Source organism: Pempheris klunzingeri, chromosome 2 (genome assembly GCF_042242105.1).
Source record: "Pempheris klunzingeri isolate RE-2024b chromosome 2, fPemKlu1.hap1, whole genome shotgun sequence".
Lineage (NCBI taxonomy): Eukaryota > Metazoa > Chordata > Actinopteri > Acropomatiformes > Pempheridae > Pempheris > Pempheris klunzingeri.
Window position 1 is genome coordinate 27,596,840 of NC_092013.1, and position 123,982 is coordinate 27,720,821.

The 123,982-nt window shown below is 42.3% G+C and overlaps 3 protein-coding genes across 9 annotated transcripts; all 3 read left to right on the forward strand.

Annotated features, from left to right (window-relative positions):
* Positions 1 to 9,724: 9,724 nt before the first annotated feature.
* On the forward strand, positions 9,725 to 81,888 carry plxnb1b (plexin b1b). Of its 2 annotated transcripts, none has more exons than XM_070838731.1 (38): positions 9,725 to 9,797; positions 45,677 to 45,761; positions 46,630 to 47,800; positions 50,870 to 51,052; positions 58,136 to 58,264; positions 58,576 to 58,676; positions 60,558 to 60,690; positions 62,689 to 62,845; positions 64,850 to 64,958; positions 66,502 to 66,610; positions 67,313 to 68,278; positions 68,735 to 68,869; positions 69,427 to 69,549; positions 69,740 to 69,833; positions 69,984 to 70,150; positions 70,366 to 70,517; positions 70,717 to 70,822; positions 71,369 to 71,505; positions 71,740 to 71,916; positions 72,027 to 72,258; positions 72,372 to 72,617; positions 73,273 to 73,452; positions 73,589 to 73,737; positions 75,364 to 75,464; positions 75,869 to 76,086; positions 76,190 to 76,368; positions 76,466 to 76,532; positions 77,017 to 77,163; positions 77,316 to 77,481; positions 78,609 to 78,712; positions 78,813 to 78,897; positions 79,154 to 79,320; positions 79,532 to 79,692; positions 79,854 to 80,001; positions 80,309 to 80,373; positions 80,536 to 80,611; positions 80,697 to 80,771; positions 81,493 to 81,888. In XM_070838731.1, the coding sequence occupies exons 3-38, from the start codon at positions 46,640 to 46,642 to the stop codon at positions 81,595 to 81,597; spliced, it is 6,810 nt and encodes a 2,269-aa protein (XP_070694832.1). In that variant the 5' UTR covers positions 9,725 to 9,797; positions 45,677 to 45,761; positions 46,630 to 46,639; the 3' UTR covers positions 81,598 to 81,888. The 2 variants fall into 2 exon arrangements, with proteins under 2 accessions (XP_070694832.1, XP_070694839.1); XM_070838738.1 differs by having other exon boundaries at positions 72,375 to 72,617.
* Positions 81,889 to 84,553: 2,665 nt separating this feature from the next.
* LOC139213924 (probable peptidyl-tRNA hydrolase 2) lies at positions 84,554 to 89,214 on the forward strand. Its single transcript, XM_070844633.1, has 7 exons — positions 84,554 to 84,767; positions 85,601 to 85,714; positions 86,731 to 86,802; positions 86,914 to 86,988; positions 87,579 to 87,676; positions 88,031 to 88,145; positions 88,328 to 89,214. The coding sequence occupies exons 2-7, from the start codon at positions 85,607 to 85,609 to the stop codon at positions 88,412 to 88,414; spliced, it is 555 nt and encodes a 184-aa protein (XP_070700734.1). The 5' UTR covers positions 84,554 to 84,767; positions 85,601 to 85,606; the 3' UTR covers positions 88,415 to 89,214.
* A 2,447-nt stretch (positions 89,215 to 91,661) lies between these two features.
* setd5 (SET domain containing 5) lies at positions 91,662 to 121,664 on the forward strand. 6 transcript variants are annotated; one of them, XM_070839875.1, is made up of 24 exons: positions 91,662 to 92,063; positions 104,266 to 104,530; positions 106,487 to 106,589; positions 106,985 to 107,247; positions 107,571 to 107,629; positions 107,751 to 107,938; positions 108,159 to 108,197; positions 108,331 to 108,624; positions 109,007 to 109,155; positions 109,270 to 109,387; positions 109,505 to 109,614; positions 109,913 to 110,162; positions 110,428 to 110,511; positions 110,655 to 110,816; positions 110,918 to 111,295; positions 111,414 to 111,674; positions 112,182 to 112,299; positions 112,444 to 112,673; positions 113,387 to 113,443; positions 113,566 to 114,051; positions 117,415 to 117,707; positions 117,866 to 117,987; positions 118,176 to 118,264; positions 119,083 to 121,664. In XM_070839875.1, the coding sequence occupies exons 2-24, from the start codon at positions 104,460 to 104,462 to the stop codon at positions 119,647 to 119,649; spliced, it is 4,491 nt and encodes a 1,496-aa protein (XP_070695976.1). In that variant the 5' UTR covers positions 91,662 to 92,063; positions 104,266 to 104,459; the 3' UTR covers positions 119,650 to 121,664. The 6 variants fall into 6 exon arrangements, with proteins under 6 accessions (XP_070695976.1, XP_070695993.1, XP_070696001.1 ...); XM_070839892.1 differs by having other exon boundaries at positions 117,415 to 117,704; XM_070839900.1 differs by having other exon boundaries at positions 113,578 to 114,051.
* The last annotated feature ends 2,318 nt before the right edge of the window (positions 121,665 to 123,982 follow it).

Genomic DNA, 123,982 nt, shown 5'->3' on the forward strand with positions numbered 1-123,982 from the left:
AAGTTAGACGTTTAGATTTTTATATCTTTAATTCTCAAAGTATCAATTTGCTACTGTTTGCTGCTGCTGTGGTCCAATATCCCTACAAGGTGTCTCTGCTGATGTCATTTTAGCATTGAGATGTAAATACTTGCAAGATTGATCATTGTGCATGTGTGCTTGGTTGTGAATATTTAGAGCTCAAATTTTAATAGTCCAACTCTGTTTCAGTTGTTGTGTAATCTACTGTTGTTTCAATGTGGACGGTGACCTTCTCCAAAAACAATCTGATAGCACTAGTTTAGACAGATTCTGGTTCATGTTCATTCATTTCAGTGTAAACAATGCATCAGTCCAACCATGCTAACCAGTCAACCACTTAAGCAATTTTTACATTGTAAAAAATCTATTAAGCAAATATATTTCAGCGTTTTGTTTTACAAATAATGATGTTAATACATTTGTCAGTGATGCTATAGAAATGCTGAAGAAAACATGATTCTGCTCTCAAAAACGTTGCACTGCCTATCACAAATGCATAACCTTTTCTTTGGAAATTACAGGCAGCACTGAACACCAAAAAAGTACTCTACATACGAGCCTTGAAAGAACACATTGCCATGTGTTATCTGATCTGAATCAGCTTTTTTTAGCCATGTACGTGAACAAATGCAAGGAATTTGCCTCTGGTTTTTCAGTTGCTCTCAGTATACTTGAATGAAAATAGACAAAAAACAAGGACAGCAAAGCTGACCAAAGGCAAACAAACATTTAACTACTATGTAATGATATAGCTGATATAGCTATTATTTTAAATGGAATCCACTGTATTAGCAACACTCTAGATGATGGAAATTTATCCTAAACCTTAAATCCTTAGTTTTTGTTTGTTTCAAAAGTTTTTCTCCTCCTGTGCTGCCCTGGTGATAGATAGTTAGTAGACTATCTTAGGCCGTCAGCCATTAACATTCCTTCCATTGAAACGTCAACACAACCCAAGTCCTGCGACCTGCAGGGGTCCTGTCGATAAAACTGGACCCCCCAGGGCTGGTACAGATGCGCAGAGAACTGTTGTGGTCACAGTATATTGATACAATAATACATTAATAATTGTGTTTTAATATGAGTCAGGAAAGACTTCTCTGGCTGAAGAAAAATGAATGAATGAATTAAATTAAAATAAATACATTTATTTATATATATATATATTTCCTTTAGTTGTTGTATGCATTTGGAAACAGTTTAGTGAGTGGAAACTAAATGTGGTGCTGCTGCAATAACCTAAAAAAATATGTAAGTAAGTAAACATAAAAATGGCTTGGTATCCCTAAAATCTATCCAACCTCCCTTCATTTAGTTTTTCTTTATGTAGACAATGAGCAGTGCAGTAAAGTGTTGGTGGTTTACCTTGTGCGTTACTCAGCAGGAGCGATGATCAGCGAATAGCCGTAAAAGTTTTATAGCATGAACTACCCCCCCACAGCAATGATACTGCTGTGTTTTACAGAAAAACATTATGCATTGTTTCCACTGGGGTAGGGTTAGGGTTGATGTAATACACCCTGGAAGTGAGCATGTGGTTTCACAAAACTTTGGTTTTGGCACAGCTCATTCCTCTACATCAGAGGACCCCTTAACATTTTATGGAGGGCCATCAATCAGATCAAAGTTTTTGTTTGGTTGATACCGAAGTACCTGCAAAATTAATAACATTTAATCCTCAGCTGTACCCTGTGTTTAGTTCTACTATGGCACACATCAGCATGAATGAAGATGCTTAACAAGTTAAACATTATACCTGTTTAACATTCAGTATGTTGACATGGTTATTGTGAACATGTTAGCATGCAGAGCACTGTTGTGTAAAATATATTGGGCTGTGAGTCTAAAACAAAATCACTAATTTGTCTTACTGAGAGAACATAGCAGATCTTGTGGGATTGTAATACAAGTGAAATGTTTTCAAATGTAATCATATTTCACATTACCTCTTCATTTGCGATGAAGTCAAACAATGGGAAACCAGTATGAGTGGTTAAAGTGAAACCACATAGAAAGATCTCCATCTTCATTAAGCTAATTTCTTGATTCATTTCTTTGCTTCAAAATTATGTGACAAATTAATAAGACATTTTAGCTATGTAGTCATAACAATTAGAATTAGAAATGTTAATTTAAAATGTAAAACTCAAAGAGCTCTTGCTGATTGACCTGTACTTTAGGCTGAGAAGTTAAAAGATAAGTCTGGTGTTTTTAAACCTTAAACCTTTAAACCTTTTTTTTTTTTAACATACTTAGGGATTTAAATGATTGGTATGACTTTAGGAATTGGTCCAGTAGATAGCCCCCGCCAACCACTGAATGGGCGAAAAACGAGCTGCAATTACCGTACTGTAATCCCTCTGACAACATTATTGAAAGGATCCATGCGGACATAAAGATCTTTTGTACTGCTATATCGCTCGGTACAAAGCCACCACACTGTAATTTTACCTCACAGAACATGGGAGTGGCTGGTCTACTTCCTTTACCCCAGAATCCATCTCTCCAAATCCCCAACCCTAGCATGTCGATGACATCATCAGACCATACTGACCCTGCTCTCCCCTGGCCATTATCGATTACAGTTCAGTCTGCTGCTTATTGATCACGGACAACAAACTGATTACTATAATGACCCCATGACCCAAAGTCCTATTTAACAGAAGACAATCAAAAGGCGATGGCCTCATTTAAACCTCATACTCATTAATGTTCCTGCAGGATACAGATGTGAACGCTTGGATTTCTGCATCATGTTCCATTAAAAGATTTGAAAAGCAGAGCTTCAAGAAGTGGAATTCTTTAAGTCAGTTTTATTCAGATGCACTACCTGAAACTGTAACACTTTCCATACCTAGAGTGACAGCATTGGCATGAAGCAAGCAGTTCTAGGGAGGATTTTATTGGAAAAGCAGATTACAGGTATGGACTGCTAAAGAAATAGGCAATCCACTCAGATAGTGGACCATCTTACCACAAACCTCTGCTCCTCCTGTCCCGTCCAAGTTGAAAATTGTCAATTGATTTCTGTTGATACTTTTGGCAAGAAATCAGTGTACAGAACGCACACATCTTTCATGTCCAAAAAATTGTAGATACTTTGTTTCAGATTAACTTCACTGTGTTTTTTTATTGTTTATTGAGAACTATTTTCAGCGGCGGATTAACATGCATTAGTGGGTATGCAAGTGAATAGTTACAGCAGCAGGATGGTATATATGGGATGGAGTTGAAATAAACTACAGTGTCCATTTGACAACAAAAACAATCTCACCTCAAGGTCAGTTTAATTGCTGTTCTGCAAATAGAAATGTATCTATAATATAGCTATGAAAGTGAGCCTCTAACTGCCATTTGCGGATGCCTTCACCACAGCCTTACCATTGCTTTATGTCACCCCAGCATGCAACCTTACTTCAGCTCAAACAATGTTGTATTTTTACCTCCATGGACATTGTGGAGCCTCACTTTCACACAAAATAGCAGCGGCTAAAATAGAAATTGCTCAACATGTGTGACTGACATTTCATCAAATGTGAAAAGTTGAAGTCCCTTGGGAGTGTCAGTGGTGGCCTTGCAGTAGCTGCCACTGCTGATTGAATGTAGTGGAAAGTACATGATGTGATTTTCTTTCCATAATTTGAAAGCAATGAAAATAAATAACCATGCCCTGTGATGAATTAGGCGTTGGCCTGGGTCTGTGTTTCCAAATCGGACAGATTAAAATGTAAGTCATCTGTGGGCAGATTTACAGAACAGAAACGGTTAAAACAATGTATGCAAAGATAAATGGCAAATTGGAAAAAGTTTTTTCCTTTGCAAATAAGCTGTGTTTTATATTATCACTGACACTGCTCTGTCAAACTGGTCTCTCCTGGTTTTGTGGAAGGGGTCTGGCCTGTTTCGCAACTGGACTAAATACTGTGGGCTTCATGAGTTTGGCACAGTGACAGAGGGGGATACCCCTATTGATTGCCCCTTGGCTGCTGCTGCTGCTGCTACACATCCGTTTCATTATCGAGCCTCATCTGAAAGCAAAAGAACAAGTTCACACTTGATTCCGTGCTCTACTTTGCACTGATTTCAAGAGGATTTTTTGCAAGACAGCCTTTGGTGCTGCAGGTGAAGGTTTGTCTGGCTGCTGTTGATGATTTAAGCATGACATCATCTTCAGCAAATTGATTGTTTGTGGCTGCGGGCCACTCAAACGCTCTGTCTGTCGCATCTAAATCAGATTGATTCAGAGCACTGTTACAGTCTTAAACGTGTGAATGTGCCTAAACAGCGTAGCAGGAACACAGTAGCAGGCTACTGAACTATGAGGCAGCGAGGATAGAAGCAAGGGTTACAGCCAAAGAAAGTGACTTTTCCCACTAATGCCCTTTTCAGACAGGAGAAGCATGTTCGGCCCACATTAAAGTTATTAAAATGAGACTGCTGTCCCAGGTAAATCTCTTCATCACAGTTGAGACTCTAGTCTGCAACTATAGTTGTGCTTAAACATAAAATAACAAAAAGTTGAATCACATAAGTAGCAAATGGTTTTAATTTCAACTTTGTCTTGATTTTTCTATCTATGTATTCTATCTATCTGTCTCTTTAAATGAGTGAGGAAGTAGGTCAAATATTTTAATCTCTAACAGAAATTCAATTCAAATGTCTAATAATAAAATGTGCACTAAAGCCAAAATATTATTCAATGGCAGCAAGGATGATGCAAAGCCAGGTCAGATGATGTGCACTGACCCATCCAGTTCAGCCATGAATGCAGGATTAACCCATGTCACTGTGTCAGTTTGGAAGGGCTGTGAGTGTTACTAGGTTACAAAACCCCTAGATTTTAAAGTTTTATGATATTAAGATAAATATGTCCAGAACAGGAACTTTCAGTTTTTTGGCTTTGGTCTCATTTTAGCCACATCAGCAGCATGGCTCTATGGATAGCAATGTCAGTCAGTCATCCCTTGGTCCAGACTGAAATATTTCATTCGCAGTTGGATGAAATGCGGCAAAATTTTATACAGACAATGCAGACCAAGAAGCAGATGGAGTCCCTCACTTTTCTTTTTTCTTTTTTCGTTTTGGCCATCCTCTCCATTGGTAATAGTAACATTCTACTCATAAAGTTAATTGCTGTTAATTGCCAGTTAATTTTGGACACAAAGCAACAAAGAATCAGACTAACCAAAACTATTTAGGAGAGAAAGGAAAGACAAACAATAATAGTATTGCCCTCATTGTCTGTTATAAACATCCATCACAGTTAACAGGCCATTATACTGTCACAACTTTGTCTGCTTACCAGAGTTGTATGCATACAGTTTTCTTGTGCAATGAGGAATTGCTGTCAACATTTTGGGCGTGCTAAGTTTTCATTTTGTTAAAGTACTTGTTGGGCTGCATTGTGGCAATGTCAGATCTGAGCAACGATTCCGGAATTCAAAATGAGGGATTCAAGAATCCCCACATGAGCAGAATCCGATATTAGGCAACAGTGGCAAGGACAAACTCCCCTTTGACGGGAAGAAACCTCAAACAGAGAGAGAGAATTCAGAATTAGTTTACATTAAGGGAAATGTGTGTATAGATGATAGGTAATCAAAACATTCACAAAGTGAAAAAGTCACTACTGGAGTGAAAGCATGAGGCAGTGAGGATGGATAAAAAAGCATGGGTAATTAAAGAAGGCAGCTGAGGCGTAGCCGATGACCCTTGTGTGTGTTTCCCCCCGCTGACATAAAAAAAATTAATCATGGCTAATACGAGTTGGAGGATCTAGCACACATGCCATGTGTTTTTGTCAGATTACGATGATGAGTTTATCCTTTTTTATGCACGCCATTAGAAAACATGGTACTACAAATGAATGAATTGGAGACAGTGTGCTGCTTGTCATGTACAGTGTGAGAACACAATTAGACTTAATGACCAAGTTGTGGCTGGAAAGCATTCATCCTCTATCTCATTAAGGCTTAGAGATAGATACCCAGTCTCTCATTAGTTCACTATGAAGTTAAAAGATTAATTCCTATGCTAGACTGCCTAAGACCACCTCCAAGGAAGATTTCTGCTGGATTCAATGACACATTTACCTCTGGTTCTCATTCAACCACAACACTGTTTCAGTTTGACACCAAGAATCCCTTTTCTACCCTACTTCGGGTGGGATTTTTTGGTTGAACCTTTGTTCATTCTGAAGTTGAATAACCAGATGTGTGTTGAGAGTTGAAGCAGGAAGGCATCAGCCCTGTGCCAAAGTGCCTGAGAGGGCAGGGCAGGAGTTGTATTTAGACCCTGTATATATTTTCCAAGGAACAGAGGGGAAAAAAGCTGAAATTTCTGGTATTTAATTACAGAGCGGCCATGGCCAAAGGCACACTGTCAATGGTAGTTTTAAGGCCGACAGCTTAACAACCTCAGGAATGGTGGCACTGTTGGTTTTGGTGACGCTGTGTCATTTCCTCCTGTGAAGAGCTGGGTTTTTTTGATGTGTTTGGGGTATGTACATGTTCCAGCTTCACTGAAAGGACAAAATCAAGAAGCCAGTAAAAAAATACATTATGGTGCTATCATGCTTACCGAAATTCACCTCCATGGCCAAGTCAAGGGTGAAAGCTTGGACTAAACTTAGGACTTTATGAGGCTGGAAAGTGGCCTCTTTTTGAAGTCTGTTTTCTCACAAAAGTGACTTTTGTGACCGTTTTAGTAGCTATGAAGGATATGTGTACAGAAGATTGCATCTGTTGTACTGAGGCAGTAATATTTTTCTTTCCCCTGCTAATCTGACCTGATCTGAATTGAGCTGAGTTGGTTGCCTCACGGTGCTGTCAAAAGGTCCATGTGCATTTGGAGCTGTAGACATGTTGGAGAGGACCCCTGAGTGTGATGTCCCTTCATTTAGAGATTGTGGGTTGGGGTGGGGGTGTGTGCGCCCACCTTTTTTGGCCGATGACCCATTGGTTTTGGCAAGGGTGAGCAAACATCTTACCAGTTGAGTCACTGTACATTTCCTAACAATGGGAAGCCTGGCTGAAATTGGCACAGTCCCTTTCATGGCCACAAAGGGAGCCATTAAGGCTTAAATGCATCCGGATTCAAGTCCCCCCCTCAACGTGAGAGAGTGCCTGGCCGATGTTGTGTGAGTGCTCTTGCGCAAGGTTTCCTCATTTGGTCTGGTGTCAAAGGAGCTACTGACTGAGAGACACAGCCTCACTGTTTCATGTCTCCAAGCTGAACGTATCCATGAATGTTCTCAAAGTAAAGGTGCCCCAGGCTCCCTGATAACTCGTCTGTATACTGTTTGCTTAACCTGACGAACCATTGTGTGATGCAAGTCAACTTTAATCCTTGAATAGGAAACTCACTGAGGGGAACAAACATTAGAGCAAAGACTGCAATCCTTCCTGTTCCTATCACTTCAATACTATCAGACATCCCTCAAACTGTTCAGTGCACTCTCAGCTTCAAACTTGTCTTCACACAGCTCAGCTTCAGGGCTCACCTTCACAGTCTGGGCCAAAGGTAAATGGAAACATTAGATATGTTAGTTAGTGTCTTCACCTGAGGGAATTGCCATAAAACAAGATCCAACACATCCTGGCCAGAGAGCAGAAGAAGGAGCTGCGGGGTCAGCTGGCAGAGAGCTATACAGTTAGTTTATTTTTTACAACCTTGAGGGTGGATTGGAAAAGCTCCAGGTTGGACCAAGCTTCATCCAAGTTAAGGCTGCATTCCTTGACAATGACATGTCATTTGGATCTCCTGTGGCAAGAGAGTGATACTGCCTTCACAGCTTAAGAACACCGGTGTTGAAGGACAAGTATAAAACAAGAATTTACAAGGGTTGCAAAAGCCAAGAGGGATCCGGGTTTAATTTAATTTCAGCTCTGTCAGAATTAGGTCCATGCATCTTGTTGTTTGAGCTCCATACTGTAGTTCACTAGAATTCAGTGTACATGTGTTCAGCATTTTGTGTATTATATGTAGTCCAGACTACAGCCGTCACTTCTTGTTTGTAATTTGAGCTACAGTTTGGACGTGTTAAAAGTCAAATACTTAATTTGTAATGGTCTTGATCTTAATTTTAAATTCACCATGTCATGGCACAATTGGTCGTGAACTATACCCTGATGCCTTATCAGTAAACTGCACAGCTATTGTCATTGTAAACACAAAATCGAGGAAACTAGCCAGCCATGAACAATCATGACAAACTGTCTGAGAGGTAATGTGTGATTTGAACGGGAAAGTTGTGGTTAAGTTAAAGTTGTTTGCAACTCCCCAAAAATGACCATGACAACAAATCTGAAGTCATCTGTTCGAAGCCTTTTAATCGGGTTGAGTCTGTATTTCCTATTTGGGCTTGTCAGTCGGGTGAAGCAGCAGAGGAGCTATAAGTGAACAGAAAGGGGTCAATTAAACATCACGGGTTCACTGGTTTTAACTTCATTTTTTAATGGCACAAGTGGCTTTGTTGAGTTGTCCTTACTTTTTTGACCATTAAGATAGAAGAGGTGTGCAAGTTTCCCTCTCAATACTAGAATCTAGAGACATCCAAGATTAAAGGCAAAAATGAAATACTGATTCCATACATTTTTGATAACCTAAATAGTATTCATCAAAATAATTTATATTTTAACTTGTTCATGACAGAAAGTGTATTGGTGGTTTCACATACTGTTTACTAGGTACTGTCCACCTCGGTTCCATTCCTCAGTCATCCATCTAAATTTGGTAGCCTATAATCAATGTATTAAATGAAAGTGCTTATGGCTTTATCTGCTAAAGCCACTCTTAGCCACAAATGCTACCATTGAGCCCATGTCGCCCTTTAAAATTAGTTGAGTATATCTTTTGATACATTTGTGTTTTTCAGACAGCAAATTCAATGTAAAGATTTCGGGCACAGTTAGACATAGCAGGGCCTGGTATTTGTTTCAGTGTGGGAATTTCTGTCAGTGGATATTTGGAAGTGATTAGTGGAGCGGGAGAGGGGTGGAATTTGAATGATTGTTTTCTTTTTTGACAATCCAACCAAGAGTTCGAATGTCTGGTATTTAACCATATCCCTGACTCCTGTATTGGTTTTCCTTTATACATTGGTTAATTCTTACACCCCTAGAAGACAGACATTACTTCTCAGAGCAATCTAAATCTAAATCTGAATCTAAATCTAAATCTAAATCTGAATCTAAATCTAAATCTGAATCTGAATCTAAATCAGAAACCATACTCCTTTCCACTGATTTTTATATTCTGATGATGTCCTAAACATGTCTGGCCATAGCTTTGAATTTGTGTTGTGAAAGTGCTACAAAGAGGTCATGTTTCATGTTATGTCAGGCTCTCTTCTCTGTGGCAGCCGTTTGTCTAGTTTTTAAAGGGTGACTTTTGTGGTTGCTTTTGCCTTGCCGTGTTCAGCAAGGTCTTTGTTGTTATACTGAACAATAGTTGCCTTGTATGAAGAACAGGGGCCCTCAACCTGCGTAGCATGAATTCAGAAGACATGGCAGGTGTTGCAAATGGTTTAGGCCCACTTTGTAGAGGAGAATTTTTCAGTCACTGGCTCCTGCTCGCATCATCTGTTTCCACATTATGGTTCCTCAAAGACTGTTGCTGTCATACTTTATGTCATTCTTTTGGCTTTAAGGGAAGAAAGCCGTAAAATGCGCTCTGTGAATTTTCTAACTGCTTGTCCTCCTCCAGGTTCTGACAAATCCTCATGGGAGCCATGGCAGGATTGGAAATGGCAGGAAAAGGACACTGAACTTCCACAGGTAAGAAACTAAATTTCTCCTTTTTTGTGCTTATGCTTGTTCAAAAATAAACTTAATCACAGGAAGTTTAGTCCTAAGTCGTTTATATTCTTACATAATCATTATAAACTGGTGGTTTTTGTTTTTGGTCATTGGTGATGTTCACCAAAATAGCCAGATGTGTCTAGGGGGAGATCACTTAAGCTTTCCTAACTATTTCCTTCAATTCATCTGTATTACACAATGGCTTGTGGGATTTCAGTTTCCTCCTCATGCAGTGTCAAGTCCATTTCCCCCCCAAACCGCATCCCACCACACTCAGCAGCTATTTAAAGTGTCAGCTGCTGCTCCCAATTACTCCTCTCCATGCCAAACCAGAAGCTCAGGCCACGCAAACGGAGGCCTCCCCAGTGCGACTTTTATCTGTTTGTTTTCATATTTCCCTTCCCTCGGTCAGCCCTCCTCCCTTTTGCTCTTACTGTTTTTGCCTCCACCAAGGATTATTGTGTTTTTCCTCCAGCTGACCTTGGTTACATAAACTAACGCCTGATCCCTCTGCCTTGATTCTCCTCCCTGTCCAAGTCCCCGTTTTCCCTGTCCCACCGCTCTGCCAGGCTCCTATCCTCTGGGCGCTCCCACAAAGCCCACTGTTTTGATTACATTGTGAAATTGGAGCCAGTGCTATTTATTCCCAGGCTGGGGTAGTGTGGAGGACCTAGTTGGAGGATGAACCAGAGAGGGAGAAGCCAGGAAGCTGTTGTGGTTAAATAAGGCGGATGGTGTTGGTGGGTGAACTGTTTATGTCTTCTCATAACCTCTCTTTGTGTGCTGTGCATCCAGCCAGCTGTTTCAAATAAGCAGAACTCCCAGGGTCACACGTCACTGTCAGCAGTTTCTGCACATAACCCAAACCCCAGCATTCAGCTTTGGCCGTCACAGGGTGGCAGATTGGCCTAGTGGTTTGAGACACCATCCAACTGTCCTTCAGCTGAAGGACTGAAGCTAAGGCCCCTCTTTTGAAACCCTGCTGAAGTATTAGTGAGACTTACACTAACCTGCTTTCAGAGCTTCATAGCAGGAATACTGTGCAGTGAGCAGACCTGATGACAACAGTGTCTGAATAATAATGTTGCTGTTCACCAAAATCTGTTTGGTTCAGTGAAGGCTTGTCGAACTTTCCCAAAGCACCCAAATCCATATAAGTCCCACTGGTTCTCTTCTATATCATATTTCTATATATCTTGACCTTTGACCTCTATAGAAGGATGCAAGATAATACAGGCAATTCCACTATAAGTTTGCATAGTGCTTCTTCTTGCCTCTTTTCATCCTAATGTTTCTTTGCTTAAAGTTTGCCAACAATGAATCATTAGTCTACATGTATTGCAGTTTCTCACAGTTAACAGAACAGCACAATATAATTAGCATGTGTAGATATATGAACGTCTGCACTGATGGCTTATGTGTGTCACCTCACCTTTTGATTATGATCCCAGTATCCCAATACCACACTGTGAGCTTTACAGAGTTTGAGCTGAAAAAGAACAGTAGGGACTTCGTATTGAGGACAAAACGTGTGACTGTGCACCTCTAACCAGAATCTGATGTAGTCTGTCCCCGTATACTAATGTCTCACGTTAAAAAAACATCTCTCTTTAGTCAGATTTCTTCCAGTAGCTCCTCTTTAACTCTCGCCTTGTCTAGCACTTCTGTAAAAGGACACAGACACATTAAGTCTCCTCTCTGAGGTTCACATTGAATCACCTCATTTCCAGATTAACGCTGCACTTAAATCATGGTGCAGCTGAGTGCTGAAAACAGCTGAAAACACTTCAAACACTGGTTTGCTCTACAAGACCCCAGGGCACACATTTCAAGTATCTGTTGCTTTGGAGCAGAGTTATAGCTGTGTTTCAGTTCGCCTGCAGACACACATGCACTCCTCATCTCTCAGTGGCTCAACAGTGTGTCAGCTCTCTGTCTTTAACCGGCTGATCAATACACACACACAGTAGTTTTCTAAACACATTTGCTTCAATAGGTCATGCACTTGACCTTGTGTTAAATGTAAAACATTCAAATATGCAAGCGCTCACATTTGCCTGCGCACACACAGGTTTGTGTACTTGAGATTTTGGTTAGTTTAGAATAGAATGAAAGTCATGTGTGTTGCTGTTGTCATTAGTGAAATACTGATTCACTATTGTTCTCAGAAAACGTGTGCACACACACACACACACACACACACACAGCTCACGCCAACCGGAGATGCGCAGCCAAGCATTAGATTACTGGGAAATGATCAGCCAGGGTAGACAGGAAACACTGCAGGAGAGTGAAGTGTGTGTTTGGACAAGTGTGTGTGTGTGTGTGTGTGTGTGCTTCCTTACCACGGATAGTCTCATACCAAAAACAAGCAGACCATGTAATGGTGTCATTTTAAAATACATGTTTGGATTTGATAGAACACAAAGTGTGTTATTAACAATTTAGCTGCTCCTACACACAAAGTGAAAGATAGATTACAGTGTTAAAAGAAGAGGTGAAGATAAGACTGTATTCAGAATCCCTGAAACCACACCGGGAACCAACTGTCTCTGATCGGATTTAGGAAAATGCTGCACAAAGCAGGGTGGGACTTGCAAGCGGACCTTCTGTTTGGCTTCATCCAGACATTATTTATTTTGGTTTTATTTTCAGATTGGTTACAGGCCAGGGTCCATTATTGTAAGTGGCTGTTTCTGTCGGACTGAGGCACAGGATGAGTTCTGAATAAGGAGTGGCACCAGCTTTTGGTACTTGACTGACAGGGACATTTGAAACAAGTTAATTTGAAGGAAATTAGGGCTAAAATGCCAAAGCAACCAAGGGAGCAGTTCTACATATAAACAATACAGCTGAACTTCATGTAGTTCAAATATACACGAAGTAAAAAAGGCTAAAACAGACCCATAGAAAACAGCAGATGACATATATCAAAGGTCCACAGCCATAATTAAACTGGGGACATTTCAGTTGCAGGGTATGCCTCTAAAGCTTAATTCATTGTTGTGGGGTTATGGTGTAGCTATGGTGCCTACAAACATAGCTGCCTCCTCAAAACATACTGTAGCTACATTTCAGGGCTACAGAGATACCATGTGAGGAATATAATTAAAACACAATACAGGTTGGTCATGCACAGTACATCTGTGTCATGTTGCAGAGTCGCCAACTAGTACAATCTGAAGTTGCCGTATAAATTAAAACTTAAGTCAGGACTACATGTAACTTCTTGGTCAAGCATTAATCTGGCTGAAATACAACTTTCCCACGCTTGTTCTTGATTGCAAAAAAGACATGATTTAACAGCTGTTGCCAAATTTGGTTAATGTGCAGTATGTTATGGCTGAAGAACAAAATGGTCCTCAGCCTACAGCGTGTGTTGTAACACAGAGTCACTGGTCTGGCCTGCCCTGCACAGACTTCAGCTGGGAGGGATAGATAGGGGGCTGCGGATTAGTGTGCTTTTAAGCGTATCAGACATCTTAACTAACATAAGGGGGTTTGATAAAGAATTTGGAGTGATACCAAATAAACCTGCTTAAATGAGCCCATACTGGGCCCACAGATTAAGTGAAGTCACGGGCTTTACCAGAAAACTGCATGAACGCTGAGCCACAGCCTCTGAAATATTGCTTGGCATGTGTGGCTTGGAAGCTAGGATTGTAACTTCCTGTTCGTTCTGTTTGGTACAGCATCCTATCCTAATTATCCAAAGTGGACACGTCTTCTCAGACTGATGTAAAGTAGTGCTGCCAGCAAATGTCAGTGTACTGTCAGTGCCTCAGTGCGTCTCAAAGCAAGGTGAGACTTGCTAGTGACGACAACGATGATGATAACCTGCCTCATACCTCGTTTCTCATGGTGATGAACAGCTCTCCCAAAAAGTCCGTTTTATCCTGTTTTAAAGAAGGTTTTTAAAGAGGTCTCTCCTGAATAAGCATGGAAGTGATAACGGCAACAACAGCAGTTTGTTTTGAAGATCAGAAGGTGCTGCAGAGGTTGACATTGTCTAAAACTGTGTCATTCATGGAGATTATGGAACTGTGATTTGTTCACATTATTCATTGTAAGATTGTGCATTAAGAATCTTGTTTTGAATAACTTGAAAAGATAATTTAATTCTCATTTTTTTCACTCTGTCCATTTCAACTGATTCTTTTAAAATGCTGGGTTGCTGGTTGTGAACGTCAGGCGTCCTCTCGTTACTTTGTGGATTAATAAATCCTGTCTGTCAGGCTCCCGGTGGAAATGTCTGCATTATCAGTGGTGGACATGACAGGATGTGGTGCGACTAATGCAAACTGCTCTGTAGCCACATGGAAAAGTGGTGCTGCTGACCCAGACCAATTCCCACATAAGTGTGGATGGTGGCTGTGTTAGATAATAGGAAATGGTTTCATTCAGATCAGAAAAAAAGTTGGCCCAAAGCTTTGTTTGAGTTTGAAGAGGACATCTTACAGTCTTGCTCCAAACAGACATCATGTAACTCTTTATGATGCACCTGTTGAAATAGATCATGGTACAAATGTAAAGCACGGGAGGATTAATACATTTACAGTCACTTTAGCCTCTTGAGGAGGTGAAAGTGAAAACAGCAAATAGCAGTATTTCCCTCCAGAGGTGACCATGTGGGATGTAATAACGTTTGTAATCTGTACTTTAGAGAGTTTACGTCTGTCAGTTGAGCATCCATTACCACTTAGTGTATGTTGTGTTGTGTGCGTTTGCCAGAAGGATGCGGTCATCTCAGAAAGTGGCTGCTAATCATAAATCCATCCCTCCAGAGGACTGTAAATGACTTGCAGGCCATTTGTTCCCTGAGACTAAATGTTCCTGATGACAAAGATGCTGCTTTTTGTAAAAGCCACACATTACTGAAGCAGGTATCTTGTTAAAGAAACTCAAGAGTGGGGTGTTTTGTTAGTCCTTGTCTGGAGCCCTCTCAGTGTTAGTGTTCTCTTTTTATTCTTTCAGAGACAAACCTCCTAACTATCACCGAATTTTTGAAAGTCTTTGTCTTGTTTCTCTTCTGTCTGTTTGATAGTGCATGAAAGCATTAAACAAACAAGTGATGTAATGCCAAGTGCAGCTGACCGTGCTTATCTCTGCACCCTCAGCAAGACAAGGTGACTTTCCTGCAGCGAGGCATCTAGGACACTCGCAGCAAGCAGAACAATATGATCAAATCATGTCATTCAGTCATCCTCTTGTCTTCTGTTTTTTGTAACTACATTTTCGTCTCAGGACCTGCATGAACCAAGCACTTCACATGACTTCAACAAACGAGGCGAAGGAATGGAGAGTAGGAGCCACTCACTCATTTCACTGATTGTGTCCTCTGTTTTTAAAATCTAAAGTCACCTACATTCATCTTGGGCTTCCCGGATGAGCGGAGCAGGGTGCAGAATCTCAATCAGTGCTTGACCATTTCCATGACATTCACTCACTGACTCGACTTCTCTGCAGCCTCAAGCTTTTTTCCATTTAGTTCCACATCTAATTCTAATGCCCTCCTCCTTGAAGATGCTCGATAGTAGATATCAGACTCAAGCAGCGTTGAGTGCTTTTACTGGCCAGTGTGTCATGTTTGATGTTAAATCCTGCACTGTGAAAAGTGGGGGAGGCTATGAAAAGGTGAAAAAAGTGGGTCATCCATGGGTTTCTCTTCCATATTGTGCATTGCTTTGAGAGGAAAATGCTGAAACAAGGAGCTTTGGAGTGGAAGAGCTTTATCCCCTAAGTACAAAGAACTTTTACTTTAATCTTACTGATCCACTACCCAGATTTGAGGATGCAAATTTGTCCAAACCCCCTGAGAAAAACAAGACGATGAAAACAACAAAAAACACATTCACTGTGTGAAATGTTTTTAGATTCAGCCCTAATTAGGTGTTCTCAGCTGGGCCGTGGCCTGCATCACATTCTGCGTTTTGCTATTCAAATGTATGAAAATGAGTGGATGTGCCATTTGCTGCTCTGCTGTGGTGGTGTTGTTTGGGTTTTGATTATTTGCTTGTTCGTTACTGAGGTTTTGGCCTAGCAGCTGTGTGAAACTGCTTTCCCAATTATTACAAGATTTAAAAAAATGTCCACATTATGTAAAACATCAAATGGTATATTTATTCAAAATGTGCGCTTTTCCTAGTGAAGATAGTTTAATTAGACATCCAAAGGATGTGATTTAGTCTTTCCAGACATGTCTTAACCATGGTAAGCGTCTCATTTTTCTTTACTTCTCAATAATTCCCATCCTCCACCTTGTCCTGTACCCTCACCTCTCTCTCATTTAACCAGCCGTCCTCTGCTCTCCCTTCCCCCTCCATCCATCCAAGACAGACTAAATTAATAGACAGATCTGAGAAAGAGCAAAGAAGCAGAGAAATGGAAAGCTAAATTACATGGTGAGAGGGGGAAGGACGCCGAGGAAATGGAAAGAGCAAAGGCTGCTGGGATAGAGTGATGAGATGAAGAGAGAATTGATTGAAAGAGACAATGGACAGATTAGGGGTGGAGGCCAGATGATACCCAGAGGTACAGTTAAACACATATGAGGCTGATCAATAAGGGATCCCCCCCACAGACACACACACACCTTAGGGGATGAAAGGACAATACACACCCCATTTTGCCCCCTCCCCCACCCAACTGCACACACATACACATTTACACATACACATCACTGGTCTCTGGTGGTTAGGCAACCTGACCTGTCCTCTCTGTTTCCTTTTGCTGTAAACTTCTGACCAGTTAAGCTTTGAACAGAAAAAAACCAAGCACGGATTGGTGACAGACTGATAGGACAGGACCTTCTGCTGCTGAAATGAACTGTGGAAGAAATAAATCAACAAAAATTGTAATTTGAGAAGACACGACTAGGGTTTTTCCATGGGTCGGTCCACCTCAGCATCACTCTGCCAAGCTGTGATGACATGTGTCTCTACTACAGCCTCACACCAAAAGGAAGCCACGCAGCCACATAGACCGAGCAGGGCTGCTTATGTTTGTTCTCCTGTGATCCCACCCCCAGTTCAGGAACCAGTGGTCTGAAATGTTCCAGCTGCTTGTCAAAAGATGACTTCAAGTTATAAAGTTCCTCACACAGAGAAAAAATAGTAATGCAAAGCTTCAGTGAACTTTAATTCAATAATTAATCAATAATTTGATTTTAATTCAACTTTGTTTCCACTGGTTTGGTAAAATGAAGCCATTCTATAAGCATATCACCACCTTTAGCTGTGTTGCTTCAGGTACTGGTGAGATGATGAAATATGACCCGGGCAGTTTATAATACAGGATTTTACTGTTCTTGAAATTTATCGCAGCAGGGTCATTTAATCTGTTATCTATAAACTGTTCAAATACAGTGTTAACAAAATAATGTATCAGGAATGTGCACTTCCTCGTATTTGTATGAGCCAGTTTCACTGTGAGTGGCCTGCCTATGGCCAGGTCCCTACCAGACATTACTTTGTTGGTGAAAGGGGCATTTTGACTCATTGAACACTCTGAAAGTTTCATTGGTAATATTGCACAAAGATGTTTCATAACAAATGGGACACCCCAGACAATGCTAGGAGCATGGTGGGACAATTTAATAAGGGTGTGTGGACCCTCTCACAGCAGGGGGCTGCTGAGTTTCTATAATGACCTCGCCAGCATGTAGACACTTGATACTCACAAGAGAGCGGAGCGACCAATTGGACTTTGTGTGCACATGGCCTGAAGGGAGCTGATCGGTAGTGCAGATGGCTGTGGAGTGGCTCTACTTTGAATGTGGTTATAGAGCTCGGAGAACAGGCTCGACCAGAGAAGACTCACAGTTTTGAGGAAGAGTTAATGAAGACATGTGGGAATTGGAGCAGCACTGTGGTGTGACTGTGTATTTGTGCTAACATGTTGATTGGATGTTTGTGTGTTTGTGTGTGTGTGTGTAATAACTGGTCTGTAGTTTACTGCCAGCTTGGGCATCTGTTACCTGACTGATTTCAAAGCCTACACATCCAAAGGAGTGGCTACCAGCCGCCTGTGAAACCAAAACCACTTTGTATCCTCATCTGCTGTTTACTAGTGGTGCAAACACATCCACAACACAGCATGAGGAGTCACATAAAATTCAAACTCACTGACACTGAAGCTGCAGCTCTACAACAGCCAACTGCTGCAATATAGCCCCAGTGAAAACAGTAAAGAATTGTAGAAATGGATTGGAGTTTAAACTCTCCATGAATTTACTGTGTAATGTGTAATTACACATGGAGTTTTTCACTGGTGTCAACATTTGAGCAGCATCGGTCACGGTGAAGCATGGAGCTTCTGCTGTAAGTCTGGTTCTATCTGCACCGGCCAGCAGGGAGGACAGAGTAATGACTAGTATTTAGGCTGCTGTCAGGCCACTGTGCTGATAACAGTGTGTAGGAGAGAGTGTGGAAATAGACTGTCAATCCTTCAATATGACTCCCATAACCACTGCAGCACCCAGAACACACACACACACGTAGACATGAGGGGGTAAGATAAAGCACAGGGGAGTTATTATGGAGCTTTAAACAGGCAATTCAAATATTTTCTGCCCCTTGAGGGTTTCAGACAAAGAAGAAATAAACTTGTTTTTCCTTTGTGGTGTGGGAATCACATCAGCACAATGAAGTGCTGCTGTGAGAAGCCATTAATTCCTTTTAATTAGGTCTTGCAGATTTGGGACTCTTAGATTCAAAAATCCTCTCACATATTTTTGTAGCTTTGGTCCTCATTCCTTTTGATTATGGTGACATTTTACTTACCAGCTTTATTGCGGAGTTACAGCAGAGATGTGATGCAGACGAGACTGCACTGGTCCGGGCCTTGACCTGGGACCAGAGTCGAGGTTGACATTAAAACGGAGCACATGGGCCATCATGAGAGAGGAATAAGACAGTTGTCCACAAGCTCAGTGTTCTCTTCTGTGATCCCAAGTTGATTAGGCTAAAAGTTTACAGCAAATGCACTGTACCGGTGGCTCTTGAGGCAGCTGGTGAATCCTTTCCAGGGTCATAGAGGTGCAGTAGTGTGTAAAAGAAAGCAGTGTAGAAATATAAAAAAAGTCTAAATCAAAAAGAAGTCAACAAGAATCAGATCAGTTATCACCACCAGTAATGGACTGTGTCATAAACTGTAACTTTAAGAGAGCAGCAGATGAGCCCTCGGTCACTGAAGACAAGAGCAAACAGAGATGTGTTTGTAGTCTATGACAGAGCCAGGGTGCGGTTGTATTCAGTGGTTGGAGGTCTATCATTGTCTGATTGTGTATTTCACACACGCACACACTCACACACTCTCACACACTCATAAATCTACCTGGTGATTATACTGCTGTGAATGAGTGGAGGTGTACACTGATCCTGCATGGGTAAAAGGAGGCTGGTTGTATAGTATTGGCTGACATAACAGTGTGTGTGTGGGTGTCAGTGTGCATTCCTCTCAAAAGATCTTTTAAGGAGCTCATTTGTGACACAGTAGGGGACTACAGCGCAGTCTTACACTACCAGTCATATTGATCATGTGTGTGTTACAATACATAGGTGTGTGTTTGTGTTGGAACACAAGTTATCTGATTCTGAAACAGAGGATTTCGTTTGCAAAATACAGATTTCGTTCACAGTCAGACATTCATTTAGCTTTTGTCTGACACATTACAAGAATGAATTACTTTTCACATAAGCCAAGGAATGTTGGATTCATTTTCAACAACAGTCATGAAGCCAGGGAAGTTTATCGACTGATCTAGATCAAACTCCAACATGGATGAAACCCACATCACTCTGTTGCACTGAAGGGGATAATAGAAACATCTTTATGGTCAAATCCAACCACCCTCATCTGAAGTTTTCCTCTTGACCAGGATTTATATTGAGTAAAGGTACAGACTACCTCTGAGAACGAGCAGCTTTTAAGAAAGAAAGCACAGGAAGCCCAAGTCCCTAAATTCTGAACCACGCCTCTCTCAAAACATTGATTATGCTCAGGCCAAATTTGTGACACACACACACACACACTAACTAGTAGTTGCAACCAGCACAAGACTGATGGGGGCTGGGAGGGTGTCTATTGTGTTGCTATCGTTTGTACTAGAGTAGAAGGGATGGGGGGTGCTGCTCACACAGTACCACACAACCCCCAACACACACATAGGCTTGTATACAGACACACAGTCATGCTTCCATCACTTTGGTGGATATTACATGGACTTGCATTCATACATCCTGGAGACTTAGTCTAACCATGACCATAAGCACTACTTGTCTTACCCTAAACTTAAACCAAGTCTTTTCCCATAGAATTTAAATGATTTAAGTCCTGGGAACTTTTTTTGTTCTCAAAAGGAAGGAGTTCCCACTTTTTAAACAGATTTATGTCATCACACACACACACACACACACACACTCCTCCCACTGTTATGACAGGCTGCCTCTTCCCAGCCCCATGAGGTAAAACCCACAGCCCTCTGTCCACTGAGAGAGAATCCATAGCATGCTTGTCTCTCAGAGCTAAACCTGGAGGGGCCACTGGTGCACCTCACCCCTCCATCTGCATGTAACGACCCAGTCAATTCCCAGTGCAACCAGTCCAAACCAAGCCAAAGTAAAACAAGAGGCAGTATCTCTGTAAAGGGAAGCTGGGAGTGTATATGTGGGGGATGATTAGGAGCTGGGACAGGTCATAGACTTGATTTATGGCCCATCCCAACTGTCGTGGTGCAATCAAAACGCACCAGTGGTCCCAATCTGTATCCACCTCCGCCTCCCTTGGTGGCAGAGCAAGGGGGGCTGGGAGTGTGTGGTTGTGGGTGTGTTTCTTTGTATCTGTGCATGTGTGTGTGTGTGTTGGAGGTTGTAACACACACACCAGCTTATCAGTGCTTGGGCAGCTGTGTACCTGACGCTGTGTAATCTCACTGATCCCATTACCAATAATGTTGAACCAGTCTTCAGAGCTGCTTACACTGGTGTCACAGGGGCAGCTGGATGTTGTGCCAAATGTTGGATTTAGCTTTAAAACTTAAAAGTTTTAAAAGAACACCACAACATTTTGGGAAACACGTTTATGCGCTCTTAAACCGTCAAAAGATTGATATCAGCTTTGTCTTTGTGAATGTAGTGAGAAACAATTTCAATCAAGCTTATGGAAGATGGATAAATCTGCTAGAATTATTAAATCAAAAGGGAAAAAAACTAACTCTTGAAACATACTAGCAGCCCTGTGAGGCTGTATCTGGGTACAGTGGGTCTTCAAGCTAAATACTAATGTCAGCATGCTAACAATGACAAAATGCTGATTTTAGCAGATATTATGCTCACCATGGTTACCATCTTAGCTCAGGTTGCAGAAGAATTCATTCTGTAGGGAACAGACCCAGTTTCCAGTTTATCAGGTCCACCTAGTTAAAACTAGTGTTCTCTGATACAACAGTCGTGCGATAAATCCTCAGTCATGGAGTTTCCAATGTCCAGTTTTTGATGGAAAAGTGTGATATTGGTTCAACTGTATAATCAGTGTGAAGGATGTAGTTTGTGCTGATGTTGAATCGTGCGCACTATACAAAGATGTCTTTCTGTTACGGAGCCTATCCTCACTGATACAAATGGGGTAAAAGTGGTAGATTTTGAATTGCATTGGCGCTGAAAAAATAAAAATGAATGGTAGAGGTAGAGCACAAACCAATCTTTTAGGGTTGTATGTACTATAAAGATGTTATGGTATTGTCTCTGCTGTTCATTGAGGTAGAATTCAATGTCTACCTATTATTTGGGTCTGTAGTAATGCTCCATATGATGATTTTTAGACGTGGTATATGGTACACACTTTTTTTGACAGTGTGCCAGTCTCTGCCTTCTCCCTCGTTTGAGTGCAAGATGCTGATTGTTTGCTATGCAAATATCTAATTATCTTTCAAGATACCAATTACCTGAATGCTCCTCACCTGCTGTTCAAGTGGCATCAGTACTTCATAGTTGTGACACTGATGAGGAAAACGTTTCGTCTTCTTTCCTGTTGTTGTGCATTGAATGCCACTCTCTCCTGTCATTGTTTCTCAAACCTGGGAATAGCTGTGGCCAGGGACCATTCTCCAGCCTATCGTTGGTGGACCACAGAGGATCTGGTCAGTCCAGCTCCAAATACAAAAATATGTGGGATGATGTCAGTAAAAAATGGCTGTTACAAAATTTCTGACTGCTCCTCTGGGCTGTGTGGTGTTGTTTATCTACATGTGTTCCTGCCTCCTGGCCAGATGAAAGCAAAGTGCTGGCTGGTGCCTGCCTTCCAAGGTCAGGTCACTCAGACCTTGTTTAGATGTGAATGATGCTTTGGGTGAATTTAGAGCGGAGGCGGTGGGTGCTGTTATCCCCTACCTTCCTGTATAATGAGGTGTGTGTGTGTGTGTGTGTTTGTGGAAGTTAAGGGTTGGTGACCCTTGTGCTGTTGTGCTGTCTGGGGCACAATGATGAATGAGATTGTTAGAGTGGAGGTGTGAGACTTGACTATAGATTTTCTTCACCATCAGACAAATGCACACACACACACACTCTCATATGCAATGTACTCTTGCATGAATGTGTACATGCCGATCTTGCTGTCTTTCTCCTCCTTGAAATGTCATTTGCACATTACTTTTCCTCTTGCATTTATTCCCCATTGTGCCTTGGAATGGGTATCATTTGGAAGTTTTTCGATGTAGATGTCAGTATGATGCATGAGTTTCAGAACTGATACTAAAACAATGCTTTTTCAATATCTTACGATCTTCAGTTCCTTAAGAATTGCTGAGTATTAGGATGTTTTCCTCTTTTTTGTACAGAATAAGCACAACATCTGGGAGGCATCACTTTTTACACATTTTAACATAAATACATGTGCATAGAATATAGTATAAAATTAAAAAACAATCAAGGAATGTCTGTACAAAGAATGAGAAGATGAGACAACTATTGCAGTGTTAACTTTAAGTGAACAGTTTTCACTGGGGCTGCAGGTACAGTACCCTCACTGTTTGTTAGGCCAGCATCTGTAGCACAGACAGTCAAAAACTGTCACGAAAGTTGGCTTTGAATATCTGAGAATATCACCCCATTTTTACCAAATGTGTTTGAGTAGAATATCAGCCAAAAAAATCTCATCCTGTAGTTTTCTCAAACTAGGTAATTACTCCTCCAGTACCTCAGTCAATATGTAGAAGTTTCCCAAGGTGTTAGGAGATGCCAGGTGATTGCATTCAAGCAGTCGGTGTCATTCTGTTCGATGAGTGACATTATAGCAAAGCTTGACGACAGTGAGCTTATTAAAAGATAGTTGATTGTGCTTTTAGACCTACATAACCTAGAAAATTTGATTGTCTAGATTATTTACCTATAGATGTGAAGCCTACACAAAAACTGGTGCTATTTCTTGCATGTCAATTGTCTGACACAACAAACCAAAAAGAAGGGGGTATAGCTGATAGGTGATGGATATCACCCATATACAGCAGTAAGCCTAACGATGTCACCAGCAGTCCTATGAATAGTGTTAAGGCACCTCTGACCCTTTCGAATGAAAGCCTCTCAGTTCCTCAAACATCTCATTTGATGAATGCACAGTAGACGCTCTTAAAGCATCCATCACACAGCTGAAAATACCCTCTAAAATATGACTTCACTTCAACTCAGAACAGTGCAAGAACCACCAAAATCCAAACAATATCACCATGCAACAAGCAGCGCACACAGTGACGTTATTATTCAACCACAGCTAAAACAGGCTGCTCCACTGTGTGCTTCCCAGAGGAGAAAAGTCGTGCTCTTTTCAAACGTAGATAAATTTTCAAGACCTTTTTAAATTTTTACATTCCCCATTGTCTAGTGTAACAGAAATAATTTAAACCCCATTCTGCCTGGTTCACCTTTAAAAGTGTGCTGTGCAGATTTTTACTATACCTTCCCAGTAGGAGGTGAGGCTGGAGCTAAGAGGGAAATGTTCCCTATGTGAGCATTTAACTCTGAATGCAGAGAGCTGCTTCAGAGATGCTGCACTATTTATGGTGAGGGAGTGAGGAAAGCACATGGGCGTCAGGAGTGAAGCATTCCTGCTTCTTTACTGCCAGGACTGCAGATTCGAATGCAGAGCAGAGCGAGAAATGGAGTTTAGAGGACTGAGTCTGAAGTGAACACACTGGTTCCAGTCCCATTAGTCACTTGGTTTTCCTTGGTATTGGCAGATAAATTATGTGATTCATAGAACTGCGTAAGTCATGGTGCCCTCCTTCAATATGTTTACTAGGGATGGGCCAGGGATGATTCATTAGATTATTAAAAAAACAAAATAGTTTATGCGACAATTGTATTTTAAAAAATGTAATAATCTTGGAACAGATGACTGTGATTAGAATAGTATAATAATTTTGCTTGAAATGCACATCCCTAATGTTTCCTGTGTTGAGGATAACATTAGAGTCCATATGAATGCCCCCCTCTTGTGGTATTCACAACTTTGGAGGTAGAAATTTCTAGTTCCAAGTTAACAAGTTAAGTTGTGATTTGGTATTGAAGTTGTCAGAAATGGTGGGAGACATGGAAATTACTCAGTGGATGATATGCTAATATGTTGTCATTTTAGTGTTTTATAATGTTTTGAGGAAAATATCTATATTCCCAACTGCCTCACATTTCCTGCATTAACACACCCGCTGTGTAGCCACATTTTTAGCCTCGGTGGCTTCTATTAGGCAATCACAGCGAGGAGTCTTTTGGCATTCATGTTGCCTAGCAGCGGTGTTCTTACGGTGTAACCACTTGCTACCATGTACTCACCTACCATGTTGTAACCATGAGCTCACAAGTTCCATTTGATGTGACCATTAAGTTGTGTCATTGTTTACAAGGAAGTGCAGTGGAAGCAGTAATTCATTGGCCAGGCTGTTGGTGTCTACATACAGTAGAACCAATTTTCAGGGAAGACGTTAAGTAGAGGTCTTTATTTAAGAATGAATTAAGAGAGAAATGCTATAAAATTGTGTCAAAAGTTGGTGTAAACCAGTGGCTCTCAAACCTTTCCTGTTATGTGTCCCTTTGGAAGCTGAAAATGTCATAGCATAGATTTTCATTGACGGGTAACAGTACCAAAAAAAAAGCTGGAAATGTATTATGTTACTTTTCTTTTGCTTGATGAGTATCATAGTTTCTCTTTTCCTCCTTGTCAAAACAACTGACCCATCTTGTATTTCACGTTATTTTGGCTTCTGAACCCTAAATCTGGGATCAGAGAACTAGTGTGTCTTTATTGTTCCCATATGGATCAGATTGGTAGTCACAGCAGGCGTAACAGGAAAAGTACAGGCAGAACTAATATCTGTAACGATGAATCCACCCTGATTTAAAGGCAGTGCAAGAAATTAATGATGTTATTGTTTGACAAATAAGTTTGCCAAAACTCTTGCTTCTTGTACCATTAATATGGGGGCGTACTTACTGTGTGGTCTCCAGGTTTTGCTCATTCCAGATTCCACTCAGAAGTGGGCCGAGACCCTCCTTTTTAAGCTGTGTGGGTCTAGGTGTTTGTCAGTTGAACGAACCGACAGCTGACACACTTGATTTTAAACTGCATGAAAGAGGCAAATGCCAAAATGAGAGGAAAATAACCAGAAGTGTATTTTAGAGACAGATTATAGAGAATGGTGGGAATATCAGTGACTAGAGCTCGAGAAAGCCAGCCAGATTTCTGACAGTATGAGGGAATGACTGAAGGGTGGGTGATGAAGAGGAGGCGTAACTCCTCTCTCCTCCTCCTTTTACCCCTTCAGCTCACCTTTCATCCCTCTGCTCCTCTGCAGCCTAATAATCTGACTGACATTCGTGTCCTTCAGCACCTTATTGTAAACCTCCTGGTTGTAAAACAGGCAGAGGTGAAAGAAAGTCACAGTGATGATATCTCTTCCTCTCTCTACCACACAAACACACACACACACACACCGCGTCAGTTGGGAAGTAAACAACATTTGTGCAATCTCTATTCAGACAGGAATGTGCAGAGCTCTTATCTGTTTTTCTTCTTTAATTTACATCTCCCTTCCATGACGTTCCTCTCTGTGTCAGTTCTGTCAGACCAGCATGCTTTGCTCCAGCCAGCAGCGGCTTCATACGGGCGCGCTCACCAAGGGTGGCCCAAACCACGATGGCAAGTCCACCTTCAGGGTGGTCCACTGTGGCAGAGCAGGTTTGTTGTTAGAGATTACTCATAGCTTCAGACAGTGTCATGCTTCTGAGACTGTATTACACTGAAAGGTAACTCGCTGCCGTTGTCAGGGTGTTACATTTGATCATGTGAAACATTGTGGCTTACACACACACACATACACAGGCACACACATATCTCATATCTCACACACATATCTCTACACAGGCCTCCATTTTAGGCATTTATTAACAATATGAATATGAACACAGATAATTAGAAATGCCTCCACTCTGTCTCTGTCTCTCTCAAGCACACATCCAAACACACAGTCTACCCTCCCCCATGACATATCTAGAAATCCAGTAATATAAGGTACATTTGCATTGTGAGCAGCACATAGAAATCCCCCTCCTGAGCTCCATAATTGGCCTTCAGGCTGTGGTTTCTTGTGCCAGCCTGGAGCACTAAAACCGGAGTAAAGCAGCAGCAGCACCGGGGCCAGCACAACGCAGCTCACCTCCAAGAGGAATCCACGGCATTTAACAGAGCCTGGTGAGGAGAGGTGGCCGGCTGTGGATGTCAACAGGACTGTGCTCAGAACAGAGGCTATCCTCAAGTGCCCTCGGTGGAGGGTTGGTGGACTATGACTTCTACTAAGTTTGTTTAAAAACTATAAAAAAAAAAGAGAGAAATTGAATGACTGTAGCTGCAGCTTCAGGAAGTATGTCATATTAGTTTAGAAACAAGGAAGCAAACAAATTTAATGTCTGTCAGGGGCTGCCAATAATAAAAACTTTTATCATGGCCAGATCTTATTGTCTCTGTTTGTTCAGCTTTCTAGGAAACAGACTTCCAGTTCAGTTTTGATGGTGTTGTTTTTAGAGAAAATCACAGCCACAACAGATTTGCTTACAGATAATTCTATTTCTTTGAACCCTCCAGCAACTCTGACTGTGTGAGCGCTTGATTCGGTGTTTATCTTGGTTATTCACCTTTGTATCATCCCATTATCCGATTCACAGTTGTGGGAATACCTAAGGCTCTTCGTAGTTTCATGACTTGTCAAAAGTGGAGTGGTTGACAAGCGGAGTGCAGTGGCTCTTCTGCTTTCCAACTTCGACAGAGGAATAATTTTTTTTTTTCGATGTTTTGGAGAAGCTGAGTTAGTTTTTACTTCAGTCCTGACTCTTCTGCAGTCAGGAGGGAAAAACAGCTCTAGCACTGGTCCTTAAACTGTTTTACAGCCTCCTTCTCACCTTTGTATGTTATACAACTAGCATGGCTCCATAAGCAAAACACACCCTAATGTTTTATTAAGGCAACACTATGGAAAAGCAGCATTAACCGCATGGGACTACAAAGGCGCTCTTTGTGTAGCGGTGTGTTTTACACACACACAGCATTCAGAGAGGACCAGACAACACAGCAGCCACACTAACATTTACCCTTCACTCTCTCTGCACTGCCCTTGTTATTGCCCAGGCAGGCACAGAAAGGAGCCTTTATATATATCCGTGTGTGTGTGTGTGTGTGTGTTTGTGTGCAGGTCTGCCCTGCTCCTCTATGAGAGCATGCTATCCATGATTTGCAAAATCACCTCCACTGCTCTTCCTTCAAGAACACTGCCTTTAATATTATCCTCAGGTTGCAACGGCGAGCACTTTAACTGCGGCCCTAAAAAAAGGCCAGTGTTGTAAGGGAAAGAGGATTATGGCACTGGTTTATAGAGAGAGAGAGAGAGAGAGAGAGAGAGAGAGAGGGTGTATTGTGTGTGAGTGCTTGGAGGTGAGTACCATGTCAGTCGGAAATGAATTTTCAGAGCAGTTGTTCAATGTTTCAGAAGACTGTTGGAGGCTAATCCTTTACTGAGCTCTGTTTCATAGCAGCACGGCTCGTTTTTTTTTTTTTTCCAGAACCTGACTTTCAAGGTTCAATTTTTCTTCATCATGTAGAGCAAAAGGGATCATGTCTGTGGCCAAATCGATCTTTCACAATTCTAAATGCATGCTCATGGTTTAAAGTCTTTGGCGCCGGTTGTTGATAGTAAAGTGACAGCCTGGAGGCCTTGTGTTAACTATTTCACCACTATGACAGTTCACTCTTGAGTGTAAGCATGAAGGGGTTTTTTCAATATTGTTTTTTGTCTCCTCAGATGTCATTGGTTCCCAGTTTGTGTGTGTGTGTGTGTGTAAGAGTTGTTTTATTTCTTCTGAGGCCTGACGTGAGATGTTGAGAAAACATGTTTCAAGTGTTTGTTGTGTGTGTTTTTTGTTTTTTTCTCCAGTGTCCAGGAGGTCCACTGTTTTTCACCAGTGCAGTAGTCATTCCTGGAAATATCTGTTAAACTTTAAACTTTTCCCTAGACACAATTAAAGTTTTATTCAAGCGTGGAGGAGGAAGGTCTTGAATCCCAATGGAATCTTGATGGAATTCAGTTTTTATAGAGGAAATAGTTTTTTTATATAGCTGTTAAATTACAACATTAAAATCAGCCAAGTGTCCCTTTATATACTGGCTTCATTGCTCCATGATAATGCTTTAACATATACTGCGCTGAGTAATTGTTGACCTCCAGCAAATCATGGATAGCATGCTGTCATGGAGGAGTAGGGCAGATCTGCCCATACACACACACATCCACACACACATAACTTTAATGTACAGTTTTTGGTTGTAAAAATGACTGACACAATGCCTTCTCAGATATCACATTGTATTACCAGTGCCAACTACTCAGACATTAGCTGTGGCTAAGTGTCTTCGAGTTCACTTGAATGTGTCACTGTTCAAACTAACACGTAGCAACAACCGCAGCCGATTGGTATACGGCGTAACGTGTGAGTCTGAGACACAGTGAGCTGTCACATAGGCATGTGTGCCCAGTAACCATTGGTGGTCAGTGTCCTACTTCTCAGTATATTCTGTATTTTTTCTTATGCGGTGTCCTTGTGCCTTGACGAGACAGTCACGAGACAAGAGGTTGCACAGAGGTTTTGTAGTGGTCGCAGAGGAAAGCAGCTGCTTGATTGGAAAGTCATATCAGCACAGCTTTGCTCAGTAGTGTCCTCATGCGCTTGTATTAATTAGCGTATTTTACCGATAGGTCAATGGATCACGCTGATTTGAATGAATTTAAAGAGCTCCCTCTGCTGGACCTGTTGGCAGATTACTTCAAATGGTCTGTTGCCTTCAAAGATTTTGAATTCGAACAGGCCATTACCGTTTGAACATTCAGTTTTCCCCCCACATTCTAATGAAACTTAGAATTTCAGATAAAATAGGACTGCCTTTGTAGCTAGCAATGTACACACTGAGCGTCTGAACGGTCTGTCCGACAGTTTCTGACTAGTCTTAAGAAATGACGTGGATTTTTTTTTTTTTCTTCCTAATTTTCTTCTTGTTTCCATTTGTTCACAAATTTGACAATTACAGCTTTGGCAAAAGAGGACTTTTTTTTTACTTAAGATTACATATTTTCAACCTGTGCAAATCATTTGCACTCATGTCTTTGCTTGACTTTCGTGTAGTTGTGTTTCCTTTCATTTTTTCCCCACTGCATTTGCGCACACATTAAAGGGGTACTCCAACTATTTAGTATTGCACTTCCACAAATTTGAGAAACTAACAAACACTTGACAAATCTGCTTCAATTGAAATATTGTTAAATTGATTTTGTCCGTTATTTTAATGATAATGTCAATGATGATGATAAAGTTTAATATTGTAAATGTACCTATATACACACATTTAAAAGAACTTTTGAGAGATTTGAAGGATCAAAGGTCACAATTTAAGGTCACAATTTACCAGGAAGTGAGTCAATATCCCTAAAACTTTGTGTATTTTTTGGGTACTGTGTTGAGTGGAAAGTTGAGGAAATAATAGCAATTGAGACAAAGCCATTGTGGTCCGTGTTTCCATATTCTCTTTGTGCAGCACGGCCAAAATGTCCAAATCTCCCTTGAGAGTGCCAGAGCCCGTCCTCCCTCCATCTCTCATAACATCCATCTGTCCGTCTGTGGCTGCCTGGCTGCTGTTGCTCTCCCACTTCTTATTCCAATAATAGCTTGTTTTTGTGCTGTGATGCTGCCAGCCATGATGTATCTGCTCCAGGACAGTCCAAATATTTGTCTTTCTCCTCGTCGCTCAAGAGTTTTGGTTCATGTGAACATTCATCATTAGCATTTATCACTAGCATCAAGCTACTATACATCAGAGTGTCCCTGATCTTGCTTTGTCTGGAGCTATATTTCACTGGATCTGGGCATTTGCCTAAATGATTAATGTTAAGATGCCATAAAAGTGATGATTAACTGATAATTTAGTCCATAGAATTTTTTATCACATATTACTTGAGTGATGTTTGCAGAATTGTCTATATATTGCCAGCAATTAAACCCCCAAATCTATTCAGTTTCTAGTCATATCAAACAGCTTGCTAAGTTAAAAAAAACAGTAAATATCTTTATAGTTTTACATGGTGAATAACTTTAAGGGTAGATCAATATTCTGTTGATTGAAAAACCTCGTAATAATCTCATAGTTTTAATACTCCAGCCATGAATTTATGAGCTGGTGCAGAATACCAGCTGACAGCTTTTTGTGTCTTGCCTCTTAAATATTAATGCCACAGTGATGCTCGGTATACTGAAGATAAAGGGAGATATGTCTGGAGATCCGTTTCAGTGCAGAGCTCTACCTGAAATGATTTTTAAAAAAGAGGCAACGTTTTAAAAAAAAATAATAATAATTTTTTGCATTTATGAGTAAAATAAAGACTGAATATGCAATCATGACAATTCAGACAACTTCTAGTAGCAGGCAGTGCGTAATCCCAGATAATTGTCCAACTGAAATCTTCTTACTGGAGAGCAACATTAACAAATGGCCAAGATAATTAAACCACAGAATTAGTTTGACTAGTTTAAATGGACCAGGCCCCAATAATACTGCCAGAAGAGATAATCCCTGACACACAGCCATTTCTGTCTTTGACCCCACTCTCTCGCACATTTATTCAATATTATGTTGCCTGCATTTTGGTGTGTTTGTCGTATTAAACTTTTTTTTTTTTTTTGCTTAATATCCTTTGGGAAATTCCCAACTGTCACAACATTTGGAAAGAGGACAAGACTTTGTTTTTAGACAGTAAAATTATGATGATTTAGTATGAGGCCTACTTTGCTTCACATCCACGTCAGTCCTCTGTCTTTATGTTTTACTTTCAGTGAAATGTAAATCAACTTGACTGCAAGCAATACTTGACAGTATCTTACCACCATGGGTAGTGGGATCGACTGCAGTGCTGCATAATGGCCAATTGTACATGTATTTTTGTTGAAAAGATAAGGCTACGATTGATAGCAGACAACATGGATAAAATATAAACAAGTTCACTGAACATCTTTTTCGTAAAAAAACCCTGAGTGAGGATCATTATAAATGAGGTGAGAGAGTTTGGATCTGTGTTAAGAGTGTCTGCTGAGAGAGGAAGGAAGAGACAGGAAAGTGAAGTTTTAATGGTGGTTGTTTCTGGGGATACTGTCTTCTTCGCTGTTGCTAGGAAACTTCGACCAATCACACTTCATTTCGCGGCTACGCTATTGGTTCGATTGTCAGAGTCAGCATTGTGCTGCAGACATGAAACCCTGTACTGCAAGGCCAAGTAGCATTAACAAGCTGTCAAGGCCTGAGGGGCATGTGTGTGTCTCGTCCCCTCTCCTGTGACTCGAGTCATGAATATGGAGCAGCTTCTGGCTTTGTTCAGTCACTCACACACAGCATCAAACAAAAGATAAGACTGTCAGAGTGAGAGTGTGCCTTCAGAGCAGGTTGGACCAGCTGAATTACAAGCCCTGAACCAGCACTTTATCTGGTGAGGTGTAGAGAAACGCAGGTGGAGGTGAACCAGGGCTGGCTGGAGGATGTGGTTGGCGTGTGTAGACCAAGCGCACTCACTGACTGATGTGAACTGCTCGTTTTAAAATCAGGGCTCTGGGTTTAGAATTAGAGGTTAGAAGAAGGAATAGGTTTGCATTGAAAGAAAAGCTATTCTTCTTCTCCTCGCAATCTTATTTTCATAGTGCATCATTCTTTTCAGTCATATATGCTAACATTTGACTCGCCATGGTACAGAACATCATTGCCTTGACATGCACCTCAGCAGCCACATTAGATTTACCATTAAGTCATACAATTTCTTAAAATTCATGTCAGTGTGAATCCCAGTTTCTGTTACCATGGTAAGGGATCAGAGAATCCCTGTATGCATGTCTAGATTTCTGCTGGAGAATTTTTTGACCATGTAATTATCTTACCATTTTATAATTTTGTTTTATTAGCCAAAACTAATGCGCTGTTGTCTTTATTTGTACAATTTGTACAATGCATGCAGAGGCCTTAATAGACTTGTGAAGAGTTGTAACGCTGTGGCTGCCAAATCGAGGGCCCAAATTGGACCATGAAAGTTTTTGTTTTTGATGTACTGTTTTATGTGTGGCTATTCAGAAATACACTGGCAGCATATATGAATTGAAATGTGCAGGGACTGACTTGCTGAATAATTTAGAGAGACGGCGTTCTAATACTTTGGCCATTGTGCTTTTCATCCATTAGCCATCACAGTTCAGCACCTTATGTGTCAGAAAGTTCCTACTTTCTCAGTCCTGCTCACCATGTTGTCATTCATGTCTTCGCTCCTAAGTGCTGCATTTCCAACAGTGAGTTGAGAGAACGGCAGCTTCCTTTTGCAGCTGCCTGTAGGCCCATTGCTGCTGCTGAGCTCTGTAACTTGGTGATGAAAATGAGCAGACAGGAAAAAATAGCTCTTGTCCTTCCTACTTTTCCTCTGTCAGAGGAGTTTCTGCATTCTTTCTGATAATGTGTGCGTAATTCTCCTCGCCATAATCATCATGTCAAAACACAAGCTATAATTTGCCTGTGAAGGCATTGCCTCATGAAAACACAAATGTGCACCAACACAAGCATGCACACACACACACACACACACACACACACACTCACACACACACTCACACTGAGTTGCACATATTTTTTTTTTTGTTATCCCCGGCGAGTTAGTGCCAGACAGTGAGTTTGTACTGTCTGATCACAGCTGATATCACAGTTCAGTGGAGCAGGGACACACAAACTGTAGCTTCTCTTTGCTTCTAAGAGCCATAAAGGCAAAATGATCATTTACCATATCTTTGTGTTTTCTATTTGGCTTCTTAAGGCTTGTGCTGCTGTGCTATCATATCCTGAATTAGTTTTCCCCAACCCATGCAATGATTTCTATGATATGTGACTAGAAATAATGCTCGGGAGCTTATACTATCTGTAAGGCTCTTTCTTGCAGGGTTTTTTTTTTTTTAGATTTTCACCGGATAATACCTGGAAGAGAAAACAGTTCTTTCCTTTCTCCTCCTAGGTTTTTGCAATGCTTCGAAATGCTTTGTTTTCTGTAGTCTCAGGACAGTTTAGTAGTTTAGTTTTACAGTGATCACGGTCGTCTGCTGGTGGGTTCAGCTTTTCTTCCATTAATAGAAAGTGAAGGAAAAAACTGGAAAAACAAAGACCTGCAGAGCCATCTGCATTGTATACCAGCCAATTGGTCTTCGGTGTCTACTCAAAACACATAGCCTGTGGGCACAAGATGGCCGACAGTGCGGAAACCCACTGGGCCCAACAAGGCATGTAGCCACACGCTTGTGTCCATAACTGGCCCAGGATCTGCTGTGGGCAGGGCCAGGGCTGGCGGGACAGAGCAGACCAATGTCAAAGGTTGTGTTTGGCTAATTTGCTTCAGGATAATTGCCGTCCTGCCCACCGGAACTCCTGGTGAAACAGCAGAGCTATTCATTGTAATGACTGGACTGATTTCTTCTGTAGGAGTGAGTTCTGGAGGCTGTAGCTGGTAACACACTCATGCCACCGACGCTGTTTATTAAGCACACATTATGTTTCTTGTTTATTTCTATCACCTAGTCCCTCCTCTCTTCAGAACCCATTCTGACTGTTATGGTTCACTTATTAAGGCTCCACATCCATCTAATGACCCCCACACCTTCCTGCCTGCCTGTGGGAGTGATGATTGTCATCTCTGAACTCTGTCCCATTGAACCACTCAGACCTTTAAGCAGTTAAAAACACTGTCTACAAGTGTGTCTCAGTGTCTTAAGTTGGTAATGATAACCTGTGTGTGTGGGTCTACCCCCACCCCCTCAACACCCCACACACCACCCCCTCCTACTCTGTGTAAAGGTGAGTGTCTCGTTGGACAGCCGCCATCCACAGTGACAGCCCTGACCAATGGACTTATACACTAGGACTGAACACTCACACACCACTCTCCACTTTGCCTAACCCACTGTGATGCAGAGGTTACACCATGGACATGTACACTACACACCTGCAGCTATTACAAGCATACAGAGCACTCAGAAACGCAACCATACAAAATGCCATTTGTTTTATTAAGAAATTAATTCTTTAACCCTTATGCACCCCTCGGTACATTTTTTGCATTTTTCAACTAAAAATACTCAATAATTTTGCCAATTTTAATGATAATGAGACAAAATTTTGCAGGGATGTCAGTCTTTTACCACATTTTAAGATTTCAACTTTGAATGTATTAATAGAATTATAATACACTGTGGAGAGAAGAAAGTTCCTCTCGTCACCCTTAAAACATTTTTTGCACCATTGACTCCCATTAAAACATCACTTTTTGATCCTACTTTAATTACACCATAAAATAATGTTTTACTTATGACTACCTTTTCAATCTAAGCTTTTGGCTTGAAAATTGTAGTTTTTTTCATTATCCATCATTTGACATCTTTTTCCACTATATGGCTGAGGGCTCCATTATATGCTGTTTCTGTGAATCCTACTTCCGTTGCATTTCTCACTATTGCTCCCCAGCAGAATGCATGATTCCAACTAAAATGGTCTGAGTGTGTTGGCAGTGATGTAAAAGTGTGGTATGAATGTGTGTTTTGACAAATTATTTGATGAATGTGTGTGTGTGTGTGTGTTTGTGTACAGGGAGTTAGAAAGTCATTTTTGCTCACCACATTTTGCACATCCCTATCGCTATCTTTCTTATGACTACAGACCACATGCACCCACTCACCCCCCCGCCCACAAACACACACCTACACACACACACACACCTATTCGAAGCCCCCAGACACACTACAGCACTTGTAAAAAGCAATCAAGGTCAAAAGGTCAAAAGGTCAAAAGGTCAAAGAATCTAAGGAGGAGCACCCTAGCTTTTTTTTTGCCTGGAAACGTTTTTGTTTTTTTTTTTGACCAAAGCAGTCTTTTTATTGTTTTGGTTTACAGTGCAGCATGTTTATACAGGTGCTGTGTCTGCAAACCTCAAGCTGCACCTAGCTGGTGCTGGCTGGTCATTTCCTCAGTGACAATGAAGAGACACTTTTGTGTTAGAGGAGGCTCTGACTGCTGTCCTGCAGTCGCCTGAGAACGAGGAGGAGATGTCCGGCACAGACACAGGCACTGAGGACATATCAGGGGAGGCTTCACCTGAAATTCATCCAGATGGGTCTCCAGCTCAAGTGAGGACATCCATGTCCTCACTTGAGCTGGAGCTGGAAGACCCATTTCCTCACTTGAGCTGGAGCTGGAAGACCCACTAGTGCGGCTGCTGCTTGGACCAGCAGCAGCCACACTAGTGGATCATGTCAGAGGAAATGGAAGAGCCAGCAGGAGAAGCCAGGCCCTCAAAGAGGTACAGGCAGTGCACATTTTGCATGGGACAGAGAAAGGTCTGGACCCATTGTGCCAAGTACAGCAAGTATGGATGCCAAGTACAGCAAGTATGGATGCAAAGTATACATGACAGTGATCTGCAGGTCCTGCTCCACTGAGTGACCTTTCTCATCATTTGTCAATATATTCCCAAAATACCATTAAAGGGTTAAAAGTAATTCATAAATACATGTAAATTGAATAGTTATGATCAGGACTGAGGTTGTTCAAAAGATTTAATGCATTGAAAGTGAAAAAAATATTAATGTATAATATTTTTAGAGCACTTCTTAGGAACAGAGTATTTTTTGCACAAAGGATAAAAGGTGGCATATTTTGTACATAAAGTCAAACTGCTCCTATAATAATGATGGATTCAAATCAATGTTGTTGTCAATTATTGACATACCCAAGGGTGTAATACCCCCCCAAAAAAATTCCAGTTTGCAATTAGTATATGGAAAATATTTCATATTTTGTGTTTTACCTCATTTGAAATTTTTGGTTTTATATTCCCAAAATGGCACTAAAAAGTTAAAAATACTTAATAAATCCATGAAAATGGAATAGTTATGATCAGGACTGAGGTTTTTCAGAAGATTTAATGCAATAAAAGTGAAAAGAATATTAATTATAATATTTTTATAGCACTTTTTAGGAACAAAACATTTTTTTGCACAAAGCATAAAAGGTGGCATATTTTGTACATAAAGTCAAACTGCTCAAAAAATAATAATGCATTCAAATCAATGTTGTTGTCAATTATTGACACATCCAAGGATGTAATTGCCCCCCCAAAAAAATTCCAGTTTGCAATTAGTATATGGAAAATATTTCAGATTTTGTGTTTTTCTCATTTGAAATTTTTGGTTTTATATTCCGAAAATGGCACTAAAAAGTTACAAATGTTTAATAAATCCATGAAAACTTAATAGTTATGATTAGGGCTGAAGTTGGTCAAAAGATTTAATGCATTGAAAGTGAAAAAAAATATGAATGTATAATATTTTTATAGCACTTTTTAGGAACAGAACATTTTTTGCATCGAGGGTAAAAGGTGGCACATTTTTACATAAAGTCAAACTGCTCAAAAAATAATAATGCATTCAAATCAATGTTATTGTCAATTATTGACATATCCAAGACTGTAATACCCCCCCAAAAAAATTCCAGTTTGCAATTAGTATATGAAAAATATTTCAGATTTTGTGTTTTTCTCATTTGAAATTTTTGGTTTTATATTCCAAAAATGGCACTAAAAAGTTACAAATGTTTAATAAATCCATGAAAACTTAATAGTTATGATTAGGGCTGAAGTTGGTCAAAAGATTTAATGCATTGAAAGTGAAAAAAAATATGAATGTATAATATTTTTATAGCACTTTTTAGGAACAGAACATTTTTTGCATCGAGGGTAAAAGGTGGCACATTTTTACATAAAGTCAAACTGCTCAAAAAATAATAATGCATTCAAATCAATGTTATTGTCAATTATTGACATATCCAAGACTGTAATACCCCCCCAAAAAAATTCCAGTTTGCAATTAGTATATGAAAAATATTTCATATTTTGTGTTTTTCTCATTTGAAATTTTTGGTTTTATATTCCCAAAATGGCACTAAAAAGTTAAAAATGTTTAATAAATCCATGAAAACTTAATAGTTATGATTAGGGCTGAAGTTGGTCAAAAGATTTAATGCATTGAAAGTGAAAAAAAATATGAATGTATAATATTTTTATAGCACTTTTTAGGAACAGAACATTTTTTGCATCGAGGGTAAAAGGTGGCACATTTTTACATAAAGTCAAACTGCTCAAAAAATAATAATGCATTCAAATCAATGTTATTGTCAATTATTGACATATCCAAGACTGTAATACCCCCCCAAAAAAATTCCAGTTTGCTATTAGTATATGAAAAATATTTCATATTTTGTGTTTTTCTCATTAATTAATTGTAGTTTTATATTGCAAAAATGGCATTAAAGGGTTAAAAATATTTGACAAATACATGAAAACTTAATAGTTATGATTAGGACTGAAGTTGGTCGAAAGATTTAATGCATTGAAAGTGAAAAAAAATATGAATGTATAATATTTTTATAGCACTTTTTAGGAACAGAACATTTTTTGCATCGAGGGTAAAAGGTGGCACATTTTTACATAAACTCAAACTGCTCAAAAAATAATAATGCATTCAAATCAATGTTGTTGTCAATTATTGACATATCCAAGACTGTAATACCCCCCCAAAAAAATTCCAGTTTGCAATTAGTATATGAAAAATATTTCATATTTTGTGTTTTTCTCATTAATTAATTGTAGTTTTATATTGCAAAAATGGCATTAAAGGGTTAAAAATATTTGACAAATACATGAAAACTTAATAGTTATGATTAGGACTGAAGTTGGTCGAAAGATTTAATGCATTGAAAGTGAAAAAAAATATGAATGTATAATATTTTTATAGCACTTTTTAGGAACAGAACATTTTTTGCATCGAGGGTAAAACGTCATTATTTTTTTAAGGGGTGCACAAGGGTTAAGGTAGTTACTATGTTTTTATGTCACATTTCCTGCAACATTCTCTGAGTTACTAAAATGAACATAATGACTAAAACCAAATAATTTGAGCTGCAGAATGTTCAATATCCTAAATACTGTAAATAGTTTTTCTGAATGTTTTAGTCCACATATTTACTTTAGAGAACCCTCTCACCTTGATGTGTGTCCAAATTGCTTATCATGAAATAACTGGTCAGGAGAAGTACTTGTGTGGGATCCATGCCCTGACAATGCACCTTTGGTTCACTGTTATTACTCTAAACACTATGTCAGGTAGGAAAGGTTAAGTAGCACATTAAGACCAACCTTTAGAATCTGAATACTGAGCTTCTGCCAACAGCAGGTATTTTTGTTGAGTGATGATACTGAAACAATTACTGATTTATCAATATTGATAATGGCACGAAATGGCAAAGCAAAATTGCACTTCACTAACAGTATTTCTAATGCAACAATAAATATTCTACAGAGCAGCCTCAAGCAGTATAAAAGTCTTTATGCAAAAGATGGATATTAAAAGAATAAATTTAAAAAATCACATTACTTTTAATGAGGCACAGTGAAGATGACACGGGTGACATGAGTATTCATCTTTACTGTAAGGCCACCCAAATGTCCTAGTGTGTTTGGTGTTCAAGTCACTGTAACAAATGCTTTTTCACGAAATGGTTAGAAACCTATTATCGTCACAAATTTAACAGGATTGTTTTTTATTGTACAATGGGCCGATAACATTGAGCAGACAAAGTTGTATTTACAGTATTGTGCTAATTTGTGAGTACATGTTGTGCTCTGTGGTGATTTGTGCCACACCCTGCCTCATCGCTGTGTCTCTGAGCTGTTTTGGTGTTTCCTGGCTCTAGTGAGGAATAGATTAAGCCACCACCAACACTTTGCCTCAAAACCAAATAACGTGACAATGGAAGACATGAGATATAACTTTACCCGCAAGCATCATTGCCTTTCTGCTTGAATGCATTCAGAAGTTATTGTAAGCACCACTGTAGATACTTTATGATGCGTGCACTGCCAGCCACACCTGTCTGCATCTGAGTTACAACCCAGATAAACTCTACAGACTTTAATAGCTTCCCGTCTGGCAGCTGTGACTGTTTATGATAACCCCGATGACTTGCTACTTGTTCTCATTTATGCCCCTTAACATCTAATTCCACCACAGACATGGCCATTTATCATGCTGACATGTCTGCAGCCTGATTGGAGTTGTTCCTCCTTTTCCTGTCCGATTGTTTTTTTTTTCTGTGTGAATATTTTGACACTGCTGTCAGAAAAAGAAAGCACTACATTAAATTGTAACTCGGATTGTGTCTAAATTGTTAAATTGTATTCTATTTCATTTCATTCTCCAGATCCTAGCTGTTAGAAACATCCTGTTTTGGTTCGCCCGTTAAGATGAATGATGTGGTAACAGGCAGAAGGCAGATCCCGATGTGATCGAAGAGTGAGAGCGCAGCAGTTAATCAAAGTGGTAGTTTCATTTGGAAGGGGAAGAAATAAGAAGTTCAAATAAAATCCTATTTTTTATGTGCTCAGGTGTTCTGAATATAAATGTGGACATGGATATTAAAATATTAAATTAAAATTTGTAAATTAGTTCAGCTCTTCAAAATGCTATTTTTCCCCTTACAGTTTTATTTATATATATATATATATATATATATATATATATATATATTTTTTTTTTTTTTTAATTCAGACTAATGTCGGAATTTCCCTATTGTGGGACTAATATAGGAATATCTTAATAATCCTTTTGTGGCTAATGCCACATCTGACCTCAGACCAGTGAACAGCAGCCTTTATATAAAGAGCAACACTGATTGATGTTGAGGAAAAAGGAAACGCATGTACACGTTTGGTCATAGCTATTGAGTTCCACCCAAACAGAGAGGTGATCCCTTAGACCCGGATATCCGTCCTGTCATGTATCCAGTCTCAACCTCTGTCACCCCAGGGTGATTTCTTCAGGGCCATAAAGTTTAACAACCATGGGAACTTCCTTTACCCACCCAGCTCCTCTGCAGCGACAAGTGGCTCTCCTCTGACCACTGAAACATGTCCTGAAAAGCCCACTGTCATGTCTTTGTGGGTCTTCATCCCTTAAAAGGGCCTGGTCAGAGAGACTGAGGGACTTTTATGTCTTCATTTCTGGAAGGACGTTTTCCGGAAGAGAGCGCAGGGCGATGATCCCCTCCTCCTCTTCCTCCTCTCTCTCTGTGAAGTTCATCAGCAGTGGAGGAATGTGTTCTTTTAGATGGATGGCAATTGTTGGGGGTTTCTCTATAAATAACTTCTTGTCAGCCAGCCAGCTGGGCTGTCCAGCTCGAGCGCCAGCGCCAGTGGGCAGACTAATTCAGTGACTGACAGGGAAAGCACCAACTGAGCTCTGACACAGTACAGTAACCACTGCCACTTCTGCACCAGTTTATTAAGACAATGAAAAAAGTTCAATGAAACTTCAGTATTCAGTATTTTAAAATTAGAGATAGACAGTCTATCTGAAAACACTTTGTGAAGCAGATAAGGTCAGAAATATTTACAGTCCATGGACAATGTCCCAGCAGTCTGTTTTGATTCTAATGCATTTTTTTTCTTCATACCATATAAGAAGTGGAAATTTCACACTTGGTAATAAACTGCTGTGCAGGTTCAGCGTGCAGCTAAAACATCTAGGGAAGCAATGCTGGCAGCGTACTGCAAGCTGAGTGATTCGGCTGCTCTGATGTTAGATCCGAATCGGTTATTAATAGTTACCATAAAGTGCTAACTGCGGGGCGTCCAGAGTTCATGACATGACAGTCTATTCATTTTCTTTCCGATTTGCCTGAGGTGACTGACAGTGGAAGAGTTTCCAAGGCTTGCATAGACATGAAGCTCTCCTGGTTGAATCTCCGAACAAAGGATGTTGTATTTGACAATATCTGGGTTCAAAGTATGAGCCCATGTTCATAGAAATATAAGATGACAAAGTACCGATTACTTCAGAGGTGCATTTTGGTTCTAGTGAGTGATATTCTGTTGGGTGCTCCTCTAACAGCAAGCTGAAGCTAATCCTAACTATAATGAAAAGTAAACTTCTACCTGTGGAGCCAGTGACTCCTTATGATTGTCAGTTGTTACTGCTGTATCTGTTGACAATTGTCAAACCTGATGTTTGGTACATTAAACCACCACATGTGCTGGTTTTGGTATTAAATCTGGTCTGCACTGTCTTCAGAAGTTAGGCTAGTAGATGGCTTGGTCTTGTCCAGCACCCCAAGTTTCTGTAGACATGCCCCGTCTCTGAGAATCCAGGGGGACGACAGTGAACACTTGCATAGCCCCAGTGTCCTTCCTGCTAAGTGTTACGAAGTAGCCCTGATAGTTTACGCTGCTCGTATATCACAGCAGTAACAGTTGTGGAGAAGCAGGAGGAGGATTTTGACAGTGTTTGTGTAATTGAACACTGTAGGCTCTCACAGCCACTAAAGCATCCTTTGTAAACACTGTTTGTTGATGTATAGGCAGTGACTGATTGCAGATGGCTGCGTTCACTCAAGGCCTTGCTGAGTCCCACTATTCCTCTGTGTGTGTGTGTGTGTGTGTGTGTGTGTGTGTGTGTGTGTGTGTGTGTGTGTGTGTGTGTGTGTGTGTGTGTGTGTGTGTGTGTGTGTGTGTGTGTGTGTGTGTGTGTGTGTGTGTGTGTGTGTGTGTGTGTGTGTGTGTGCGTATTTTGGAGGGTGTTTATTTGTTTAAAGTATACAGAGGAGGACTTCTCATTATAGGCGTGAGTGTGTGTGTGCTTGTGCATGTTTCTGTGTTTATGCTCACAATCATGTCACTAATTAGAAACTTGCTTTACTTCCCCTCCCCCTTGTTCTGCAAATGAGTGGGTGTTGAATGGGGCATTATGGGTAGGCACTGTAATTAATGGCCACCCCTCTCTCTCTCTCTCTCTCTCTCTCTCTCTCTCTCTCTCTCTCTCTCTCAGGCTTATTATCATTAGTCACATTCCATCAGTTCTCAGCGAGCACTGAGGCTTGCAAGCACTTGTTTGTGGCGATTTCCCTCGTCATTTCCCCCCATCTTTGTCTCACCCCATCTTCCCCCATTGTCTTCCTGTAACCCTGTTTCTGTCAGCTAATGTCACTCTGCCAGCTTTTTCACTTCAGATATGTTGTGCCCCCTCCTGCCTGCTGTCCTTCTGTGTCCTCCAGAATGTAGGATAGTTGAATTGAAAATGAATGAAAGGCTGGACTCAATGAAGCGGATGATGGCTCAATTGAATGTGCCTCTCAGGAATGCTGCGTTGTGTTGTGGAGTCTTTTGGCTGCAGCTCAGGCTCCAGTCCATTTGTGGTGGGCCGAGGATGGTAGACTGGTCTGGGCCTGTCTGTCTGCTACAGCCTCAACAAATACCTGTCTTCTGAACAATATATTAGTACAAGTTAAGAAGCACATTTACATTTAATCTCTCTTTTGTGAATGAAGTCCCCCTATTTGCTTGCACCAACTTTGGCAGCTCAGCATATTAAAATAAGTGTGGTCCAGTCTCAAAACTCTGCATCCTATAATGTGAAATCAATGAATCATTTGGGCAAAACCAAGACATGGTGGGAAAACATATCCACTTTCGAAGTTCCAGATGATTCAGCTCTGCCCCCACCCACACCCAGCGCCCCACAGATGAGTCTGACACCAATCATCACCCTCAACCAGCCATACTACCCTGTAGCACCCCCTGTAGTGGATTTTGAAGTTTGGAAGCTTTTCAGATGCCAAAACAATGCACATCGGTTTACAATACTGTGAGGAAGGATTCAACAACAAGTTATAATGTTGACAGTTATTTTATCAGGGCAATTAAAAGGAGGAATTACCCCAGTATTTGTTCATTACATACTGTGCCAACAGAGTGGTAATATGGGCTGCTCGCATTGAAAGTGCCAATATCTGTCTGAACTCAGCCTTGGTTCCTTGCATATTTCAGACGATAACTATACTATTGTACTAAAACTCATGTGCGTCAGCCACCCTCCAAGATAGTTGTATGGCAGTTTATTTGGGGAAATTGCGCAATCCAAGCCAACTACAGGACACGCTTCTCTGTGTATAAACAACATTATGTTTACTACTGACTGGAGCAGTTTATTACTGCTGAGGATACAAAGCACTATAAAGTGAACTCATGGCGCACTGCTGATTGGACAGATGCCCTTATTCAGCTTTTTCTTCACGAGTTATAAAGTAACACATCTTGAATGTTTCCTAACCAGTTTATTAGGTTTACTTTTTTGTACATCATTCATATACCACTATGTCCTCTTTATCAAACTGTCGTGTGTATTTTGTTGGAATATGTACTGTATTCACACAAAGTGAGTTAAATTTTTGCTGGAACAAGGTGGGGTCCATTACCTAAAAATAAAGAAATATAGACATTAGATAATTCAGTTACAGGCACATATTTCCCCCTCTCTCCTCTCATCAAGCCGATACCTTTTGGTTTGCTGAAGTTACCAAAAAAAAAGACTTCCACTTGGAGGCGAAATGTGATTTTTAATGTGAGAGAATTGAATCAGAAGTCCATTCTCTTGTTCTCATGTATCTCAAACTCTGAATGAAGTTGAGCCTGATTGGATTATTCACTGCAGGAAAGGGAAACCTCTGCCAAATGAGGTTGCTCCGCAGTGATGGCAGCCTTTTATTTGCAGCTTTCAGCAAATAGCAAATAAAGACAGGCGAGGACCTGGCTGGCATGTTACTCTCGTAAGAGTGAAGTGATTGCCTGCACATTTTGTGTTATTGGAGAAGACAGTCCTGTGCTCAAACCTGACACCTACGATGGAGTGGTATACATCCAGCTTGGGGAAGCGTTGGCTAGAGGAGGAAACAGGAGAAGCACTGTATTTGTTGAACTAGTGCTTCTATGAGTTAACATGCCAGTCATTCCTGTCTCTGCTTTGTTAGGCTCCGGACCTCTGCTTTCTCAGGATTATCTGCACAGTGCTGGAAAACGCCTTACCACCAGTCTTGATGTGGTGACTGGCTCTGTAGTCATAGAGCTGTAGCTTTTAACCAGGTTTTGGATACTCGCCCTCACCCTCAGGGGTCAAAGAAGAAAGTCTGTCTTTTGGTTTAGATTTTATGATTTTGGGGGCCACTCCACACAGAGGCAACGGTCAGTCTGCTTGACTTTTGTGCATCTGCTTGTATTGGAACTGGAGGTAGTTCTACATGAGCATGCCATCGAGTGGAAAAACAAACATCTGCAAGGAAGTGCCTGATGAGGAGTTTTGGATTTAGTTCATATTTGGTTTAAATTATATAGATAACAATGATCATATGATGATAATTATTGTGCTCAAGTAAATAGTTTTTTGTGTAGTTGCTTTGTGTCTTTGGCCTCTTGCCAGGCCTTTACCCTGATTCCCACACACAGGAGATTTCCACCAACAAAGCAAGCTCTCTAATGCTCCTAGTGTGGCAGAGAAAGAGGTGTGTGTGTATGTGTGTGTGTACATTGGGTGAGGATCGGTCTGTTCAGTAGGGTGAATAGTGTCTTTTTCAGTCTGTCTCTGTCTTTTTTCCCAGCCACCCCTTTGGATAAACCCACTAGAGATCCGATTGAACTCGTAAGAGATAATCCTGCTTCTGTGCCAGTGATGGAGTGTCGGGAGGCGATGGAGCAGGAGAGATGGATAGAAAGAGGAGGGAGATAATGAGCGGGAAAGAGGGGGATATACTGTATATGGATTGAAAAGGAGACTTTATTGTAAGTTAGCAGTCATAACTTGAGGAGACATTACAGCATTTCACAAAGTAAGTGTGAAATGCCTGATTCAGGTGCCCAAACAAGGGAACTCTAACCCTGTCAAGGTTCTCATGCCATCCTCTTTTACCTCACAGCAACTTGTTTTTCTGGCAGGGACTCTGAAAGGTTTTTGTACCTTGTATCCTAGCAATGAGGGAGGATTGTATACAGGGACAGAGTGTGTGTGGCACTGAATGCCCTCTTGGACTGACACCACTTGACTTGGCCTGTGCTGGGGGCTTTTTTTACACACAAAAACGGATGTAGCCAGTCAGACACAGGTCTGACAGGAATTTCAATGGGTATGAGCTTCCCACGACTTTTAATGAACTGCAGTGATGCCAAAAAATGCAAGGTGTTTGAGCGTCAGAGTCCATGTTTGTAGCAAATGTGCAAGCTTACTCTAATGTTCTCTGGGGTGAAGTTTGTCATCACTGCATTTGCTGCTGTGAATTACTCTGGATGTCTAAGTGTAGAGTACACTCACGTGTCAACTCTGTCCCTTGTCTTGCAGATTGTCCAGAAGGATGTGTTTTTGAACCCACTGCTGGGAGGTCAAGAGGTGACATGCCTCTGTAAGACACCACTGGAAACAAATGGTGAGGAACTGATGGCTCGGATAGTGTATCATGCTATGGGAGAATTCCTTAGGTTGTTTAACAGTTGAATGCCACTTGTTATAGTCATAGATTCCCAAAATAGTAATGATCAAGGTTCTCTTATATAACAATACTTTTATTACTTATCCTTAAATGGTTGATCTGCAGAACGAACAGACTCATGCATCAGGTGATAAAGGTCAAAAGTACGGGTTTGGACCCTCTTTTAGGTCGACTCAGTGGAACAGAATTTGATGTGGGATGAGTTTGCTTGGTCTTAAGTGCACTATAGGAACTGTATACAGACAACGTTGTTGCAAACTGGCTAGTAGGCTATAGAAGGCTCTAAGCAGATCATTTGCTTGCTTTTGACCACTTTCCTGTGCGTACCTGTCAACATAGCAAAGCAAAAGGGGAGGGATGTTGTCGATGCTACCAGGTAAACTAGTCTAGATAGTCATGGGCGCTTCTTTCCCATTCACCTATGGACATCCTGCAGGTCATGGAAGACTTAAGAGTAAATATTGCGTGGCCTAGTACTGCTCCACGGCTCCATGCTTGGGGAACACTAGAGGCCCTGTTCACAGAAAATGCAAAACAGTTTATTATAATTTACTTTAAGTAGTGAAAGAAGTCACAAAACGAGCTCTATTTTACTATCTCCATAGTTCAAAGAACAATCTATACTGGAATGAACACTATATTGAACAAAAAATGTGTCCATAAGGGTTTCTGGAACTAAATGTGTGATAATTTGGGATCCATTGCATAATGTATGTTGGTGGTGTGTTACATGAAAACATTTGACATCTGTTCAAGTGAACGTAGAAGTACTTTCTAACAACCTGCTCTGTTTTCTTCCCTTCAGCTCTGCTGCCATGCCTCCGGGGATGGTGCATCGTTTTTCAGTCATAGCAGTCCAGACGCTGCTGTCTCTCCTGCTGCTGGCCGTCGGCTGGCCCTTCACCTCAGTATCTAGTGGTGTTGTCCAAGGATTGGACTCTTCCCCTTCCAGTGTTTATCCCACCTTTGTCCGCAATGACACTGTGTTTGAGCACTTGGCCTTGCATCCCGACCCCAGTGTGAGTCGGGTCTATGTTGGCGCCCGAGATCACCTGTTTCAGTTGGATCGCTTCCTCCAACCTGAACTCCAGGATGACACTGGACCAGTCACAGATAGCAGGGAATGCTTACCTCCTGTTACCGAGAGCAACTGCCCTCAGGCTAGGGTCACCAGTAACCACAACAAGCTCCTGCTGGTCGACCCTTACTCCATGGAACTTATTACCTGTGGGAGCGTCAACCAAGGAATCTGCCAGAAACGCAGCCTGGATTCTGTGAATGTGGTACTTTTCTCTACAGAGAGGCCAGTGGATACTCAATACGTAGCAGCAAACCACCCTAACGTTAGCACCGTGGGACTCGTGGTTCGCTCTCATCCCGACAGGCAGCCAGTACTGTTTGTGGGGCGGGGTTACACCAGCAGCCACCCACCCATTTCCACACGAAACCTTGCCCAGGAACCCGTCTTTTCTTACGAGGAGACTGCCAAGTTGGCCGTGGCTGGCCGCCTTTCAGAATACGACCATCATTTTGTAGCATCATTCGCTCACCGTCAGCATGTATACTTCCTCTTCTACAGGCGGGACCTAAAGTCACAGTCACGCGAGTACCGCACCTACGTCTCTCGTGTTTGTTTGGATGACCAAGCCTATTATTCCTATGTGGAAGTGCCCTTGACATGTCGTTCCAGGGCTGGGAAAATTTACAACCTTTTGCAAGCTGTCCAGCTTGGGCTCACCAAGGATGGTGTGGCGAGTCAAGGATCAGAAACTCTTCTTGGTGTTTTCTCCACTCGTTTGGCTTCATCAACTCGGCCCAGTGAGGACTCTGCCCTCTGCATGTTTAACCTCAAAGATGTGGACCGCAGAATTAACTCCACCAGAGACCTGTGCTACACACAGGTGGGAAAAGAAGCAGGAGTGGAGGCAGCCTACATTGAGTACGAGGTCAAATCCAACTGTGCCAATCTGCCAGAGGTGAGTCTAACTGATTGACTTAACTTTTTTCTGTGGTTACTTGATATATAGCTATTAGGGCTGTCACTTTTTCAAAAAAAATCAAATGTGAACAATTGACCACTAATGCATAATTTGTTCATATAGCGTAATCCTAAAGTATGTCATAGAATTTATGTGGGTCCATTCATTCACACTCACTTAAATGACAAGCACGAAGGTGAAAAGGCAGCAAACAGCCATAACTTTATCTATTGATGGTGTCAAATTCAAAATACTTCCACAAATTATTTCTCTGATTCTTTGGTTTCTTGATTACAGAGTTTCCACCAGGGAATTTATAGCAGTTACTAAAGTAATGGCCCTGCTCTTTTCACATAACGTTAAGAATTTATTTCATAAAAGTCTGTTCAGTTTCTGTATGTTAGTGGAGGTTAGGTAGCCCATGTCCAATATAAAACAATATACTATAAAATTATTTTGGACTGTCCATACTGATATGAAATGGGTCAGAATGCATTTGGGAACATCCGCACTACTGTAGCACAAGGCATGCCTGTCGTACTTATAGACTGACTTTTGAACAGAGGCAAATCATAAGAGATTAAATATTAATATTGATTAAATATTAAGAAATGGTAATTTGAATTTCCAATACAAACTGACAACCATATGGATGTCATGTCTAGTCTGGATATTGTGACCTAAAGACTTTTAGAGCTGGTTTTTGAGAGCAAATTGTTCCAGCACAGAATTAAACTGATCCGTCAACATTGATTCTGATTGGAAAATGACATCAATCCAATTTTAACCATTCCCCCTCTCGTAGTAACTAAGATAAGATAGGATGAGATGCATCATTATGCTGTTTTATATTGGAGTATGGCTTCTTTCTCTGAATGAAAGTGTTCACATTAACATAAGGCAGAGAGGAACACAGTGAACGAGTAATGAGAGAATGAGTAACCCAATATACTTGACTTTTTTGTCCTTGTTTTCATTGTTCTGTTTACAAAAGCACATGCTGTCCAATTCTTTTTTTTTGGAGAGGTTAGTTTTTTGTGTGATGACTATACTGAATAAAAGCTTTCATCTGCCAAAGCTGCTGCCATGCATCTGAAGCTGTCCAGGGCCGTCCTATTCCAGCAAAGTGACCTTTCAGAGAGGACGGAATTTAATTTGACATTTTTGTAACAGACAAATGTAATGCTGTAGAGGTGAGATTTAATTAGATTGGCTTGCTCATAGCACCAATTCTGGGGATCCTGACTTGATGTGGTGTGTTCATGTATGTTCCTCTTGTTGGTAACTAGATGTAAACATTGCATTTGAACGGACATCGTGGGCCAGTTTGACATCATCCTCTATCATTACTTCCTCCTGTGTTGAGGAAGTGGAGCAGCTCTGACCCCTTAACCTGTTTCACCACGATTGGCTCGAGGAAAGTGGAAAGTGCTGCGGGCAATGTAATTTAATAGAACCGGTGGTCAGGGAGGGATCGATCTGTGGCATTAGCCATAGTTAGTGGGGTGGGGTTTGGGGTAATGTTTAACAAGGCCTGACAAGGACGGATAAAGACACATCAGGCGGAGACAAGGCGCTGAAGGAGAACGAGAACAAGACATGGGATTCAGATGCAGATTGGAGCAGAAAATCAGAAGCAAAAAGTGAAAGAAAAGGACATAGGAAGGATAAGAAGTGGATGGAACAGATATGAATTTATGTTTTTGAAAGTGAAGGTAAAAAAGGGGGAATCAAAGCAATCCATAGCACTAGAGGGGAACAGTGAGGAGAGATTTGGAGCTGAAAAGAGATTTACAGTGTCATTAAGATGTCAAATCTCAATTGGATCCCTGTATACAAACACCAAAGCAGCTTCATCCCTGTTTAGTCTTTGCAAGGTTGGTCCATCTGTATCAGGGATGGACTCTCACGCAAGGTCTAATCTGTGACGAACATGCTTTGTTATTGATGATCAGGATTCGGGACTCCAAACATTAATAGCCCGAATGCAACTTTAGCGATCTTGTTTCGTTATTTTACTCCCTCCTTGATTATTACCGCCCTCAGGGATTATGGCTAAATGTCCAGATGATTACAGTCTGCACAGCACTTGTTGGCATCTGTCATTACTGTGTAATCACAGGCTCCCATCAGCCAGAGCAGCCAGTCACACACCAGCCTTTAAGCTTCCAGGCCATGTTCCCAGACCGGACGTCATAACTTCATAACTATTTCAGTAGTCATAATGTAGTTTGGGGCTATTCTTGGCATGCTGTCATCCTTTCTTGTTTTCCGCTTAAGTTTGGGTTCTCATGATGTGGACAAAACAAGCCGCCTTGACTGCCCTTCGCTCCCCAGGGTTAACTTCATCAATACTCACTGAGGCCTATATATAGCTGTTTTGACCCCGTTAAGCTATTAAAACCATCTTGGTGCAGTGTTGAAATCAGGAAAATATTTAAGTGGTGTTATAGTCACATTGATAGGTGTTCAGCAGTGCTGGTGTATCGGCAGTCTGCATTTCTCATGAGCAGGCCAAATAAGGAGTCCATTCATAACAACACACTAGCCAACTACTGGCAATCCGTCAAATCAAGTAGCTTCTACAGGCAGAGCTCTCAGGTTCATTGCCTCTACTTCCTATTGTTAAGATTACCAATGATGAAGCGGTGACCCTGCTCTCAAACGCTCTTGTGGAAAAATAAATTTCCCGGAACAAAAAACAACAATCCTGCCGCCAGAGCAAAGACTCCCTACTGCCAGGCCGTGGAAGCAAAAACAAATTGTCTGTAAGCTTTAAAGCACCCAATGTAGAAGTCACTGGAATCCAGTGATTGATGTCCATAAACCCCAACCCCTCCTCATTAAAGCTTCCTGGGATTTTACCTATAATAGATGCACTGCTGCTTTATTTTTGGTAACTGGCTTACATACCGAGTACTGACTAACAAATCACTTGAAGGGCTTCTTTTTGCTTAAAAAAAAGCAGTATACTTTACATGTTACATGCAATATTATGTGTGTTATTTTTGAATCTAATCTAACATGTCACACACTGACTGTCCTTTCCTATGTCCCTACCATTAGAACACTCTGGACGCCTACCCCTGCGGCTCAGACCACACCCCCAGCCCGATGGCCAGCAGGATGGCCGTAGAAGCAGAGACCATATTGGATAGTCCGTCTGCCCGTCTCACTGCTGTGGCTGTCAGCATGAGGGCGGGACACACCATCGCCTTCCTGGGAGACTCCAGAGGGAACCTGCACAAGGTATCATGGTGTCACAGATTTTAAGACATGCTCAGACAGGTTGTTAGCTTACATTCTGATGTGATTCTGCACACACACACCAAAACCACTAATAAGATGTATTTTGTCTATGTGCCCACTGTGATGTAATGCAGAGATTGTGCTGTTATTTCTGGGAATATGAAGTAATAGTCTGGCATACTTGACAACTTGTGCAATTATTTTGGGTTTAGGCCGTATTTGGGTAACATATGGTGGGTATTTCCCACATAACTGGCCCTGCTCACATGGTAGTAAACCCAGCAGACATCCATTCCAACTCTGTTCTCTGTTCACCTTCAGCCATCAGCCGCTCTCTATTCTACTGCCAACCAGTGGAGGTCTAAACTAGTCTCAGTGTGTAGAGGCAGGCAGGCTGAAGTGCCAGAAATAGCCCAGGTCCTGGTACAACTTGAGTTATGTTTCCATCTTGTTAGAGATAGTAAACAGTGAGATAATAGACCACAGACAACATCAGCTTATGCCTGATAAGTCAGTGCCTCTGGTGTTCTAAGATCATTGATCCCTTGTGAATAAACAGATTTTAGAACAAAGTTTTAAAATTGGATGTCACTAAGTCTCTTAGCTAATGGAATAGAATATCTGCATGTTGATCTGTTCATTCAATACCCACAACCTCACCTGCTTGTAGAAGTAGGGGATATAGTTCCTAATATAATGATAATGTATCATCATTTCTACCAGTGTCTTACAAAAACTGGTAAACCTTTGTTAATGTCTTCATTGGTTCCAAACAAGTGCTCTAAATATTGTTTCTTAAAAACTTGACCAATGTACTGAAAACTGCAGGATTTAGTTGCATATAAATGAACATAACATTACAGTATTTTGCTTTAGACCTGATGATGGCCTGATTAACCTGGTTAGGGGAGCAAGAGCAGAGAAGAGCTGTGGGCACACTTGGTTGGTAGTCCAGCCTTAGACTTGTTTCTAATTGATTTAATGACTAAGGAAAGATATTTTGATGCCTGGCTTTTGCAATCTTATCACATTCAGTTTTTTACACAGTTTTTATTAACTCTTAAGTCACTTTTGATTATTTTATTTGTCTCAATTATAATAAACATTACATATCAACAAATGGTAAGTCTAGGCAGCAAATACATTATACCGTCAAATGAATGAGGCTGCTTCTCCTTATGTAACAGAAGCTCATTCAGCTTTGAAAGGGATGTTCTTGCTGCGACTGGTTGCCGCTCAGTAGAAATGTCTGTACTTTTGAGCCATGGTGAACAGCCCGTGAGCCTTCAGCTCGATTGCCGGATCATTTGAAGCTCCTCTGAAGTGGCGTTGTCCTCAACAGGCTGTCAGTTTGATTTCCCAGGTGCTGCGGTTGACCGCAGGGGTCACAGCTGAGTCATGGCGGGGTCATGTATGGCAGTGTCTCTGTGGGTTCAGACCGAGGTCGTGGTGAAGCTCGGTCAGACACAAGGAGACACAAGGAATGTCTTGTTGTGGACAGAAAATCAGAGGAACGCAAAGGGGATAGCATGGACATGTAATTGGGTAGAACATGTCAGCTAAGCAGATGCATTAATTGGGAAGAATATAAGAAATTTAGGACAAGTGTTGGGCTTATTGATCAAAGAATATTGTGTTTATTCTATATATTGGTTTGGATTATGAATAACATCAAACACTAATCTAGAAAGTCAGCGTGGCACGGAGGTTGTAGGGTGGCGCCTTAATATCAGGAGTTTACAGATCGTGAGTTTGCCTCCACACAGTTGGCTCTTTGTGTCTTTTTTTTTTTTTCTCAATGGTGGCTTGGTGTTGGGGCCCCCAATGCATGCAGAAGTAGCACAATGACAGCCATTAACATATTTTTACACAGTTACATCACACACAGCCAGCTAAACCCTGAGCCGCACATCACTGTGACCAGATAACGGAGCTCCATACTCGTGTTGTGCACTGTCATCGCTGACTGGCAGACACGTGCACATCCCAACAGAGAGACGCATTCAGAATTATGTAGAGATATCGGTCATAACCACAGACAGTGCCAGTGTCAATGTCAGTCTCTGTCCTCTTGACTGCAACCATCAACAATGAACATTCCAATTCAATTTGTGGTAGCATCCTTAACTGTTCACCTAATGCACTCTGTGTTTAAAAGGGAGTTGAGGAATGCCAGCTTGATTCTTGTGTAGTTATGCAGACCAGAAATCCAGACAGTTTTGCTTTCTTTCTTGATATCATCAGAGCAAAGTTGTTGCTCCTCTGTTTCCTTTCATGTATTCATTCATTCACAGTCAGCCCGTGCCCTCTAGTGGCTGTCACAATTAACGTATGATCAAGAATTTTTGTTAAATTTGTGAGTTAGGACCAAAAAAAATTAACCTTTAGATATTTATTTTTTAAACTTGAGAATATATAATAAATGTATGTTCAAATATGTTTGTGGTTTATAAAGATCCGTTGAGACAGGAAGCGAAGCAGAGTTCGGCCTTATGTCACTTGTGTGGAGGTGACCGCTGGATCGTTGCTGAACTTGGTGTTGATTCATTGGAAACGGCCAGCGTACCAACTGTGCAGACATTAGCCCGCCAGTCTGTCCATCTGTTTGCAGCGCACCAGCCGTGACAGTGGGAGTGTGTTTGTGTGTGCTCGCAGGTCAGCTCAGCCTCGGACTGAAGCCAGAACTCACAATTTCGTACCAAGTCGCGCTACTGCGTGCATCCTTGTATTGACCATGTGTACAGTAAAATAGTTTTTGGTTGCTCTGATCTTTCCTCTTTTTCATACTGGCAGTGAAGTGATCAAACTGCTTAAGAGATTTCAGTGTTGGGTGATAAAATCCAGTTATTCTATATGAATACATATTTCAACAAGTTCAGCTAATTTCCTGTCCAGCGCCGGTTCGGTATCTTGTTGACTCATTTGTGTGGAGGAGTGGTGTGGTTTAGTGTGTGCAGTGCCAATCCAGTTGTGTACTGAGGTGCCAAGAATGAGTGCATCTTGCCACAGCCTGCCTGCCAGTTGACATCAAAAGTTCCGTGCACTCACTAAATTCAGTGAAGGCACACCCATATGAGCTTCTCTGAAATCAAAGCCCTTTATTCATACTGTATTTGTTTTTCCATCAGCTGGTGTGATCACACAGCAAAAGTTTCATTTCACATAAGGCATTAATGCCTTGGAATGGTTCTAGTCATTCACAACAGAAGCTTATACTGTAGGCCTTTCCTTCACGCTGGTGATTCTTTTCAGCCATCTGATGGCAGTCAGGATCTGCTCCATCTGCAGTCTCTTATTGGACTGATTTTGCACACGTCAAGTCACAATTACACAGAGCAGATCCACTGGTTAAACGTTGTGCCAGCATCAGGCTTTTGTAAACAACCACAGAAACCTCACGCTTGTCACTTTGATTCATCATTATGCAAGTTTCCACTGTAAATCAACAGGTGGAAACTTGTGCACTAAAAACAGTTCACACAGTCTTGAAAGAAATTGTAGAGTGATTAAAACTTCTCTGTGTGTCTGTTCCTGTCAGTCTTCCCAAAGTGTTTCCTTCCAGAACACAGGGTAACTGGGTGAATGACTGCATGTCAACTTTTAAACAATCCTTCTTGTAATAAATGAAACATTTTGGTTACAATACAGGTAGATGGGTGGCTATAATCATCAGCGTGATGTGGTGGAGCTTGTTCAGTTTCTGGTGCTCCCAGAGATAAAAGAGTGGTTTATTTGTGGATGATAAGCAGGAGCATGTTAATGTCAGATTATTAAAATTAAGCAGGCAACTGTGTAGTTACCTGTATTGTCAGCAGTATTTTTTTCCAAATAATTTCAGAAATAAAAAAATACAACATGAAAAAAAACTAGATCGTTTTAAATTCTGCTTTCATTTTATGGCACTATGGTGGTATTTCACTGCAGATGGTTATTGGATGGATCATTGTGGTGACAAATAATATTGTTTAGTATTTATTTATGGTTTATTTGATAGGCACAGATGCAGTATACATATACAGTATAAACAGCTATCCAATGCAAGTATCGCAGTGTTTATAGTAGATATTAATTTACAACACCAGGGCACGTCAGGTACAGAAAATAGAGCCAAGATGTCAACCTATTCTTGAGTGTCCCCAGCTAATAATTGAAAATAGTTATAATCATAAGTATGAAATACCACGGATTGTAACTGGTTGATACCGTGTTGAAGAATTATCAAGCTGCTTGATTTTTACTGGAGGAATTTCATGCTGATCTTACAAATAGATGAAACTGCTGTAATTTGGATTTCATCAGGGACATATTTGAATTTTGAATGTGTTTTATTTAGGTCACTTATTTCCCTACATTATTTCTGATTATATAATGCGTGGATGAGCTGTCCTAGCTGCAGTTATGAGGCATGACCGTGTCTACAGATGACACATTAACCAGACTTTATTTATCTCGTCTCTGAACTGTGCTGATACTAAACACTGCTTGACACTGTTTAACTTCAGATGGGCTTTGTGCTTGTTGTTGTATGATCAGTTCAGACACTCAGCAGTTTATTTCCCAGCTGATTAAAACAGCTCTCTTATCTGCGATGTCTTATTCTCACAATAAATCATGGAGCTTCCTGTTTGTCAGCCCACTATTCCCTCAAGTTGCAAGTAAACTTCTCATTCTTTGTCTTCATCTGCCATCTGTATTAGCATTCCAAAACTTTGTTGACATTACGTGAAATTAACTAAATAAACTATGTGGACATTCAGACATTACTTAGTTGAACATGTGATCCAAAAATCATGAGCGTTAATGTGCTGCTTTAACAGCCTCCACTTTTCTAGGAACATTTTCTAGCAGATTTTGAACCAGGCTGCAGGGATTTGCTCCCATTCAGCCACAACAGCATTAGTGAGGTCGCATTAACAGAGCAAAGTACTAAATGTCTGTGGACAGGTGTATCATTAGATAACAACATCTGACATTTACACAACAACCCATTTTGTCAGTTTTTTTAATCACATTGACCATTTGGAAAACATAGTTTTGTAAAGTTTTAATTCTATATGATCAGATGATTTGATATAATTCCACTGTAAAAAAATAAACGATAATACAATGTTATTGCCCAGATCTAGTAGCTAATGTATGTGTTTTTCAGTGTCTCACATTGACAGGAGTAGACTGTGAGCAGGATTTATTCCTGCCAGAAATGAATCCTAGGAAGTGACCGAAGGTCTTTATACACTGTTCATTCTACAGTCAGCCTAATTAGTAGTGATGTATTTTTCTACAGGTTAGAAACTATCCTTTTTCTTAGAACGTGTTGACTGAAAGATTGGTGAGCAATAGAAATGCAATGTTCCCTCAAATTCCCTTGTTGCTTGTATATATTTAGATGAGACAATCTAATCTAATCTTCTCTTTTGATTGCAACATCTTGACCTCCTCCCAGTGTTGTTGACTTTGGGTCTCTGGCAGATATACACGGCTTGCAGTGATTGGTTAATTGCAGCTACTTGGACTAACTAGAGAGCTAAATGAAATTAAACTGGTGTTCAAGACACAGGAGCCATTGTGATTTTAGGGGAAGTCTATTTGCTGAAACCTCACCAGTCTTGTAGACTGTTGCAAGAGGACGCACCGCTGAGCAGTTAGGATTCCATCTCTTTTCTTTTTTTTTTCGTTGAGGTCAGCTTACCACGTAATGCTGGAAGAAAGAAGGGTTTTGTGGAGCAAGCACGCAATGGCTGTTATGCAGCTTCGAGTTTAACTTTCCTACTCCTCTTTTAATTTCTGTTTGTGTTCTATTATATTGTATGTATTGTATTTGTTTTTTCAGGGTAGACAAATCTTTTTCCTGCCCTCATGAAGTGAAATGATCGTCTTCCTTACTAACAGAAGAATCTGCTTGTGTGTATCCCTTCTGCTCTTGTTTGAAAAGAGGAATGTAATTTAGTCACTTATCTCTGTTTCCCCATCTGATGCGTAGTTTCAGTCACTTGTTGTAGTTTGGGTGGACAGGTATTAAAGCTTGGACAGTGAACAGCTGTGCGATCAAAGACAGTCAAACTGCTGACCTCAAATCCTCCACATACCTGGAGGATTAGCCTGGCATCAGGGAGACATCCTGGCACATCACAGGGCCGATTGAGGAATCCACACTTCCCCCTGACCTGTGCTTGATTTTCCCATTAGGATGATTGCCGTCTTTGTTCCAGCAGAGTTCCCCTCACAGTGGAATATCTCACTAATGACATTAGATGGAATGACACTGATGTTCAGGCTCCTGTAAATAAAATCAAAAGGCTGATGCAGAGCAGTTAGTCAGGCTGCCGTTGCGTATTAACTCACATTACAGCAGCTCTGGACTTTTAACAGCCAGCACAATTCCAGACTGGTCCCGAAGGTCTCCTAATGTTGTCTGGTTGAAAGCATAAAGAGACAAATGTAGATGTTAGAGCCAAAAAACAGTTGTCTCATCATCTTGTAGTGCAGAAGTTTCTAACAAGTGATGCTGGACTTGCTTTGTCAGTGTCGTTCCTGACCGTTAAAGGGGAACTCCACTGATTTTATACATCAGTGTGTTTCCAGGTGTTGGGGACCATGACTGCATATGTGAAACAAGTTGTATAAATCCTTAAGTGTCTGATTGCTTGAGTCAGAGTTGTTTGGTTCTGAAGACTACAAGTTTGGATATTGGGATGGGATCCTGGGAAGGATACACACAATGCATTTTGATGAGAAAAAAAAAACACTGGATGTAAATGTAACTTTTATTTGTTTACAATGAAACTTGACTGGTACCTTTTGAAATATCAAATATGTTTCCGACCTTGTAAAATTGTAGTTTGACAAAACAATTCTAACTTAAGGTCTACTTCCTGGACTGTTCCAGAGCTTTCAGTTGTACAATTGAGACTAATTAAATCCTCAGTGTAGTCTGTATGGTTACATCCTTTAAAATAGGCCAGTAGAAAAAACAATCAAGCTGTCTATTTTTATGTTTTCATTTAAAATGAAGGCTTAACAGAAGGGCCTCCTGTTAAGTTATTCACGTGTAACATTCATGTGTGTGTGTGTACATTTCTTCAGGTGTTCCTGGGGCCAAACGGTGAGGTGGAGGAGTACTCTGTCCTCTCCATTCAACAGAACACAGCCATCAGTTCAGACCTCATCCTGGACCAGAAAGAGGATCATCTCTTCATCATGACTCAGAACATGGTATATGCACACTCAGGGATGCAACATACAGTAACAGCTCTCTTGTAACTTCATCTCATACTTTTCTTTCTAGACTTCCTGTGTTTTAGTAATAAAGCTAAAGAGAAATCATCATCATCAGATTTTAATTTCTGCCCCAATTCTTTCTTCCAGTAAGGCAGCTGGTTGTTAGGATTATTCTAATGACCATATTTTCATTTTACATTGTTCTACTGGAATATGTGGGCCACCTATTATTTTTAATCAGATTTCTGGGAGCTTAGTCTGCATGGTCTGCACGACTGAACATGATTTTGTTGTTGTGGTTCCAGCTGCAAAAGAGGCCGGTGGCTGAATGCCAGCAGCACCCAGACTGCCACTCCTGTCTGCTGGCCCATGACCCCTACTGTGGCTGGTGTGTCCTAGAGGGAAGGTGAGATATGCCCCATCCCTCGATATGTCCTAGCATAACATCTGAGAAAGTGTGGCTGATATTGAACTTGATCTAAGAAAAAAAAAAAAAACAAGCTTTGATTTCTTTTACAATACAGACATTATGTAATCCTTCATGTGCAACGTATAAACAAGAGAGACCAACTGGTTAATCAACAAATAAATTACAATTATTACAATTATTTGTCACTTATGAAGAAACAAGACCAAGTCTACAGTCATTCTAGCAGCTCTGTGATATAGAGTTTAGACACAGAGGTGCTTTTAGCTGATGGAGCATGGAGCATGCCAACATGCTGATTCTAAGCAGGTTATTATGTTTTCCATGATCACAATGTCATTAGTGATGGAGGTATTATGTCATAAGCCAAAATACTGGACAAAGAGAAATTGTACGTGATGGGGCGCTGGATGAAAAGTTGGAGCATCACCAAAGTTAAGACATTAATATGTGTACCAAGAGTCTTGGCAACCAGCAGTCATTGTTTCTAGGGATTTCTTACTTTTTTTTCAATTTTGCATCAATCTCATACACGTTTGCGTTTTTTGTTCATTAGACAAAAAAAAACCCATCCGTTTAGGCATGATCTGCATTTGTCAGCACTGTTGTTATTTCCAGTGCTCACCTCTCCTTCAGCTGAAACATATGAAAAGTAGTAGTTCAAAACACGTGATCACAGAAAAGATACTGAATAAAAGTAATCAGATTAAAACATCTTAAAATTCCATGGAGTTTTAAAGTCAGTATTAGCATTAGCCACTAAAATCTATTGGCCATACCAGACCATGTAAAGCTGTAGAGAAACACCCCTGAGTGTGTTGACTTTAGTGTTATTCATTTGTAAGAAGAATAAAGTAAGTAAGTCAACATTCAGAGGTTACATAGTGTCACTTTAAGTAGCCAGTGCATCATACTGTCCGTAGCCTGAACATCACCGCAACACTTCAGTCATTTTACACCAAACAAATTTAGTAAAAATTAATATTATGTGCAGTCTGTCTAACTTTAGCAGCCACTGTAGCCAAGTGTTGGGTACTTTACTGTAGCACACGGAAAGTCAGAAAGCGGAGTCAGTACAGAACATCGTCTAGTTTGCTACTCAAGTACGGCTGTTACAGTGAAGTCACTTGAATGTATTCAAATATGTAACAGTGCTTTTATTTACTTAAGTGTATTTTAAATTCAGTCCGATTTATTGTAAGCAGTATTCACTGCTTGTTATTCTGCTGTTGCTTTTTATAAGAAAATTAAAATACAATATAGATAAGCTGCTCATGTTGCTGTGTAATCTTGTGTTTCATTTAGATTCATAGACGCCCACATCAAAGAATTTCACTGAGTTCACTGCTGAATCGACATAGACAAGAAAGCTACTGGCACTCCTGTTGGTTTTTGCAGTGTTTTTGCCAAGTCATCTAAAAAAAAAAAAAAAACCAAGTGTGGTCTGATGGGATTGTGTTTGAGTCTGATGAAAGAAATCTCCCTCTTCATCCCATCTGTGTCTCCTCCCCCCCTCCTCACTGTTCTGCCTCACCACCTGGCCTCCCACCTCCCTCTCACCAGGATGTTTTTCTATCTGCTCCTCTAGTTTGGAATTTAGCTCACTTGTGTTTTTTTCAACTTGTTCTTTACATCAAATAGTTTTTTGTCCCACTGGAGAGAAACCCAGACATCTCAACTATATAGAAAAACATTTTAACCATCCATGAAGGAGTTGGTGTGCACGGAATTTACAAATTCATTCATTTTCATGGGTGACATTTAAATGGCTATTTTCTAAAGTTAGAGAGATTTTAGCTCACAACATAGTGAAGATGGTGGACATGATATCACAGAACAGCGTCGATGTTTTCCCTGCAGGTGTGTGTTGCAGTCAGAGTGTGGTCGTGGGAAGCAGTCAGGCCAGTGGCTGTGGAGCTTTGACATGGAGCAGCAGTGTCTGGCCATCCAGGACCTCAACCCCTCCAATGTTAGCAGGGACGAGAGCAGGACGGTAAGACTGCAACACAGTTACATAAACTGGAGCAGAAAAGGAGCAACACAAAACTCTAGACGTGAATCTACCTGTCTGAACACATACTTACTAAGGAGTTAAGATTTGATTTATCTTTGTTGTTTGTTGACTGCAGATTAAAAAAGATATCCACCTCAAGCACTTACAGGCTTGTCACAAGAATATCTTGCAGAATATCTTGCAGTTCCCCGATAGTAACAGTCTCCTCACATAACAAAACACCATAAAGCTCAGGCCCACATATCACCTCACCATAACTCATCCCTGAATCCCTCATCATCTGAGCTGGGAGATTAACTGTACACTGGCAGCGGGGTGGGGGGTGGGGGCTGGGGGCACTTTGTGTGTGTGTGCGTGTGCGTGTGTGTGTTAGATATGTGATGTTTTTAAAGTGTCAGGGCGCCAAGAGGAAATAGTGATCTGAGCCCTGTCTTGTCATGTCCTGAGCTGGAGAAAAGCACGGTATCAGTCATCTATAGCAGCTAAAGTATGTACAATAGACCCACTGTGTTGCAACATTGGAGACGACAGCTCAAGAACATTTTGTCTTTTAAGTTTTCATGTCTCAAGCTCACTCAGTACGCTTACTGTGGTGGTAAAGTCAGTTGACATCAAAGCTCTGGACAACTGCCACACTGGCAGGTCGAGAAAAGTCCTGATAATGTATACTGTAGATGTGTTGATAGTGATCACTGTCGCAGCTAGTTGACTAGTAGTCATAAATGTTCAAGTATTCACAAAGCTTTGCAGTTAAGCTGAAAGGATTACTCAAGTAATCAATTAGTCAATTGACCAAAGAACATATGGCTAGATACTCTGATTGAATAAGTAATTTCTCAAACAAAATGATTTCTAGTTGTAATGACTGTGCTACTTTTCTTTGTCTTATAAAATAGTAGTTAGTAGACCATAAATGTACTTGTGTATTTAAAAGTGACTGTGAAACCCAAACACAGTGGCTAACCAACGTCCATTCACACGACCTATGTACTTTTTCCTGTACCCATGAAAGGCAACAAAATAAAAGCCTAGATAAGCTTTTAAATGTTCACTGGAGCCAAAGGTTGACAATTCCAAAGGGTCATTTTTGAATGTGTGTTATGCTCACTGAATTTTCTACCCTGTTCCACTGAAACAATGGTTTTAATTTCCCTTTGTAATAATGTGTGTGGTGAAAACTCACACAGGAAATGAAGAGTTTGTTTGGGGAACCTGAACCTGAAGAGAACCTCTGAGTTCTCTCATACAAACACCAAAATGATTCAAAAGATCCCTTATATAAAATGACCCAGCCCTGCCTACCACTGAGCAGTTAACATGAACAATAATAACCACCAATAATAACCATATATTGTGGTTCATCCACAGAAACATCAAGGAAAGAAGTCAACGTAGAGGTCATACTATTTGAGTGACAGAAATACCACATGAATGAGGAAGACAGGTGGAGCGGAATACTGAATAACAAAGAGTATAATGATAACTTACGGAATTTGATCAGTGTGATTCATGGTCCTACAGCAGAATCTAATTAAGTTTTCAAATCGAATTATTCCACTTGGTCGTTTACAAGTGAGCAGCTCAGATTTTTGTATTCAGACAGTTTAATTACTTACTGTCATTATGACCTTCCCTGTCCTCTATGACAGCACAGGTGCGGACTGAGTAATGCAGAGATAACTCTGTGTGTGGGACTTTTTGTGCTCTTATTCTGTGTCCGTGCAATGTTTTTCCATGTTCTACCACTATGCTGCTGGATGTTGGTTGTGCTTTGCTTCTCCTGCCCCATGTGTTGTCAAATTGTGTGGGGAAGTGAGCTCTAGAAATCTGATCTAAGAGGCCACACTGAGCTCCGATGTAGCACCTGTACATGTGGTTTAGATGTAGTTCAAGTCTAATCTGCAAACATGGATCCCATATGAATTTTTGTGATCTACCAGTGGTTTGAGTCTGAGTTCATATTGTGTCTTTCCTCAGGTGTCTCTGTCAGTCCCTGGGCTGCCAGTGTTGGAGAAAGACGAGTCCTACTCCTGCTTCTTCCAGGACAGCCACAGTCCTGCCCTGGTCACTGATGCTGGGGTCACGTGCCATTCTCCTGACACCAGCAGAATACCCATGGTGCCGCCAGGACAGGGTGAGTGTGTTTTAACCCCAAACCTGACCATTTGTCGTTTCTGGAACAAAGCTGATGAAACTGCAGTTTAATTACTGTTTTGAACTTTTCAACTTTATGACTGGAGGATTTTGCTGCATCCTGTAATGAGATTAATCTTTGTGCGTGTGCGTGTGCATGTGCGTGTGCGTGCGTGCGTGCGGCCCTGCCCAGAGATACAGTTCATGTATACAGCCCCTGTGTCAATCCCTGTGTCCGTGAATCCAGGCTAACCCAATCCATTTTTTTCTGGGCCAGCTTACACATTGAGGAGTAATCTGTATTTAAAGCATTTTAAACAGCTCCCCATAAACCTACTTCATCTAGTGATTCTGTGCTTTGATATGTGCGTTGGCTTTCTTGGGTTTGGCTGATTGTTTGGTGTACTGAGAGCAGCTTGTTTGTTACAGTAAGTCAGTAGCGATGATTAAAGGGGCTTGTAAATAAAAATTGAAGCCTCTCATCCAGGTCACACTCATCCAAACATTCACATGATGTGTATGTGTGTGTATGTCTTTCACACACACACACACACACACACACACACACGTTCCCATGGCTGCATTCCTGAAACTTGCAGCTTGTCGTAGTTCTCAGGGTGCACAGCTCAGGCAGAAACAGCCTGGGGGGTTTCCTGGGATATGGACACACAGGCTGTATTTAAGGATGCAACTGTGGCTCACCTTTTACTTAAAGAGAGTTAGTGCCAGCGCTCCCTTAATAAAAGACAGAGCTGAAGGCCTATGAGGGCAGCTGTGTTGCTTTAAAGTTGAAGATCAGATTCTCACCTGGCGGGAGATCATACAGTTTTCAATCTGGGTTGTCTACAAGTCCTAAATGTATTCAGACTCATCCTTCTGCAAATGTTGTATGTAGAATTCAAATCCATGTGATCTTATCAGCCTAAATCGCCATGTGTGGACTCACCTCTCTCACTATAACCTTGTTTCGAACAGCAGCAGGCAGATATTTTTAATGAAACACTCCACATAGCGTTACTATATTGTACACTACCTGTCTAGCACTAAATCATAGACAAAAATAGCAGCCTCCTGGTGAACATAGTCATATATGTTTTTCAGGAGTGTTACTTAGTGACAGCAGGATGTGTAAACAGTAACTGTTTGTTAGATGAACTTTATAAGGTCATAATGTGTCATTGTTGTGTTTACAGCTCATTCCGCTGCCCCCATGTGGGAAAAAAATCAATGAATGCAGCCGCTCCCTGTAGAACTTTTGTCAAGTGCACCAAGTCAAAACTAAAAATGTGTTAACAACAAGAGCACTGCACTCACCTGTGTTCGACCTGCTGTCCCTCTGGCATGTGTACGTTTTGTACAGGTTCTTATTTTTCATAGTTTTGGTTATCTTTCGTATCAATAATAATAAAACTGCACTCGCCGTGTTAAATGCTGAGACCCGAGAAGATCATGAAATCGCTTGAAAAAAGTAAAAACATGTCAGGAAACCCGAGCTGTCAGACGATCAGACCAGTTAGGCAAACAGAGGCAAAAGCCACTGTTTTACATAGGAATGTGTTCCTGTTCCCTGAGTACAGTGTTATTGTAACTTGTTACAATGATGGTCAACATTATGAAAACGAGACTCGAATTTTAGTATTCCGTGATTTTCATGAAGTTCCCGTTTGGTGTTTAGCATGTGTTGGATGAGAGGAAACCTCAGAGACTGAAGCCCTGTTGTGTTTATGTCTGCGCCCTGTGGGCTGAGGATGGAGAGTGCACATGGGTTTTATTAGGACTCTATGTTTTGGCTGCCTGGACCAAACCTTCTCCCACGTCCGCTCACTGTGTTTTCAGAAACATCGTACTCATCCCAGATTTCTGAATCAGAGACGATAAGCCTGGCCAAATATTTTCAGAGGCCAGCTTGCTGAGCTCTGCGTTCAGGTGAAACATGATGTGATTCTGTATTGTTGTTTTTCAGCTCCTTCTCATGCTGTCCTCTCCGTGCTTTGTTTCTCCTCAGACTTTGTCACAGTCACCCTGTCACTTCGCTTTGGTGACGTCACCGTCACAGCGAGGGACTTCACTTTCTATGACTGCACGGCTGTAAAGCAGCTGTCTGGCAGCATGCCGTGAGTTACCACTGTTGATTTATCAGCTCTGCTCTCCTTTCCCCTCCTGATCTAAGTCTTCTCCTCTGTCTGAGACTGTTGTTTTCAATTTTGTACCCTCTGCATTCTTCGTCCATCCATCAGTTCACCCTTCACTTGTCTCTTATGTCAGTTTTCCTTCTCACTTTGCCTGCCTGCTTTTGATTCTTCTCTCTAAACCTGTGACCCTGTACTTTAAATAATCTCCTCTACTTCAGCCAGAAGTTCGTTTTTATATATATATATATATATATATATATATAAAACTCCTTTAAGTTGAGTGGAAGGCTGCAGGCCCTTCACACTCTCAATAGTCTTCAACTCTCCATATTCTTATCACATGGCTCAGCTGTGCTCCTTGAGCCTGGACTTAACTGTAACCACAGTACCAAACTCATTGGCTTCGTTCAGGATAGATCTCCATAATATGAGTGGTGGGCAACATTGGGTCTCATGATTTTCATATTTTTATCCTTTTTTCTGTGAAATTTGCTTGTACAATTCCTCCAAGTTGGGGTTGGCTGTGATTGGGTCGTACACAAAACTATGAACTGCTTGTTTTGGGCTGATGAACACCACCTGCTGATGAGTAGGTGCACATCTGTGAGATTTGATTATTTGCCTCCTCTACATTGCTTTATAATACAATTTTCTATTTTTTATGTATTTTAATTCTTCAACTCCATCTTCCTTTTTCTTAGCACATATTTACTCTGTTACATCTAGTGGATGATTCAAGAGGACTGCGGAGCTAGCTAGCTTGGTGCCTGAACACACAAGGCCAGCTACAGCTGAACCTGCCAATGTCTGTTAACAGTTTAACAGATTTTGGACTGGAGTTCATTCTCCCACTCATCTAAAAGTACTACTGTGTTTATAACTCAGTTTAAAGTGAACTGGGTCCTTTGGTGGTGAAGGCACTTCAAAATAAACTCCCATTACCAGTAAATGAAAAGGAAAAAGGTTGGGAAAAAAGCTGCGCTTGTTTTGTTAAATTAAAGAAAAAGAATAATAAAGAGCTCTAATCCAATTGGATTTGTTCTGCTGGCTGAGCATCACTGTGGCGAATGTTTGCGTGGTATCCTCCCTGACCTTCTTTACCGTGTCCACACATGCTCGCTCTATCAGCCTCTCTCTCTCTCTCTCTCTCTGTCCATGGTGCCCTCCTCTCCTCTTCCCACCACTCTGATAAGAAACTGAGACTCAATTCAATTAGATCACTGACCTTCCTTACCCCAGGGGCCAGATTGACTGCAATTGGATTACTCTATGTGATACAACCCACAGTAGCTGTATCTCTCTTTCACTATACCATTCTTTCTGCTCCCCCTTCTCCCACCTCTAGATAAAAAGCCTGTTCTACTTCTGTTACACCTCTGTTCACTCTTCTCTTCATAGCTCCTAACACTGACTCACTGTTTTCTTCTCCCTTTTTCTTTTTTTTTTGTCACCTTGCTGCAAGTCCTTCCACCTAATCTGTTATTTCATGTCTCTAATCTCTACGTGCTGCTATTTCTGTGTGCAGTTGTCGGGGTTGCGTTTTGAGCCGATGGGGCTGTAACTGGTGCGTTCACCAGCACTTGTGTACCCACAAGCCCACCTGTGAGGAGGGGGTGATCATCTACAACCAACATGTAAGTTACTCAAACAGAAAATGGAATTGTACAGCTTGCTCAACGGGATTTCAGATATAAAGATTTAGACTCTTTAATCCTTGAGTTGTATAAAGTGGTGCTCATGCACCATGTTATAGAGCATTTGGGGAGACTTGTGCTCTTCATATATTTATTTCGGAAAGGTGTGTGTGTAACCGATGAGGCAAGTCTGGCTGCACTGTGTCTGACGTGACCCACAAGTATGAGCACGAGACAAACAAAGAGGGGACCCACATAAGAAACTCCACAGCACTACTACAGGTCGAAAACTTCACTTGTTACCCTAAAGGAGAGAAAAGCGGGTACCAAACAGAAAAGTGTTTCAGGTGCAGGTTCAGTCATGGTATTTTCTCAAACTAACTCCTTGAATGTGCTGGTCTGAACCCAAAACTATGAGCTTGCCTTTAGCTTGATCATAAGACCTCGGTAAGTAGATGAATGGTCAGAGTTTTCCTTTTTTTACATACATTCATCGATGACCATAAATGTTTTGTGCCTCACATAACATTCTTTGTAACAAAAATCATCATGTGTCACAGGCAACGATAACACAGTAACAGCAGGTTATGTGTTAAACATCACATTTAATTTCAGTTATCAGTTATTTCCATTTTTCTTCGTCCATTAGTTTTTTATTTCTCACCCTCTCCTCATGTCTTCCCCTCCTCCTCCCTCCCCCAGTTTAAACTCCCCACCTCAGCTCCTCCCACAACCAAACCTATTAAAGTCATCACAACACCCACAACCACGACGGCTGCCCTGACAACCACTACCATTACGACCACAACAACTGTCGCCACAACAACTATCGCTGTGACAACAACTGCAGCCCCCGTCACTGTAGCAACCACTCAGGAACCAACAACCCCTCTGGCACCCACCACTCCACCCACAACCACCAACGGCCCTGAGCCGACCACCCCGCCCACCACTCTGCCCCCTGAGCCTACGAGCACCCTACCATCCACTACACCAGCACCTACTCCACCTCCACCCCCAGAGGTCACCCCCAGGAAGGAGGAAGAGACTGAAGCGGGAAAGCTTGTTGTTGTCACCCCAAGTGACACTGAAGGTGCTGCCGTTACACCCATTTCCATCACAGTAGCTGTGCATTTGGTGCCTGTCACCACGGCTGATGGTCTGAGTGGAGATCTGGACTCTGTGATGCCTCTGGTCTTCCCTTCCCATAACCCGGACTCCTCCCTGGATGTGGTAACGGAGTCGCCCCGCAGCTACCCGCAGGAAGCCGAGGGGGCTTTGAGCCTGGCAGAACCTCCTACTCTGGCCTCATCTGGCTTCCCCCTGCCCACGGCCTTCCCTATGAGTGAACCAGACGACTTTGAGCCCTCCATCTACCTGGACCTGACCCAGACTCCCAGTCCCACCCTCCAAATGTCCACACAAGACTCCCAGACTGAGGCAGCAAGCCCAGGCAGCGACGCTGACGTGCTCCTCTGGCCAAAAGAAGAAGGAGACGTCCACGCTGAGAGTGCCATCCAGCCAGAAAATGACACAGCCACGTTTTCAACTGCCACTGTGTTGTCAGGTGACGGCGAGGTCGACCACGTCCCTCCATCCTACCCCCACCTGCTGGATATTGACTCAGAAATAGACTACCAGTATGATGCAGCTGATGCCTTCCTCCCGGTGAGTTTGCCACCTCCGTCCTCCTCCTCCTCTTCTTCTTCTTCTGCTTCCTCTTCTTCCACTACTTCTTCAGCAGCCTCCCAGTGCTCCCAGATCCTGACTGGACTCTGTTCTCCTGCTGTAGGAACAAAGCTCAAACTTGGTGACCCTGTCTGCCCTTGTTTTCCTGCTCTTCCTCTACTGCCTGACTCCTTTTTGTTGTTTTGCTTTTGCTTTATCAACTTGATCCCAAGAAAAACAGCTGCTCTGGTGCAAACTGCGGCAGTAGGTTTTTGTGTGAATGTTTTTCATGTTTCCTGATTCGTTACATTTACAGCTCCGCATTACTTTTAAATTTTCATAAGGAAATTCATAAGGAACTAGTGTGTGCGCGTGTGCGTGCATGTCGACATAACCAAAGAGTGAGGAGGATAGGACTTGTGTTTATACTTTGTTTGTGTGTATGTTGGGCAACAGGGGGACGAGGGCTCATATGTCAGCTGGGGTTCCTCAGCTTGTCCTTGTGTAAAGGAGGTCCAGGGTTCATCGCTACTTCCTGTCAGAGAGGAGAGGAAGATCACTTTACTGGCCCACAACCTGCACCTCTATCAGGTACACTGCACACACTCACTCACACGCATACACGTGGCTGATCGAAGGTTCGATTCCCGGCTCCTACAAGTCTGTATGTCGAAGTATCGTCAAAGTGTCACTGACAAATCACTGAACCGAAACTTGCTCCTGAAGCATAACTTAAGTGTGTGAATGAGGATGTAATGCAAAAGCTGTTTGGGTAGTCGAGACGAGTAGAGAGGAGCTATACAACTACACTTTTACCTTTGTGAAGAACCTTCGTTGACATAAAGCATTCCCCAGGCCCTTATCCCAACACTAACCATCACTAAGTGCCTAACCCCAACGCTTACACTAACCCTAAACCTAATTCTAAATGTAACCGGCCAAAATGTCGTCACTTCCCAAAAATGCCCTCACTCTGTTAGTTAAGTGCATGTTCTGGCCCTCACTATGCACGTATAAGTACACACACACACACACACACACACACACACACACACACACACAAACTCTCTCTGTCAGGCTCTACACATGTCAAGGATGATTTTATTTGCCTGGCTGGTGATTCAATTTACCAAAATTTGTGTGCTCAGGACGCAGAGCTGGACTATCAGTGTGTGTTGGTCATCGAAGGGCAGACGGTGGTGGTTGACGCCTACGTGGAGACCGATGACACGAATCCATCGAACTTTGACATCACCTGTCAACCACACAAGGTTTGATAATGTGCAGTCACTCCTCGTAACAAAATGCTGTGCATACAGGAGTAGACATCCTTTTACCACTGGGTGTTGTAATGAACAGTAAATGCAATGAGTGAGAATAAACTTTTCTTGAGGCAGGATTAAACTGTGTCTGCTTTTAATGTCTGACATTGTGTTAATGAAACCGTTGTTGTTTATCCAGTACACATATTCTGCTCCAGTGGAGGAATACGGCGCCATGGTGTACGTGAAGAGGAGGGACACCTTCCATGTGGACAGCTCTCCCGATCTGTATGGTGAGGTCAAAGTTCTGTAGGTTAGATTGTTCTGTGTTAGAACTTACGGCTATTGTTCACAGAGACGGCCAACAGCAGCTTGACAATAACACCCAATGTCGTTACACTAAAACATTGACCGATGCTGTCGTCTGTATGTTCTGTCCTCAGTGACCCTGTACAACTGCTCCGTTGGCCGCTCTGACTGCAGCCGCTGCCATACAGCTGACCAGAAGTATGGATGTGTGTGGTGTGGTGGTTCTCACGCCAGCTGCTTATATTCAGCCTCCTGCAGTGAACCCATACAACAGACATGCCCTGCCCCCGTCATCCACTCTGTGAGTTCTGACCTTTGACCCTCTTTGCTTTGGGAGTGTGGGAGACGCATCACACAACATCAGATGCTTATAGTCAAGGTTTATCTTGATATTTCGGGAGAGCGCTCATCATTGAAACTTAATTTGGCACTTACACATGAATCATTGATAAAAAAAGATGCCACATGCATCCAGAGAGGTTCTGTAAAAATGAAGCATTTACTGACTTCCCTCAGATTGAGCCACTCTCTGGCCTGTTGGAAGGCGGCACCATGGTGACCATCTCAGGCTCCAACCTGGGCCAGAAGGCTGAGGACATCCTCCACTCTGTGTCAGTAGCCGGGGTTCCCTGTACTGTCATGCCCGGCTTCTACGAGGTTTCCTCCAGGTACAAACCAACTGCTGCTGGGGGGGTTTGTGTGGGAGAAGTTCACAAGTTTTGTGTCTTTATTTAGTTTTTAATGGAATTTGATAGAACACTTTATGGACTGAGCAAAGGTATTAATCATCTATCGGCTGAGTTTAACGGCCAATAGATGATGTACAACTGGAGAACAACAATCCCAAGCGTGATGTCTGTCTTCCAGGATTGTGTGCAGGACCAAAGCCAGTGGAGGAGAGAAGGTGGGCCATGTGTCTGTCAAAGTGAGCGGAGGAGAGTTTGGCCTGTCCAGCCAGACATTCAGCTACCAGGTACATTAGATTAGATCTAATTACAGTAGATTAGATTTTGTTGACCCATCTGGGAAAATTGTGTTGTTGCACTAGCAACTGCCAATGGCTAAAGCATATTACAGAAAATATGAGACAAATTTGAAAATTATTTTAATTTCAAAATTAATCTGTTTTGATTACTTGTTTAGTTTTCATAATCTTAGAAAATAGAAAGAAAATAGAGAAAAGTAACAAATCGTTAGTTTGGGGGATTTTCAAGAATAGAACTGCATCAGTTGGTATTTTCTTCATATAATAATGATAATTTATTTTATCTAGATTGTTAATGATTTATTGTCTGTTGATTAAAATTTTGAGCTTTGCACAGTATGTAATATTAACAAATTATAGCAAAGCCTATGTCAAACCATTCACAGGACATAAATGTTGAGCCATTAAGGTGTGGTGATGCATGGTGTACTCATCTACTGACTGTCAACATCACAACCAGCTACACAAACCATGGGTCTGTGAAGCTGATGCAGTTCTAACTGCCTTCTTCCTCCATCCTCTCCTTCCTCCCAGGACCCATTTGTGATGGGGGTCTCTCCTGAAAGGGGGCCCAAAGCCGGAGGAACGTCCCTGATGATCACCGGAAGAAACCTGCTGACAGGACGTACCTCTGACCTGACCATCACTGTGGGAGGGGTGCCCTGTAAAATGTAAGACTCTCTGTCACATGCACACACACACACACACACACACACACACAGAGGTTGGCATGCTTTATCTGTTTACAGCTAGTCTAGTTCACAGTTAGTTTTAATGTAGAAGCTACTATTTCTCTCTCAGACTTCCTTATTGAACGTTCCCTCTGTCAGTCTAACCTTTGACCTCCCTGAGCCAGAGGTATCACATCATGTATTAACCTGTGTCTCCTTTGTGCCTCTCCTCAGTGTGTCCGAGGTACAGAGTTCCAGTGTTCAGTGTGTGACAGGCAGCAGTAATAAGACTGGAGATCAGCGGGTCACCCTGCATTACAGCGGCAGCCAGCGCCACCTGCACACCTCAGCTTACCGCTACACCCACAACCCCAACATCACCCACGCCACACCAACAAAGAGCTTCCTGGAGTGAGTCTGGCAATCTGACCTTTATCTCTTAACCTTCACCTCCTGTTTCCGAGTTAAAAAGCGCCAAATATTGAGGTGCTGTGAAGTTTAAGAGTTTTCTGTCTGTTTAGTGGTGGTCGGCTGATCTTTGTGTCGGGCCACAACCTGGACGTGGTGCAGGAGCCGCGGATGGTGGTGACTGTTTCTCCCTTCGAGTCAGTCAGCCAGAACAAAAGGAGAAAGCGAAAGAAGAGGAAGAGGAGTGTAGAGCAGGAGGAGGACAGGAAGAAGACTTTGGGAAGGCCAAGAAGGATGGTTCCTGACCCTGTCTGTCCTGGAGATGAACTCTGCTCTGTCAAACAGGTGTGTGTGTTTGTGTGTGTGTGTGTGTGTGTGTGTGTGTGTGTGTAAGTTGGTTTGTCATTTCTAAATGTCTTCCTTTGCTTAACATCTTCTCTGCACCCTCCCTGTCTCAGCAGTTCATGGAACGCTGTGAGGTGAACTCCTCCTCCCTGATCCTGTGTCGCTCTCCTATGGTGGACTCCTCCGTCTGGGGTTCAAAGGTCACTGTGGAGTTTCTGCTGGACAACCTGCGCTTTGACTTCAGCAGTCTGAACTCCCAGACCTTCAGCTACGAACCCAACCCCATCCTGCGCCCCCTGAACCAGCAGGACCCTCTGAGGGCCTACCGCTACAACCCCGGCAGCTTCATCCAGCTGGAGGTCAGAGGAGAGGCAATGATAGATGGGCAGCTCCGGAAGTAGTTGTTTTACTAAGTGTAGCAGTGATGGCATTGTCGGTTTGACTCAGGTTGTATTTACAAGTGTAAAGGCCCAATCAGAAAACCACAATAGACTTGTTCAAACAGGTCATTTGTAGCAGAGGAAACCCGCCTCAAACATATACATTGTGTCAGTCACTTACAAGGGCATTTTATTTACCTAATCTCACTTATTTAAACGTGAAGCCTGTGCCTGTACTGAATGTATCCTAATACAAGTGGTAGTGAGGTGCCACTGTCAGCAAGAAATACTGCTGACTGTGTCAACCACCAACTACAGCCTCGTTGTTAGAAGGGGTTTGTCATCGTGGTAAAACACTGTGGTAACGTGCATCATGCTTACACAGGTCATTGTAGTGAATAGATCTGTTCTAAAACTAGGTGTTGAACACTTTTCACAGAGATTAACACAAACTGCACTCAATAAAACAACTGAAACCATATTATCTGCTTTTAAATTCTATCTAATAGGATAGAACGCGTATATTTTTCACTTTTTTGCACAGCCTGAAAATTTACCAAGAAAAAAAATCCAAGAAGTGGAATATGAAGTAGATATTAACGAAACCTAAACTCCCATCTCCACGCGCTCTCAGGGGGAAAACCTGGACCTGGCCATCACTAAGGACGAGGTGGTAGTCATGGTCGGAGAGGGTGTGTGTGCTGTTAAGACCCTGACCAGAAACCATCTGTACTGCGAACCGCCACCTCAGCAGCCTGCACCAGTACCCAATGGCAAGAAACGTGAAGGCTCCGACAACCTGCCTGATTTCACTGTGAGTTCTCCGCGCTGACATTTTGAGACCACAGAGAACCCTGGTCTTTTTAGGTCTTTGTGTGTGGGCCAGTGTGAGCACCTGACAAGGGCGCTGCTGACAGATAAAGTAAGGGCTGCATGTCTGTGTGTTTCAGGTCCAGATGGGGAACCTGAACTTCTCCCTGGGTAAGGTTCAGTATGACAACCTCAGCCTGTCCACCTTTCCCCTGGAGGCTCAGATTGGAGTTGGGGTCGGGGCCTCCATAGTAGCCCTCATCGTCCTCATCATCGTGCTCATTTACAGGTCAGTGGATGGACTGTGGTGCGTCCTTGTGTGTATACTGTGTAGTTAAATGTCGACTAGTGGTTGTTTACCACTAGTGGTGCCATAGAGCAATGTTTTGATGACACTGAGAAATAAATAGGTATTTCTAATAAATACTTCTTGAGTAACAACTCAGTTGTGAGTTAAAGCCCTTTCAGATATACGCCTCATTAGATAGATGTGATGGCAATTCAGCATGTTGGTCACATATCTAAAGAAGCAAATCACTTTTAGTAAAACACCAGTGCTGCCAGGTTTGGACCCAGTAACATTCCATAGAACATTAAACTGATTGCTATCAGATTACCACAAAGGCTGCAGCAGTAGTATTACGCAGAGAAAACTTCTAACGCACAGTTTGTGGCAGAAGAGGATAAAAAAAAAAGAAGCCCATGTACAACAACTGATAATCGTCACACCAGCAGCTCTCACTCACTATATTTTCACTTTTCATACATGTCAGCTGCATGAGTTTAATTATGAATATTGAGCAAAATGATTTACTCGCAGTGCAGGAGCAAGTCGGATGATGAAAATGTGTTAGTGATTCACTGTGAGAAGAAGGGATGAGTGCTCCTCTCCCTCACTTTAAACTTCAATAGCAAAATAGATTTTAAATCCACTAGTGGCCTGTGAGAGAACAGAAAACATACTATTCTTCAACCCACCACAGTTCTCCAGTAGTAACACAAGCCCTCTCATGGACCAGATGTCAATAACACCAAAAGTATGGGCCTCTTGCTGTACTGGTCATGTCATGTGTGAATAAAGCTGCAATGGACACTAGCTGTATGTCTGAATAAGAAAAACTTTAACAGTCAACTGACCAATTTTACACATTCCATGTCTTCGAAAAACAAGAGGAGGTCAGTTATTGTAGTTTGAACGCTGATTTGGCGCGTTTATACACACAGTCAGCAGTGTGAGGTTGCAGCTGTGGCCACACGCTGCTGCTTTAAAACCCTTAGCATCTGATTACCACAGTTTGTGCCAATCATACTACTACTCATGTGTCTCTTAGACTTGATACACATTTTATGGACTTGTCTGCACATCCAGGGGGTAGCAGGAAATACGGTGCCAGTTTACCAAAATGTAAAAACTATGGGCTAAAACAAAGGTCAAGTTGTAGCCTCCAGCTAAGCCATGGCACCATTATATATCCTGTTAACATCTCCCAGAGCATTATGGGAAATATAGTTCCAAAACAGAGAGCGGGGATGGGGGGAGGTGCAGCTGTCTCAAGTTTGTCTAAAGAGGGGCCCACGTATTCCACCTCTGACATAACGGTAACACCTTCATGTGTCTAAAACCTTTAGACTACCCACATGATTAGGCTGGGAGGGAGAACGTTTGAAAGGTGACCCGCTGTAGGATTGGGATTGGCACCAATGGGTGTTACCAAATCAAGCAGTGTTTCCATTTTCTGACCCAGCATGACCCTGTGATTAACCCTGAACCTTACTGGTGGGGGTTTGTTGGGTCAAATTACTTGAGTCAACCGTTTCATAGTTTCATTGGATTTCCACTAATCCAGTGTGAAACTGGTATTACTTGTCCTCTCTCCTTTATCCCTGCCTGACCCTCTGTTCCTGTCTTTGTTAGGAGAAAGAGTAAGCAGGCTCTGAGAGACTACAAGAAGGTCCAGATCCAACTGGAGAACCTGGAAACCAGCGTGAGAGACCGCTGCAAGAAAGAGTTCACGGGTAAAAGAGAGCGCAAAAAAAGAGTAAAGTTACATGACAAAGATGAGAGCAGGAAAAAAGGAAGATGGCTGAGAAAGGAGAGCCAGAGAGAGACGGAAGAACAAGAAAGTTTATTTTAGTTTGTGGAGGCGAACAGATCCACTTTGTTTTCACACTGGCCTTATGAAATTATCCCATTACATCACACCTCCTAGATGAAATGTTCCTCATGTCCCTCATGGCTGCTGCAGAGTAGTTTAATTTTAGTCTGCCAACACAGTCCAGTGTAAATATTTACCAGCCCCAACCTCCTAACGCAGTTCCCAGTATGCACTGTGAATGTGATATCAAGTAGAAGCAGAAGACAAAATAGTTTGGAGCAACACGTCCTGATCTTTCACCTCTCCTCCTCCGCCCTAACACAGACCTGATGACAGAGATGATGGACATGTCCAGCGACCTGGTGGGCTCTGGCATCCCTTTCCTTGACTACCGGAGGTATGCTGAGCGCATTTTCTTCCCCGGCCACCGGGAGTCTCCGCTGAGGCGAGACCTGGACGTTCAGGAGTGTCGGCGGCAAACAGTAGAGCAGGGCCTGGTGCAGCTGTCCAACCTGCTCAACAGTAAACTCTTCCTCACCAAGGTAGTCACCGTCCCCACAAGTCTCATGAGCAGAGCAAGGCTCTTCTAAGAGGTACCTTTATTTTGATCAGCGGGATAATTTACCGCTACTCTCTTCCTCTCAGTTCATTCACACTCTGGAGAGCCAGCGGACTTTCTCTCCCAGAGACAGGGCCTATGTGGCCTCCCTGCTGACGGTGGCACTACATGGCAAACTGGAATACTTCACAGACATCCTCAAAACTCTCCTCAACGACCTGGTGGAGCAGTACGTGGCCAAGAACCCCAAACTGATGCTGAGACGGTAAGAAGAAGGAGGGGAGAGAGAGTGTGGTTGTAGGTTCAAGGTATTTCAAAGATGTTTGGCAGCGTTCCAAACTCTTTGTGCTTTCTCTCTGCAGAACAGAGACGGTGGTGGAGAAGCTGCTGACCAACTGGATGTCCATCTGCCTGTATGCCTTCCTCAGGGTCAGTGAGCACATGAGACATGATTTTATATTTACAGTGAATTTATGAAGGTATAAGACATATTACTCTTCCAATCCGTTGTCTCAACTTTCCATACAGCTACTGGTCCCGATAAGCACAGTTTCTGTTGCCAGATTTACAGTTTGGATGTGATGCCAGTGAGTGATTCCAAGAGTGTTAAAGATAAAAAGAGGAACCAGGTGAATTGCATCTGTAGGTTAGTTTATGGAAAGTTATGAGTCTGTCTTTCCAGTGTAAGATTCAAACAGCAGAGTAATACCGACATCTGTGCTGAGGGAAACTTTCCTTTTGTGGAATGCAAATATTCAGCCTTACTGCCGCAAAGTTGTGAGTCAGTGATTTAAAGGTTGAAGAATGTCCTTGTTATTGTGTCCATGTCATCTGAGCCCTTCATTCTCTCCTGCAGAGTGTCTTAGGCCAGTACTAATTGACTTTAGTGTGTATTTGCGGTGTGTTTGTGCAGGACTCAGCGGGGGAGTCTCTCTACATGCTGTTCAGGGCCATAAAGCACCAGGTAGATAAAGGACCAGTGGACGCTGTGACCGGCAAGGCCAAGTACACTCTCAATGACAACCGCCTGCTGCGTGAGGACGTGGAGTACAAGACCCTGGTGAGGAAAACTCTGGTCTTAAATAAAATAATCTTTTGAATCTAATTAAGGAATCCCAGACAACCACCGTGTCCTTCAGGAAGTTCTTTTGTTTTTTTTCCAAAACCCCTCTCTCGTTTCCTCACCCCCCCTTTCATGTTCTTCTTCTGCAGACTCTGAATGTGTTGGTGCAGGGAGGAGGGGTGAACGAGACCCAGCCGCTACCCTCCAAAGTGCTGGACTGTGACACCATCACACAGGTGAAAGAGAAGCTGCTGGATCAGGTGTACAAGGGCACCTCCTTCTCCCACCGACCCCATGCCGACTCACTGGACTTAGGTGAGAATCCATTTGCACCTCATCACATGACAGCAGATTTACTGGCAGTTTAAATCCATTCTAGCATTCTCACCACTCACACCTACTGTATATCTGCAACAGCAAAGCAAGACAAATGATGAATTAGTACACTTGCCTTCAGGGGGTTTGTGGTACATTTGTGGAGCTGTGGTGCCCCCTACAGCAAAACAAGAATAATTACAAGGAAAGTTCAGTGTTTGGTCTGTTAGTTACTTTTGTCTTGTCAGTTAGTTATCTTCTGCATTAAAATGACAACATACACTTACTCACAAAAAGTTAGGGATATTCGGCTTTCAGGTGAAATTTCAGGATGAACCTAAAATGTATTCTAACCTTTCCAGGTGAACTTAATGTGACCTTCTCTAAACCTTTGAATGCACATGTCCAACTGTTCAGTGTCTCAGTACTTTCTGCACAAGTTGCTGTTCTCGAACAAGAAGCTTAACAGCAACATTCACAACAGGTTTGATCCATGAATCCACCAATACATTTCCTGCTTCAGTTAGAATTGGTATTTAAACAGTCCTCCTCATCCTGCTGTTCACATTCTGACATCACGAGACCAAGACGACACCTAACAGTTGATCAGCAGCACCTCAACACTGGAGGCTTCAAACAGGAAGTCCTCAGACGGAGGTGTTCACTGAGCTTAGAGGGTCACAGAGTGTCATCAGGACGTTGGAACAGTGATACAGAGACTGGAAGAGTCACAGAAAGGAGAGGAGTGGACGTCCTTTGGCCACATCCCAATTTATTGAGACACTGAAAATGTTTTGTTGTGGTTTACCTACCACTGTTGGTAGATTTTCTTCAAATACATTGTTTAAGATAAATAAAATTACCATTGCATGCTTCTACTTAAATGCCCTACTTTCATGATATAATATCACTGTAGCATTCACTTTTTACATTTTCCATATATTTCACCTGAAAGTCAAATATCCCTAACTTTTTGTGAGTAGTGTATGCTGTTAATACCAAGAACCATAACTAACCAAAAGACCAGGTGGAGTAAATACTGGACCTCATCTTAAAGTGTGCATGCACATATTCCATTGTAAGGATATTTCATTTTGTAAGCATCTCACTCTCACACACTTGTTCAGAGTGGCGGTCTGGTGTTGCCGGTCATCTCATCCTGTCAGACGAGGACTTGACGTCTGTGGTTCAGGGCAGCTGGAAACGCCTCAACACACTGCAGCACTACAAGGTCAGAGTTCACGCTTCCTCATCAAAGCAAATATTTTACCCATCGAGGATAAAAAGTGTGGTCCGACAGAGCTAATGGTGCATTTTGTGTCGTTCACCAGGTCCCAGACGGTGCAACTGTAGCGCTGGTCCCACGTCACACCAAACACATTCACCATGACAACCACGACTATGTAGCAGGAGAGAGTGAGTTAACATGAGAATGACACTGATATAACAATAAATCTTAATCAGTTTCTCCTCATGTTGATCCAGCTGCTGTCACAGTAAATGTAGGCAGCAGAGATGATTGAATATGTCTCATGTCATGTGGAGATATAGATTATTAATAGCTGATATTTTAATATCCCAAATAAATCCGTATACGCTCAAGCTCATCATGAAAACGATGAGCTCTCTGTATATCTCATGGTGATACTAAATAAAGTGTTGACCTGTGTAGAGACTCCAATGCTGGAGGATGCAGATGAAGGTGGAGTGAAGCTGTGGCATCTGGTGAAAGCCAGCGAGGAGCCTGAGCTGCCCAAACACCGCAGAGGCAGCCTGAGGGAGAGAGAGAGGGCCAAGGCCATCCCTGAGATCTACCTGACCCGCCTGCTGTCCATGAAGGTATACACACACACACACACACACACACACGGTTTGGGTTCCATACAGCTGTCATGCCAGTTCTAGTCTAGCTTGTCCAGCTTTAGTCAAACTGGTCCAACACTGCAACGGTGTGTAAAAATTCCTATAGGAATTCCTATGTGTACATTTTTGTGCTGTAACGAACAAACTCTGACTGTGACTCTCCTTCCTCCTGCTCCATGTTCTTCAGGGGACGCTGCAGAAGTTTGTGGACGATCTGTTCACAGTGATTCTCAGCACCAGTCGTCCTGTCCCGCTGGCCGTCAAATACTTCTTTGACCTGCTGGACGACCAGGCGGGACAACACGGCATCTCCGACCCAGAGACGATACACATTTGGAAGACCAACAGGTACCGTGTAGGCTCATCTAATGGCAATGTCCGGGAATATGGAGGGTTTAAAGGATTTAGTCCCAAAAGATATTCAGTCTTTTATCAGCCTTAAAAAAGCTGTTAGATCCTGAAACCAGGTGTCAGTTGTTATAATTCTGATGTCTCCTTTGCGTCCCCAGTCTGCCTCTGCGTTTCTGGATCAACATTGTGAAGAACCCTCAGTTTATATTTGATGTGCAGGCGTCGGACCACGTGGACGCCGTGCTCTCTGTCATCGCCCAGACCTTCATGGACTCCTGCACCATCGCAGAGCACAAGCTGGGACGGGTGAGGCGGGACAGCCAGAGGGAGCATGTAGAAGCTTCTTGCATGTTAGAACTTAGAGAAGATTGATTTGAAAAATTAAAAAAAAAACACTTTTCTACGATGCATTTAGTTTCTATTTTGAATAGTTTTTATAGTTTTCAGTCAACTACAGTCATAAGTGACACTGGAAAGGATGAAAGGTTCAGGCTGTAAATGATGTTTCAGGGGCTGTCAGCAGTCACAAATGGAGTTCAGACAAGCCCTGAAGCAACTTACTGCCCCTCCATCTCTCTTTGGTTCTCATTCCCTCTTTTCTTTTTTTGCGCAGGACTCTCCCATCAACAAGCTGCTGTATGCCAGAGACATCCCCCGCTACAAACAGATGGTAGAAAGGTGGGTTCACAGTTCATTAAAGCTGCGTCAGACTTGTTCTAAAACAGCCCCTTAGGCACTGTGATCAGTTGTCAGATCAAAGATATTGTGAGCACTTTGGGATAACATGATCTTAGAATTTGCTCTTTAATATGATAAATCAAATATTTGCCATTACTGCAGGTACTATGCTGACATCAGGCAGACCATCTCAGCCAGTGACCAGGAGATGAACTCTGCTCTGGCTGAACTGTCCAGGGTGAGTGCAGCCAGAGCTCAGGGTGCAGAGAAACCAGTCTACAGACACAGATGTTGACGTCTAACCTGACTGGTTTGTGTTTCAGAACTACTCTGGAGAGCTGAACTACCTGGTCGCACTGCACGAGCTGTACAAGTACATCAACAAATACTACGACCAGGTGTGTTTTTATTATTCAGTTGGACTGAGCAGCAGAAGTGTAACAGTGTGTCATGGCACGATACACTGGTGTGATAATGTGTACAGTGGAGCTAATTCTTTTGAAATATCAAAATCACAGCTTATATAAATGCAAGTGTTTTATCACATAGGCCTTCTTCAGTCTTTATTTTTCTTGTGGCTTTGGCTCCCCCTGCTGGTATTGTGATACTGTGGCAGACATTTAAAAAATGTAGCTGCACTACCTGTCGTGTTTATTTTGACTTTGACTTTTATCAGGACTTTTGGCTGCTAATAACAAAAACAGCATCTTTGTCAAATAATGTAAAAAGTTAATTAAGAATACCAAACAGCTAAATTATTCTCACCAAAAGTAACATTCATTTATTCGTTTGAAAGGACATACCCACTGTCTGAGGTGAGAGTGCTATCACACACCAGCAGGTTTTACATGTGTGCAGAGTGGTGGTGCAGAAATGAATCTTTCCTTCCAGTGTGACTTGAGAGTAGAAACCTACTCGAGCTGTGCTGTCTCTCACTGCCGTCAGTCAGAGCAGCTGAGGTCAGAACAGACCTTCGAGGAATGAGGGAGGATGCTTGAAGCCTGTAAACATCAGAGAAACATCAAATCCTTACAGGAATAATAAATCTTATTTTTCTGTTTGTCATTTGTCATACCTTCTCTCTTTCCATCCGTCCCTGTGCCGTCTTCCTCTCATAAGATCATCACGGCACTGGAGGAGGACACCACGGCCCAGAAGATGCAGCTTGGCTACAGACTGCAGCAGATCGCAGCCGCCGTGGAGAATAAAGTCACTGACTTGTGACAGAGGAAATGCCCACTATAGCCATGGCAAACAGTGGGTTGGGAGTGGGAGGTGAATTAAAAGACTCACACCCTGCAAATTGAACTGAAAAGCAGGAGAGCAACACACTGACAAAGAGGAAGATGGTACCAACCTTCCCTTTAGGAGGAAGGGGTGGAGTCAAGTGAGTTTTTTGAAGAAACCGTTTCCAGCATTAAGGATCAGAAGCTTCAGGTTGTTGTTGGCTAAGGAGGCATCTGTTAGTCTGGTCACTGAGAGGCAGGACAGCACATGGACACCGAACACACCTGGACACACACAGATGGAATGAGTCAGGCCCACTGTCCCTCCGTCAACTTTATGAAGAGACATCTGGAGTGTTTTATCTCTCCAGAACGTGCTTTGTCTTACACAGGAGCTCTCATGTTAAAGACACCAGCTGGTCCTCAGTGAACTAATCGGATCTGGGCGATTTTATGTCACTGTTTTCCCTCTGGAGTGAATTTTATGAAGCGGTACCTCTTAAGCCTTGTGTGCTTGTTGCTGTTGTACGGTCAGAAGTAATTTCTTGTTGTGTGTGTATGTGTGAGAGTGTGCACAGTTACATGTTGCCCTGGTTGTCAATCTACATCTTGTATTTTCACATTTCTGGCTTCTAGTACAAAGTATTGAAGTAACTGGTTATCTTATTTTAGATGTTCAGCGGTATTCAGAAAACAGTCAAATTTTTTTTTTCTTCTGAAATGGACATGTTTAAGAATGAGCCCTTGGTCACTACATTGTTTAAAACCTCCTTTACTTAAAGCAAATAGTTGAGGGTTTAAAAAGTTACTGCCACTCTCTACCTCAGCCTTCTGAGCTGCATCAAATACTCTTTGGTTCTGTGATGCTGTCGACCCAATACCAACACTGCTGTGTTCATTTCAGCCAGCTACAACTATCAGTGTATTAGCATAGCACAGGTCAGCCTTCATGCACATATAGACAATTGCTCATTCTCATTTGCAGCGGTACACACACACACACACATTTCAGACTTTTCCAGTCCATTATTTTCTTTCCTTTGTGTGAGGTTTGGAAATCAATTGCTGTTCGAGCATTTTGAGGTACTTAAACTGACTGACAGTTTACTTCGTTTTTGAGTCTTGCTTTTCTACGTATTCATGTGGATGTGTCTATAGCGTACAAGTCACTGGAAAGATGTTAGAGGACAAACCAATCCTTCCATACAGAAACTCCTATTAATGAAGTGATATTTTAGTGTGCACCACAGTGTTTTATCGTGTAAGTCAGTCATATTTCTGTTTTGTACATTTTTAACATTCCTTTTTAAGTTTTGAACAATGTATTGGATCATGGTTCACCTTGTTCCAGTCCAAGCCGACGTTATGGAACGTGCTGAAATGTTTTGGTCTTGACATCATGGTTGGTTTTCATTCTTGTATTGAACACAAGGTGGCACTGTCTCAAGTGCTGGTGGTCTGTATGGCATTATGCTTGGTCAAGTTGATACAGGTTAAATATTGATTACACTGTTTTGCTCTCAGTTGAAGCACAGACTTTTTATACAGGAGCTAATGTTTGCTGATGTTTCTCTTATTTAAATAACAGAGACTGAGAAGGCTTCCGAGGCGTTATCAGGGCTGGGTATGCTTTAACATTTGTTGATGCAGGTATTGTGTCAAACTCTGTTTCCTCCTTTTGAATAGTGTTTCCTTTGTTGTTAGGGCTTAATTTAGCTCAATATTTAGATTAGGTTTAAACATTTCAGAGGTAACTGGTTGGGTTCAGGTGAACACAAGGGGAAACCCAAATCAACAAGGAAACAGACTCTGACATGAGAATAGTGCCAATAGTTTCAATGCACCATAGTTTCAATACCGTACTTTGTAGAACATGAACACATTTTTCAAAAAACTTTTCATTATCACATAATATTTATTAGAAGACAAGACTGAGCATTTAGCGTTTGTCGAGTCTCGTGGTAGTGCTTTAGACACAGTTTAGTTTCCACTTTAAAAAGTCATGATGTGTGATACCCAGCCCCCGTCATCGGTGACCAAACAAGATGACCGTGAAGAGGATTATCCTTTCAAAACTGTCTCATTTCTGCCCCCCCCCAAATTCCCAGGTCCAGGCTCAGCATGTCAGAATGTAGCCCATAGGCTTATCACTACAATACTTAACACACACAAGCGACTAATGACTCGTATGAGTGGATGGCTTGTTCTGTCACACACTGTCGGTTCAGATGGGGGTGAAAGCTCGGTGATGACAAAGACAAAGCCATCTGAGGGAAACCTATAACTGTTATTAGGCTGTATAAATTTGGCAATGTAGAGCAGGCTCTGCAAGGAGCAGTTTTAAGGATGTTTCTTATTTTGTGTGTTAATATCATTGTACATACTGATTTAAAATGTAACTGTAGTGACTTAACCTGTTTAATAAGAGAAGGTGCGACTTCTCACAGATGCTGATGTAATAAAGTATTCTTAAAATTTTGTGTTGTGTTTTATTTTTAACATCAGTACTGGGGCTTAAACACTGGTCCTGGCTGTAATAAGGGCCAGGATGCTGCTGCAGGTCATCTGGGGCCAATAATCTCCTGCTATGCGCGTCCATGAGGCTGAGGTTGCGGTGGATAAGATGAGATGTGGTCTACAGAGTCAGTAGATGTTTAACTAATAAATCCAAGGTTTCTTACAAATTAACTACTGACCTTCACACCGTTTCCCGCTGCTGCTCAGCTAGATACAATGAGACGGTTCAGCACAATGTCGCCCGTTTACAGGTTAGAAATATTTGAAAGGACTGACAGAGGTTTGATTTAAAAAAAAAAAAAATTGCATAATTACATGACAGCGAGGTTATAAAAACAGCTGAATTAACAGTCGCTTTTAAGGCAGCAGTGAGTAGGCTACATCTGCTGTGTGCACGCGCATATCATCCTCACATAAATAATATCAGCAGAAAATCTGTAACACCACACACGACAAGAGGCAGCATCCCCTGCCAGCACACCGGGGTCCAAAATGGAGTAACGCTGAAGACAGTACAGTCAGGAATCCCTCTGAATGTAATTCAACTTTTAAACCAAAAACCGTTCCGTCGCAGGTGGAAATTGAAGCTTCTGGAGACCGCGGGGAAGTCGCCGTCGTTGTTCTTGCTGTCGAGCTAGCCGCGCAAAACGGGTAACTACATGCAACCTGCTGGACTCAAGCTAGCACAGTTAGCGGTAGCGGCTAATGCTAATGCTAGTCAATATTGCCTTTGTAACAGCAGTTGTACAGCAAGACGTGCTGCCTTGATAAACTGTGAAGTAAATATTGACGCTTAGCATCTCAGTACAATTTGTGGTTTCTAATCTTGCCGAATTAGCCGCCTGGTGTGAAGGAAAACTAACATTGCTAACGTTAGCTGTATTGTTTTCGATGCTAATTTGAATGGCGTGTAACATAGTTGATGAGCTAACAACTCTTCCCTGCGCAGAGCTAGCTAGCTTAACGTTGTCTTTCGACAGCTAGCGTTAACGCAAACTTATGCCTTGTTTTGTCACACTGTGGCTAACCCTAACCCTGCTTCAGATATCTTCATGTAACATCCACGCACATCAAGAGAACGTCAAGTCACACTCATCACTTAATGGTTAATGCTGCCTGCTTAGAATCACACGGTAGTTAATTACGACGTTTAAGGGATGATTAAATCAAAGTAGCGTTAGGTTAAAACATACGATGACGATTTACCAGTCGAGATCATTCTTGTAATAATCCAGTTTGTCTTTGTGTAGCGTAACTCAAGGCTTCTGGCCTCATTTTCTTCTATTAGCTTGTCATGTTTGTGCTAATAATAATCCACCCATTCATACGCGCATGTAATCATGAATGCATCCAGAGCCCAGAACATAGAGTTTTCTTTTACAAGAGCCTGATGAAGATGCTGTGAAGTGCTCACAAAACACTAATATGTTGTGGATTAGTTGTCTGCAGGGTATTCATTGTTGCTGTTTTCCTTTTTTTTGCAGCCAAGAATGGAGCCATCAGAGCAGTCAGGCCCAGACTCCGGCTCTCAGGATGTCAACCCTGTGTTTCTGCAGCAGCTCAGAGAGCTAGACATCCCGGAGGAGGCAGCCAAACAGGTGGGACAGCTCGTTTTGGGATTTAGGTCACATTCACGTCAACATCCAGACACAATTATGACAGGGAATGTTGCATTTTTTGTGGTATAGCTGACTTGACAGTGAACAATACAGCTGTGACTGAAAAAATGCAAACATTGATAACTCATGTCGGCCGAGTTCCTCCATTTAAACCGTTTAAATTTGATTTAGGGTGTAAATCAGTTACACCCTAATGTAATGCTAGCCTGATCATGCACACTGCCTGTAATATAACTGTAGCTCCATGTAAGGTAACTATTCATTCATAGTACTAATTCACTGGGTGACAGTAGCTCCCGTCATCTTGATTTAGAAATGCTCCCATCGCTGACCATCAATGATCCATACTTTCTAATACAAACACTGCATTATTGGGCAGCTTTCATGCTAAAAGTTCAATTTCACCACTGCTACATGGAGAATATAACATTTATTTCTTAAATTCACTTTAATAGAAGGCTAATGTAGATTAATGCTGTGATTTCTATATATTGCTTATGCAGCGTGTCATCAGGGCCAGTTTCTACAGGTGATGTCTGCTAAAATAATAAGATGAGTTGACTGGCATTGTAACACTTGATGACCAGCCATTTTTAGATGCTGTACACTCCACTGTTACCTGGCTGGTCCAGGCTGGTTATATTGTCCTGGGTTCTTTAGGACTGGGTAGAATCTGGACATTTTTGTGACTGGTCACAGTGATTTGTTTTTGATACCACGGCTGAATCAGGTATTAGCTAGGCTTTTTACTAATATTCAGGAGAGGAAACATCTTTCATTTATTGAGCACCCAACAGCTCAAAACCACCAATAATTGAATATCCAAAACAATGATTAAGTACTAATTGAGCACCGTCATTGAACCAACTGTAAAAAAATGAATAAATGTATTGCTTAGTTGTTGTTTTTTTAATTTGTCTGCCAAAATTTTGGCAACAAGACTGCACTTCATTGCTTTGTTCTCTGACCTGTGTCATTGTTTCTCACAACTTCAGGCCCTTCTGCACACTCGGAACGTGTCTGCCGAAGAGGCGGCCATGTACTACTTCAACAAGCTGGAGAATGAGGTGCCCATAAGCTAGCCTTAGTCCCCACAGGTACACCTTGGTACATTAGACCTTGTGGAGATTGTCCAAAGCCAAATCTGAGTGTCTCCTTTTGTGTGCTCTGACTCTCAGGAGGAGGGTGATGATGACCTCATGTTCAAGATGGTGTTTGTAGTGAACATGGACCTTGCCATGGGTGTTGGAAAGGTAAATACAGTGGTGCCAGTTTGGACTGTGTAGGATTTGTGCTGTGTTCAAACACACAATCCATCCTAATAGTGTTTTCATGATATTTAACAATTTCTCAGTTGTGGTTTGCTGCTCCACTGACAAGGAACAACTAAATTGAGAAAGCCTGGTGAAACTAAAAAGTTCTTCCTTGAAAAGGCCCAGTTAACTTTTAAGCTTTTACCCGTTTATTTGGTAACTCCTATCTCTGGTTTTACACTGCCATAAAACTGCCATGTGTTCTGTTATTTCACAAAACCTGTCTTTAATTTGCATTTGTCTGGAATATTACAGGTTAGTCCAGTAATTTACTCCTACCAGGCTCTGTGCTCTTTTGCTCTGAGTGGGAGTAGTTGATGCTCATATCAGTTGCACTGAAGCAGTAATTGTAGTGATTTCATGCAAATGTTGGTTTAAGGGGTTGAGTTTGCATTTTAATAGGGAAAAATGCACTGTTTTTAGTGCACTTGTCTTTTTCCTTCAGTGTGTAACTTCATTTGAACTTTTCAGTACGGCTGAAGACCTAAACAGACGTGTAGGCGTGGACTTAGTGTGGTGTGTTTGTGCAGGTAGCAGCCCAGGTTGGCCATGCCGCTGTGGGTTTGTACCAGGCTCTACAGGAGAAGAACAGCTGGAGGGAGATGGCCTGGAAGTGGGACCACAGTGGGTAAGGCTTGTCAATATGGTAATGGAGAAGAAAAGCATCTCTGCTCTAAAGAACCTCTCACTTACATGATGCCAGTTCATTGAGAACTGGCCTGTTGAAATGCTTACCACCCTTTTTTTTTTTTTTTTAAATTCAAGAAATGAAGAATCCTTCAACTGTGTCAGAATAGCTCTGCTACTTTTGCTTTTCTCTTTTCCAATCATTTCTCCACTATGTGTGTCTGTGCTGTGGCAGTGCTGTGGGCTCTCCACATTGTTTGTAGAAGAGCCATCATTTTTTATAATGTTGACGATGCTTCCCCCAATTCTAATCAACATAATGATGAAGAGGTAAATGTGCATGGTGTTGATACAGAGCCAAGAAGGTGGTGGTCCAGGGAACCAACGTGGCTCACCTACTGGAGCTGCAGGCCCTGGCCATGAGCCTCAGCCTGCCCACTTATCTGGTCCAAGATGCCGGGCTTACCCAGGTGAGGGAAACTGGCCATTTTCAAACTTGTTTTGAGCAAATGTCTTTTAGAGGCACCAGTACTCATTTCCAAAATATTATTACATTACCGTGGTCCAAAAAGTCTATTTGATTTGCTCAGTGCTGAGGCATGAAGACATTTGAGAATGTCAGCACTAAGCCAGCCCCTCTTGTGTTTGGCAGGTGGAGGCTGGGTCCCGCACCGTCCTGGCAATCATGGGCGAGGAGGAGATGGTGAACAATGTCACTGGGAGTCTGAAGCTGCTCTGAGGGGCTCAAACCCACGGCAGGGAAGGCATGGCTCTGCAGTGTCACAGTTCAACTGGCAGAGGGCAGTATTTCCCAGGAGCAGGGAGAGTCTTGGCATGCAAGAGTGTAACAACCTTTAAAAAAGACCATAAGAACAGGGGGAATGTCCCAACACCAGAAAACAAACACTCTCAGCCATTTGTTTCCCTTTCATTCTTTGTCTGAGCCGCTTAGTCGGCCGTTTAGAGCAGGAGGAGAGAGAAACCGGTTTTACACTGGTGAAAAAGATGAAGGCGGTCTTTTTCTGGCGACCTTTCTCTTTTTTAAACAGGCCAACTACTTAGGAAAACCTTATTATAATCTTACAGTTTTCAAACACATCTAGTCTGTTGTGTGGTTTCAGATATGGCAAAGTCAAATTAAGTATGTTTGGTGGCTGACCAATATTGTAATTATACTTATTCAAGGGCCTGTGTACCGTAGCCAAATAGATAATGTAATTATGATTATAGCAGATGTAGTATTCCCCTGTTGGATCCACTACTCCCGAGAGAAGGGTAACTTAATAACTGATAATATGTGAACACTCATTTTTGACGTTTAAATAATTTTGTGTCTGTATGCAACTATTCTCCCAAAGATCCCTAATCCTATAGACTCGATAACATTACTTATTATTGATAAATGGCTTTATTTTGTATACATATCTCTGTTAGGGCCATAATCTGTATAATCTGTGGTGTGCCATCCTAAACAGTATGCAAAGTTACTGGACTTTGTTGTATTGCATTTTTCTTTGTGCAAAAGAAAAAAAAATAATCCAGAGTCATAAATTTGGATTTTTTTGGTCAACTACGATGAGGGGGGAGGAAGTTCTGTGGAGCCAAAACATTACCTGGTAAAGATCAGTGTGGGGCCCAACTTTATGCACTCTGCCTGTTGTGAATAGTTCATAATGTTGAAGTTGATCAACTTACAGCTTGAGAATGCAGATGATTGTGTGTATGACAATTGTTATGGACTTGGGGAATAGTCTTGAACACTAATATTCAAGAATGATGTTGTGTGTCTATGTTCTCACTAGCAAATATTTGTGGGCATGAGCTGCCACTCCCAGAATTCTTAGCTTAATGTCAGATATTTTCTTTGTAACAAATCGTTTTTGTTTTTAAATGGCAGTGTCATGCATGCAGTATGAAATGTATATTTCGACAGACCATTGGAATCCCAAAGTTATGTCAGTTTGAGTAACATGTCCACACTTTGATACCTCCTCTGTTTTACAGTCATTTGTGTGAGTGCTTCAGACTTTGGAGACAATTAAAATGCCTCCAGATGAAGTGACACGCAGCCTGAATCTGTTCCTACCTCAGACTGAACATACAGACGGGTGCATGTGAGAGGAGGTTAGCTGGAGCGGTGGCAGTGAAAGCAGTGTGGGGGAGGGTTGAGCAGCCATGTTGCAGTGTGGGCTCTGGACTGGCCATATGACACTGCTTTTTCACCGCAGTAACAATGGCAGTATTGTTAAATATGGCCACTGCCTACCATGGCGGTCCTGCTGCGAGACTTAGACCTGCCCTTTAACTGTTAACCTCATGACGTCCTCTCGGAAATGAAATGAGCCCGAGGCTGGTGTTTATACGAGGTAACAACCAGTTAAGATCCCGATATGTGTCACAAATCACACTGGTGACATGAACACGAGGATCCGTCGATCAGTGTTAGCATTTCTAGAAGTCATCCGCTATGAAGATACAGTTTCGTCCGTGACTTAGCGACATGTGTTCCAGCGTACACTGATCCAGCAGTACCTCATTTATGTAACCGTGACTAATGCATCATTAGACGCCACTGAGTGTTTATCTTCTACCACGGGATGGCCAACAGCTGTGCCACTAATCGGAAATAAATGACGATAATGATGCCGGCGTTATTCTACACTCGAGCCTTCACTCCATCACGTGTCCACACGCAAACATCTCAAACACTTTGACAACCACCGCTGTGTTTCTGAAATCTGCTTTATGAAACTCGGAGTCCTGCTCACTTTTATTATGGAAGTGCCACCGCCGCAATGTAACCATTTCATCGCTCGTCAGACCTCTGCAACAAATGACGTTGGCATTTATCACCCCAGCCAATCAAAGCCCCCCCCCCTCCCTTCTCCGGGTCTCATGACATGACAAGAAACCAATCGCGTCATTGAGACTTGTTTATAAATATCGCAGTCCAAATGTCGGAAGTGTTCTGTGTTCACTTGTATCTGCTGAGAATAACGGAGACGCTTGGTTTGGTGGTAAATCCAGCGTGTGTGTGGTGGTCTGGGGCAATGACGTTACACTGCTCAACAAGAAACAAGGGCGCGTCTCGATTTTCTCTGAGGCTGAAATCACAGCAAACATTACGCCCGATTTTTCGCCCGCTCCTCTGGTACAACTTCCAGGAACAGTTAGTTTAATTGAGCCGCTGCTGACTGCGGTATTTTCACAGTGGCGGTCATTTTTTCTGTGTCTGTCAAGTGTGGGAAGAGACTGGTTTCGGCAGCGGGAACAAAAGTAGGAGGGACTAGTAATAAGTAGATGCAACGCAGGAGCACTGGTCAGTTTCCCTGTCCAACCCCTTACCAGAAGCTACCAGAGCGACACCTCATCCTCCATTCATCTGACATACCGGTAGGTGGGGCTGACCCAGTGGGCTAACCCTGCCTCTGGTGTCCCTGGAACTGGGCCCCAGAGACCCCGTGCCGCTAACGCTTGCTACTATGTATTGGTGTGAGAGCTCCTTCCACGTTACATGGGTGAATGTAACCCTCAAATAAAAAATATTAATCCCACTAACGAATTGAAATTAATCCTGTGGCATTTGAATTTAATAACGAGCATTTCCCGAAACTTTGAAGGTACAGATCCTCTCTGTTGGGTGTCAAATTGTCTCCCGAATCCAGACACTCTCTCCGGTTCTCCTCCGTGTACGCCACCAGTACTCACATATCATGATGGCACTGAATTTTCGCACCCCTCCTCGAAGCTGCGCCCGCCCCGTCTGACGTAGTTGGTGGAAAAAAATAACGGACGCTGTAATTTAACCAACGACTTACATGTACACCTCGCGTGTAACATGACTGACACATTGCTGGCGAATCAGTGGCGAGAGGCGGGACAACGCAGCAAGGGCCGCCCAAGGAGAGAGCCCCTGCACGGTCGCCAGGGAAACCCCGTGGCGTGGTTGTGTGTCAGTTTCGCTGGGACCCGCGGTCGATGCCGGTGAGGAGGGGGATGGGCGCCTCGGCGAATGTAAGGACCCGAGACAGAATCAGATCCCTGTATCACATACAGCAGCATATACCCCATTATAAATAGCGACTGTAAATATACAAGTCACTAAAATAAATGGATTTATCCACCGGGGATCTATAACAGACACTCAATGGATGCAGTGCACCTGAACAGGACAGGGAATTTAACTTTCCGCCTATGCGTGGGAGACACTGAGAAGTTTGTTTCCTACCCCTGGAGAGGGAGCTACTTTTAAGGGCAAAGGATACAGGAGACTCCGAGGCCGGCCTACAGGCCTACTGGTCTGGTTGGATTTGATGTTGGGATACACTGAGGACCTCCTACTTTACATGATTTTGCCTCGCTTGTACAAGTTTGGAATGCCTCTTTAGGTGAGTACTTAAAATCTGTGTGAATTGTTAATATCCCCCCCTGTGCATGGAGGCAGTAACAAAAATATTAACAGGCACGTAACGTTACTGACCATGTTTTCAGTCAACCAAACATAGCTACGAGGCTAACCAACTTAGCTAGCTAACTACTTAGCGTCCACTTAAGTTTATTAGAACAAGTTGGTTGTCCCACTATCTTTCCACTTTCGAGTGGCTTGCTTTGCTGTCTAAAAAGCTCCGCATATTGATGGTCTGCCTTGCAGGGCTGCTCTTGGCTGTGTCTGGATTGATCTACCATGGGCTTTTTGATCAGCTCCTCGTGTTGTTTGTGAGCCCTAGCTTGTTAGTCTTGGGAATCTATCTCATTATTGATTATGATGGCCAGTGTTACAGCATTATTTTAGGTAACCATGTCCCCCCCCAAGCTCTCAACAACATTCAGCAAGTTTCCAAGAGTTTGAGTCGTGTAACGTTTAGTCCTTTAAGGGTGCTCTCAGTTCAGGCTTTCACAGTTTTCATATCAGAGATGAGCCAGTCACACTTGACCATCATCATAACGGTGTATTAGAGGATCATGTTTTACCCCAGACCCACTGAGCAACAGACGGGCGTCGTTTTGAAGCATTAATAAATAAATCTTGGTTTGTTGAGGAACTTTGGATAATGTGTCTCTAGAGAGGCTTAACATGTCACTCTAATGATACACAGTCAAAACAACAACAGCAGCACAACATTGGTACTTTATTCGAGGGTGTTGCACAGTTGTTATTAGGGTAAAATGAGAGTAGAACAGACCTGCATCCCATCTATTGGGCTAGGAAGTTCAGGCTCAGACCGCGTAAGGTAATATGCAAACTTGTTTTATTAGAACCAAAAACAATTTGTTGCATCGTTCTTTTGACAGCAGCGTGTTCAATTGTGTTATGGGACCACGAAAGTGTCGAATTTTTTGAAAGTTGTCCTTGACACAACTTGCTATTTGATCGTTATTGGCGACTCATGTTAGCTAAGCATCAACCAGCTGCTGTGTTGTTAACGTTAGCAGACAAGCCATAGGCAACAATTGCTACACTAGCCTTTTAGCTAACTTTTTGGATGTTTTCCAGTTTATTGTGTCCTTATTTTGAACCAATACTTTACAGCCCACACACTTCGAACCTTTCGTTATGTGTGCACCTGAACGGATTTGTATACCAAACTCATTATTGCTGTGGATTTCTGGACTAATACGTTTAGTTTTGAGGGAAAAAAACACGATGTCTGCATCATGGTGGTGTTTGGCTACATCACGTTGATACATTTGTCTTTGGCAACATTCCTAACCTCGCTCAGGCGTGTGAATTAGGCTGAAAGCTCGCTTGTGTTTTCTCTATTTGTACTTGTTATTTTCCCCCCTGCGTGTGGGATCCAACAATCAGAAAACCAGATCTGTTGGGTAGTGACTTGCTGTTCTTCACCTCCCCCACCTACCAACCCCCAGCCTCGGTGGCGGTTAAGAGAAATGGGTGGTATTTTAGAGGGGAGCTCTTGTTTCCTTTTTTAGCCTCCATTTTTTATTTCAACGTGTGAGTGAGTGCGAGTTGCATCGTTGAACCGGAATGTAGCAATCAAGTTTCGGCCAAGTTGGAGACCTCGTTGCTGCTATGTTGTTAAACGCCAGTGCGTTGTTAAAAATGTTTTTAGTATTTCTTTCCTTGACTATAAGAAAATGCTGCATTTTCATATACACCTCTGTTGGGCAGGTTTCAGTGATCTAATCTGATCTCAAGATTAAGCTATGCCTAGTCATTTTCACAGAGTGGTTGTATAATTTTTCAGGTTGGTTTATGAAACATACTGAGAACCGTGAGCAAGCGACAATCACATCTGACAAGTTATACAGGAAAATGGCCCAGTAATTAAATAGTGCCTTTCCCCTCCCGTATGCGATCTGTGAGGTTTTTTTTTTTTAATGTATTAGGACCCAGCGTTTCTCTTGTACAAATGGCTGCCCTACCCATCGCCTGAGTCGCTGTGCTCCCCTCGGCTGCACCATGTAGACTCGCATTGTGCTGCGCCCGGAGTCCGGAGCAGTGGCCACAGTGAGCACATAGAGGGAAGACGTTATTTTGCTCCATCGGACATGGTTAGGGCAATTAATGTGCCACCGGATGTGTGACTACCTGCCTGCAGTGACCATTTGTGCCTGACATGTTATAAATTCATTTTGTCATACTTCAGCCACACTACTGTTTCTACTCAGTCATATTTTTTTTAAATATTTGATTGAGTGTGAGAATGACATCTGGAGTCACAGTGAATCACTCGTGTGATACTCATGTTTGGTGCTCGGTTGCTCACAGATCAAGTGTATCCCAACCAAATGTGTTTAAAACCCCAAAATGTAAAAAAAAAAAGATGCATGTGTGGCTTCAAGTAACAGTGTGTTGTTTTTTTATTCCTGAGCCTTCGTCGACCTTGCTTCATGAGTACAAAGATTACACCCGTGCCCTGCTGGGGGTGTTCGGCCAGTGCCAAGTATTTGGATTGATCTTGATGCCTGCTGGAAGCCAGATTGCAGTGTGCCGAGCCTTGTTTTCATTGGTTGCAACAGACATTCTCTGAATATGTTTCACATCTTTTAATAGACTGTGTGGGCTGCAGCTTGCAAACCTGGCCACTCAGAACCATTGGAAACATGAGCCCCTCCAGCACTCCCCCTGACCCTGGCGTGCCTTCTTAACGCAACCTGCCACCCTGGGAAAGCTAAGAATGTACCGCTTGGCTGCTTGTTGTTGCTCTATTGTGAACTGACCAGCCATGTTGGTTTTTCAGGTCTCTCAAACGGCCCCAGATTATGTTTTAGAATGAGATGCATGTGTTAGGGGTGTTGAGTTACAACAATTGCTGATAGAGAACTGCCTTCAAGAGGCACTGTGCTTATATGTGTGGATCTGCCTGCAGGATGTGGACCCTTCTTTCCCAACATGGGCCTCTGAAATGTTGGAGATCTCAGGAATGTGCAGACTTTCAAGGTTAGCCTGGCCCACTTTTCTGTTAAATAAAGTCTGTCTCTCTCATTCACACTCACTGAGTGCTTACAAACCAAGAATTGTCACTGTTGGGTGACATGAAAACATTACCAGAATAGGTGAACGCTATGTTCTGATGAGTCTGGATCATTCACCGTACAGGATGTAAACCCTGGTGTGTGTGTGTGTGTGTGTGTGTGTGTGTGTGTGTGTGTGTGTGTGTGTGTGTGTGTGTGTGTGTGTGTGTGTGTGTGTGTGTGTGTGTGTGTGTGTGTGTGTGTGTGTGTGTGTGTGTGTGTGTGTGTGTGTGTGTGTGTGTGTACTTATACAAGGGGGAATGAAGCAGAAGCAGGATGCTGGCCCATTTCCAAAAGAAGAAGACAGGATTCTGTCTCGGTGCAGACGGTTGGAGAAGAGAGAGAGGGAGCAGGGGGTGTTGCTGTGAGGAATAGGAATGGGGGGGGGGGGTAACCCTGTCCTTTTAGCTTTCCATTTGCATGCTGATGACACTCTGTATCATTACATGGAGGGCAGGTGTAGCTATTGATATGTTAATAAGGTTTCATGTGTGTTGTGCCTCTGTGACCAAGTCAGCCAAGCTCGTGTTTTTGCTCTACACCTGTATGGAAACAGATTAAATTCACATGAAGTGAGAGGCAGCTACGAACATTGGGTCTCTGAATTGTATTTTGACTGCACTCCATTTATTACTTCTTATCAAAGGGTGCTTCTCTTGTTCCTTTAAAGGCAAGTCTTTTCCTGAGTCTTAAATGAAAAATGAAACATGGAAAGATTTTTGAAAATTATCTATCTATCTATATTTATTTTTTTAAAGCTTCTATCTTGTAGATTCTTTTCCTCTTAGAGTTTTTTCTGTTGTATAAAAGACCAAATTGGGACACCTTCTGCTTTTCCTTTCAATTTCGAGGAGAAAGATATGGCACCAGTCTAGCTACCTTCCCTTCTCTGTGGCTTCTCTTCTGCAGCTGCTGTGTGTTATGTGGCTTGCCGTCTTGCACAACGGGGTTAAAAACAAGTCGCTCTGACGCCTGCCTCATTGGTGCATTCCTATTGGTGCAGGAGCTCTGGAGCTGCTCCAATGGGGCACAGCATTTCCTCTGCGCTGGGGGAGCGGTGTTGCAGAGGGCTGTGCTGGTTAATTCTGTTTCGTGCCGAGAAGCAATGCTTCTTGGGAGAATAATGGAGGAGGAGGAGGCTGGGGGAAAAAAACAAGGCCGAAAGGGGGGTGAGGCAGGCAATCTACGTAATCATCTCTTGCGCGCTCGCTTGCTCTCTCTCTCTCTCTCTCTCTCTCTTCTCTCTCTCTCTCTCTCTCTCTTTTATTGCATCCTTATGTTTTGCCCTTCATTTCCTTTTCTTTCTCTCACTTTCACGCTGTCTGTCTTGCTGTCCTGTCGTACTTGGCTGAGTGTACAGTACGAAAAAAGCTCACCAATATTCAGAGTTTCTGTCTCCACCTTTTGAACTGCAGGCAGCCATTTTAGGCTTCACCACATTAACCCTCCTCTCTTTGCTTTTCCCACCGTCTCCCCTGATCTTGTCTGTCTCGGTCGTTCATGTAACTATGCGGGGCAATAAATGAGACCACATTAATTAACGGAATGATCCAAATGCTTTGTGCGAGGTGAAACCAAGATCTAAAAATCTCCAAGTCCACACAAATCCACATTTCCAGGCGTGTTTGCTCAGAGGGTGTTGTCAGGTGGGGAGAGAGAGCAAATAAGGAGCAGGGCAGAAGAAAAACAAGCAAGAGAGCCTTTGCACCAAAGTCAAGCCACTCGACACCAACTCGCTCACAGCTGCCCTGTTTTGTAATGCACAGCAGCAGTGCTAAAAACAAAGGGGGAAACGAATGGCTGGTGCCAGGTTTTTCCTGTTTATAAGCGCCTTGCTCTGTCACCTTGAGCATATGGTTCCTGTTGGGTGGAGTTTTTAGTTTTCTTTTAGTAAACGGGCTTTATCCGTGGACATTGACTCTGGCGTTTAAACAGGTTTGGTCTTAAAATAGAGCACTGCGTCTGAACCTTTTGAACCGAGATTTGTTCCTCATTAAAGCTTGGCAGTTGTTCACCCTCCCTACTCACACTTTCCCTATGATATTGGTTACCTTTCCTGCAGACATTCTACGGTTGTTGTATTAATTTCATGAAGTCGAAACAGTCAGAGGGGGACAGTTGAAGCCCCACAGCAGTTTAAAATGGCTGCCAATCCTCTGTCTTTTTTTTTCTTTGACACCTTGCAGTCTTGCATTGGCTAGTCTCACATACGTGTTATGCTGCAAATGCTGTGAGGTGGAGCCAGGGCAAGCCCTTGTGTTGATCGGGATAAGACTGTCGGCCAAAAGAGGAAATGGAAATGTCATGTAAATGTGTTTGTCATGCAGTGAGATCACGTGGCAAGAGACAGAGGGTGTCTCTGGTTTATGTTATGCCAGAGCATGAGCTTATCTAACAACAAGATGGCTGTTTTGGGCTTCATTTCTCTGTTAGACTACTACTTGGAAAACAGAATTGGGAGTAGACATGGCTTACAGGGAATACTGCCACTTTAAAGACAGAGTGTGCTTTAAATATAACATGTTAATCTCAATCAGATACACAGCCATGAAGATTTGGGGTTGGGTTAGGTTCTAGCTTAGGTTGCCTCTGTTGTTTCATTTCCTTTTAGGGCTGCTGCCGTCTTGGTTAAGTAATTATGATAAGAGTCATTCCATAGAAGAAGGAAGAAGGAAGAAGGAAAGAGGTCAGAAAGAGGTAGCCAAGCCCTAACAGACAGCGGCATTTTTGATCAGTCCTTTCGTTTTTTCTCCTCTAGGTTACTGAGCCTCAAATGGACAGTGGCTAGCTTGTTTGCCCTGAAACAGATGATTGATTTTGTGTCATGCTGGCCCTGCTGTCGACTGCTCTCTCCCCCACCCCTCTTACAGCACCTACTTGGCCTTTGTTCTCCATTGTGTGTCTCTCATCCCCAGTCTGGTCCCGGTCCATTCAGGCAGCTAGGCATTGCTGTGTTAATGGCGGGCCACGCTGCGCTCCCAGGACGCTCTATCATTCAGCATGACAACAGTCACATCGTTTGTAGGGTTGACCCATTATCCAACAACTCAGCCACAGGATCTTCCAAATGTAGTGTAAATTTTTCTTATTGTGGTGCCAAATATTTGCATGATTTCCCTTTAACCTCTGCTTGTTTGTAATTGTGGCAAAGGCCCATGTTAGCGCTGCTGTTGTGAGAAGTGGGTTGTGCCACTGTTGTAATTGCACTGTGTTTGCTGTGTGGTTGCTTGCAGTTCTGCTGTTTTGCCCGTCTTTTTTTTTTTTTCCTTGGTTGTGCTCAGACTGTTACGTCACCATGGCAATGGAACACCATTCTAAGTCATATTCAAAGACAACATAGATGTATACATACCTGTGTTAAAGGCCCCCTTTTCACATGATCGCACCACAATCTTGATACTGAACTGAATGTTTTTCATTTTTAACATATGAAGCAGGCTAGTAGTGAATGGCTAGATATCTAGCATAAAATCCATGAGTTCCTGACATCATGTCATAGTGTTTGGGTGAGTGTGTTTGGGTGAGTGTGAAATAAGATCTACAATGAGCCTTGCTTTTTCCCTGGCCACATATCCCGTTTGTCTTAAAGCCAGGCCCTATTGATTTGCCTGTTCTTCATCTTCAATTTCCTCCTGCTGTAGCTCAGAGAGTGCAGCTCGACCTGCGCAGAGCTGGAGAACAGCAGATATATTCATATCCTGCCTTGTACAGCAAGCATGTGTGCGGGGGCAGACTGAGGGGGCTGGTGTAATCTCACTGGACTGGATGTGTTGCTGTGTTGTGTATGTATACACCTGCTAGTGGTCTCCTTGAAGCTATAAGTGGAGGAAAAGACATTGTGAATAGACCACTTTTCCATGTTGGACGTTGATTGTCACCCCCCCCATCAACCTAGCATACATACTGTATTCAATGTGTTGGTCAAAATTGTAATAGGTGATGAAAATCTGCATGAACAATGCACATGTTTAGGTGAAGATTTTGTATACAATGCATATGTGTTCGTTGTGGTTTTCCTTGTTGACATACAAGATCAAATAAATTAAATTAGTAAACCTCAAAAAAGTGTTTTAGTAAAAGGAAGAAGGCAATGTTATTGCAGTTATAATACTGCAGTATTATAGAAGGTGTGATATGTTTTTAATGTTACCTGAAGTTGCAACGATTAATAAACCTTTGACTTCATACTCAAAATAAAAAGACCAGATGCTTCTCATTTGCTACAGTATCTGTTTTGGTCAGGAGGTGCCGACTATATGCTGGATTTCTGTGGAATGGCATGTGCAAGAGTGATTTGTGCACTCACCCAACCCAAACATTATTGTGCATAATATGATTCTGTTCCGATATGGAAACATTAAATGTATTGATAGTTTCCTTGAAATCTGATTCTCCTGAGGATGGAAAAGCCTCTGAAACAGTATTTTGACCATACAACACAAAGCTCTTAAGTATACTGTAAACAGCATCAATAGCAGTGTACCCGCCACAACAACGCATCTATGGTATTGGGAGTGGAAATACACTCAAAATTTTGATAGTTTGTGCTGTTAGACCTCTTGGTGCAACACTAATCACTGTCTGAGCAGTCATTCCCCTGTCTAATGGTTCCATAATGAAACTTGATGAAATGAAGTAGAGAATTTGAATCAGTGATTTTTTTTTTACCCAAATTTATGAATGTTCCTCAAATCCGCTAAAAACCTGAGCCCCTTTTAGATGAAAGGTCAGTTTTGGAAAGAAGTCCATTGGACACAGAGAAAATGCTAACTAACATACTAGTGGTACGTCGTGATTATATTTTTCAGCAGTGTGATGATGTTTTTTTTCGGTATTCTAAAGGTTAAAAACTAGTAATGCAGCTTTCAAGGAATATGAAAAGGAAAAGAGCTAGCCAGGCTTATTCCCCGTCTCTGGTCTTTATGAAAATCTAAGCTAGCTGTACTTTCATATTATATATAACAGACAGATGTCACAATCGTATTGATATTCTCAAGTCTAGGCATGTGAGCAGCTACAGGGATTTCACCAACACGTTCAATGACTGCTTTAAGGTGAATGTAGGATAGATAGTGCAGAGTGTAGACAAAACTTTCAGATGCTCAGTAAGGTCATGGAGCCAGTTATGGAAGTTACTGAATGTCAAGCTGCCTTAGGTGTTTTTCTCTTGAGCTTACTGTGAATGAGAGTGCTCATGTATATGCTCCCATTTCATTTGTTCTTTCAGCTTCATTGGAGTGTGGTGAGGTTCAGCTGAACTGCGAGATCGAGTGTAAGGGGTTCGAGTTTGTGTGCAGTCGGACATGAACATTGTTTGTTTTGAACTCATTCCTTTGCAGCTTTGGCTTTATGTTTGGGGTTGTTGTGTCTCTGCAAAATGAAACTACTCTGAAGTTCAGTTCTATTCCTCGCACAGTAATTCTGTATGTAGATACCACGCAAAACGGCTCCATTTGTAATCAAAGTAATCACAATCGTGTAGATGTGGGTAGAGGCTACTGAGCAGTTACAATTGTAATACTAATGACAAATCGCTTGTATGTTATATTTTTCAGTGTTAAATAGTGGCAGTACATTATCATCCGATTGACGATCGAACTGGACAAGCTACTTTAGATCCCCGAATCTTAGAGGTCCCTGTTAAGTTTTTAACCAAATAAAAAACAATTATATTACACTTAAAGGTTCAGGTGGGAGATTCTGACCGACTGTTCACTTAACCATCAATTTGTAAATGAAGAAATGTGACCTAGAGAAAGACCTGCCATTCTGAAGGTCTGCTTCAACAGCAAACAGGCCATCTGCTTTTCAAATATTTGTTAGATTTTCTTTCTTGACATCACTACCCTCACCATCCCAGTGTGTAAATAGTACCGGAGAGCACGGTAAGTGCATGCTAATTAGCTAATGCTAAATTAGCTTCAAGGCAGCCTTGAACAAGAAAATGTGTTAAGACAACAAGCTGTGGTTAATGAGAATTTACGTTTTCATTTGAAAATGTAGTGAAACTCTATGGTACTCTGAGGAGCGTAGTAAAATTGAAATTTTGTACACTTATATTATCATCACACGTCATCTCAGCAGAAAAGGCGTTGCATTGCTCTGTGGAATTTAAGACCACCGTACATGCCTTGGACACTGCACTTTTTGTTCTGCGGTGGGATTTCTTTTTTAGGGTAACACATAAGTGTATTTTTGTTCCTTCAGTATGGTGTTTAGCATTTACAAAGCTGTGTTACAGAGCTGTGTTCAGATGAGGCGTGTTTGAGTTTTAAACAGCTGTGCTTATGCTGTGGATTTGTTTGTCCCTCTCTATATGAAATGTAGGCTACTCTCTATAACACCCCAGAGACACATTTAGATATTAAAAGATAATCACATAGCTTATTTTTGGATGCTGCATTGTACATCAGCCAGTGCTCAACAATGTTGGGTATCCAGTGTGTTTAAAAAAACAAAACGGGAGAGAGTCTCCTTTGCTGTTCATTTTGTGTGTATGTCCCTCCCCCTTGGACTTGTCTCCAAAATGGCCTCTGTTCTAGTGGAAGTGAAAAGACTTTGTTGAGCCTGCTGGTAATTCGAGCCCAGTATTCATGGCCAGAGGAGCGAACAAGGAAGGGAGGGAGGTAGTGGGGGAGGAGGGAGCGAGGTAAAGAAGAAAGGCTTTCCTTCTTCGTATGGAATTTACCTCCCTAGTTCACCGTCTGGTTCTTTTGGAAGAGGCCCAAATAGTGACTCCCTTTGTGAGTTAGGTTGGTGCAAGGTGGCTATTTTTGTTAGACAGCAATCATCCACAGGGATAATAAACAGCCCGGGTTTTTTTTAAAAAAGGCTCTGGATGGGGCACCGTGGGATCCACTCCATACCATTATGTTTAAATGTGTTATAAATGTATGTTAACCCTTCATGTCTCCTTTCATGCTGCTCTCTCGATGTATTTAATGAGTCATGGCCAAAGAGGAAGAGCACTTGAATAAGATCTACCATACAGTATCTGTCTCTGTATATCCTTACCTTTATGTCTGTTCTGCTCTCATTGGGCCAAATGTGTTGTTGCAGAATGTTTCTTTTGTAATCAAAAGCTAGCTGACATTTCTAGTTGCTACCTAGCAGTGTGTGTATCCAGCTGGATGGGGCTGACATTCTCGATTTGACAGTGAGCACGGTTGATCTGACCTTGACATTATTGGAAGTCCTCAGCCTAGCTTAGGTTGCCCTGGTGCTGGAGAGCGAGGGCAGCAGTCGCTGTAGCCAGGGGACCACTACAGAAATGTCATGCACTCTGTTGCTGTCTCTCCACTAGTAAACCAGCCTACACTTGAATGTTATTTTTTGTTATGTAAGAGAGGCTTTCCTGTTTTGGAATTGTATTGTGGTGAAATCGTTCAGTCTGGTGTTTGTGAGGTAATGTATTTGCCTGTGGAATGACCTTGCTAAAAACCAAATCCTCTCAGCGTAAGAACAGAGCACAGGAGGGCCTGTTCCTGTTCCTCTCTCTGTCTCTGGCTCTGCGTCTGACTGGGCAGCTGAGCAAGCGAGGTAGGGAGGACAGAGAGGAAGAGGGGGCGAGCAAGAGCAGAGTAGTGTGGGTCAGTGTTTCAGCAGAATGTGATCACATGACAAGAGGGTTGGGCCTCATGTTGGATGACTCACACCCCTCCAGGCATCTGGGATGAAGGTGCCCCCTGCTGGTTCCCTGTGTTAGTGCATCTTGATTTGAGGCTCAGCATAAGCAGGGCTGTAAGGTCACTGGTTTTCTGCTCTTTGAGTAGCGTCCCCTCCCCTGCTGAAAACGTCCATATGGATGAGAGACAGGCCCATCGCATCAGGTCCATATTGATTATCATTTTAGATGCAGGCACATGAAAGGTCTCTGACTCTCACATAAAAGTCTTCATTGTCAACATGAGTCAGCAAATTTGGTTCCTCACTAGGCATGCAAGGATGGTTTCCCTGCACCACGTTTGGGCTATAAGGACTGTCAATGTTACACTAGTGTGACTTTCTTGTGAAGGGACCCTGGTTGTACGTGGCAGAGCGCCTTCGCTTTCTGCTAATACTCACTGACAAGTCAGTAGCTGCATTGCATCTGACTATTGACAATCGCATGGGTAATTTTTTAAAATGTAAAATAATGTAATATATGGAATTAATTAAGTAATAGCCAATGACATGGGCCACAGATCTCAACTTTTTGGAATGCTGTTCTTCACTTTCCACTTGTACCCGTCCCAGGGTGATCTACTATTGCTGAACTGGTTTGGTGATGGCGCTACTCTGTGTCTCATGCATTTGCACAACCGATTTTTATGGTAATAAATTGTGGCGTGTATCATTTACCAAACAAGTAAATGACATAAAGAAAATAGGATTAGACTGAGTGGCCAGTGTAACAGCCAGATGTTTTTTTTTACAAAACATAACAATGAAAGGACAGCCAATAGGATTTTTTATTTTAAAGGCAGACAATTTGATGCATCATAACACTAATGTGTTATGATGCATTGTGTGGTGTTGCTCATGCTGGCTCATTTAAATGGTATACTGGAATACTGTTATTTATGAGAGCTGTGCTTTAAAATCTCTCCCATGAAAATGTTGCGATGTGGTGAAGGTTTTTTCCATACTGCAGATGTAAAGCCGTCTTTGAAGCATGAGATGAAATGCAGTTCTACTACTTCATGCATTACATCAATATTTATGTATTAAGATTTTTTCATGTTACATTTAATGGCAGAATATTTCATATGAATCTAATTGTTTTGGGTTGTTGCTGCTTTGTCATGGTATATGTAATGTTTTATTTTGGTCTTTTGTAAAACTGAATTTTAAGGTTGAGTAACATTGCCTCAAAAGTTAGTCATTTAATCAACAGTTCATTTAATGGATTATGTCAGATGTTAATAAAGATGATGTATATTACATATAGAATATTAGCTGTTCGGCTCATTAAAAAAATCACACAATTAAAGACACAGTAACCAGTGAAGTGCAAATTTTTCCCATCATTTCACATGACATGAGTCACATAGCAGGCTGTTTGTCAGTATCCACCAGGTAGTGTGTATGAGTGTAGAACTGACGGTCTCTCTGCTTGTTGTCTTCTCTCCTCAGGCCCCCCATGACCGTGAGCCGTGGGCTACGGCTCAGCGGCGCCCCACCTCTGGAGTGGTCTGTTGCTGTAGTTGGGATCCTGTGATACCTCTTCTCACCTTTCTTCCTCCCCCCGATCCCATCCTGTCCCTCCCCTCCCCCTCCCCCTCCTCCCCCCTCTTCCCCCCCTCCCACGCGTCGCTGTGCTGGACGTCATGAGCATAGTAATCGCGCTGGGAGTCACCACACCTGAAACGTCTTACTCAGATATGGCTGCTGGATCAGAGTAAGTACTCACCACCAGCTGGATGGGACTCAAATAGTTGTGCCCTCATCTTCTAAAAGAAATCAGTTTATTAAAAAAACAGGTCTCATTCTTGTTGTTTTGCTCCGTTGTACCTGTCACAACATTTTACTGTCCAACTTACCGGCTGATTTCTGTGGTAAGATTGCTCAAATAAAACAAGTGGCACAGGCAGTAAACAAACGTCCTGCTCAACCTGACCATCTACTTCACCTAAAGAGCTGCTGTAATGTAAATCAGAATAAACAAACATGAATCTGGAAAAGGAAAGATGGGTAATTGTTCTTCAACAGTCAAGTGCTCCCGAGTACCATGGGACATTTCTATTTCCAACTTCGGCAAAGTTGTGCATGCTCACGAATTTTCAATGCAATGGAGCTTTATAATGAACATTTTAGGTGTGTTAATTCTTCCTCTCGTGCCCAATTTGCCGTAGATATGATGGTTCAACTGGGGCTTTGTTAACCTATGAAACTGACCAGTCGTGTTACTCATGAACTCTTTTCTGGTGATGTTGAAACATCCTTAGATTTTTGATCCATTATCAATATCTTAAAGTAATCAGTGACCAGGCAGGAATTTTTTGTTTTCCCGTTCCGTTACAAGTTTTGGTTTCGGTAACCTGCTGTTGTTGTTTATGATGTCCCAGGGATTGTCAGCTAACGGAAAAATAGCTTAAGTCATTCGCCTATAAAGAAATATTGTTGTGATAAGTTTCAAATGATCAGCACAGCCATGCACCAATTTTCAACCCTTTCAATATAATTTCAGCAGTTTTCTGTCTTCTTCACAAAGGTTGCTGGAGAGACTCAAAGAAATGGGAAGTGCAGTCCGCCAGAGACTAAACTTAACCAGACACAAATAAGGGAAATACAGTATGTTATGTCTCAGTCAGGCTGGTTGCACATGAGCTCAAAACGGTCTAAAAATGAAGCAGTGCAACACTGACCCCTGTATGGGGCTGGAGAAGAAGCAAAAATGCCATTGCTGGCATTTTGTTTTCAAGCCACTTCAGACACAATCCTCTACTGTATTAAAATGTTTCACCCACTCAACAGAGAGCAGACTGTCCTCACTTTTATTTTGTTTTTATTTAGTAGCTAGTTTGCAAGGCCATTGTTACTTAATTTGAAACTATAACTGGCTTGCTCAACTATATACAATGTTGGTATGAATGAAACCGCAAATTGTTTTATAATGGTTTCAGTTATCTTGTAATCACTTGCACGTTTCAGTCCTTAGGGACAGCACACCCCCAGGAGTCTAATTATCATCACTGTAATTGTTTTTTACTTCTATTATTGTGATCAAGGTTGATTCTGTATCGTCCAGCCTCTGTGTAAGGGAGGCAGACTTGTATCATATCTCCACGTCTGGCTGTAGCTATGTAGAGTAGTGTCCACAGACGGTCAAAGTAAGAACAGTTGCCATTTCACTGTAGGTAAGCCTGCTTACGTGGCTCAGGTTATGTGGAATGCTGTTGGTCTCTATCCCATCCACACTTGTTCACGGCTCCGTTTATTTAGCTCCAAACTTCGGTCAGGGGGATTCTGACACACGAGAAAATACAAGGTCTGCTGAGCTGTACAAAATCCAGCGACTTAAATGTAACATTTTGTTATTTTGATTCTTTTGACATTTAAGTTTGCTCCAGAATTGGACGAGTGGGAGAGGGGGGTTGGCGTAGGCGAGGTTGTTCACCGTCTGCCCAGACTTCAGTTAAAGGGCAAAACGAGTTGCATAACATAATGGCGGCTCACATTCCTTTTCCTAAATTGCTGTTCTCCCTGGCTGGAGAGTAAGTTCAGGCTTTTGGTGCCATCTAGTGACTGATTGATGTCTTTTTTATTCAAACAGTCTACATAACAGGTCTGGAAAAGCATAGTGGAAAAGATCTACTGCTTTTCTACATATAAATCTGTTTTTGTTATTTTCCAGCCCTGAGTCAGTTGAAGCAAGCCCTGCCGTGAACGAAAAAAACTACAACAACCACAGCTGTGGGAGTGCACAGAGTCATGGGTATCGGGGACTACCATATGCTGTGAGTTCATACAGCTCTTGTCTAATCATCAGTTCTAATCATAGCATGTCTTATTGTATGAAATTACTATTACTCTCTAATAATCATTGATAAGTTGGCTACAATGATAAAGATTTTAAAAGCTAAAATAAAAACTATCCAATCTTTTCTTGTTTCCAATTCTTTTCAAGTTCTCTTGTTCCATTAAAATAGAACAACAAGATTAAAATGAAGGATTGGTGGTGCTTATAGTTTGATTAAAAACATGAATGTCTATCCTGCTATTAGTCTTCTGTAACCACAAACTACTTCTGTTATTAACAGCTGTACTGTTTCACATACCTGTTTTTTTGCCCTCATTTTCATTCGTCTCCATTTTCCGTTTCCCTTTTTGCCTGAACACCCGTTGTTTGAAGATGCAACAGTCTTCCGTTGTGTGTTGTCAGGATCACAACTATGGCGCGCCCCCTCCCCCCACCCCACCCGCCTCCCCGCTCTCCCAAACCATCATTCCCCGCATGGATCTCAACGGCGTGGTACGCAGCTCCCGCTATCACGAAACTACGGAGGACAACTCAGCCGACAGTGACAGCTCCTCAGAGGAGGACGGGGCTGTGGCCAGCTGGTGTCACTGCACCCTGATGCCCGACGGCCTGCTCATCAAATGTGACAACTGCAGGTGAGAGACGGAAAACCTTCCCAGTCTGGATCACGGAGCGTTAACCTCAGCTGCTGTATCGGGTGCACGTGTGTAATGACCAGACCATCCAAACAGTCCCGCCTCCATCCTCTGTCCACTTGTCAGCTGCACAATCCAATTGTAATATCTTGTTTTCTAAACCTCAAACTTTAGTGTGATCACTCTTCAAACTTCTTCTTGCTATGATCTTTTGATTCAACATTGTTGTGAGTTTGTAAGAACAATTTAACTTCAACTTTGCATTTGAAGTATGATCCATTAAACATCATGTACTGACATGATTTATCTACTTTTTGCTGCAGGGGACTCGACAGGAGGAAAGGAGCAGAAGGCCAACACAGAAAAACAGAAAATGTCTCAGGTACATTGTCTGTTGTTTTGGTAAATTCAACACCCCACAGTAGTGTGTAAAGTACAAAATAAGTGAAGATCGCATTTCCCATGATATCTGATAAATATATATATATACACATCCTTTGTAGCTGGAGAGAGCAGTGCCACTGAGAGTGGTGATGAAGAAGTGTCGCCCTCCACCATCTCCTACACTGCCACCCAGCATACGCCCACCAGCATCAAACTTACTGTCAATCGGGTCAAAAGGAGTAAATCCAAAAAGAGGAAGAAGAGCACGGAGAAAGCCCGTGGAACGCCGAAGGGCAAGAAAGTCAAGGTTTGCGAACTGATAGAAGTAGAGTGGATTAGTATGCATCCAGCGAAAAATAGATTGAAAATATAAATATATATATAAATAATTAGAGATAAGATGGAACTTTTATTTCTTTGGTTATAAGCTTGCCACATTGAGAATACCTCAGTTTTGTTTTTGATCGTAGAATAGTGGCTGCTGAACATGTCCATGTATTGATATTGGTTCATTTATCTTTTTTCAGGCTTTCAGAGAGGGTTCTAGAAAGTCCATGAGGATGAAGGTAAGACTGGAAAAAACCCGACATTTATGTGAAACTATGCTTCACTCAGTGCTATTAATGTCATTCCTCTCTTTAGAAAGAAAAACTCCTGTCACAACCACATCTACACAACTACATGTTTTCTTCTGTCTAGAACTCAACGACGGAGGCCAGCGTGTTGGATGAGAACACAGCAGAGGGATGGGAGAGCAGGATCCGCCAGTGGACGGACCAGTATGAGGAAGCTCTAGCCAACCAGTACAGCGCTGATGTCCAGACACTTCTCCAGCTTCACCGCGCTGCCACCACCACCACCGTCTCAAAGACCGAGAGCGGCACCTCAACACCTCCTTCCACCACACAGATCCACGCCTCAGTCGACGCCATGGACACTATCAACCGTACAGAGCTGGCCTGTAACAACACAGTGCTGGGCTCACAGATGCAGGTCAGCCTGAGGCAATTAGACAATTATTCTTTGGGACTAAACAGGATGTTGAATCAACTGATGTGTTGTTATGCAGGCATGAACAGGAGGAGTATTGAAAAAGATGTAAAAAGCCAGTAATCATTAAGTCTATAATAACACATTATACACGCCATTTTACTGACTGATACAAAATCAATGAGAGCAAGTTATCTGAAGAAAAGTCTAGTCAATTTGATAAATAGCTTAATTTAACCAGATTACATCATAGTCTTTGGTTTTGCAGGGACACTCTGTTTGCATGGAGAATAACTAGTCACAATTGTGTAATCATGCCTTCATATAAAATGTTTAATACTTTGTTGGATTGGATCATAAATAGAATTTGTTTTGCTGTTTGTAGCTCCAGTTGGGGCGGGTAACACGGGTGCAGAAACACAGGAAGATCCTCAGAGCAGCCAAGAGCTTGGAACCAGACACCCTCATCATTGAATATCGAGGAAAGGTCATGCTCAAACAACAGTTTGAAGTCAACGGGCATTTCTTCAAAAAGTAAGAGATAATGTTCCAAAACAGCTGGTTACATTCACAAAGATTTCAATGTTTTCTCACCTCTTGTTTCACTAATGTACTACTTTTGATACCATTGTCGTCACATTTTTCCAGACCATACCCATTTGTGCTGTTCTACTCAAAGTTTAATGATGTAGAGATGTGTGTTGATGCAAGGACCTTTGGAAATGACGCCCGCTTCATCAGGAGGTCCTGCACACCCAATGCTGAGGTCAGCCACCAAGCTTACCACTTATGTTTTCTTTTCAATGGACCTTTGAGTTTTGTCGGGGTTTTTTTTAGAATATATATATAATTTAGATAACTCGGGTATGTGCCCCTTCCCCAGGTCCGGCATATGATTGCCGAGGGCATGATCCATCTGTGTATCTACGCCGTCAGTCAAATCACAAAGGACGCTGAGGTCACCATCGGATTTGACTACGAGTTCAATAGCTGGTCAGTATTGCTTCTCAACATATAGATCTTTTTCCACCTGCTACTAGTAAGCCTCCATCCATAAAAAGCAACATGTGTAAAATCCAACCATCCATATGATATTCGCATCATATAAATGACAATGCTCCAAGTCCTGTCTAGAAATGTACAGTAGATATGATTACAGCCGGGTTGGTGTCAGGTGTGAAGCTAGTATTAGTTTTCCTTTGGCTCACCTGAAAACAATTTTTAGCTTGTTTCTGCCACAGAATGTCTCATTTTCTCCAGTGTGATCTTCTTCTCTCTCATAAACTACCAGTAATTACAAAGTGGACTGTGCCTGCCATAAGGGCAACCAGAACTGCCCAGTGCAGAAGCACAACTTGAGCCCCAGGGAGAGCTTGCTGAGTCCCCCTTCCTTGCCACCCCCCTCCCCACTGGTTGGTGCTGAGACCCGACGGAGAAAAGCCAGGAGGAGAGAGCTGGAGGGCTGCCTTGGCAGTGACAGCAACCAGACCCTGGACCAGCACCAGGAGGCCAAAGAACTGCAGGGGACCAGTGATGCAGAGGTTTGTGTACTTCTGTGTGTCTAAAAGGAAAGGGATCTTCCAAATACATCTGGTTAACTGAGATTCGAGAAATATATCGATCCATTGATGGCCTTAGATTTAACTCCATCAAACATGTGACCACAAAAGAAAAATAACATTCTTAAAACTTGGGTTGAAGTATTTGAAAATGCCTATATTAGCAATTAACATTGCTTGTATTTCGTGCTAAGAAGTTTTCCCCAGTAAGATGTTTTCTCCATGTGCTGCCTGTCTGTTCGAATAGGAGAGACTGCTGGATGAGGTGAAGATGGAAGAGGGAGAGGAGGGAGAGGTGGATGAAAACGGTGTCACCATCTCCAATAAAAAAGTATTATTACATTTTAAACATTTTCCAGTATTATGTGATGATGGATTCCAATTTCAGTCATACAAACAGTATGTGATTCAGAAGAAACATATGTAGTATCTGAAACACCAACTTCCCTCTTGTGTCTCTGCATATTCAATTAGACATGTAACAGCCTAGAAAGGAGGCGGAGGAGAGTGGGAGGCACGGAGGTGAAGGACGAGGGTGTGGAAACAGAGGACGGGACGGGAAACTCCACAGGGAACACCCCCATACCCCACAACACCGGAGTAGGGGTGAGCACACGACGCACGACCTATGTCATGGTCAGTGAGAGAAATCAAGTTGCTTCATCTTTATCTGCTGATCTTTCTCTTTTTTGGTATTGCAGCTGTTTTATTTATTATATTCATATGTTCTCTTACAGGAAGCTCCATCTATTGAAGAAAAGGCCTCATTACCAAACCTGCCTGCCCCAGTTGCTCCCCCTAAACCTGCACGACCCACCAAGCCTCGGCCCAAAAGTCGGATCTCTCGCTATCGGTCAAGCTCATCCCAGCGTGCCCGGCGGCAGCGACAGGCCCTCGCCCAGCAGGCAGCAGCAGCTGCTGCGGCAGCAGCAATGGCAGCAGTGCCATCATCAGCCGATCAGGGTACCGCGTTGGACGAGGAGGGATCTCAAGGCCCATATGGTGCTGAACATGGCCACGGAGAGAGCGGTCCAGGGGGTCATCTCCATGATGGAGATGGCCAGCCTCTAAACTGCATAAATAGAGGCAATGTGCGCTACCCTAAGACCAAGAAGGTTAGAGGGCATTAGACTTTATAAAAAATTAGAGTCAAGCTCTCCTAATCATATTCAATTATGATGTATATTCCATGCCAATGCAGAGTTAATCATTAATGTTCGTCTTTGCTCTCAGTACCTGGTGACAGAGTGGTTGAATGACAAGGTCCCTGGAGGGGAAAAGGTCCACCAAGATGTGCCTGTTGAGCGCCCGCTGAGGATAACCACTGACCCCACGGTGCTGGCCACCACCCTCAACATGCTGCCAGGCCTCTCCCACTCATCGCTCATCTGCACCACACCCAGACACTACGTCCGCTTCGGCTCCCCCTTCAACCCTGAAAGACGACGGCCCCGCCCACTCCAAATGGACGGCACTTATGGCTGCTATAAGAAGGTGAGAGATGCAGCAAGTATGAATATGTGAACACACAGGGTGTGTGAATTCACTTAAGACAACCACATTCATATACAGCATGTATTTCATGTTCACACATATGCTGGTGCTGTTACAAGCCTTTTTATAGGTTCTTATGCAATTTGTCAAAAGCTGAAAGATTTAAAATGTCTGAAGTACAGTTGAATCTAACTTTTTTTTACTCTAGTTTTGTAATCTTGTACTCTCTAAATGGGCTGTTCATTTTGGTGAAAAAAATGACACGTCAGAAGAAAAGACACGCCATTTAAACAATTCTCCATTTTCTAAGACCTAAATATATACAGATGATGTAGGATTACCCATCCAAACCTTTTTTAAAAGTAAAACTCTTTCTGAAGTGTTACGCTAAATTAAATAAGGATTTTTTTTTTTATTGCGAAGTCTAAATATGCACATCTGTTCTTGAAATCCTAGAATGTTTTAGTTTTGGTTTTTGAAGCCCACATTACTGTTGTCTTGATGCAGAGATGGATAAAGCAGCTGGAGGATGAGAGCTGCTCAGCCAGTGTGGAGGACGGCACAGAGTCCACCTCCTCCCAGCAAAGTACCAGTAGCAGATCCACTCCCAACCCCTTGTCCAGTGGTACGTAAATGCCCACCTCCATCTCCATGACTCATTTACTGCTGCGTATTCTGAAATCGCCAAAGCTGGAAGAAGAATGAACTATAGATCAGATCCAAGCAACTGGGTCATATGTTTCTGTGTTTTATATTCTTAAAACCACAGAAGTCAACGCACCGTTTAAGAAGCGCCGCTCCAAGTATATGGCAGACACGACACCAGCACCCTCGGACCACCTGCTTCGCCCGCTGTCACCCATCACCCCGCCGCTTCCGGAGGACTCCCTCCACCCGCTGCTCCACACCCCTTGTTGCTCCTTGCTGCCCAACGGCCTGGCTTACTCACCCATGCCCTCACTTCCCGCCAGCCGCTGCAACACACCGTTGCAATTTGAAGTAAGGTCCTAACCTGATAAATACCCAGATACACAAATACAGTCTCTGACACACTCATGTAGGACATGTGTGTGCATCAGTGGTGCCTAAATCCAACAACGTCCTCATAGTCTGCTAAATAACATCCAGCTGTTCTACAATCTCTTCCCGTCTGACATGGCCCACAAGTCCCGCATGAGCACAGTCTAGAAGAGCATCCATCTCAGACAGCTTACTTCATTAGTGAAGTAGTTGCTATACGAAACCCTTCTCTAAATGAAAATCTATTGTCCTGCCATAGCTGCAAGTGTTGTTCCTGCAGTAATGTCAGTCATCCCAGCTTGCTTTGGTTTTTACTGGAATATCTGTGACCTCTGCAGAAGGGCCTTTATTCTTTGGCTGAGTAAGGTCACCAATACCAGATAGTAATGTTTGGTATGTGTTTATGTCAGCATAAAGTAAATGTATATCTAAGAGATTCCGGTTAGTTAGGTCAGCCTCCCCATGAATTTATTTTGTAATTAACAAAACGATACCTGGGGAACATTGTTAATCTACTGTTTGTAAGCCAATAAAGCTTTTGGTGTTTCACATAATTAATAATTTAAAAAAAATTAATACAATGTAATTGTACCTGGGCAGATTGTCCAAACATAATCAATATTTGCAATATACCGTGTGTTTGACACTATGAAGTTTCTAATATCCTTTGCTCCTTTCCTTTTTCCCTCTAGAACATATCATCCCCTGAGGCGTCTCCTGTTCACCGGCCAGAGTCCATTTCTCCTGAGGTACGTTCTCATCTCTCTGCCACTACCTCTAAATTACTAATGCAAACAGGTAAATGTTTTTTACTACAGACATGTTATCAAATGTCTAATTAATGTTCTCTCTGTTGTTTTTTCACTGTCAGCCGTGTCTTCAGACGGACTTTGATGTCCCTCGGCCTCAGTTCCCAGACCTGTCGCTCCCCTCCAGCTTGGAGAGCCCCGTGGCTGTAAACTCAGATGAATTTTCCCTTCCTGGAGGCCCATCAGGTCACGATTCCCAGGGCCCATCATCTGTAGGGACCTGTCCCTTAAATCCAGTGTCCTGTCCTTCCTCAGACCTAACCCCCCAAAACAGGGAGCAGGCCTTCAGGACAGAGTTCAACCTCATATACACTTGCTCGCCCCTCAATGCAAATCTGGGGAACCCTGTGGCCACCGACCGCCGCCTCTCCCAGTCAGAAGGTGGCTTCTCCCCCGCAGAGTCCTTCCACAGTTCCATAAGCGGCCAGGGGCTGCTGGGAGACGTCGGCCCTGGCTCCATGTCACCGTATGGCGAGCCACATTACGGAGGAAGCTACCCAGATAGTGGCACACCTCCTCACACCAGCAACCCACCACAAAAGAAGAAGGCAAGTTCTCCACATATGTAAATAACGATAAGAATAAGTGTTTTTTCAAACAGATAGTTTTCAGGTAAATCTTCAAGAGTTCCATCAGTTCTTTTCAACCACGAATGACTTTGATTGTAATATGTGCAAACCGAAAAGCCAAACCTCATGATGTGCTCTTCCCCTTGCTCTTTGCTTGCCCGTTGACTTTCTTAAATATAGCAAACGGTCACTTGTGTCAGGTGGCCAAATCCAAAACCATCAGGAATTTAAAAAACATATATAACCATTTTATGTGTGTATCTGAAATGATTTCGACTCTGTAGCTTTGACCCTTCCCTTCCTCTTCCCTCCCCCCTCCTCTCCCTCAGTCCCCTTCCTCCCTCTCACTGCTCCTTGACACTTTTTGCCAAGTCTCTCTTCCACTTTTCTTCCAAGGCAGAGGGCCAACCAGCATACCATTAGTCTGCTGACAGGGAAGCCAGATTACCAGGCTATAGCTGTAAGAAGTGAATACAAGCCAGTACAAAATATGGTGAATATTCTCCCTACAACTACATCTTTAGAAGTGTGCATGTAAATATTGTTTCTTTGCATCTGCATACAACACCCACCCCATGCTCCGACAGCTCCGCCCCCTCCCCTCCTCCAAACCCACATTGAATTATGACGCCATAGTTTTGAGGAGAAATTTTAAGTTATTATGCCATTTCAGTCAAATTCATTGAAGTGTGTAAAGGTTCATCCATGCCTTCAACACAAGAGGCTGATGGTTCATGAATTCTCATGATGGTGTTGAGATGTAGCCCATGTGTCCTTGCTCCATCTCATCCATGGCTCTTTCCAAACTGTGATAAATGGTCCATCCTACTAAAGGCAAAGCTAAAATCACCAAAAACATGCAGAATTGCAAGGCACCATGGGAAAGTTCTGGGGCTACGGTTGAATTAAGGATGCCTCCTTGGGGTTTTAAAGGCTTGATTCTTGATTCAAAACAATTCTAAATTCATGTCTAATTCTTAGTCGATTAGAAAAAGGGGGCACTACTTACATTCTCCAGGCTCTTGCTTTGTGCTCCAAACCATCCACTGTTGTCCTAAGTCCACTAAAATACAATATGAAACTGGCAATTAAGATAAAAGCAGCAGCATTAATTGATGAAAGCATCCTCCAGTCTTCTACATGTATGTGAATAACATAATAAAATGAGGAGGAGTGCTGCGCCGCGTTATTTACGTATCTCCAGCAGTGGAGAGAGCAGCTCTCTGCTGCACCGTAAGCTCCAGGGAAGCCACCGTTGTACAAAACATTGAGCGGACGCAGGGTTTGTGAGGTGAAACAGACAGAGCACTGAGTTTCTTTCTTGCCCTCAGAGTTGGTTGACGTTGTTTAATGCTGCAGTGTGTGTTGGTCAGCCCGTCTTGTTTGTTACAGCTAATCACTGCTCCACTCACTAACATTAGTCTCTGAGTGTGCAATAATGGTTCATGTTCGTCTCACGACGGTTATTATTTAGGCATTAAATAAAAAAATGGTGCAAAGCACTGCCTTTGTTTTGAAGATGAATTACAAGATAACTCTAGCATGCATGCTGTATATTGTGCGGCTGCTGCACTGCCCTCGCAATTGAGTTCTACCAGCATGCGGTATTAACTAATGATAGTCCATAATCAATTATGGACGCTTGCGAATCAATTCAGAATCATAGGAGATAAGAATTGAGATTCTTATGTGAATCTTTTTTTTTGTCTACCAACCTTAACATAAGGGATATGCGTTTATCAAAAAAAGTCCAAATTGAATGTTAGTTAGTGTGTAGAATCACATGCTGTTTGATATTAAGATAGAGAGTCAGATCCAGAGTCGTTATTTTGAATTAGCTTGAAGTAACTTATGAATCAGGTTCAGTCAGAACTGAATCAGTTGAGCCATCTAGGCAACAGATAAACAAAAGTTACTACATTTCAAAAAAAAAAAACAGTGCCATTGGACACAAGCAGTCCGATGATTAGACGGGTTGTAAACAACAATAGATTAACCGCATTATTTTAACACTTTATTTGGGGGTAAAATAGAAAGTAAGCACACTTGAAATGTGGCCAGTAGCTCCTTTATTGTGTGTAAGCAGCTACAACAGGCCAGCCTTAGAACAACAGGCAGTTTGGAAAATCATTTTCCTGTTTTTCATCCTATTCTCTTTAAAATAAGTTTGACTAACCTAGGTGTTTGTCAGATCTCAGCAATTACTTTAGAGTTTACAAATGCATCGAAACCAATAGAACCGAAGGCCACAGCTACAAGATTAGATTAGATTAGTTTTCTTTTGAAAAGGTTTCATGGTATTGGAATAGGCAACCGTTCATAGACATTTTTTATACAAAACTATAACTTAAGTTTGATCTGATGGAGAAAAAGAAGTGTAAGGTGGCCAGCTCTACGACACTTTACCAAAAAATACTTTGTATATATATCTGTGGCATGTAAAATGTTCTCCAAAAAGCCACTGGCAAGTCCAGCACAACACTGAGAACACTAGTAATGTGCCCACTGAAAACACCATGTATATTTGGTACTTGGTGGTAATTTCTGACCTTGACTTCTAGTCCTCTTGATAACCCTGCTGCCCTTGCAGTTACCCCCCTATGTAAACATTACACTATTGCAAAGATTTACTCAAGAGCCATCCATGTCAGTGTCTGACTGTGTGGTCATCATCCCGCTCCCCTGCCTCTTTCATATACCCCCCTCAGTTCCCACAAGCCTCCTCTGTGTCATGACGAAATTAAGCTGGAATGAGTGCTCTCATTCTCATTGTTACTAGTGAAGGTATGTGTATATGTTGTGTGTGTGTGTGTGTGTGTGTGTGTGTGTGTGTGTGCTCGAACCTTCTGTGGGCGATGATATGAGTGTTTGTGTAGTTGTTGTTTCAGCGTGGTTGCATCATTGCGTGGTGCATTTAAAGTTGCCTGGTCTTTTTGTCAAAGCTTCAGATTCTGTATGTTACTAACAGTGCATTGACAACACACAAAGTGGTCTACAGTATGTTGTATTTGGGCCTTTCTCATGACTACAAGTATGTTAATGGGATGGAACAGAAACAGAGATCATTTCCATGTCAAGGTAATTTCCGTGGTGATTAAGGTGTGTTTTTCTTTCTGTCGTATCAAATAGTTGTAAACCCTGTTTCCAGGTGAGTCCTCTCTGGTGTGGTGCATGCGGTCTGCCCATCACTCAGTGCAGTTTTGGTGAATGATGTGACTCAGTCAGCAGCCCAGCATCAGTGTGAATGACATGAAGTTATATGTTAAACCTGCACAACAGACTGTGTGTCAGCCGTTCAGCAACAGCTATTTAATAGCATCTCTCCTCCCTCTGCCGCCACAGGTTTCTTTGCTGGAGTACCGCAAGAGGAAGCAGGTCAGCGGTCGTGACTCTGAACCAGTCAGCAGCAGCTCGTCTATGGGCAGCACACCCACCCGACCTGGCTCCCACTATAGCCAGGACTCCCATCATCATACCATCCCACCTTCCCATCAGCAGATGCAGCCCCCGGCCTCCCCTCACAGCTCCTTCTCCTCCTCAGCACACACCTCCTCCATCCCACAGATAGAGGAAGCCAGTCCTCCAGACCACCAGGGCTCGTCAGTGCAGTCCAGACGGCAGGACAACAACCAGTGGTGAGAGGCCTAGAATGATGGCTCACAGACACCTTTCAGTACATGACATCCCCTAGAAGTTCTTACATTACGTTATAAAAGCTCTGTGAGAGTGTTCAAGATTTGTTACTGATCAGAGTTGACTGGCACTTAACCTTTTGGATTTGTATTTTCCCAAGGATGGTCCCCACTACTGTTGAACGTTTAAGGGAAGGTCAGGGGGCTCTGGAGCGAGTGCTAAGAAGCATCAAGATGGAGCGGAATTACAAGAAGACTGATGACTCTACAGAGAAGGAATCTGGTATGAAGACATTAGAAAAGCCACTGCATGAAAATTGGGTTAACATAGCCACACCTCTGATCAAAACAAGAATCTACACACGAATAACTAGATTTTAGTAAACATACTGCAGTATATCTTTTGCTTTAATTTCCCTAACAACATGTTTTCTTCAGTGCTGGAGTTGATCCTCCTTTTTCTGGTTTCAGATGCAGATCGATATGAGATTCAGGCAGGGTCCATGGCTTCTCCCATGAAGAGTCCACACAGATACAGTCCCTCTGTGTACTCTCACCAGGTAGCCTATACCAGCCAATTACAGCCGTATTCACTATACAGAAGTATTCAGACACCTTCACTGCCTTCACATTTTGTTATGTTGCAGCCTTAGGATTAAAATTGTGAATTATCCCCTCATCAATCTACAAAAAATACCCCAAGATGACAAAGTAAAGACGGGTTTTTTTTGGCATTATTGCAAATGTATTAAAAAGAATAAACTTTATGTCTGTTGTTCCAAAACACCAGTTTCTAGATGATTTGTTTGACAGTGACATTAGTATACAAGTTGGAACTCTATTTCAGTGATCATTTTGCCGCAATGAAACTCATTGACTATGTTTACATGCACTCTAATATTCCACTATTATTTCAGATGTGACAGTATTCTGAATTTCCAAATTAGGCCTCATTCCAAAGGTAGCATTTTGTGATTCAGCCTCAGGAAATGGAAATCCCACAGTTTGAGTTGGAAGCAGAAACAAATCTCCTCTAAAGATCAAAAGCTGTAGGATGAACATCATGGGGGTGTTGTTACGGTCATCTGAGTATGCACAGCTGCATGTAAATGGGAATGTTAGTTCATTTTTATTAGCCATGTAAACGGCTTAGTAGGAATATTGTCTTTTTCTGAATAAGAGTAAAAACTGTAATATTTCGTCCATGTGGATGGTGGCAATGTTGGTCAGTACCTGCAGAGGCCTCCTTGATTTGGCATGGATATCCAGTGGCATGGATACTTGCATCTTGTAACCATTGGAATCTTCCACATCCTAACTTTTGTTCCCCACGTGACATGACCCTTGAAATGTGTCTGAGTCTCTTGTGTGTATTTAGTCATCAGAAAGCCACCGGCAGACGGACAGCCCGTCGTTCATCCAGCACACCTCCAACTCTCCATTCCGGGGTTCCTACAGTCCCTCATCAGGCCAGAGCTTCTACCCACGCCTTTCCTCCTCTCACCCAGGACTGCCCCAGGACCACCCTCCATCCTCCTATGCCAGTCACACCCCCACCTCCTCCTCAGACTCCAGGCTGCCAGCGGGCTCTCTACACCAGCAGAGTGGCACCAGTAACGTGGACGGAAGCCACGGCTACAGCAACAGCCACTTAAAAGCAAGCCTTTTGAACAGCAGCGGCCTGGTGGGGTCTGCCACCCTAGGACCCAGGTCCCACGGGCAGACTAAAGGTGACTCGGGTGCCCAGGCCTCTAGAGGGAGTCAGCAGCAGGCGTCTCGCAGCCTGAAGTCTGGCAGCCCAGGCCAGACAGCGCTGCAGGCCGGCTCCAGGCTGCTGTCGGCCTCCGGACCGACACACTTCCCACAGCGGGGGACAAGCCTCAGTCAGTTCCAGCACTCCCCCCTCCAGGGACCCGGAGTAAGGACACAGTCAGGAAGCTTTTAGGACCTTGTTCAAGTGTGTGTGTATGTGTGAGTGTGTGCGTGTGAGAGTGTATGACGCTGCGTACCTCCTCAACCCCTAAAGCTGCGGTGAAATGGGGCTCTGAGAGTTTGGGGAGGGGAAATGTACAGACCTAAGAGGAGCAAAGGACTTCTTTATGGATTTCTCCTTTTCTTATTTTCTGTCTTTTCTTTCTTTATTTTCAGAAAAAAACAAATTACCACATTCTGCACAAAGCTAATCATTGACTTTGGACATCATTACAGAATCAGTGGGAAAAGCGATTTGGGCAACACATTCTGGAAAAAAAACCGAAAAAGAAATCACATGTAACTTGAAATTCTCCCCAGTGTTTCCTCATGTGCCGGACTGTGCAAACAGGCTCTATAATGTCGGAAAGTTAAAACTTCCACACAAACGTCTGTACAAAGTTATAAAAAGCCGTACCTGTCGTCATGGCACCCAGGTTGGATAAATGCTGAAATGCATACGTAACTGAGAGCAAGAGTTGTTTTATTTTTAAATTTTTTTTGTCAACGTTACTTTTTGATTAGGCACGTGGCCGAGTCTGTGCAGCAGTAAATAAGTGTTTGATTTGGAAAGGGGAAAATGATCCAAGCAGAGGCGACACGTTAATCATCCGTTCTAAAGATGCATTAGAGAGGCGGGGAGGAGGGGTTCTCCCTGGACAGGACCATTCCATATGATTACCAGCTTCCATGTTCTCTCACTAAACATGAAAACAGCCCCAACACGTTTTTTTTTTTTTTTCTTCATCTGTTCCAATGTTCTGTTGTTTTGGGTTCTCTTCTGTTCTCTCATCCCCACTGGACTGTTTTGATTTCACATTAGGACTACTTCACTGTAGACTTCTGATATTGTACTTGAGACATACAGGTCTTATGATTCATGGTGCTGCGTTCTTGTTTTTTCAATAAATTTGAAATCCAGTTATGTTCTCCACATATGGCTGCATTCATCGTGTCATGTCAGTTGAGTTCAGTTTAATTTTTCTTTGAACTCATATTAATCACATATTATAGAAATGGGATGCAGGAACAAAAAAAGCGGCAGAAAATCCAACTTACTTTTTAAGTTAAAATGTCGGGTTTGTCTGTTTTTATCCTTTCTGACCAATCCTTGCATTTGATGTGACACAGAGGAAAGCTGGGGAAAGGGATCTTTGGTTGGATTGTTTATAAAACCTGGGTAAAAAAGCTGCTATGTTCTCCTGTGAGAGCTGCCTCCCTTTCCACAGAATGCTGTATTTTTATTTTTCCTTATAACTGATCCTTACAAACTGACTTATAAGAAAGAGGCAGTTCTCCCAACCGCCGCAGTGGGACCTCAAACCGTTAAGCTGACAGCTGGGCGGCAGCAGGAGTCTGCCTCTCCTCCCTCTGAGACTTTTATTTTGGACCGGATGTGGAAAAACGCGTTTGTGTGGAAGACTTCAAGGACCGAGGGCCCGGTCATGAGACTGGACCCCACCCACCACTACACCCACCGCCCCGTCCCCCCAGTCCACAAACACACAGAAGGGTACTCATGTTACATGAATGTTTGACAAATTGAAAAAAATAAAGTTGTGACCCAAATTCAGCCAGCACCTTAAAACTGAAAGAAATACAACCTAAAAGACACAATAGGACAAAATGTATGATTATGTGTACTTGTATAGAAAGAAATGTGATATAGACTTGTATGGAGAAAATATAGTACACTGAATTTATCGCATGATATTTGTTTTTAGGGTCTGAGTGACCAACTTTGTCAGATGGTTGGAAGCTAATCATTGGGTCTGTTCCTGGGTTCCTCCAAAAACCAGACGCTGCATTCTTTTTGTTTTGTAAAGATCATTCTGTTGGTTTGGTTTTATTTTTACACAGATCATAGTAGTAACTATTTCAATTGTTCCCCTCCAAAAGGTTTAAGAAGCAAGAGATGTAATGCATTTTGATAATAAAATAATCATGATGGTAATGTATTTTGAAAACTACCATTGTGATGTGTCATTTGAGGGAGTCACTTGTATGTTTTGCACATGTCACAGCAGTCTAAGCGAGGAAGAAGAGAGAACATCTTATTCGCTAAAATGAATTCTAGTCTTTGTCAGCTCATTGCAACGCTTAGTTCCACCCAGCAGATTAAATTCTGTAGCCTTCAGTACAGGGCCTCTGATCTGTTACCAGGACTCATGAAAAACCAGGTAACATTTCAGTGGAATGTGTTGGAAAGCTTATTTAGTTTATTTAGCATTTCAACCGTAAAGATACAGGTGAAATGGTTTAAAACTAACATTCACTGCCCTCAGTTGATGCAAAGTTTGCAAGACAATAAGTATACAATACAAATACCTATAATTATAGCGAGTATAGCGTTACAATCAACCTCATGTTTTCTAACAAATGTACGTTTTCATCTTAACCTCTCAATACATGGAAAGTATTTTTTCCGCCTTTTTTTATTCAAATCTCCGCCATCACTCAACATAAAAATCACCAAACTAGTATCAATCCATCTGTATTTGAACTTGCCACATCCATTCAAGAACTACACTTCCAATAGCTCTCAAAGAAATCTCCTTAATGGAGAACAAATATAATCAAGTACACAGAAGTCTAATTCCTCATTTAACTCTTTTGGGCTTAAGGTGTCCAGTTTAAAAACCCTCAGTCCCCCTCTGTTAAGAAGCAGCTTCTCCAAATCTCTCTTTGACAAACACGTCCCAGAGAGTACGTTCCTCCAGTTATTGGGTGCAAATGAATAAGCCTTCATAATTTGACTAAAAATCCATAAAAATCAGTGTCTTCACACGCTAATTATCACCTATACGTTTTTTCTCACTGTCTCTGCATCCTGTACAGGAACATTCCCCACAAAATGTTGGTCCAGAGTTTTTTAATAGAGTATCAGTACAGTCTTTATCCACTAGAGGGAACTATTTAGCTACGGGTGAATAATGCAAAGGACGTGATGTGTTTGAAATCACAGTGCTAGAAAGGTTCTGTTGTTGAGCTTTTCTCCCTGTCTTTATAATTGTTAATGTGAGAAAAAAAGGTGATGTACTGCTCGTATTATCGGTCTTAATTCAACAAAAATTCATACATCATACAAAGCAGCGCCGCTGGAGCTGTAGGTTTTGGTAATAGATATCATATTTTACCCATTTGATTTATTGCTACATATTTCTTCATTTGTCCTTAAAGCCATAACTTACTACATTTTATTAATGCGTTCCAAACACCTTTTAGTCAGCTTTGTAAAATGTACGTTGCAATCAATTGTGCTAATTGTTGTAGCTAATTTATGTCAGCAAAGACGAGATGCTTGTCACTGTTATTTCCAAGTGTGACACAGAGAAAATCATGAGTGTTGACTGTCAAACATACACTGCCAGTGTCTCTATCAGGGTGAGGCCACTGAGCAGTTCAGAACAGCTGCGTCTGAGTGCCAGATTACACTGGCGCACGTGAGTAAGTACCAGCAAGCATGTGGAAAATCAAATTTCCGGTGTGAGGTCTTCCCACTCTGTTTGCTTCCTCCTGCAGGTGGTAGGCACACAGACACTAACTGAAGCGAGCGAGTGAACAGGTATGTTGGTGGGTTGCAGCGCCGGAGGCCGTGCTGACGACAGGTTGTCTGACTGGAGGAAAACGGGGAGAGCAGATGGCTGGTCTGAGGCCTGTCAGCATGTGGAAGTCTTCATTCTCACTGCTCCAGATGGCCTTTATGCACTGTCTACCAACACAACTCTGACAGAGCCAGAAACACACCAAGACAGGCATTCTGGTAGTAAAATCAGATTATTCAAGGATTTCATGTCTCAAAGTCCGTCATAGACACTCACACACACCTGCAGAGTGAAAACTAGTCTTACAACTTTGCAGAAAACCTGTGATGTTATGTGATGCTAGTTATATCTTTATGTTTTTATGTTCAATTTGATTCCTTATATTTACAAGGTTTGATGTGATAACTGAAACTATCAAATCCAATTTAATTGTCATTCCTTTCAAGCTCTCCATCCATCCATTACGTTCCTCCTATCCCCGGTTGGGCCGCATTTGCAACAGGTCAACTGCTGACACCGCACCAATCTGTCTGTCCAACTCACAGTCTAAGGTCTCCAGGGTAGTTAAGAAGATGCTGAAGGATCTGGACATTGTTGGGCTGTCATGGTTGATCTTCAGTGTCGCGTGGAGGTCGGGAACACAACCTGTAGATTGGTGGTTCCCATTTTCAAAAAAGGAGACCAGAGGGTGTGCTCCAATTATCGGGGTATCACACTGCTCAGCCTCCCCGGGAAAGTTTAGAACGTCAGATTCAAGAGGAA

Coding starts and splice junctions, on each gene's coding strand:
- LOC139213924 (XM_070844633.1), top strand. CDS start 85,607: ATGGAGCCATCAGAGCAGTCAGGCCCAGACTCCGGCTCTCAGGATGTC. Junction 85,715..86,730: donor CGGAGGAGGCAGCCAAACAG/GTGGGACAGCTC, acceptor TCACAACTTCAG/GCCCTTCTGCACACTCGGAA. Junction 86,803..86,913: donor TCAACAAGCTGGAGAATGAG/GTGCCCATAAGC, acceptor TCTGACTCTCAG/GAGGAGGGTGATGATGACCT.
- plxnb1b (XM_070838731.1), top strand. CDS start 46,640: ATGCCTCCGGGGATGGTGCATCGTTTTTCAGTCATAGCAGTCCAGACG. Junction 76,369..76,465: donor CCCAAACTGATGCTGAGACG/GTAAGAAGAAGG, acceptor TTCTCTCTGCAG/AACAGAGACGGTGGTGGAGA. Junction 80,002..80,308: donor CAGAGCACAAGCTGGGACGG/GTGAGGCGGGAC, acceptor TTTTTTGCGCAG/GACTCTCCCATCAACAAGCT.
- setd5 (XM_070839875.1), top strand. CDS start 104,460: ATGAGCATAGTAATCGCGCTGGGAGTCACCACACCTGAAACGTCTTAC. Junction 106,590..106,984: donor ATCGGGGACTACCATATGCT/GTGAGTTCATAC, acceptor CGTTGTTTGAAG/ATGCAACAGTCTTCCGTTGT. Junction 110,512..110,654: donor TCACCATCTCCAATAAAAAA/GTATTATTACAT, acceptor ATATTCAATTAG/ACATGTAACAGCCTAGAAAG.